This window comes from Sus scrofa, chromosome 1, assembly GCF_000003025.6.
Source record: "Sus scrofa isolate TJ Tabasco breed Duroc chromosome 1, Sscrofa11.1, whole genome shotgun sequence".
NCBI lineage: Eukaryota > Metazoa > Chordata > Mammalia > Artiodactyla > Suidae > Sus > Sus scrofa.
Genome location: NC_010443.5, coordinates 255,007,347 through 255,150,600, shown reverse-complemented (window position 1 = coordinate 255,150,600; position 143,254 = coordinate 255,007,347). Strand labels below are relative to the sequence as shown.

General features: G+C 48.6%; 1 protein-coding gene across 6 annotated transcripts; it reads left to right on the top strand.

Moving 5' to 3' along the window:
* Positions 55,320-140,836, top strand: WHRN (whirlin). Of its 6 annotated transcripts, none has more exons than XM_021067991.1 (13): positions 55,321-56,793; positions 80,377-80,595; positions 85,916-86,041; positions 118,028-118,230; positions 119,277-119,313; positions 120,693-120,905; positions 121,729-121,938; positions 124,778-124,810; positions 134,455-134,526; positions 135,750-136,290; positions 138,640-138,818; positions 139,579-139,701; positions 139,965-140,836. In XM_021067991.1, exons 1-13 carry the CDS (start codon positions 56,173-56,175, stop codon positions 140,145-140,147), a joined length of 2,760 nt encoding a protein of 919 aa, XP_020923650.1. In that variant the 5' UTR covers positions 55,321-56,172; the 3' UTR covers positions 140,148-140,836. The 6 variants fall into 6 exon arrangements, with proteins under 6 accessions (XP_020923682.1, XP_020923675.1, XP_020923650.1 ...); XM_021067984.1 differs by having other exon boundaries at positions 138,637-138,818; XM_021068023.1 differs by lacking the exon at positions 80,377-80,595 and having other exon boundaries at positions 55,320-56,793; positions 138,637-138,818.

Below are 143,254 nucleotides of genomic sequence, written 5' to 3'. Positions count from 1 at the left end.
CGGTTCCTGATGTAAGAACTGGTACTTGTCCAATCAATGATTTTCTGGGAAATTTTTCTATTTTTGGTGTTTTAAGAAAACAATTTATTCAGTCAGCAGAGACAAATACACACTTCTAAGGGTGGAGTGGAGATTGAAAGAGATGGAGTATATCAGAAGAAAAAACAATCCTAAAAAACTGCTGCAGAAAGATGCATGCACCCCAATGTTTACAGCAACGTTACTAACCATTGCCAAGATATGGAAGCAGCCTAAGTGTCCATCAACAGACGAATGGATAAAGAAGATGTGGTTGGTTGGACTTCTCTTGTGACATAGCGGGTTAAGGACCCAGTGTTGACACTGCAGCAGCTTGGGTTGCTTGTGGTGCAGCTTCAATCCCTGGCCCAGGAATTTCCACATGCTGTGGACGTGGCCAAAAAGAAGATGAGTATATATTTACAATGGAGTACTACTACACTATTTTTTTTTAAAGAATGTGATTTTTGACATTTGCAACAACATGGATGGACTTGGAGAATATTACGCTTAGTGAAATAAATCAGAGAAACAAATACTGTATGATAGCCCTTATACATGGAATCTAAAAAATACAACAAACTAGTGAATATAACAAAAAAGGAAAACTCACAGATATAAGGAGTAAACTAGTGGTTACTGGTGGGGAGAGGGAAGCTTTTCTAGTTTAAAGGTTCTGCTTTCTGGCTGTTGACAAGTGGGATCTTAATAGAAACTCAAACCAATACTACACAAGAGGTGCCCCACAAAATAGTGCAGCCCACACAAAGTCCAGAAAGGTTACTCCCCAAAACAGTCTAAAAAAGCGAGGACCTTTGTTACGTCACTAATAAAGCAATGAAGGTTGAGACCACAAAGGCCCCTCATGGACTGGAACCTCTTATGACAAACTCCCCTGGGAGGTGGCATGGCTGGACAGAGGGACTGGTAGGAAGCCCAGTCTGTTTGACTGGCTGCCAAACACACGTCTTTATGTAAGTACACCTTCCAGATGGCAGAGACCAGAGATATTCCAATGGGTTTATAAGCCAAGCTCTTAAGACCTAGAGCAAGACAAAAGGCAAGCTTAATCAGACCAATGGCATTCTTCCTTATGACAATGGATGCAAAAGACAGAATCAAAGAAAAACAGAGATCATCTCTGGGAGGAAAAGGATCAACACACCAAGAGCATGCAATTGAATTTCAGACCGAGAGTTGCTGAGTCCATGGAATTAGTCCTACAAATATTTCCTCCTGCTAATTCAGGTTTAGAAAAGAGAAAAAGCTCTTACCATTCCTGTTTGCAACAGATCCTGCAGGCAGAGATCCAGGAGACTGACTGACAGCGTAAGGATTCTCATTTTCTGCCTGGTTTTGTCAGCTGTCCCAGGATCTCTTAGCTGCGGGAGCTTCGGGGTGAATAGTCTCCAGTCGGTAAAGTTGCATCCCTTCCTTGTTAGTGAGGAAGAAAATCTCCTCTACTCTTCTAGCTTCCTCTCGCTGGTCTAAGAATTAAATTGACATGAAGCAGATTAACAGGAGCAAATCAAACAAAGCTTGATATTGTGTGTGCATGGAGAGAACCAGGAAAACTGAGTAACTCCCCAAGTGGCTGAGACCTTCACCTTGAATGCTATCCTCAGCTGAAACTAAAGAGGCTGTTGGGAATAGGGGTTTGGGACTTCCGAAGGGAGGAAGGGCAATTGGCAGGGAGATGGAAAAGCAAATGTTTGATGAATACATATGTGCTGGGTCCTGCAGAGACGTGGGACACAGAACGGACTCTGGTCTCCAAGAGTTTCCCCCACAACTGGCCCCTATTCTTTGCAGTCATCTCTGATGAGAGCACTATTCCTGTAACCGGTCCTCTATAAATTCTTCAAGTGGCTAAGGGGAAGGTCAGAGTTTCTTCCTGAGTCTTTTGGGCCTTGATTATTTTCAGTTCAAAATAATCGGCATGGAAGTCCCTGCTGTGGCTCAGCAGTCACAAACCCCTGACTAGTATCCATGAGGATGTGGGTTCCATTCCTGGCCTCGTTCAGTGGGTTAAGGATCTGGCATTTCAGTGAGCTGTGGAGTAGAGCAGCTGTAGCTCTCGTATGATCCCTAGCCTGGGAACCTCCATGTGCCGCAGGCATGGCCTTAAAAAGACAAATAATAATAATGATACTCAGCATGCCAAAGAGACATTTTAGGGTGGCAAGCTTTGCTCCCCTACAGTTGCTTGTGGGGCTGAGGGGAGGGGAATGAAGAATGATGGCTAACTGGTACAGGGTTTCTTTTGAGGTGAGGAAAATGTCTGGAATTAGATGCCGTGATGGCTGCATGCCCTTGGGAATATACTTAAAATGCTAAGTCATACATTTTAAAAAGGAGCATGGTACAGTATGAATTATGTCACAATAAAGCTTTATGAAAAGAGAGAGAGAGAGGTGGTGGATGTGAAGCTTTGCACAGTTTCTATCCCATAGTAAGTGCCAGGAAATGGAAGCTGTTGTTTTTAGCTGGCCAGGGGGCGATTGTTCGATTTACAAATCTGGTCCTCCACTTAACAAAAGCCTTCACATCAGGGTTTCTCTAACAACCAGCTTCCTCAAGGTATGTAAATATCCACAAATTCCAGATTTTTTTTTTCCTCACAGCATTTCCAAAGTTTATTGTGTACAGAGAGAAACACTAGACAGTCTGTCCTCTGAAATTTTCAGCTGGTTTGGATTTTCTGACTATCTGACTGGGTGTTTGTTGTCAGAACTTGGATACCCTCATGGAAATGCCCCTCAATAACTAGGAAATGAGGGCAAAGCAATTGCCCTTCAAGGAAAGCCTTGGAATCTTGAGCCAACAGGCCAGAGTGAAGGTTAACAGTCATCTGAAGGGTACAGAGTGGACCCCAGGCCTTCTTTCCCTGATGAGGGAATGTACCTGCAAGTCTAGGGCAAGAATGTGCCCATTCTGAGGTGGGACTGTTCAGACAAAAGCCTGAAACGAGGCGAAGGAGCAATAGCAGTAGTTCCAGGCCTCAGGTCTACAGTGACTAAGGGGAGTTCCCCATCATGGTGCAGCAGAAATGAATCCGACTAGGAACCGTGAAGTTGCAGGATTGAAGCCTGGCCTTGCTCAGTGGGTTAAGGATCCGGCGTTGCCGGATGCTGTGGTGTAGGTCATAGATGTGGCTCGGATCTGGCGTTGCTGTGGCTGCGGCATAGGCTGGCAGCTGTAGCTCCAATTCAACTCCTAGCCTGGGAACCTCCATATGCCTTGGCTGTGGCCCTAAAAAGTGAAAAAAAAAAAAAAAAAAAAAAAAAAAACAGTGACTAAGGGACGTGGGGTTTCATTGTCTGGGCTAAGGAAACTTGTTGGAGACCACTGAACTGGGGAACTCTGCAGAAAGCAAACTTGGTAGTGCAAAAGCACGATAAGCCAAGGATTGCTTGTGATGGCGAAAGCCAGATAAGCATGTCTGCCCATGCAGAGTTCTAAAGTGCAGGGTCTCCTGTCAAAATAAAATAAGGGGCTTATACGTTAACTATGTCGTTCTTTAGGCAGCTGCACTATCTCCTGGATGTATACACCTGTGACTTTTATTGCTAGTAGTCTCCCTAAATCTCAGTAAGAGATGGCTTCAACACTCCCTCTGCCTACTCTTGCTCACTAATCTAAACGCATCACTTTTCCTAATAAAAGCCTTGTGGGCTAAAGCCTAGGGGTCTTTGTTCTGTGGAACAGGGTGCCTCCTGGTCCCCTACTTTTAAAATGTAAAAGAGTCTTGTATGCTTTGTATGCCGCGCGTCCCTCTTTCAGGATATTCCATTGACCTGCAGGGCAGGATGCAGCAGAAACTGGACAAGGTTCAAGCCCCAGCCCTGTCATCTACTCACCGAGTGACCTTGAGCCTGAGGTTGTTCCTATGAAGTTAATAATAGTATAAAAGAGTTATAATGAATATTAATATATGTAACTAGGTTAAAATGTACTCACTACTCATAAGAACATAGCTGTCTGTTCTTATTATACATGTGGCATGGAAGATACATTTATCTATATTACTTTTTATGTATTCTAGAAGACATTCAGATGAAGTAGCTTAACTGGTTGTTAAACTTCTGGTGGTTGAGGAGTCTTCAGGAATTTTTAGCAAAGGAACCTGATCTGACTGTTGAGAAGGAGGTAACTGGCCAAACTTGAGGTGCCTCTACTGGGTCAGGGTTAAGGTCAGGAGGGGTGGAGAGGTTTTGAGGCAGAGAACACAACCTGAGCAAGAAGAGCTCTGGGGGTGGAGTTCCCATTATGGCACAGCAGAAACTAATCGATTAGTGATCATGAGGATACAGGTTCGATTCCTGGCTTTGCTCAGTGGGTTAAGGATCTGGCGTTGCCATAAGCTGTGGTGTAGGTTGTAGTCATGGCTTGGATCCTGCATTGCTGTGGCTATGGTGTAGGTTGGCAACTGTAGCTCCAATTTGACGCATAGCCTGGGAACTTCCATATCCTGCAGGTGCGGCTCTAAAAAGGAAAACTAAAAATGAATATATATATTCACACACACACATACATACATATGTATATAAAATTAAAAAAAAAGAGCTCTGGGGAATTCCTGCTGTGGTACAGTGGGTTAAGAATCCAACTGCAGCAGCCTGGGTCACTGTGGAGTTATGAGTTTGATCCCCAGCCTGGTGCAGTGGGTTAAAGGATCCAGTATTGCTGCAGCTTTGGCCTAGGTCACTGCAGCAGCTCAGTTTCAGTCCCTGGCCTGGGAACTTCCATGTGCCATGGGTGTGGCCATTTTAAAAGGAAGAAGAAGAAGAAGAGCTCTGGGACAAGAGAAAGCAGGAAATATTCCAGAAAGAACAATGAGGCTAGAGTGCACAGAGGGAGAGGGAGAGGGAGAGGGTTTGAGATGAGGCCAGATCATGGGGGCCTAAAAGCAATGGAAACCCAGTGAAGTAGAGACAGGGAAACACGTGTCTCCTGAAAAGACTGTTCTTGCTGCATCTGTATCTATGTGTATGAGTAGTTTTAGTTTTTCTCTTTAGTAGGTTTAATATGTAATCAGTGCTAATTTGTATCTTTTTTTCATGATGTCGATGAAAAATTAATGAATAGTCAATCTATGAAAGAAAGAAAATTTTATTTGAGCCAACCTGAGGATTATAACCAGGGGTCAGTCTGTCAGAAGGCGTTAAGGGCTTTCTGCCTGTTAGAGGTCAAAGCACAGTTATATACGTTTTTGAGGCAAAGGGTTATACATCACATGACATACTGACAGTATACAGAATCCAGACGTGCACCATATACAAATCAAAAAAATCAAGCCGTGGGTCATTGTGACCCTTTACAAGATTGAGAGGGAAAGTTATCTCCTAAGGAGTTATAGACTACTGGGCTACCATGACCCTTTATAAGATCAAGAAAAAAATATTATCTCCGAAGAATGTCTGGTTACCACAGATGCCCAGTACACACTAAAGTAGAGGGAGGAGACCAAATGGGCAGAGAAATTTTGGGGAAGGGAGGGGGTGCAGCGTGCAGTGACTTGATGTGGGATCTCAGATTCCAGACCAGGGATTGAACTGGGGCTGCAGTGGTGAAAGTGCTGAGTCCTAACCACTAGACCACCAGGGAACTCCCCAAAGAGAAATATTTTATGTTCAAAAATTTTTTTTCTTGCCATAAGATATGAATTTTATTTCAACAATGAGCCTGACAATGTTAAATTTTATTTGAGTCCTGTTGCTTCTGGGAAACAGCAATAATTCACACATTCCTTTAATTTTTGTTTTCCAAAATTTCCCTCACCTTTGTGTTTTTGGAAATGACTTACCTAACTCTTCCCCGAGTAATTTAGAAAAGACTCTCTGCCACCAGTTGTCAAGACGCCTACAAATTCATAGATGACTCCTTTGTTTACCTGTGGCAAGACCAAACACAGACGACCCTTCTTCGTCTCATGAATGATTAAGGTTAGAATTGTTGGAGTTCCCATTGTGGCTCAGCAGGTTAAGAACCCAACTAGTATCCATGAGGTTAAATCCCTGGCCTCGGTCAGTGGGTTGAGGATCCAGTGTTGCTGTGGCTGGGGTGTAGGCTGGCAGCTGCAGCTCCAATTCAACCCCTGGTCTGGGAACTTCCATATGCCACAAGTGAGGCCCTAAAAAGAAAAAAAAAAAAAAAAAAATTAGAATTGTTTATCCCTCTGAAACCAGCCAGCAATGAAGACAAACACTTCCTCATCAGCCAGCAGAGACTTCTCTGATTGCAGGACAATTCCAACTCTACGCCACCCCACCTGTAACTTGTCCACTTCTTCCTATAAAAGTCTAAGATAAAGCCTCTCTACCAAGACACTTTGATCTTCACAGTTGGATGGCTGTCCCCGTTTGCAATAGCATGAATAAAATCATCCTCTTCATTCCTCTTTGCATTTTGTCTTTGACAAGTGTTGCTGAATAGAAACATGGAGACAGAGTTTGGGACAAAAGAGAAAAAAATAGCTTTATTGCTTTGCCAGGCAAAGGAGACCACAGCAGGCTAATGCCCTGAAGACTGTGCCCTCGTTGGGAGAGAATAGAAAGTGGTTTTATAGTTTGGGAGTAAAAACTAGGGCCACAGAGAAGGACCAGGGTAGCTGCAAACTTTCATTCTTCTTCAGAATTGGTGTTTAGTGGCCCCAGGACTGGTTCTAGTGAGCTCCTCTAAGGTTTTCATTTGTTGGGCGGTTTAGTTCTGCAGAAGAACTCAAGGATCTTGTTATGCATATTCCTTGAAGAGGAATCAGGACCCTGCCACAAGGATGCGCCATTGTTTCTTGACTGTTCCTTCCTGGTCTCTGCATCCCCTCCCTTCCCTGATTAGCAACTGTTTGAACCTGCCCTTTGGAACTCAGGGAATGTCATGGAGGCTGAAGCCTATTTCATAAAAACAAGAAAGGTAGGACACAGAAAGATTTGTGTCTAGGAGCCCCACAGGGCCTTGATTGGTTTCACAATCTTTTTCAAACAAATACATTCCTAAACTTGAACATCTTGGTGTAGAGTCTATGGTCTTGGCACTGTGTGCCAAGGATGGATTCAATCCAGTTAAACACATCATTCATTGAGTATCTTCTATGTGCAAAGCACTTTGTGAGGCACCAGACTGGAGGATGAGTGTAACCACCAGCAACAATATACTATTACGTTCTAGGTAAAGGATCAGCATCACAGCTTTCACTGAGCCCTCACAACAACCTTTTGAAAAAGATCTCCCCATATAGATATTATTGTCTCTGTTATTTTAGTCCCAGTTTTCTTTTCTGTAAAATGAAATCCCTGCAGGGATTTGAGAGGTCTCTCATGAAATGTTAGCCCATTCGTTTGTTTTTTTGTTTGCTTTTTAGGGCCACACTTGCAACATAGAAAAGTTTCTGGGCTAGGGGTCAAAATCAGAGCTACAGCTGCCAGCCTATACCACAGCCACAGCAATGCCAGATCCGAGCCACGTCTGCAAGCTGAATCACAGTTCATGGTAACACCAGATCCTTAACCCACTGAGTGAGGCTAGGGATCAAACCTGCATCCTCTGGATACTAGTCGAGCTCGTTACCACTGAGCCACAATGGGACCTCCCTAGCCTGTTATTATTGCAGTCTATCTTGGAAAAACAGTTTGGTCTTCTGGAAGGAGTGAGAGGCCAGTCACTAGTCAGATTCATTTCCCCTGAGCCATGATGGGAACTCCTGATTAGACAAGCATTAAGCCTTGATCCGAGACAGCCAGCCAGGCTGGGCCAGAACTCCACTCATTGCACATTCAGATTAAGATTAGGACAAGCAAAGCAACCTGATTCTTTTTTTTTTTTTTTTTTTTTTTTTTTTTTTAAGGGAGCCGAGAAGGAGAAAACTAAGTAGAGAAAAGAAAACAGTAGTAGATGAGCTGGATCCTGGCACCTTCACTGATGAGCTTCCTGAGCATGTGTTTGTCTCTGGGCAGTTTTATAACAACTTCCACCATTTCTGGCCCTAAGAAGTCCAGCTCACAGAGGCTTAGGGATCAGCCAGACTTGAATTCAGATCAGTTCTTCATGGTCTTCAAATACAGCCTAGCACCTCGGAGCCTCAGTTTCCCCAGTTCCAAATGGGATAACGCTAACCACCTCACTGGTATTTGTGAGAATTAAATACAGCCATGTGGGGCTAGGCCACCTCGGCCACAGTTTGTGGTCAGTATATGTAGCTCTGTCCCCTACCTGAGATCTTCTACAGGTACTGACATCTACAAATAGCTCCTGTCTTTTGGTCACCATGGCGACCCTAGGCAAGCGCATACATTTCCTCTAATGAAGCTCAGATATTTTCATTTTCTCCTGCTGTGCTTGTCTGTGTCTTGCATAGATTAAGCGCTCCCAGAGGAATCACATTTTAGAGTATGTGGTCTAACCAGTTATAATCTACATTTTCTATTGTGATGCGCACGCTCTGGCCCAAATAATCAAAGAGGAACAGATCGAAAAGGCTCCATTCAGTCTTCCCTGAGCCCAAAGGTGCCTCCCTATTTTTGGCGGTTTAGGGAGCATCTGGAGGGTGGGACTGAAAACAGTTGTCGGTAGGTTTGGGAAGGAAGGGTCGTCTCTGGCCAGTTGGTTTAATTTGAGAGACCACCAAGCAAGCCCCTGTGCTCCACTGACCTTCATTCCACCGACCTTCACTCCGCCTTCCCTTCGGGTTTGTAATTCATTTCGATTCCTCCTGAGTGCCTGATCGGACCAGGCCCTGAGCTAAGCATGAGGGTCTCAGATATGAATCTGGCCCAGGATCTGTCCCCAAGGAGCTCACTGGCAGCAGTGTTAGTTTCCTTCTTTGTAAGATGAAGGCATCGGACTAAGCGATTTTTTAAATCCGTTCTTACTTTGAAATTCTATGATTTTTATGAACATGAGGTTAATTCTAGGAAGAAGCCCTGAGGAGAAAGGCTTTGCTTGGAGATAAGGATGGGAGATGATGGAAAGGTCGTGAGTTTTTGCAAAGGCTTCAAAATGTGACCTCAGCATCTCTCTCTTTCCATGCGTCTAAAAGGACGATCACATAAATCAAACCCTGGTATGTGGTAAAATTGTGTCAGTGAGATTCGGAATGTCTGGGCCAGTTATCTACAGTCAGTTCTGCTTTAATGCTTATTCTGAAGACGGGAATTTGTTCCAGTGCAATTGTAAATCAGAGGACAATTTGAGTGTAATGCAAATTTTTATTTCATCCATAAAAAGACACTGGGTGAAAGCAGAAAACGGAACCCTCCTGAACCAACTTTGTAGTGTCAAATAAAAAACAAATCTGGGGAGTACCTTTTGTGGCTCAGTGGTAACAAACCCAACTGGTATTCATGAGATCAGGTTTGATCGCTGGCCTTGTTCCTTGGATTAAAGATAGTGTGTTGCTCTGAGCTGTGGTGTAGGTCCAAGAAGCCGCTTGGATCCCCCATTGCTGTGGCTGGGGAATAGGCCGGCAGCTACAGCTCCGATTGACCCCCTAGCCTGGGAACTTCCATATGGTGCAGCCCTAAAAAAAGAAAAGAAAATCTGGACTGAAGCAAGGAGAGATTTTGCTTGAGAAGTTTATTGCAAGGAGGGGAAGGGGCCAAGGTGCAGTCATTAGAGGGAGAAAATTCCACTGTAAGACCTGCACCCTCTCGAGAGTTTTCTTTTATGGAGAGAAGTAATCAAAGTCAGAAAGAACCAGTTGTGGTGAGAAGGATGGAAGGCTGGTATGATCGATCAGGCAGAGTAGTTCAAAGAAGGTCAGCCCACTCTCAGGAGGACTGTGTGGAGGGGCTGTTAGCTGGCTCAGGTGCACGGTGGGCCAAAGCTCTGGGGGCCTGGGGGAAGGAGAGTCTTAAAGCAAGATTTGGTTGACAAGAATTTTGTCCCAGTTTATCAGTGGGACAAATTAATTCAGCTACTTATGCACAAGGCCAGGAATGGAATTAGGAGGATCTGTGCCTGGTCTTGTCATAGGTTAGTAATAAGGGGGTCATTCAGAGTCTTATCTAAGCCACATGGGAAGTGTGGTTTGTGCCTGTTTCTGCCACACAAAAAGATGAGAGGGGAGTTCCCTGGTGGCTCAGCGGGTTAAGGATCCAGCATTGTCTCTGCTGTGGCTTGTGTCAGTGCTACAGCATGGCTTCAATTCCTGGCCCAGAAACTTCTGCATGTCAAAGGTATGGGGAAAAATCATATTTAAAAAAAAGGCAAGAGGAGTTCCCGTCATGGCTCAGTGGTTAATGAATCCGACTAGGAACCATGAGGTTGTGGGTTCGATCCCTGGCCTCGCTCAGCAGGTTAAGGATGCGACATTGCCATGACCTGTGGTGCAGGTCACAGATGCGGTTGGAATCCCACGTTGCTGTGGCTCTGGTATAGGCCGGAGGCTACAGCTCCGATTGGACCCTTAGCCTAGGAATCTCCATATGCCATGAGAGCGGCCCTAGAAAAAGCAAAATGAAAAAAAAAAAAAAAAAAAGCAAGAAAAGCTTTAGTCATTACTGTCTTCCAGGATTATAAGACTCCAGTTAAATCCAATATTGTCAGTGGAAACACACAAAACGCACACACTCAGCTGCCTTAGTTCTTTAGCGTGTTATGAGCCACACCTACCCCCATCTGGTGTCACCTCTGTCTCACAGACTTTGATAACCTTCTCCCACCACTTCACCATAACTCACAAGCTCTAACTCCTTCCCCCACTTTCACGAACAAACTTTAAATCGTTCTCAAGGAAACATGTCCTATTTGTTGTGTTTCTTAACCATTCAATGTGCAAGAATGCAGCACTATTTTTTATTAGGTTCCTATTTTTTTTTTAATGTGTCACTGAAAAAGTTTTCAAGGGTAAGCCCTGTGGTTTGTAATTGCAAGGTTTTACACAGCATGGTGGTTTTCAGGCAGATGTACTATAGTCATGTGAAAGCAGAGCTGACGCTATTGGCAGGAGCTCCTGAGGACCCTCTTTGGAGATAAAGCATCCAGAGCCATGGACCTGCACAAGTCCAAGATCACTGCTCTCTGCGGTGCATATTCTGTGGGGGTTTACTTTACCACGCAATGAAGGTTTGCTCCAGCACCAAGGTACCCAGTGGAGGTGGAGGGCCAGGCTGGAATCCAGAGCTTGCTCTGCTCTCCAAGCTGATGGCTCTGTCTGCTCAGAGGGAGCCCCTGTTCTTAACTCACGCAGAAAGGAGGAGGAAAAGAGGTTTTTTTTTTGTCTTTTTTGCTATTTCTTGGGCCGCTCCCGTGGCATATGGAGGTTCCCAGGCTAGGGGTTGAATCGGAGCTGTAGCCACCGGCCTACACCAGAGCCACAGCAACGCGGGATCCGAGCCGCGTCTGCAACCTACACCACAGCTCACAGCAACGCCGGATCGTTAACCCACTGAGCAAGGGCAGGGACCGAACCTGCAACCTCATGGTTCCTAGTCGGATTCGTTAACCACTGCGCCACGATGGGAACTCCAGGAAAAGAGTTTTTAACTGCATTTGGAATTGGAGTGCGTTAATTAAATGAACAAAATTATGTCTTAAATACCAAAATGAGACAAAATCTACTAATAATCCTAAAAAGTGCTTCCCAACCTCCCAGAAAAAGATGCTGTATATTGAACACTCATGGTCCAAGGCAGTTGGCCAGGATCTCTGATAACCTCAGGCTCCACCCAGGCTGCTCTGAGGGTTCAGGGGATCCAATGTCCCAAATCTTCAGAATCCAGTGTGCTGTGCGGAGCTTTGATTCAAAGTGAAGGTAAAATTACAGAATCTCGGAGTTCCCTTCGTGGCGCAGTGGTTAACGAATCCGACTAGGAACCATGAGGTGGCAGGTTCGGTCCCTGCCCTTGCTCAGTGGGTTAACGATCCGGCGTTGCTGTGAGCTGTGGTGTAGGTTGCAGACGCGGCTCGGATCCCGCGTTGCTGTGGCTCTGGCGTAGGCCGGTGGCTACAGCTCCGATTCAACCCTAGCCTGGGAACCTCCATATGCTGCGGGAGAGGCCCAAGAATAGCAACAACAACAACAACAAAAGACAAAAAAAAAAGAAAAAAAATTACAGAATCTCCCCAAATGATATAATGGACCCCTACTCAATAGAAAAGTGGAGGAGGAGGGGAAGAAGAAGTGTGTGCCAGTTTAAGCATCCATTGGAAGAATTAAAGCTGTTTCTATATTAGGGCGACTGCGCATCACAATCTACCCAGGAAAGTCTTGGATAATGTGCCCCCTTTTTATTCTCAAAAGAGTCCTGCTCACCCTATTTATATTTCAAAAAGTTGGGACTCCTTGTTTAATATTTGGTGAAACAGCCTGTGATATAATAACAGATACATGTTTGGTCTTTGTCCCTGGTTCCTGCATGAGGACCCTAGATTCTAAAACCCTGGGAATTCTCTAGGTGATGAGAACATCTTTTGTTATTTGTAATGAGTCTTTTTCAACCACCTGAGTTTATGCTAATCATGTGATTCTTGGTGGGCCCTTAGATCGCTTAGGATGGAGACCGGTCCCCAGAGGAACCAACCCTGTGATTACAGGACTTGAATTTTTGGCCTCCTTCTCCTCTGGGGAGGGAAGAGGGGCTGCCAGTTGAGTCTGATCACAATGGACAATGACTAATAAATTAGGCCCACATAATGAAACTTCCATTAAAATCTTCAGCAGTGGGGTTTGGGGAGCTTCTCGGTTGGTAAACATATCTATGCACTGAAAGGGAGGCTCATCCCATCTCCATAGGGACAGAGGCTCTTGCCCTCTGAACCCTTCTAGACCTTGCTGATACACCTCTTCATCTGGCTGTTCATTTGTGTCCTTTATAATTAACAGCAAGCATAGCATTTTCCTGAGTTCTACAAGATATTCTAGCTATTTATCAAAACTGAAGTGTTGGGGGGGGTATGGGGGGTTGTGGATTTCCTGAATTTGTAGCCAAGTCAGACAGAGGGGGTACCCTGGGAACCTGGGATCGTGACTGGTGTCTGAAGAGGGCAGTCTTGTGGGTCTGAACCCCGTAACCTGTGGAGTCTAGCTCTGGGTACTTAGTGTTGGGCACCCAGTTGGTGTCAGAGAATCAAAGACAGTTCTTTCCAGTGTAAATTATAGTCCCCTTGAGAAGACCTAAAGACCCAGACAAGTGGTTTGGGACGGATCTGAGTAGCAGATGCCAGGTTGAGAATCTCCCGCCCCCTTAACAATAGAGGTAATGATACTGGGCCATGTGCCACCCCCCTCTTCCCAGAGATGCTCCAGGGCCGCCATGTTGCACACCTCCTTGGGTGCCATTCACAGTGTGTTATGTGAAGATGTAGACTCCCTCTTCTTTATCTTTAAGGTGTAGACTTCTTTCATCCTAGGAACTCAAGGTCACATTTCTGGCACCCTCTGTATCTGATACCCCCTCTTCTGCCATCTCAGTGACCTTTTTCCCCTGCTCAGGTAGAATGTGAGAAGTTTAGCAAACCAGCTGGCAATAGATGTCCAACTGAGAAACAAAATGCCAGTGCTCTTTTTTTTCTGCAGACACCTCAACTGGAACCCTGGGTTTGTCCCAGCCCTAGGGACAAGGACCTCTCAGTCTGCTTCTTCTATTTCTTGGGTAGGGTGGGTGGATCTACTGGATTGTTTCTCAGTAAGACTCGTGGGGACATGCATGCTCCAAGGACAGGAATGCGCTATCAGACAAGCGTCTTGATTAACACGTCTGCCACAGGGTCCTGCTGCTTAGCGGGACAAGGGCAGCTAATCATGAGACCACCAGAGCCCTCCTAGAGACACTAGGTGGGATCTCACTGGGGTCCTGCCTTAGCAATTGAACTACCCATTCATTCATAGATATACTTGTGTGTTCATTCAACAAATATTTATTGAGCATTTGCCTCATGTTAGGCACTGGTCATTTCAATTTAATCCAATGAAAGAAAATGAAGAAGCAATCTTTTTTGACCCGACCCAAGGTCTCCACTTATTTAATTCCTTCCTTCACCTTCAGCTAGAGTAGATTACATCCTTCTCTGAGCCCTGGTGGTTGACCAGGTTCATACCCCTATTGGAGACCGAGGACTGCTTACCTGCATCACTTAGGAATGTTTTTGTCTACAAGTAACAGAGTTCATCCAGCAGTGGCTTAAATAAAGCAGACACTTATCCCAATAAGAAGCCTAGGAGTCCGAGGATCCAGGGCCAGTCAGCGATCCAAGGAGAGACTTTAGGGGTTCAGTCTCACAGTTCCCGTCGTGGTGCAGCAGAAACGAATCTGCCTAGGAACCATGAGGTTGTGGGTTCAATCCCTGGCCTTGCTCAGTGGGTTAAAGATCCAGCGTTGCCGTGAGCTGTGGTGTAGGTCGCAGATGCGGCTTGGATCCTGCGTTGCTGTGGCTGTAGTGTAGGCTGGCAGCTACAGCCCCGATCGGACCCCTAGCCTGGGAACTTCCATATGCCGAAGGTGCGGCCCTAAAAAGCCAAAAAAAAAAAAAAAAGAAAGAGTTCCATCTTTTTTTACATTTTGGTTCCTCCTTTTTAAGCTGTTAGTTTTTTTCCATTTTCACTCTTGTCATCTCAAGGTCACAAGATGGTCCTAGCAGTTAGGCATAAATCCTCATACCAGCCTCTCAAAGAAGAAAGGGGCACAAGTAAAACCGTCTTCTGAGGCTGTCTTTTCTCTAGGTATTGAGGGTCCCAAGCCCATGTCCCTTTAGGTCTCTTCAGCCAGCACTGGGGCCAGAAACACTCACAAATAAAGACCGGAGAGCCAGGGTGCCTTCGACAAATGGTGACTCATCCTGGGGCTGGGGGAGGAATCTCTGCCTCGCAACATCACAAGGGAGGCGCTGGAGGGTGGAGAAGGCCCAGCCTTGACCATTGGTTTCCCCTTGGTGGGCAGTTTCTCAGGGCATCTGCTCTCATACTTGGGCCCTTCCTGCAGACATCCCAAGGGCAGCCCTCATCTTCCCTCTTTGGGAAATGCTGAAAGTCCCCCAAAGAGCTGGAGAGCCCTTGGTAAATGTTTTATGAATAAATGACAACAAAAAAGAAAAAAGTTTGGTTTTAGGAAGGGAAGCAGGAGGAGGGGAAATTTGGAAGAAATGTGTTTCATAGACTTAACAAACAATAGAGCCCATAGATGAGGAGTTCTTTGCCAGGAGCTGATGACTGAGAGTCAGAGGGTTCCATGAACCCCTGAAACCGTACAGAACATTTTGCATAAATGCATATATGAATTTTGGGTACAGCGTGTCCTTAGTTTATATCACATCCTCAAAAGTCCTGCACCCCTCCCTCCAAAAGACTTAAAAAAGCCCCACCTGGAATCTCCTGGAGCAATACGCTTCAGTTACCGGAGGGCAAAGCAGGAGCCAGCGTTCTACCGGGTAACTTAACGGGGCAGAGCACCCAGGGCACCTGAGGACTTCTCCCTGGCGCCTTCTCCATTCCTTCTATTTTTAGGAAGCCAGAACAAAGGTGTTATTATTCCGTCTCCCAGCACAGCCTGGAAGAAGTCTCTCATGCTGACTCACTGACATCCTCCCCTGAACAATGGTCTGTGGGCTCCATCACTCACTCTTGCTGACACACTGGCCTGGAAAGAGCCGATTCTGAGTGGCTGAATGTGTCTAAGTACTACTGCGGGTGGGTGGGGAGGAGGCAGAGCAGGTATCCACCCTCCAGAGTCACCCCAGCCTGGAAGAGGGAAGGCAAGTTTACTTATAGAGGCCGGTGGGCTACCTGTTAAATTCCAAGCAGCCTCTGCAGAGTCCAAAGGTTGTGTCTGGGCCTGGGAAATGGATAGAAACCCCTTTTCTCCTCTCCCTCAACGGCCAGCTTTTTCTCACTTATCAGGATGGAGAGAAGTCCGTTGAGTCTGCTTCAGGGGGTGGAATGAGCTAATTGGAGGATAGTACCCCACCCATAATTCAAAGTTTGTGAGACCAGGCCCAGGAGAGCTTTCTCTGTTCAGCCTCCCTGGTTTGTGTCCTGGTTAAATCCTTGGACTTGCTGTGTGATCTTGGGAAACTCAGTTAGCCTCTCTGGTTCTGCATTGGTTTATTTTAACAGAAAGTGACAGGGTTGCACTACATCAGTGGTTTCTACCATTGTTCCCAGCAGTATCTGATTGCATAAAAGTTATTCTGGGAGGGTTCCAGTGAGGGGCCCTAAACGCTGGGAGGAGTGTCATCTTGGGGGACAAATAAGAGGCCCTCAGGGAGGACAGAGATGGACCCTGGCCTCTGGAATCACATACCTATGATTCTCCAACATGGCTGCCTTTTAGAATAGGGGATCATGAGATCTATCAGGATTTTTTACCCCAGACCTGCTGACTCAGAACCTTGCAGGGAATGTGGATGGAACGGGGACTTTTAGGAAGCTCTCCAGGAAATTCTGAAGCAGCAGGTGTTGGAGAACCAAGATGTGAGCCAACTCATCATGCTGCTAACACCTCCTTCTCAGCTGCCCTGCTGCCCATGTGGGAGATGCCAACTCCCAGAGACAGGATCTGCATCCAAAGGAAACAAAAAGCCTTTGGGGGCTAGGAAACTGAAAACAGTGGGGTCCAGGCTTCAGCAGGTCCTCCGAGAGCAAGGGGCCTCTGGCAGCCTGCTGCTGGGAGCGTCAGGCCCCCACACATCTGTCGCGCTGTGCTGCCTGTCTCCTCTGAGAAGCATCATTTCCCGAGCCACGAGCCTATGAAGATCCTAAGTAGAAATATCACTGTCATTGAGCTGGTGACAGACACAATACCAAGAACAGTGTACTTATTATCACTGGAGAAAAACAGTGAATGGGTTTTTGAATAACCGCAGAATGGCTCACACAGCACGCAGGAATTCATTATCAAACTTGGCCCTGCTCCTCTCAGACGTGACTTGGGCACCATTGGTTTCTGAAATTTGCATTCCTAGATGAAAGATGAGGATGCAGATAGCAGGCTGCTGAGAAGGGGTGGGGAAGGGAAGGGTTCAGACTGGGCAGTGGTTAGTGGTTGCCGGGGGCCGGGGGGAGAGGGGGGATGATATACTGGCTGGAAATGTTTAGTTAGGACAGACTCTGTGTGGTTTAAGAAAAAAGGAACTTTATTATCAAAAACGAAGGAGCCCCAAGTTCTATCTGGTTCAATGTCATAAGGATACTTTCTACATTTCTGGTTCTGCTTCTCTATGGGGGCTTCGGTCTTGGCAAGGCCTTCCCAGGGTGGTGGTAGAGATAGTCACTAGTGGCTCCAGGCTGACAGGCTACCAGCTTAGCCACTGCAGGGAAAGAATTCCCCTTTGTCTAGAACATCCAGAGAAGGTCTGGAGGTGGAATGTCACTGCCGTGTGTATTTTCCAGACTTCCCACAACAAAGCAAAGAACAGCAGCAAGGCCTGGAGTCAAAAGGCAAGATCAGTCCCACTCAAACCAGGTGATCAGGACGGCGATGGCTTCTTAAGGGAAAATTAGGGCGCTGCCATCAAAGAAGGGGACTGGATACCAGGAAGGCATTCAGGAGTTCTTTCTGGTCACCGCAGCAGGAATGAGAAGTGCTCTGCCTACCTTCATGGGCTGTGCTTACTTCTACCATAGTGGGTTTTTTTGTCCTTTTGCATTTTCTAGGGCCACTTCCCACGGCATATGGTGGTTCCCAGGCTCGGTGTCCAATTGGAGCTGTAGATGCCGGCCTACGCCAGAGCCACAGCAACTCGAGATCCGAGCCATGTCTGCGACCTACAGACACGGCAACGCCAGATCCTTAACCCACTGAGCAAGGCCAGGGATTGAAACCCCAACCTCATGGTTCCTAGTCGGATTCGTTAACCACTGCACCATGACGGGAACTCCTACCATAGATTTTTTTTTTTTAGATGGTTATTTCTTTACCCACTTATCTTTCCTACTGCTTATATGCTTTGGGATTCAGCTGCACCCCCTATCATCTTGACACTAGTAGCTCGAAGCCTTCTATTTAGTAGGTGCTTAATAAATCTGAGTAGAATGGTGTAACTAGCACAGAAGTCGGATTAGAGAATCCTGAGTTTTTGTCTTGATTCTGTCCCTAACTTGTATGCCACCCTTGAGCAGTGCCTTCTTCCCGTTGGACGTCTTTCTAATATACTAGATGAAGGGTCAGCAGACTTTCTCTATAGAGGACCCGTTAGTAAATATTTTAGGCTCTGTGGGCCATAGGGTCTTTATCACAATTACTCAACTCTGTCCTTGCAGCACGAAAGCAGACAATGTGGGAACAAATGGGCATTGCTGTATTTGAATAACATTTTATTTGCAAAAATTGTTAATGGCTCAAATTTAGCTGTCTAGCCAGTTTGCCACTCCTCTAGTAGATGGTTGTTCCCTAGGAAATATAGCAGCTTGAAACATCAGCACTCAGGAGTTCCTATCATGGCTCAGTGGAAACAAACCCAACTAGTACCCATGAGGATGTGAGTTCTATCCCTGGCCCCACTCAGTGGGTTAAGATCTAGCATTGCCATGAGCTCGGATCTGGGGTTGCTGTGGCTGTGGTCTAGGCCGGCAGCTGTAGCTCCAATTCGACCCCTAGCCTGGGAACTTCCATATGCTGCAAGTGCAACCCTAAAAAGCAAATATATATATATTTGCCAAACAGCTCTGTATAAATTTAAGGTGTAAGGCATATCAATTGATTTATAAATATAGTTAACATCCATCATCTCATATAGATATTTTTTAAAAAGAAAAGAAAATGATACTTCTTTATGTAGGCTTTTGCACGGGGCTGCTTGTGCTTCCCCACAGTATGGTAGCTGTGTTCATAAGAGGAAGTATTCCAACAGATGAGAAGTGGAAGCTGTCAGTGTCTCAAGGCCTGAGTCCAGAGGCTGGCACACCATAACTTCCACAATATGCTACTCTTGGTCGAGCAGTCATAGAGCCCACTCAGATTCAAGCAGAGGAGGTAGTTCCCACCTCTCCACAGAAGGAGTGTCAAAGAATTTGCAGCCATATTCAGTCTAGGACTTCTAAGGACTCTGTTAAGAACTCTGCTAGTTCAGATGTCCCATGGTTTGAAGACTCAGCAATCTGACCTTGGATTCCAGGGGCAACTGTCTAGTTCCTTAAACGGACTCTGGAGGGGAGCATCACTGTATCCCATACCTGAATCCCTCTGGTCCCTCAACCTTTCTAATGTCCCTGCAATTTCTCCCTCCTCTGCATCCCCACTAGCACCACTTGGAGCAGCCTGAATGTTGCAATGGCCTCTGAACTAGTCCCTTGACTCCCAGTCTATCCATATGTGCTTCTGAAGTCACCCTCCTAAGCCACCTCTCTAGAGCTCCCTAGGCAAAATTGTCAGTGACTTTCCACAGCCAGATTGGCTCCCCTTCCTTTTCTAGGATTTTTTTCTGAATACGTCTTTCACCTTTCGCCTGAAATGTTTCATTCTCTCTCTCATCCTTCCTGCAAATGAAATGTAACCTAGCCATTTAGGGCCAGCCTCTTAAAGCCCCTTAATGCTTTTCCTGATTCTTAGTCTCTAATTGTATGGTTCTTATCATACGGCAGGAAGCTTAGGCCAACTTTGATCTCATCCTTAGTGCTTTTCTTATCCTCTTACTATAGGCAGGGACCATACCTTATTCCTCTCTGTGGCTTTGTATATGGAGGGTTCTTGGAAAGGGCCTGGTGAACAGAAATTCACAGAAATACAGACCTTGACTCCCTTGCCACCTCTCTTTCCTGCCTCCCCAGTATGGCAGTCCCAGGAACCAGGCTGCAACTTCTCTGAATCGCCAAAGCTGAATTGGGAGACAGATGATGAGCTTTCCTCTGGAGCCTCTTGAATCTGATTCCAGGCTATCAGCACACACAACTTAACTTTCCAGGAAAGGCTTATGCATGTAAAGAGGTCCAACATCCGCTTATTCCAGAGAAAACTAAAGAGTCACCTGCCCCATTAGAATCCAAGTTCTAAAGTTCCCGTTGTGGCGCAGCAGAAATGAGTCCAATTAGGAACCATGAGGTTGCAGGTTCAAGCCCTGGCCTCGCTCAGTGGGTTAAGGATCTGGCGTTGCTGTGAGCTGTGGTGTAGATTGCAGACACAGCCTGGATCTCGCATTGCTTTGGCTACGGCGTAGGCTGGAAGCTGTAGCTCCAATTCGACCCCTAGCCTGGGCACCTCCATGTGCCGCAGGTACGGTCCTAAAAAGCAAAAAAAAAAAAAAAAGAAGAAGAAGAAAAAAGAAAAGAAACCAAGTTCCCTTCTTGGCCTGGTTCACTTCCCCACTAACTGGATTTTTGCTTCTAGTCTATACCTTACCATTTTTATCTAACTCTGACCCAGCCCCTTCCTAGCCCAGAGCCTTTCAGCAGCAACCCAGGGTCCTCAGGATGACATTCATGCTCCTTATCCTGAGGTCCATGGGCCTTCATAAACTGGCCCTTCCATACTTGTCCAACTTCATTGCCATCAAATATCTTTCCTTGAGTGAGCCTGCCCTTATCCTGTTAGATCCATATTTGATTTGTCACTGAATTATTGGTAATCTCCAAAAAGAACAAGCCTTTTCAATGCCTTGGGACCTTTGCCTGTGCTCTTTCCTCTTCTTGGAATGCCTTCTTGCGGAGCCTAACTGAGACAAGCTCTAACGTCACCACCTCCATGAAGCCTTCCCTTATTTCCCTCCTACTCTCCCAACTGGGTTAGAATACCTTACTCTGCTTCTGTGGGCTCTCATGCTTCCCTTGGTCATAGCAATTATAACACTGGGTTGATGGCACTTTTTTAAAAAGTCAGTTCTCCTCTAGACTATGATTTCTTAGAGGGCAGAACTTTGAGCTTTTTTTCTCTTCTAATGCCAATGCCTGGCACAGAGTCTGGCATATAGTTGTCATTCAGCAAATGTTTATTGGATGGATTAACCATTTGTCATTACTTTGTAGACAATTTTGAAAAACGGAATAATGAACCTTAAAATTTGAATAACACATGGGGGAGAAAACAATTATTATATATATATATATATATATATATATCTATATATCTATATCTCTCTCTCTCTCTCTCTCTCTCTATATATATATATATATATATATATATAGAGAGAGAGAGAGAGAGAGAGAGAGGCGGAGAGACACAGAGACACAGAGAGAGTTAATATATCTATATATCAAAGATCTTTTATAAACCAAGAGGAAAAACCTAACCTCCAAAGAACATGAGGCTAAAAACATGAACCAAAAAGAATAAACACAAATGGCCAATATACAGATAGAAAAAATAGTCCAACAAAGCTTTACAAATTAAACATTATACCATTTCATGTTTTATATTAGTAAACATGAAAAATGGCAATACTTGGCTTTAATGTGGTTGTGAGGAATGGGGCACTTTCATCTACTGCTGGTGGAATATTCCAGAGCTTATTTTTAAAATATGTCCTAAAAAGTCAAATGCACAGGCTCTGCTGGCCAACTCTTCTACTCCGGATTTTATTCCAAGGAATTAAACAGTAATGCACACGCATCTTCACATACAGCTCCCATTAATTTCTCATTATCTTCTGATCGACTGCCTTTAAGAACAGACTGACATTGCAGATATAGGAGCTGATCGTATCATGCCACTAGTTTAAGGACAAGAGCAGAAAATCCTCTAGTGTGGTGGTAATTTCATCATTGGCTGCCAGCCTGTAGGAAGTCTTCCTTGAGTTGCTGTAGTAAAATTGCTCATGATTTATATAGGGTCAACAAATCTTTCATCTGCTGTTCTAGTTGAAAAACATCCAGCAATTATTTGAAAGATCAGCTGGGGAGGGGAATTCTGGCGTGGCAACTGGAAAAGGAAAGTATTTATTGAGAACCTTCTGTGTGCCAAGAAGTTGCTTACATGACCTCATTTTATCTCTTGTTGGGCAGCCAGGATTATCTCTATTTTACTGATGGAAAAAATAAGATACAGTGTAAGGAGGAAAACTCAGGTATGGATCAGGTATGCCTCACTCCAAAGCCCATGGATTTTCCATTGGAGCACAGTAGACTTGTTCTCCAGAACTTAGCACTTGAGCGTGTCACTGGTTGTTTAAGTAAAGAAGATTAAACATAGCTATTCTGTTCTTCATGAAACAGCGTTGAGTGAAATACTATACGTAATACCCGCATTCAATAGCCTCAAATCTTTTCTCAGGTACTTAATAATAACCTATCATTCAAATGGAAGGAAAATAATCTGATTCTGAGCAGGATGAAGTGGAACAGACTACTGAATGGATTCTCACTCAGGGCAATTTCCTTTAAGCAAGTATCATCAGGGAACCTGGATGTGTTATGTTAATTGATTGAGAACAGACTGCCTTGTCCTGGCAGCTTGGAAGTTCCTCTGAAATGATGTCTTTTTTGCATGTTCTGAAAAATAAACAGACAAGCCTCATTGCATTTGTGTCACAAAATAAGAAAAGAATGATTTTTTGGCTGATGCCTCGGTGCCTCCCTCAGAGCCCCATTTTTGGTGTCTCATGCCTTAGGACAGCCCTGTGATGGGTGGAGTGAATCTGGACTTGGATCTGGGACTGGGGTCTGTCGGCAGCAATGAAGAAAGACCAAGAATATGTAGGACTGGTTAGAAGTGACTTACTGGGTCTTTGTTTTATTGATGTTGTTTCAGGGAGATTGGTTCAATTCTCGGTTAAACTTTTTTTGAAGTTAATCTTTTTTAAATTTCATTAAAATATAGTTGATTTACAGTGTTGTGTCAATTTCTGCTGTACAGCATAGTGACCCAGTCATACGTATATATATATATGCTTTCTTTTTCTTATACTATCTTCCATCATGTGCTATCCCAAGAGATTGGGCATAGTTCCCTGTACTGTACATATGTAGTTCCATTCTAAATATAATAGTTTACATCTACCAACCCCAAACTCCCAGTATATCCTACTCCCTCCCCCATCTCCCTTGGCAACCACAAGTCTGTTGTCTTTGTCTGTGAGTCTGTTTCTGTTTTGTAATAGGTTCAATTGTGCCATATTTTAGATTCCGTGTATAAATGATATCCCATGGTATTTGTCTTTCTCTTTCTGATTTACTTCACTTAGTGTAAGAATCTCTAGTTGCATCCATGTTGCTGCAAATGGCATTATTTTATTCATTTTCATGGCTGAGTAGTATTTCATTGTATATGTGTACCACATCTTCTTCTTTTTTTTTTTTGTCTTTTGTCTTGTCTTTTTAGGGCTGCACCCACAGCATATGGATGTTCCCAGGCTAGGGGTCAAATTGGAGCTGTAGCTGCCAGCCTACACCACAGCCACAGCAACAAGGGATCTGAGCTGCATCTGTGAGCTACACCACAGCTCATGGCAACACTGGATCCTTAACCCACCAAGTGGGGCCAGGGATCAAACCCGCATCCTCATGGATACTAGTTTTGTTAACCACTGAGCCATGATGGGAACTCCACATCTTCTTAATCTGTTTATCTGTTGATGGATATTTAGGTTGTTTCCATGTCTTGGCTATTGAGAATAGTGCTGCAGTGAACATAGGGGTGCATGTATCTTTTTGAATGATAGTTTTGTCCAGATATATGGCCAGGAGTGGGATTGCTGGATCACATGATAGTTCTATATTTAGTTTTCTACCACTATGAAAAACAATATGGAGGTTCCTCAGAAAACTAAACATACACTTTTTTTTAAGAAAAAATTGATTTGGTTTATCAATTCAACAATACATACAGTACATTTGGGGCTTTTGGTTTCTTTATTTGTTGAGGTTTCCTTTAGCTTGCTTTAAGTTCAGATACCTGCTCTCAAGGTAGGGTGAAATATAAAATTTTACACAGACACACACACACAGCAACACAGCCAAGGAGTATAACATTAACTGTCCATAATGAAGATTAAATGAGGCCACTCGCAACAGCTGCCTCATTTTATTCTCTGGGTACTCCTGGCAATCACCATTCTACGGATGGGGAGTTCACTCCAAAAAGTCATTAACTGACTTGTGGCTTATCCAATATTTTATCTGGAGGTTCCACAGTCTTGTTGTGTGAGAAGATGCCTTTGGATACTGGAGTGTGGGGAAGGCCACTTGGTGGGATTAAAGACAATAAAATAAAGGGAGTCGTAATTGCCTTACAAAGGCTGCCAGAGTCAGAGAACATGTAGGGCATCATTATGGGAAGCAGTTGTCATACTGTTTTCTGGAAGGAACCACCCCTGCAACTATGCCCTTCCTCAAGTAAACTTCTTCTTCTTCTTTTTTTTTTTTTTTTGCTTTTTAGGGCCACACCTGTGGTATATGAAAGTTCCCAGGCTAAGGGTCCAATCGGAGCTACAGCTGCAGGCCTATGCCACAGCTACAGCAAGGCCAGATCCGAGCCATGTCTGTGACCTACACTACACCTCATGGCAACACTGGATCCCGAACCCACTGAGCAAGGCCAGGATTGAACACGCATCCTCAGGGATACTAGCCGGGGCTTCGTTACCGCTGAGCCATGACAGGAACTCCAAGTAAACCTCTTTAGTGCTCTGACCACATGCCTTCCATATTCTAGCCCAGTGCTGTCCAATACAGTGGCCTCTAGCCATATGTGGCTGCTGGGCATTCTGAAATGAGATGTGCTATGATTATAAAATACAAACAGGATTTTAAAATTTTGGTATGAAAGAAAGAATGTAGACTATGTCAAAAATCATTTTTTTTTCTATTGGTGACCTATTAATAACATGTTGGATGTACTGGGTTAAATAAACCGTAGTATTAAAATTAATTTCACCTGTCTCTTTGAAATTCTTTTAATATGACTACTAGAAAAGCTAAAATTATGTAGGTAGTTCACATTGTATTTCCATTGGACCAAGCTGATTTAGAGACCAGCTTCTCCCACGTTCCAGAAAATACACAACGCTTCATTGGAGCTGGCTTGATGCTACTTATTTAGCTCTTAACAGGACAATGCAAGGGACATGATTCTAACCAAGGGAAACGGCCAAATCTGCGCTTGCTAAAGAGGTACAGCGCAGCCATGAATCAAGAGCATAAATCCAGAATACAATTCATCCCAGGCTCTTTTTCTTTAAAAATCATTCTTTACAGGATGCACTTTTTCCCCCTCCAATTTAGGGCCACTTGCATTATTTCAAACTCTGCTCACAGAATGAAAGCTTAATTAATATGTTTTATATCACATCATTTATCGTTCACAAAATTCAGATGTACATGAAATATGTCCTTGGAGTGCAGGGAGAAGCGTGCCCAGCTCTGCCCTGCATTTTGTAACCACTCATTGTTCCATCCAACAGACAATACGCAATGGCACCTCTTCTTAGTTATTACAGAAAAAAATTTTTTTACATAATGATTAAAGCTTTGCATTACACATGTAGAGACAGTCCAGCAGTTGAGAAATGCTGAATTAGTCAGAGTAGAGCAGGTGAAAGGGCAGATGCTCCTTTTCACCCTAACCTCACAGGGAAAAAGCACTCGTGTTCTAAGGTGAGCTTAGTACCCCTCTTATTCAGAGACCACCAGATTAGGAAGAGACCTCAAAAATGTCAGGGCTGGCCTCTGCCCCATGCAGGGGTCTCCTTAACGTAATTCTTTTTTTTTTGTTTTTTGTTTTTTTTGCTTTTTAGGGTCGCACCCATGGTATATGGAGGTTCCCAGGCCAGGGGTGGAATCAGAACTGTAGCCATCGGCCTGTGCACCACAGTCACAGCAACATCAGATCCAAGCCGTGTCTGCAACCTACACCACAGCTCACGGCAACACAGAATTCTTAACCCACTGAGCAAGGCCAGGGATTGAACCCAAAACCTCATGGTTCCTAGTCGGATTCGTTAACCACTGGGCCACAAGGGATCTCCGTCCTTAACGTAATTCTTATTAGCAGCCATCTGTTGGAAACCCCTCCTTGGAATAGAAAGCCCCCTCCCACTCCAAGAACCAGGTGGTTGGAGGTGGTGGTGGTTTTAATGGTTCTGACTGTATAAACTTCATGCACACACTGAAAAAAGTGGTCAGATGTTCACTTTGCCATGACCTAAATAAGATCCGGAATTCAAAGCAGTCTCCGTCCCCCATCAAGGATGAATTTCAATGCAAGCTTAGCTACTTATGTTTTTCCATGCCTCATAACCAATTTCAGCATCCTTGGCCTCATCTTAAAAAAAAAATAGGAGGGGGAGGGGAGCGAGAATACAGAGCTTACTGAGTTGTTGTAAAGACAGGAGAGAGGACAAGGACTCTCTAGATACTAAGTGCTGCATGCATGCTGCTCTATTTTTCTCGAGGCAGAGCACCTATTTCTTTAAAACAGGCAGGGGCTGCTTTCTGAGTGCCCAGCGAGTTCTTGCCTTCACAAGGATGCATTGGCAATTACTCAGAGCCTGTTCTCTCTGAGGCATTTACAAATTGATTTGTTCCCGTATTTCCAGGTAGAGAAGGTAAGCAGCAGAGTAATGATCCATGGGTGAGGACTGGGAGTCCAGGGTGGGCCTCGTATCTGGAGGAACAGGTATGGAGTGAGGAGACAACCCAGAGTCCCAGGGGAGAGCAGAGATGGTGTGCACGGTGTCTACAGACTTCAAATAAACACCAAAAATGGGGAGACAGTGTAGAAAGAGTGTTTGATTTGGAGCAAAACAGACATGACTCTTAACTTCTAGCTCTTTTGCTTACCAGCTACATGACCTTGGAGAAGCACATCATCTCTTTGAGTCTCAGGCTTTCATTTGTAAAATGTGAATAATAATATCTACCTGGCTGTATAGAGTAGTGCTTAAGTGTGTAGCATCTGAAGCCAGATGGCAATTTATTAGCTCTGCGACCTCTAGAAACTTGTTTTGTAAAACATTTATAGAGGTATAATTGACATAAGAAACTGCACATGCTCAAGGCATACAATTTTATGTTTTGATATATATATATATATAAATACATGTGAAACCAGCACTGCCACTAAGAAATGAACACACCCATCACTTACAAATGTTTCCTCTTCCCAACCCTTCCAGTTACTCTCAGCCCCAGAAAACCACTGATCTGTCATAATAGATTGATTTGCATGTTCTTTGTTTAATCTTAGATAGTTTCTATTGCTAGGCCATCAAGTTCATCAATCTTCTCTGCTGTATAATATGCCATGCATTTCTTCTGATGTATTGTTATCTCCAATATTGTTGTTTTCATCTCTAGGGCTTCAATTTGGGTATTTTGTTTTCTTAACTATCTTCCTTGTATCTGTTTAACATGTCTAATCTTTCCTCTGCTTTCTAGACCACATGTAATAAAGTTATAATGATGATTTTAATGTCTTTATCTCCTAATTCTATCATCTATGTCATTTCTGGGTCAGGTTTAATGGATTTTTCTCCTTATTTTACTGCTTTTGCATACCTAGTCTTTTTTTTTTTTTCTTTTCTTTTTTTAGAGCTGCACCTGTGGCATATGGAAGTTCCCAGGCTAGGGGTCCAACCAGAGCTGCAGCTGCTGGCCACAGTCACAGCCACAGCAATGCAGGATCCGAGCCACATCTGTGACCTATGCTGCAGCTCACGGCAACACTGGATCCTTAACCCACTGAGCAAGGCCAGGGATGGAACCCAGATTCTCACGGCTACTAGTTGGGTTTGTTAGCGCTGAGCCACAAGAGGAACTCCATCTCTAGTCATTTTTTATTGGATGCCAGACATTGTAAATTTTACTAAGTTGTGTACTGCATATTGTTGTATTAAACAAATTTGATTATTTAGAATATATTTCATATATATATGTGTGTGTGTGTATATATATATATATGTAGTCTTTTTAGGGCCTCACCCATGGCATATGGAGGTTCCCAGGCTAGGGGTCAAATTGGAGCTGTAGCCACTGGCCTACACCACAGTCACAGCAACATCAGATCCGAGCTGCATCTGTGACCTACACCACAGCTCACGGCAACGCAAGATCCTTAACCCACTGAGCGAGGCTAGGAATCAAACCTGCCTCCTCATGTCTATTAGTCCAGCTCATTAACCACTGAGCCATGATGGGACCTCCCTAAGATATATTTTTGAGCCAGTTTTCTGGGATATGGTTCAGTTACTTAGGAGCAGTTTCATCCTTTCAGGGCTTTATTTTAAGTTTTATTAAGCATGACCAGAGCAATATTTAGTCTAGTGCTAATTTTCTTTACTAATGAGACAATATCCTTTGTAGTCCTCTTACTCATGCCCCAAGTATTATGAGAATGTTCCACACGGGCTGTTCCCAGTCCTGTGTAAAAGCTCAGCAATGTTCCTTCTAATTCTCTCAGGTGGTTCTTTCCTCATGGCTCAATAAGTAGAAGCCATCATTTTTTTTGGTAATTTCATTGTTGTTGTAGCTATTATTAATAATATTGATGATGGGAGTTCCCTTCGTGGCTCAGTGGTTAACGAATCCGACTAGGAACCATGAGGTTGTGGGTTCGGTCCCTGGCTTTGCTCAGTGGGTTAAGGATCTGGCATTGCCGTGAGCTGTGGTGTAGGTTGCAGATGTGGCTCGGATCCAGCATTGCTGTGGCTCTGGTGCAGGCTGGCAGCAACAGCTCCAATTAGACCCCTGGCCTGGGAACCTCCATATGCTGTGGGAGCGGCCCTAGAAAAGGCAAAAAGACAAAAATATATATATCTATTGATGGTGGTGGTGGTGATGCGGATGACCTATGGATGGGTTTCTTGGATCTGTTAAGCCCCCGAATCTTCAGTCCCAAGCTCAGTACTCGACACTTCAGTGGTATGAAATATTTGTACCTTTACTGCTCTAGGCCAGACCTCCCCAGCAGATAACTACTCAGCCTCCTATTTTGGAGCAGGCTAAGAATGACCTTTGAGATCTTAAACAGTCATAATTTCTGTGCCTCGGAGATCTAATTGATATTCTCATCGAGCAAATTAGCATTTGCAACCAACGTATTTCTCTCCAGATTTATTATGCCCCCTAAATTAATGTAACAAGGATATTCAGAAGAGCAAACCAGAGTTTCATTCACATGAGTCTGGAGGTCAGTGTCTGAGTTAGTGAGAGGAATTCAGGGCAGGAAAGAAGGAGCTGATTCTAATCCTTCCCAGGCTAAGCATATAAGCAAATGGAATAGAGAACTCAGCTCTTTCAAAAAGGAAAGAAACTGCTTTGGGATATGCAGTTAAAATGAAGGAAATAGTGGCCTTGCCCCTCCATCTGCTAAATTTCCAACTCTTGACCTTCAGACACCTTCCCTCGGTGTTGATGTGGATGCTCTCAGCTTATGACGTGAAGCTTATAACTATGGACCAGGCATCTGCCTGGGTCCTACTGGAGGCCTGAGGAAAGCCAGCAGTTTGAGGCAGGTGGCAATGTGTCACCTGAACAAGAAGAATGTATTCTACAGCAGCCTCAGACAGAGTCTATATTTCATCTTCCTTTAAGACTGCTCCCTTCCCACCTGCGTCAATCACTAAGGGAAGAGAATCTGAAAAAGAATGGATGAGTGTATGACTGAATCACTTTGTCGTACAGCAGAAACTTTCACGACTTGAAAAGAATTAGGGTCTGCCCCCCTCTGTCCCATCCTGGCCTAGTGGAGCAGATACTTATGTCCTGTGGGCGCATTAATGCTCCAAATGTGTTTTTAAGAAGCAGGAGTCACTTACATTGCTTTATCTTAAGAAAAAGTGGTTTTATGGAGTTTCCTTCATGGCTCAGTGGTTAACAAACCTGACTAGGAACCGTGAGGTTTCAGGTTCAATCCCTGGCCTCACTCAGTGGGTTAAGGATCCAGCCTTGCTGTGAGCTGTGGTGTAGCTCGCAGACACGGCTTGGATCTGATGTTGCTGTGGCTGTGGTGTAGGCCAGCTATAGCTCTGATTGGACCCCTAGCCTGAGAACCTCCATATGTTGCAAGTGCAGCCCTAAAAAGAAAAAAAAAAAAGAAAGAAAGAAAAAAAAAGGGAAAAAGAAGAAAAAGTGGTTTTATTGTCATTAAGAACCAAAATTCTTATGCTTGAATCAGCAGTGACTGCTGGTACCCTGATTTCACAAAATAGTACTTACTGTTCATTAACAAATGGTCGTTCACCCCCTTTTTCATCTCGGAAAACAAGATAATCACAAATAGAAATTTCACAAATATCTATGCACTAAAAAGGACTAAGTCTGGCCCTGAAGGCTGTTTTAGGGTCGATGGGATCCAAAAGAGTCTATGACGTTCAGCAAGCATGTTTGCACCTAAACCTAGGCCATCATTTGGGGTCTGCGTTAATTCCTTTATTCAGCAAGTACTAAGAAAGAAGGTCTAAGATAACGTTCCATTCTCAGATGACTGCATCCTCAACAGGGCATGTAAGACAAAGACATAAATTATTGGAACTTGTTGTAGAAAAATACTTAGGGCTAAGAAGTTGTGTTGCACAGTGATTAAGATTTAGAACTTTTGGAGTCAAACCTGGGTTCACCGAATGGTTTTTACCATGACTGACTGTGTGTCCTTGGGCAAGTCATTTGATTTCTTGAGCTATTTTATTCTGCATTGGTTTCCTGTTTTGCCAAGTGGAGAGAGAGCAGCTGTGTGAATTCAACAAGATGAGATGTGTAACACGCTTAGTAGATCTCTTTGAGTGAACACTCAGTGTTAGCTCTTATTATTCATTGCTTTTTCATTCCAGAGGTGGACAGGATCTTAGATGGCTGCCCAGAGGAAGTGGCAGCCATTTGGTGGCTCCTGGACCCCAGAGAGGGTGGAAGCTGGAGCATTCTGCTTCCCCTTCCTCTTGGCCCAAGGTTTCAAAAAAATTAAAAATGGTGCTACTTCGTTGTGGTAGTCTAAGCCGTCTTGGTGTGAGGTACCTAAGCTCTGTGTCCACTGCTTTTCCTACCTTACGTTCCTTGTCAATCACATAAACTCCAGGAGTTTGAACCCCCACCCAAGATGCTGAGATTTTATATTTCCCGACAAGGCAGTTTGTCTCAAACTAAATGCTCCCCTTTCTGTGGCGGAAAACTCATTTATAAATGGCCTCATCCTCTCAGGGATTGAAGCCAGAACCTTACTGACATCCTGGATGTTTCCTTTTTTTCCTTTTCTTTGTTCGGTATCATCTGCCATCCTGCCCATCTCCCTATTCTGAGCCCATAAATCAAGTTTTGTCAACTTCATCTGCTAAGTAATTCATCCACATAGCCTTGACCCCGCATAGATCATTGTCATCGTTCACCTGATGGGCTGCAGCAGCCTCCCCTGGACCCCTGCTTCTGCCTTGTCCATTGTCATCTCATTCTCTACCCTGCAGCCAGGATGGTTGACCTCTATCCGTGAGTCTGGTCCTCCATGGCTCCCTATACAATCTCCAACCTATTAACATAATGCCCAATTTGGCCTTCCTTCCCAACAGATCCCAATTTTGCTTGGGGTCGAATTGCTCAATTGTTCAGTTGAAAAAAAAAAAATCTTATTTTCCAGACTCTCTCAAAGCCTTATAGCCAGGTTCTGATCAACCTGGCTATAAGCACAGAAGTCTATGTGGTGGGGTTTCTAGGGAAGCCATGGGTAGAAAGGGATGGCTTTAAGCACCTTTTCTCTTCCCTCTTTCTATATGACACACGGAAGACTGCAGAAGGAGGAATCATCTTGACACAAGGGAGCTGAATGTCATATATTAAGATTCGTAGAGCAGGAAGCTAGACGAAGGCTGTTTTCTTGATGACTTCCTGGAGCAGCCTCAGTAACCCAGGACTGTCTAGCTCCAGACTTCTTTTCCTACACAAGGAAAATCAATCTCTGTTTGGTTAAGTAATTGCATCTCGGTTTCTTCTAATTGAAATCAGACTCGGTCTTAACTGATACACTCTCTCATCAACTATAGGAGCAGTTTGTAGACTTTCATGAGCATCCAAATCCCTGGGGCGTTTGACACAGATTCAGAGTAAGAACTTCACCTGAACAAACGGATCCTCTCTTAAGTGGGTCTGCAGTGGGGCCCTGGGGCCAGTATGGTTTAAAAGCACCTGCAGGATCTCCCATTTACAGATGTTCCATGTAGAACAATCACAGAAACACCAAGTTCTGAAAATCACAATGAGACAATTAAGGAAACACAAATACTGGATTTACAAGGGATTTTGTGGGCTGGCCTCTGCAACCTCTCCAACCTCATCTCTGACCATTCCCACTACCTGTACTCACCTTTTGGTGACCTGACTTGGGCTGTTTCTATGTCTATGAAGCCCCGCCCACCTTTCTGGACCTGGATTCTTCCCAGTCCACAGGCTGCAGCTCCGGCTTTCCCACAACTGGGAAGCCTACCATGAACCCTCAGGCTGTGCTTATTGTCAATTATTAAGGAGCCCTTCAAAAGTTCTGCATGGAGATAAAGTTTTGGAAGCTGGGGCCGGGGGGGGGAGACAGGGCAGTATGTATGTATGGTCAGATTTGTATGCCCACCTGATCCCACTCCTTTGGTTTGAATGGAGGTGGGAGGGTGGGGAAGAAGGCTTTGGGAGAATTTTTCATTTCATTGGTTTCAGTTTCAGTCCTCCTTTTATAATAAGTTCTACAGTCTGGAATTTGCAGTCAGAGCTGAATGCCTGCCCCAGAACTTCATTAATTTTCGTGGGCTATTCCCTCCTTTTCACATTTCCAGAGTTAGAGTCAACACCAGGCATAATAGACGCAATCAGATAAGCCCCAGTGGAAACCAGGAACATCTAATTAAATCCTTATATTTGCAGGTCTAACTCTCAAGGGAGGAAAAAACATTGTTTAGTTTGATATTTATGGAGCTCATTCATTCATTCAATCATGTATTCCCTCATTTATTCACTCCCTCACTCTGCACTGACAAGATTCTCTTGGTTATAAGTAAATGAAATAGAACTCAAGCTGCCTTAAGTCAAAGGAAGGGAAGTCATTGGCTCATGTACACCTATAAAGTCCAAGAGTTCAACTGTCTTCCCACACCGGGGGCTTAAATGTTGTCTTCGAGTGTCTGTCTTCCTCCTCCTCCTCTCTCTCTCCTTTCCTTTTTCCCTTCTCCCACCTCTCAGCTTCCCATCCTTCAGTCAGGCTCTCTTCTTGTGGCAACTAAAGGAACATTCGACAGCCCTAAGTAGACACTAAGCCTAGCAATCCAGGGGAGAGAAATTGTCTACTGCTCACCCCAGCTGAAAAATCCAGGAGAGCACCTGGATCTGGCTCATGTTACTTGTCCTTGCCTGAAACCAGTTTCAGTTGCTGGAAGTTTGAAAGAGCCTGATTAGCTAGGTCTGGGACACATGGCCATGCAGAAGAGTGTGGTGGGGTCAAGTTCAGCCCCATCTAGTCACAGGGAATGTGTACAGAATACAGATGAGGCATCACAAACAAACCTACCATTCTATCCATCCATGCATCCATCCATCCATGCATTCATTTATCCATCCACCTATGGGTTTGTCCATCCATTTATCCATCTAACAAGCATTTATTTAAAGCTTTAACTATGCCTGCTACTGTAGAGGCACTCATGTATAGATCACCTACCATATAGCTATAGGGCAGGATCAGAGCTTGGTCCAAAGTGGGTGCTCAGTAAGTGGTTGAATGAATTAATAGATGACCCTCAGTCTTCAGCCTGGGTCACTAGAACAGTGAGGATGCCCCTGACAGAAAGTGAGAGTGTGGACAGGAAAAGTGGTTCTGGGGTGAAGGGGGCTGCACTGGGCAGAGTGCTGGAGTATCTCATGTTGCCCCCAGAGCTGTTGGGACCACCACTGAGCCTCTGGCAGCAGGAGAGCTGGTCAAGGATGGGAATTAGCTGCTGCTCTGCACTCCCAGTCTCAGAGGCTGGGGACCGAGGCAATTATTCTGAGCCATCAAATGAATACATATTTTGGGATGAGAATCAGCAGGGAGATGTGATGAGATTTAAACTGTGATACAATACGCTGGGCTGCTTTGTGGAGCCCTAGTTAGAGGGCAGGGTGGAAAAATTGGGGGGCAAAAGCCCAGGGTTCAGGGCACTAATCAGCCAGGAACTGCGTTTCTTGTTCCCTTTTCCTATCTCGGGGGGTGCGCCCAGGGAAGGGAAGGACACTCTTCCGGTCTCTCTCTGGGGCAGTTATGTCCACCAGTGTTAGGCTCATGCCCTGGGCATTCTGGATACCCACCAGTGATGGGAAATTTCCTGCTCTTTACTATAAGAACATCCACCCCTGTGCTTGCTACCAGCTTTAAATAGACATTAGCTCCACGCAATCCAATGGCCAAGTTGGGTGGGGGCTCAGAGGTGGCTGAAAGACAGAGTTTTTATGACAATTCTCAACTTTCAGTGCATTCATTTATGTATTCAATTGTTTTTGTTTGTTTTTTGTCTTTTAGGGCTGAACCTATGGCATATGGAGGTTCCCAGCTAGGGGTCTAACCGGAGCTGTAGCCGCCTGCCTATGCCACAGCCACGGCAATACCAGATCTGAGCCACATCTGTGACCTACACCACAGTTCACAGCAACGCCAGATCCTTAACCAACTAAGTGAGGCCAGGGATCGAACCTGTGTCCTCATGGATACTAGTCAGATTCGTTTCTGCTGAGCCACGATGGAAACTCCCATGTATTCAATTGTTAATTCACACTTAAATGTTCTCCTTCCTTCATTCATTCACTCAACAAACATTAGTGAGGCATATCATCAATGGCCTGCCCAGACCCCTTCTTACTGTTTCTCTGCCCCACGCCCTCTCCTTGGGTGTGTCTTCTCTCCCAACAGCCAATATCTGTGGCTCTTTTTAGGACTGTCCTTGGGAATTTACCTCCTCAAAACTGCCAGGGTGACTTTACAAATGATTTTGGAGTACAGAAGTCCGAAAGCCCCAGACCCATGGCCGCTAATTAGGAAAACTGAGGTGTAACTTACACTCCAGGGTTCCTGGCACCCCCAGGATCAGGCTGAAGCTGCCCTCTGTGGGATTTTGTCTGAAATCACATTCTTGCCCACAGGGCTGGGACTAGGGCGAGGCAGATGAGGCAGTGGGGAGCAGCATTTAAGGGGACAGTCATTCTCGGGTTCATCCCCGAATCTCCACATGTTTTGCACCCTGGGCGCTTCACTCGGCTTCCCCAGCAGGGCACCCTGCTTGCTGGCCCTCCTCCTCTTCCCCATCTGCTCTTTCTACTCCCTGAGTCTCCCTGGGAGTACTTCCAACCTGACGCACGTGCCCGCAAACCTTCCTCTCAAAGCGTGTTTGTGGGGACTGGACCAAAGTCAGCTGAGCAAGTGCTGCGGCTGGAAAGAGTCCTGTGTACGTGGAAAGGAATAAGACATGTTTTCTGTCCTTTGAGAGCCCACAGTCTGGTGGGACCACATGGTTCTGGGCCTTCTGTCTGCAAATGACCGCGCTTCCTCTGGGTGTAGCTTGGGGGATGGAGCCGCTTACCCAGGCGCTCAATTGACCAGCTGCACCAGCCTTGCTACACAAAGCTGCCTAAGGCTGAGGCTTTGGGGAGAATCCACAGCATATGGAAAATAAAAACACTTTCTAAAATAATTGGCTTGGAGTTCCCACGTGGTGCAGTGGGTTAATGATCAGGCTTGTCTCTGTGGAGGCGCCGGTTTGATCCCTGGCCTGGCGAAGTGGGTTAAGGATCCAGCATTGCTGCAGCTGTGGCATAGATGGTCCCTGGCCTGGGAATTTCCATATGCTGTGGGGGCGGCTGAAAAAGAAAAAAAAAAAAAAGGCTTTGAACAGTCAGTTACTGCCAACATCCATGGATGTGTGTGGTGCTGTAAAAGCAAAGAGATTTGTTCTCAACGAACTTATCTCTGGATTTGAGGTTTAAGTACAATCCCAGCAGCAGGAGAGACACTTGCCTGTTGTCACCATGGGGGTCTTGCTGTAGAGTTGGGGTCTGAGGCCAAGGTGCTCCACAGCATCCCGAAAAGAAATCATGGAGCCACAAAGGGATTTCGAGCTTCGAGTGAGTCCCAGAGACACTCTGCCCCCACACACGGGTTGAATAGTATCCCCCTAAATCCACGACTGCCTGGAACCTCAGAAAGTGACATGACATGTAAATAGGTTATTTGCTGAGGTGTAATGAAAGTATCCTGGATTGAGGATGTATCCTGGATTGAGGATGGGCCCTCAGTCCAATTACTGGTGTCCTTCTAAGAAGAGAAGAGGACGCACTCGGAGACCAAGGGAAGAGACACATGAAGATGGAGGCTGAGATGGAGGGATGCAGTTCCAAGCCAAGGGATGCCAAGGATTGCAGGCAGCCACCAGACACTCCGAAGAGGCAAGGAAGGATTCCTCCTGAGAGCCTTCCGGGGACCCATTCTCCTTGATTTTGTTTGTTTGTTTGTTTATTTTCTTTGTAGGGCCACTCCCACAGCATATGGAAATTCCCAGGCTAGGGGTTGAATTAGAGCTGCAGCTGCCAGTCTACACCACAGCCACAGCAATTTGGGATTTGAGCCGTGTCTGCAACCTACACCACAGCTCATGGCAGCGCCGGATCCTTAACCCCCTGAGCAAGGCCAGGGATCAAACCCGCATGCTCAAGGATACTAGTCAGATTCTTTTCTGTTGTGCCACAATAGGAACTCCTTCTAGTTTATTAAAAAAATTTTTTTTCCTTTACGTTCTCCTTGGTTTTGGACGTCTAGCCTCCAGAACTGTAAGAGAATCCATTTCCGCTGTGTGAGGTCAACAAGCTGCAGTGATTTGTGACAGTAACCCTGGGAAATTCACACAACCTCAAGCTTCTTAGGAGAGTTACAGAAGGGATGTCCTAAGGAGGCTGCAAACCAGGGTCCCCACAAGTTAGAGTCACAGACTAGGAGTCAAGAAATGGCCAAAAAATGGCAGCCAACAAGCAACCCGTAATGGGGTCTCTCCAACTTCTCACTGAATCTCAGGACTTGGCTGGCAAAAAAGAGAAAAAGATAGTTCCCAACCAGGTGGAAATCTAAGATGCACTCTCAGATTAAGGCCAGAATTTGCCAGGAGCTGACACGGATTCAAGGCTGCTGATGTAGGGGGCTTGGGGAAAACCAACCAACAAACAAACCTTCTGGGGCTTAAAGCGAGCTGTACTTGCCTGGGGTCCTGGTGAAAGAGACTGCCAGGCAGGCTGGGCTGCAGAGAAGAGCCTCTCAGACTTGAGGCACAGCCTCCAGCATTGCGAGAAGTAAGTTTCTATGGTTTAAGCCACACTGTCCACGGTATTCTGTTATAGCTGCCCAAACTAAGACAGCATAAATGAGAGTTCCCGTCATGGTGCAGTGGTTATTGAATCCGACTAGGAACCATGAGGTTGCGGGTTCGATCCCTGGCCTTGCTCAGTGGGTTAAGCATCTGGCATTGCTGTGAGCTGTGGTGTAGGCATTGCTGCAGCTCTGGGGTAGGCTGGTGGCTACAGCTCCGATTCAACCCCTAGCCTGGGAACCTCCATATGCTGCGGGAGCAGCCCTAGAAAAGGCAAAAAAAAAAAAAAAAGACAGCATGAATGGGCATTCAGAGCACCATGCAAGGCTGGAAGACAGGAGAGGGGGTCTTGCTCACTCCAGTTCACCTGCTGATCCTGTCAGGGCTGCCATGGTGATAGCCCTCAGGTCCTGCACTAACAGTTGGCTCCAATCTCCAGGTGTTCAGCCCTCCCAGAGCCAGCTTCACTGCACCCCCTGTGAGGTGCCAGGGGGCATCCCCTCCCCAGAAGTCTGGGCACCAGCTCTGTGTGGCCCCACTTCTGAGTCCCTAGGTTTGACTATTCCCAATCCCTTCCCTCTGCTCCACCAAACCTTGGCGTGGTCTTTGCTCCTCGAAGTTGCCCTCTCCGCATTACCCTGCTGTTCCCTTTGACTTTCCAGTCCACTGGTCCTCAGTAAAACAAGCCCTGTATTAAATTCTCTCTGTTAAAACTACAGCACGGTTTCTGTTTCTGACCCTGATGTCCAAGATGGGAGCTCCTCCGGCAGCCTGGATCTTGGAATAGTGATGTGGCCAGCATCTTGGCCAACCTGCAGCGGACACATGGTCTGTGCAAGAGATACACTTCTGTGATACCTGAGGTCATGTTTTAGGGGGCATAATCAGTTATCTCGACTAACGTAGAAGCCACAAAGTCACATTGTCTTCCATCTGGGACAGTCTCATTATGCTGGTGGCAGAGAGCTGCACCCAAGGCAAGCTGCATACTCTGGCAATTTCACAAGTACCCCAAAGTCCAGACAGATCTTGCTGTGTTTGAAATTGTAAAACAGAAAAACCTGCAGTTTCAGTCTGAAATTTTTTATTGTATAAATGGTTTTATAAATAAGGAAAAGACCAACACTCCTGTGGGGAAATGGCCCAAGGTACATATGGAAAAACACTCAATTTTACCAGTAAACCAAAAACAAAACAACCCCCCCCCCCGGAGTTCCTGCCATGGTGCAGTCTGTTCAGAATCTAACTTGGGTCACTGAGGAGGTGCAGGTGGGTTAAAGGATCCTGTGTTGCCACAGCTGGCCCAGGACCATCCGTATGTCATGGGTGCGTCCATAAGAATGAACAGACAAAGAAAACCCCCAAAGTATGTAACACCATTGTTATGGGTTGAATAGTATCCATCCCCGCTCCATGCCCCCTAAAAAAGACATGTTGAAATCAACCCCCCCCCCTCGCACTTCAGAATTTAATCTCATTTGGAAGCAGGGTCATTGCCGATAAGGTCAGTTAAAATGTGGTTACAGTCACACTGGAGTGGGAGGGGTCCCTAATCCAGTATGAACAGTGTCCTTATACAATGGCTGTGCAAAGACGAGATACAGGAAGAAAGCCACTTGATGATGAAGGTGAAGGCTGGAGTGAGGAAGCTGCAAGCCAAGGAAGACCAAAGATGGCCAGCAAGTCCCCAGAAGCTGGTAAAAGGAGGGATTCTCCTACAGCTTTCAGAGGGGGTGTGGTCTCGCCAACACCTTGATTTTGGGCAGTCACCTCCAGAACGGTGATGCGATAAGTTTCTATTATTTTCAATCTCACAGTTAGTGGCGCTTTGTAAGAAGAGCCCCAGGAAACTAATAAAACCACTTTTACATTTCACATTGGAGAAAGAATAAAAAGAATAAACTCCCCAGGGCTTAGTAGAATGTCCCTGAGGGGTGGGTAATAGGTACTCATACACTGCTGGTGGGAGGTCATGCTTGTACCGTTTTCTTGAAGAATGAATTGGCAAAATGTACCAATAACAGCCTTTCAAAAAAAAGAATATACCTTTGGACCCAGCAGCTATATTTCTACAACTTTATCTGGAGAACTGAGAAGATAAAAAGATGATTATAGCTACATTGATAATAGGGGAAGTTAAAAATAATCTATGTGTACAAAACGGGATTGCTTAAATAAATCATAGCATATTCTATGCATTCATTGAAAATGATAATGTTGGTCATAGAAAGGGATTCACAACAAATTGTAGGAATGATAGAGAAATTCAAGTGATAAAAGTATGTGTGTAGGATGACCTTTTGTTTTGTAAAGAAAGATGTGTATATTTACAAGTATACCTATGCAAAGAAAAATGTCTCCAGGGTTTAGTAAAGTACTTGGAAATTAGTAGATACCCGATAAACATTTACTGAATACATTAATGAATAATTAAATGAATAAAAATTATAAACCAAAACATCAACATTAGTTTTCCACATGTGATAAAATTGTGGGTGATCTTTTTTAAAAAAATGTGTTTTTATGTTTTTGAATTAAATCTATTTTCTAATTTTTATACAATAAGCTGCATTGCATGTATACTAAAAAAAAAAAAAGAAAGGAAAAAACCCTTGGATTTTTGTTTCAAGTCTATCAACTTTTTTTTTTTTTTTTTTTTGTCTTTTTAGGGCCACATCTGCAGCATATGGAAGTTCCCAGGCTAGGGGTCTAATTGGAGCTGTAGCTGCTGGCCTACACCACAGCCATAGCAACTTGGGATCTGAGCTGCGTCTGTGACCTATACCCATAGCTCAGGGCAACGCTGGATCCTTAACCCACTGATCAAGGCCAGGGATTGAACCTGTGTCCTCAGGGATACTAGTTGGGTTCGCTACTGGTGAGCCACAATGAGAACTCCAACTTTTTAAATTTTATTCTATTTTTCTAGGGGTGCACCCATGGCATATGGAGGTTCCCAGGCTAGGGGTCTAATCAGAACTGTAGCTGCCTACACCACAGCCACAGCAATGCTGAATCGGAGCCGCGTTTTGCGACCTACACCACAGCTCACGGCAACGCCAGATCCTTAACCCCCTGAGTGAGGCCATGGATTGAACCCACAACCTCATGGTTCCTAGTTGGATTCATTAATCACTGAGCCACAACGGGAACACCCCAACTTTTTTTTAAATCACAAACTCCCTCCTCTGATCCTGCCTTAGTCACCAGCAAGAAGTGGAGGTTGTTTTGCTGACTTCTAGGCCCTTCCTTAGTGGCCTGGCAGAGGAGTGGGAGTCTGGAAGCCTCTATAAGAGAGTGAACAGAAATGAAGTAGAACTGGAAACATAAAGATTCTCTGGGAGTCCTATGAAAACCTGTAGGTGAGGGAGCCAGGGGCCTCAGAGGCCGGCAGGAGGCACAGTCAGAGCTGTCCAAACACTGTTAGCTTAACTGGGCCTGAAGCCATATCACATCTGAATCCTGGTTTGTAAAAAGCCAGCAAGAAACAAAACAAGCAAGAATAGCAAAGAAGGAATTAAAAGTTATGCAAACAGATATCAGCTTAGAAGAACACTTGAGGGCTATAAGACTCTCTAAGACTTTGTGGCATCTCTCTGGAAAACATCAAGTAGTTCTTCAAATGGTTAAATATAGAGTCTCTAGATGACCCAGAAGTTCTGGTCCTAAGAGAAATGAAAATGAAAACATATGTCTACACAAACACCCAACATGAATGTTTCAATCAACATCACTCATAATAGCTGAAAGGTAGAAACAATACAAATGTACCTCAACTGATGGATGGAGAAACAAAATGCAGGCTGTCCTCCAAATGATGGAATATTACTAAGTCATAAACAAGGAATAAAGTGCTAATGTAGCATGGAACCTTGAAAACATTATACAAAGTGAAAGAAGCCAGTCACAAAAGCCACATAGTATAGGACTCCATCTATATGAGATATCCAGAGCAAATCTCTAGAGACAGGAAGTAGATTGGTGGTTGCCTAAGGCTTAGGGGGATAGGGGATTTTGAGCGGGGTAGGGGGAAGTGTTGATGGCCAAAGGGTATGGGCTTTCTCTTTGGTGTGACTGAGTATGTTCTAAGATTGACCATGGTGATGATTTCATAATTCTGTGAATACATTTAAAACTATTGACTTGTTAAGTTCAAGTCGGTGAATTGTATAGCACATGAATTATACTTTAATATAGTTATTATTTTAAAAAAGAGGGTGGAGTTCCTATTGGGACTCGGTGGTAATGAACCTGACTAGTATCCATGAGGATGGAGGTTTTGAGCCCTGGCCCTACTTAGTGGGTTAAGGATCCAGTGTTGCCTTAAGCTGCAGTGTAGGTTGCAAAAGTGACTCTTGCATCCTATGTTGCTGTGGCTGTGGCATAGGCTGGCAGCTGCCTGGGAGCTTCCATATGCTGTGGGCACAGCCCTAAAAAAATGAAATAAAAAACAAAAAGAAAAAAATAAAACCTCTAAGGCTGTCTTTCCCCATCCTCAAACCATGTTATCAGTTCATCCTGCAGGCAAGCATGATGACAGCTCCCATTCATTAGGGATGCTTCTGTTCCAGGCAAGGGTGTTAAGAGACGTGTGGCCTGGTCACTCCTTTCACCCCAGTCAATGAACCAATAAACATGTGAGTGAAGCTATTCTAGTTCTTCCAGCTGCCAGCTGACCCTCCAACTGCCCACTCCTACATGACAGAGCCCACCTGAGATCAATCAAGCTGGGCCAGATCAGAAGAACTACCCAGTTGACCCACAGAAGTGTGAGCTAAGTAAATGATTGCTATCTAAGGCACTGCATTTGGGGGTGGTTTGTTATGCAGCAGAAACTAACCAACACACTTTTGGTACAAATATGCAAAAGTTCCTCCGGGGAATACATCAAGCTATAGAGCTGCTGGATTATAGATTGGGCATGTCTTCAAGTCTCCTAGAGAGTGCCAAGTAGTTTCCCACAGTGGTCGTGCCACTTTACACTCCCACTAGTCCTGTAGGCGTTACCTTTTGCATCACACTCTTGCCAATACTTGGTAATGTCAGTATCTTGATTTTTTGCCAATCTGAAAGGTGGGAAATGATGTCTTGCTGCTGTTTCAATCTGCAGTTCCCTGCTCACTACTGCGGTGGAACTTCTTTGCTGAAGTTGATTGGTTGCATGGGGTTTCTGCAAAAGAAATGACGACCTTGGTCTGGTTTGCTTTTTTCCTCCTTCCTGATGTGGCAGACCCCCCAACTCTTTCCTGAAGACTCATGAAGCAGCGAGGCTTTGATTACAGAGTGCCGTCTTGAGCAGCTCTCTTTGCCTGCCTGTCCCTATAAGGTTCTGCTCAGGCACCGTCTCCTCCAGCAAGCCTTTCCTGACTTCCAGCTCCCATGTGGAGTTAGGTGCCCCTCTGCTTCCCATTCATGTCCCTCCATCTGAGTGGCCACCTCATCGCAGGGCAAGGGTCTAACTCCCCTTCGTGAGCAGAGGTTAGGGGAACAGGGAACCGTTGCTTTGCTGAGCCTCCCTTTCTAGGACCTGCCCTCTCAGCTCCGTGCTGGGCCCTGGGCACCCTCCTTCCTGAATAGCTTCCTGAAGGGAGGAGTCAAAACAGCAAAAAGGGGGAGTTCCCATCGTGGCACAGTGGTTAACGAATCCGACTAGGAACCATGTAGTTGCGGGTTCCATCCCTGGCCTTGCTCAGTGGGTTAAGGATCCAGTGTTGCCATGAGCTGTGGTGTGGGTCATAGATGTGGCTCGGATTCCGCATTGCTGTGGCTCTGGTGTAGGTCGACAGCTACAGCTCCGATTAGACCCATAGCCTGGAAACCTCCATATGCTGCAGGAGCGGCCCAAGAAATGGCAAAAAGACAAAAAAAAAAAAAAAAAAAAAAAAAAAGCCCAAAAAGCAGCCAAGAGGAATCCATCCTACATCACCTGAGACCATTTAGCTTCCCATTTCTTTGCTGCCTTGAGGATTTATACAGAACTTCCAAGTTTATTATCTCATTTTGATTTTGCAAAGATAATATAATAACATATTAATTAAATGACATTATGTTTATAGGGCCGTTATTGAGGACAAACCATGTGAGGGGCACTGTGCTGAGCACGTTACATGCTTTACCTCACTGAGTCCTCAAAGAGACTCCACAAGGAAGAGAGGAACGATGTTTAGGTCCATTTTACAGACGCAGAAACTGAGGCTTTCAGAGGTAGCTGAGTAAGGGTTTCATCCAAGGTCCATCTGAGTCTCTGGCCCATGCTTTGCTCTTAGTCATGAAGCCATACTGCATCCATGAATCTGAGACGGAGACCCAGAGAAAGGGAAACTGTCCCTGAAAACCTTCCATGGGCTTGGCACTGCTCATCCCTCCTCCCCCCATGACCTCATTTAGGCTGAGGGCATGGATTATCATCCTCACTTTACATTCCCTTGCCTCCGGTAACAGAGCGAGGCCAGAGTGGAGCGAGAATCCAGAATGAGAACCTTGAATCTAGATCTCCCGGGCCAGGTGCACATCAGCCGCTGCACTTGCGCTGCTCAGGTGAGGGTCCCTGTACCACAGCACTGGGATCACCAGGGAGCCTATGAGAAGCACAGGACCCTGCTCTACCCCACCCCACCCCACCTGACCCCACCTGACCCCCACCCGACCACGGAGATCTGCATTGTAACAGAGGCCCAGGAGATTCCTGGGCATATTTCAGTGTGAGAAGTCCTGCCCACCCCAGGCTGCTCGAATTTGAGTCCCTCCACCACCTATCTTAGGGAGGGGCCCCCAGCGAATCGTCATACTCTTTTGACTTCAGTGTCCCATCTCTAAAACAGGGAGAGTCAAATATGGTAATACCTGCAATGCAGCAACTTTGTGTCTTTCCTCTGCCTGTTGTGACAGATGACTACACACGGAGTGGTTTAAAAGGAAAGAAATTTATTATTTCCTGGTTGGGAGGCCAGGAGTCCAAAATCAAGGCATTGGCGAGGTGGTTTCCTTCTGGATGCTCTGGGAGAGACTCCATTCCAGGCCTTTCTCTAGCTTCCAAGGTGGCTGCTGGCCACCCATGGCATTACTTTGCTGCTGGCAGCTTAAAACTCCAACCTCTGCCGCTGTCCTCCCCTGGCCTCTGGCCTTCTTCCGGGTGTCAAATCTCCTTCTTTTCTCTCTTATAAGAGCACCACACATTGGATTTAGGGTCCAACTTAAATTAAATTCGGGGTGATCTCATCTTAGGATCCTTCGCTTAATTACATCTGCAAAGACCAGGTTCCAGTTCTGAAGTTCAGGGTGCCCAAGAATTTGGAGGGGGGCGGGGATGCAGACAGTATTCAATCCACTACAGCTTCTATGTAGATCAATTGCAAAAATAGTCCCAGGTGTTCCCTTCCCTGTATCCATGGCCGCTGTAGTGTGCTTGCCAATTCCTCTCATCAGGGGGTAGAGTTTACTCCTCCTGCCCCATACCTTGAATCTGGTCAGGCTTTGGGACTTGGTTTGCCAAAGAAAACGGTGGAAACATGGTTCTGTTCTTTCTCTCTTTTGGATTGCTGCCTCCAGCAAAAGAGCCGCTTCGAGTTAGCCGACTGGAGGCTGAGCAACCACATGGAGCAGAGAAGAGTCTTCTGAGCCCAGGTCAGCAAAGCCAGCCAGACTCCAGCTGATTTGCCAGCTGACCACAGGCGCATGGGTGAGCCTAGCCAAAATCAGCCAAGCCCACTCAGATCAGCAGAACCACTCAGCCTACCCACCACATCAGTGTTTAGTATTGTATGCCTCTGAAATTTTGTGGTTGCTGTGTAGGCAGTATCATTGCGGCAGTTTATAACTGTTCCATGTTATCATATTAACATAAAGAAATACCATAATAGCATGTTTCAATCCAGTAGTTGTAATCTCTCTCTCTCTCTCTCTCTCTTTTTTTTTAGGGCCACACCCTCGGCATATGGAAGTTCCCAGGCTAGGGGTCGAATTGGATCTACAGCTGCCGACCTACACCACAGCCATGCAACGTGGGATCTGAGTCACATCTGCAACCTACACCACAGCTCACGGCAATGCTGGATCCTTACCCCGCTGAGCGAGGCCAGGGATCGAACCCGCACTTCATGGTTCCTAGTCAGATACGTTTCTGCTGCGCCGCGATGGGAACTCCATAGTAGTTGTAATCTGAATAGATGAGTCAAATCTCCTTAGCATGTACACTCCATGAGAACAGAGACTTTTTCTGTTTTGTTTTTTACTGCATCCCCACTTCTTAGACCAACGCATGGCACTTGGTGTGTATTAATAAATGTTTGTTGCATGGATGGACAAAATCCAGGCTGTGCCTCTTAAAGGCTTAGATGCCCAGTCTCAATTTTCTTGTCCATTAAACAGGGATGATGCGGAAAGACTTGACATGAGTGTTAGATGAGGATAGCAACAGATTCAGAATAGGCTCTCAATAAATAGAAGCAAGTGTGACTTGGGATAGGGTGGTCTTCGTCTTTTTCAGTCATGGACCACAGGATTTAGAGAAACAAAACATTGATACACACACACACACACACACACACACACACACACACACACACAGAAGAAATATGTGCACAACTGCAGGGACCTCACAGATACACTGAAGCACAAGCCCCACGTCAAGAACCTGCCATTTAGAGATTTTTATAAATGTCAGTTGTCTTTATTATTACATTCACCATCAGCAGCACCTAATGCAGGCTCAATAAGAAGGTGCTGCTGAATGAGTTAATGCTGAAAACGATCAGCTCTCCCTGAAATTCCTCAGCCAATGACCATCTGAGCCCCTGAGCAGGCCTTCCTAACCCATGATCACCTGTAAGGAAAAAGGAATGACCTTGACTTACCTTTTCCATGTGACCAACAGAGGCCGCCCTAATCTCCCTGCCCAACCTCCTCACAGTTCAGTAAAAAAAAACAATGCCTTTCCTTCAACTCCCCAATCCGAACGATGTGATTCTGAGATGTAACTGCAATCTCCTCCTTGCTACACTGCCTTTTAATTAGGCATCCCAAAGCCCTGGAGATCATACTGCTGCCTTGTAATGGTGTGCTCCAGAAAATTACTGCCGTTGGATTAAATTAAAGAAAGGTTATTCAACTGATTTGTCAGGCATATGTCCGCGGTGTTGGGATAGCATCACTGACTGTCTTGCTGTTATTGTTATTTACAGAGTGAGGCGTGAACAGACATCCTTCGGGGAGGTTATCGATGAGACAAACTAGTTCTCGTGGAATAGTTAGGAGAGGTGAGAAATCCCATCTGGAATTGCGACATGTGGGTTTTTACCACTCAGAGGTAGGGGAAGAAGTATCTAACATTAATTGAGAGCATGCTATCGTGGGCTGGATTATGTTCCCCAAAATTCATACATTGATGTCCTAACCTCAGCACCTCAAAACCTAACCATATTGGAAGATGAGGTCATTAAAGAGTTAAATACAGAAGTTCCAGTAGTGGCTCAGTGGTAACAAACCAGACTAGTATCCATGAGGTCACAGGTTTGATCCCTGGCCTCGTTTAGTGGGTTAAGGATCCGGTGTTGCCGTGAACCGTGGTGTAAGGTCATAGACTGGCTCGGATCCTGCATTGCTGTGGCTGTGGTATAGGCTGGCAGCTGTAGCTCCAATTCTACATCTAGCCTGGGAACTTCCATGTGCTGCAAGTGTGGCCCTAAAAATAAAAATAAAAAAAAAATTAAGGTAGGAAAAAGAGAGCTTCAGGGTAAATCCTAATCCATTGTGACTTGTGTCCTTGTAAGAAGAGGAAATGAGGACACAGACTTGCCCATGGACACAAAGGGAAGACCATGTGAAGGCACGGGGAGATAACAGCCATCCACAAGCCAAGGAGAGAGGCCACAAAAACCCCAACTCTGCTGACACCTTCATCTCAGGCTTCCAGCTTCTACAACTACGAGAAAACAAAATTCTGTTGTTTGAGCCCCTCAGTCTGTGGCTCTCTGTTATGGAAACCCTAACAGACTAATACCCAAACTGTATGCCAGATATATGCCTGGCATATATAATTACATTGGATCCTCATTGCATTCTTCATTACCTGAATTTGACAGATGAGGAAATGGACCAGAGAGGTTAGTTACTTGCTCAACGTCTTACCAAATGGCAAGAGGCAGAACCCGAGTTTGAACCCAGCTCAGTCTGACTCTGCTGCCTGCCACACATTGCCGGGAAGCATCCAACTGGGATGAGGAGAAAAGGCAATCATTGGCCTGCATGAATTTTGCAAGTCCCTTCCATGGTTTGGTATGCCGCGGAGGTGCAGGCATATTTTTAGCACACTCGGGTGTCTATCATACCCTTGAAAGAGTGCCACCCTCACTGAGGATTCTTTATGAAATACAAGTGCTTCCATAAATCTTCGAGAGCTGTTAGAGAAGGTGCTGGATGCTCCTCCAGGAAGGATCAGAATCCGCACCTGCAAATTGATGACTCTCTGTTGCTTTCAGGATCCTGTCAAAATCACCGAGTTCAGCATTCCATGTCTGTCATGACTTGCCTCTGTCCACTCCCTCTCCAGCCAAAGCTCGGACCACACGCTGCTGAATCCAGCTATGTAGAACTCCTTGCCATTCCCTGAGCAATTTGCACTTTTTCTTGCCTCTGTGTCTTTGTTTATGCTGTTCCTTTGCCTGGAGTGTCCTTCCCAGCTTGTCTACCTGGTGACCCCTTACGCATCCTCCCAGTGTCACCGTTCCAATGGCCCCTCTTTCAGGAATCTTTCTTAGAGCCGAATCTGAGGCATGTGGAAGTTCCCACGCTAGGGGTCTAATCGGAACTAGAGCCTCCAGCCTACACTGCAGCCAGAGCAACACGGGATCCGAGCCATGTCTGTGACCTACACCACAGCTCATGGCAAGTCCAGATCCTTAACCCACTGAGCAAGGCCAAGGATTGAACCTGTGTCCTCATGAACACTAGTTGGGTTTGTTAACCACTGAGCCATGATGAGAACTCCAAGGAAACCTTCTTGACCTCACTGGGAGAATCAGGGGCTTCTTCCTCTAGGCACTTGTGATGCTTTATCCATTTTTCTAAGTGATGGCCACACTCTAAGGTGACTCACAGTAAGTCACACCCTTTTATGATCCCCTTCCTGGTGGGCAGTGTGGGCAGAAGCAATGACTTGCTTCTAGTCAATAGGGTATGGCAAAAGTGATAGGGTGTCACTCCTTTGATTAGGTTACCTTTTATGACAAAGATGATAGGATGACACTCCTAAGTAGATTACCTTACATTATGGAAGACTCCATCACCAGACCAGAGAGAGATACTCCCTTGCTGGCTCCGAAGAAGTCAGCAGCCATGAGTGAGCCTCATAGAAAAATACTATGAGCGGTATCCAGGAACAGAGAGTGGACCCCAGGCAACGGCCAGCAAAAAGATGGAGCCTTCAGTCACAGTGTCACAAAAGATAAACTCTACCATCAACTAAATGAGTTTGGAAGTGGACCCTTTTTTAATCAAGCCTTCAGATGAGAATACAGCCCTGCCAACCCTTGGATCACAGTCTTTCAAGATACTCAGTCAGCTAAACATGCCTAGACTCCTGCCCCATGGATACCAGGAGATAATAAATGTATATCACTTAAGTTTACAAGTTGGCTATAATTCATTACACAGGAATAGATAACTAAGACAATTTATTACCATATATAGCTAGTATTATTCTTTATACATTATTCCCAACGAGATGGGAGCCATGAAAACAAGGACTAGAGTTCAGCTCTTTCAGCCCCACACAATGCCTGGCACATAGTAGGCACCTGACGCATGTTAGTTGAGTGAATGAATATGATCTTTAAGGTTTCATCTGACTTATAAAAAAGATCACTTTAATTCTAGGATCTTGAAACTCCATGTACTGTTACTTTCACAGAAGGTCAATGAGAATATCAAATTTCCAAGGAATAAAGAAGAAGGCAGAGAGCAAGCATTCTTCTGTAACAGTTATAGATTCTTTGACACAATTTGCCAAGCAGTTGGGCACACTGGGCCCTGTAAATGTAATAAAATGATGTCTGCTGAGTGTCTTTGTAGATGGTCAAAGTCAAAGGCAAAAAATCACAAAACCTGCTGAAAGGCCACTAGGACCATTAGCTGCTGTTTGAAACCAGGAGGCACAGAGATATTAAGAGCCTCAAATCAGTCAGAGGAAGAGTCATCAGTCAGCCATGAAGCCAGAGATAGCATTCTAAATCTAAATCTGTCCAGAACCCCCAGAAAACTCTTCATGCCTTCCCTTCCTTCTCCTCTCCTGCCCTAGAAACCAAAACACAATCCTTAGAGCTGGAAAGACCGGCAGATCCCTGCCTCCAAGCCTCTCTCGTTGTACAGATGGGGACACAGAGGCACGGAGAGAAAGGCAAGGTCTCGGCCAACAGCATGCAGAAGATCCTGAGAGCAGAATCCCCTGAAGACGAAAGCTAAAAATAAAAACACATGCTGTACAGCAGAAATTGGCACAACATTGTAACTCATCCATACTTTTAATTAAAAATTAAAATAAAAATAAAAGTGCAACAAAACAAAAAGCTTCCTTGAGGATCAGGGAGGAAATGAGGCAATTAAGCAGAAATTCATGTACCTCACTATTAAAAAACAAAGAAGTGTTATGAGATCCATACAGATAAGCCAAGCTAAGGAGTTATTTTCTCAAAGCAATTCTTGTAGCAACCAAGAGCTGCCTTGATCCCAGGCACTGTGCTACCTGCTTTATGTGTATTCTTTTCACTAGCATATATGATTCACTAGCATATCATTTCCTTTTTTATAGCCCTTTTTATAGCCGTTTTTTAATAAATGAAGAAACTGAGGCTCGGAGTGGTGACGCAATTCCTCTTGGGGTACATAACCAGGAATTATTTAATTGAGTCTGTCTGCAGGACTGATTCTCTGCTGTGAGGCCAAAAGAAGGCTCAGAGAAGGGGGTGCCAGCTGGGGAGTCTTGTCTGGGACCCTCACGCCAGAACTCATCACATTCTCCCCAAGCCACCCATTAGTACATTTGACACACACACCACAACAGCTCCTGACTCTCAGCTCCAGGAAGGCAGAAACCGTGGTGGTCTTGCTCCCCCCGGACCCCTGGAACGGTTGCCTGGCAGAACAGAGGAGGAGCCGAGGAAAGGCTGAATGATAAGTGAATGGACAAAATGAAGGCATGAATGGATGCCCCAGTTAACCATGTGAATGTTTGCACAGCAAGGATGTTCTCCCCCGGGGCTTCTCCAATTTGAGTCACGCTGATGTGCGGAGTGAGTGTCCCAGTGTAACCACTATATAATCCTCTGATTAAAGAAGCTCTTCCAGACTTCGCAGCAATCGGATTACAACACAGCAGTCCTAATAAGGTCACTTCCACGCCTCTGCCTCTCTCCAGCCCACAGATCGGCTCCCTACCACTTATTACTACCGTCATAGTTTCCCCAAAGCTGTGCAAGAGAAATCAGCCTCAATCCCATCAGTCTTAATACAAGGTACAACGAGAGCATGTAGTGGCGAGCGCGGTGGGTGGTTAACAGCACAGACTTCGGGGAAACCACTGCCTAGCCCAGACCCTCAGTTTCCTCATCTGTTAGATGGGGATAAAAATAATATTCATTTCACAGGATTCTTTTGAGGATGAAAAGAAATGACATCTGTAAAGGTCTTAGCTTTCTGGAAGCACTCAGTAAATTTTCCTTTTAGCTGCTAATGAGAAAGCCTGGGATAGGCACCTCTAGCTGCCAGTGGGACTGTGGACAAGGCAATGACCTTCTCTGGCCTTGATTGTCCAATCTGCAACACAAGGGTGGGAGAGGGAGAGAACAAAAGACGCCGTCAACAATAATTACTGAGCACCTACGGTGCGCTTGTTCTAGAGCTGAGCACCTGCGCAGAGGCAAAGGTCCTCTTCTTGAGTGCCTCTGGGTACTAAAGAGCTTTAACCAAGACAGATGTCAATCCTTGTTGGCAGTGCCTGGTATGTGCCAGGCAGGGCAATGAGCACTTTGTATACCTGAGTTCAATCAATATTCATAATAACGTTGATGGCAGTGCCACTGCCCCCATTTTATAGGTAAGGGCACTCGGGTGCACAAACCTTCCATGATTTGCCCAGGGTCACACAGGTAGCGAATATCAGAGATGGAATCTGAACGTGGGGATCAGCTCTGTGCTCTAACGCCTTTCCTGCACAAACATCACGTGATTCTGCATTACCAGGAGACAGACGCTTTGGGGATTTCACCCAGGCCAAGATAAATACCTGTATCTCTCCTCTTTTCCTGATGTGTCCGTGCTTTCTCTTTTTTCGCCTCTCTCTTATCTCCCTGCACTTCCACCAATACTGTCTGTATTATCTACCGGTTGTAGAAGCCAATGTGTCCCTTTTCTCTGCTGATACCATCCCACTGACATTGGAGGGAGGAGACAGGCTGTGGTCTTGGAGTAGGAGTGATAACTCCAAATCCTAACTTCTTTTCTTTAGGGATCCCAGAGCTGAGAAGGGCTCCCTAGCTCGCCCTACACCAGGTAGCTTTGAGCATCCTCCTCCTGTGTCCAGGCTGAGCTCCCTGGGGGTCCCCCAATCCTCTCCATCTCTCTCAGGATCTTTTTCTTAAACCCCTGCTTATGGTCCCCCTCACAGGATGTCAGCTTGCCAGCCAGGAATCATTAGTGTGTGGCTTGCTTTTAACCTCTGACATTTCCAGCCCAACTTCCAAGAAAATGTGGTCTTTATACCATTTCCTTTGGGGACATTTTAGCATCTCTGAACCAGACATTTGGAGACAGCACAGCTCAGTGATTAAGAACTCTGGAGCCAGACGGCCTGGGTTCAAATACCTGCTCTTCCATTAACTACCTCTGTACCCTTGGGGAGGATTGTTCCTATGTCTCAGTTTTCTGCTTTATCAGAATGATGATGATGGTGGTGGTGGCGGTGTCTCTTTTTATAGAATAATTAGGAGGAGTGAGTGACTTAGAAATACAAGTGTTTAAATAAAACAGTTCCTGGCATGCAATAAACATTAGCTGTATTTTTCTATGTGTCCCACGGGAAATGCATCTCCAATGAAATTAATTTCTGTTGCCTTCTAAGGATACGTTCCAGTAGATAAGAGGGAAGTGGAGAAGCTCCAAATGACTATGCACATTGTCATAGATGAAGAGACACTAACTAACAACGCTAGGATACTCTATGCATTTTGTCAGGCTTTCATTTATCGCACTGGACACGGAGCTTACAAGCTGCCCTCTGGAAAGACAAGGAAAGTTTAAAAATTCCATTTTGCAGATGAGCAAGGAAGTCATTTGCCATGGGTCGCTCAACTAGCAAAGGGACATCCTAAGTCTGGAATTATGGTTTTCTGTCCAATAGCCAGAGCGCAATTCGTTATGATCTCTCTTGCTTTAAAACAAACATAAGAGACATAAACAACCAAAATTCCAGTTCAACACGAAACACTTCCGAGGTGAATACAATTCACTCTTCTTCCATCTTTCCCACTGCTCCCATGTGTCCAAGTTTCCAGGAACAACCCTAGGAGCAGGGCATTGATTTGCCAGAACTGGGGAACTGAATTAAACGTGGCTTTGGTGATGACAGCCAAGGGGAGCCTGCAGTGCGGACGTTGGAGAGTTCTCTTTTCCTTCTGAAGAGGGCAGTATGAAACCAAGGCCAGATCTGCTCACATAGTCGTGGTTTCCTTCCTTCCAGGTCTTTTTTTTTTTCCCCCCTGGGTTTCAGCCAGACCTTTTATTTACCTCCCAGTCCCCAACTACAGCTTCCAGGTCTTGAAGACTGGAGGCAGTGCAGCCCTCAGGAGCCCAAGCATCTTGGATTTCCAAGAGCTTATTTCTGATGGACAAACACATCTTCAGACATGAAATTTGATTCTTTAGGTTTGAGCACAGTTATATACTGCCCCGCATTTGAGGGTGCACAGTGCAAACTGATATGAAGGAGGTTATGCAAGGTGGATGGAAGAAACCCCACTGAGTTCTTTTTCCATGCTCTTGCACTTCTCTGCCCCTCCATTGGTCTCTATGGCATTAAACAATAGCACAGCATCCCAGATGGTCTCTGATGTTTGCAGAAGAAAGTGCTTCTTTCTCCACTAAGACGTGTGTGCAGCAGTAGTTTCTGCTGCCTAAAGCAAAATACCTTCTCGCAAATATCCTTTGCACAGAAATAAAATGTTAGGAGTGGGTATCTTAGCTCCTGGGATGCATTTATCAAGCCAATCACAGCAATTATAATTAGAACACAAACTAAGCTTAGCACGAAATACATTTGTGGAAAACCTGAACTGCATACAATTAAACTCTGCTTGGTGACATTTTGAGGTTTGCCATTAAATATATTTTGAGGGTCAGGGGAGATTGATTTTTTTTTTCTTAAATATCTTTGGTTAGTTATATCAAAGGCTTCAATGGCAGTTGAGAAGGAAAAAGGATACACATTATTAACGGCTGTAACACTCAGAGCTGTCAGATGGATGCCCAAAGTAGCTTAACTGGCTGTTTAAGACACACATATGTCAAATATGTTCACTGGGCATTAATTTAACCAAGGTCTTTTTTAGGAGAGTGAAAAAGAGAACTGACAATTTCAGGGGGATAATATAGCTTCAAGTCCTAGCCTCAGTTTGGGGAAGGCCCTAAGCTAATAATAGGGTTAAAAAATCCTTCCGTGTTTCCCCACTGCCCAGAAAAGAAAATCCTTTCCCTTCATTCAGGTGGCTGATAAAGTCCTTACCATTTTCTCCTCCCCTAAACCTGGGCTCGCTTAGCCATTATAACACTTAGCATACTGGTTTTTAACTTGACTTATTTAGATGGTCTTTCTCCCCTGCTGGTCGGTAAACTCCTTGGGACAAGAAATTTCACCTTTTTTACCTGGGTGTCCAGCACTCAGCCCAAGATTCAGGACAGAATAGGTGCTTGGAAAATGGTACAGGAAGAGTAAGTAGTCAAAAAAGCAAATGAATGAATGGATGAATGAATGTTCCATCTTTCTGGATCCAGCTCAAACCTACCCCTTTTGGTGACACCACAACTCATCCTCTTCCAGCTAGAAGTCGGATGGTTCTAGAATGGCAATTCCAGAATATTTTTAGGGAAAATATAGCTTTCTGTAGGTGATAGCTTAGGAGAGGCAATTTGGGTTGAAGGGATTGTGTGTAAGTGCTGTGTGTGTGTGTGTGTGTGTGTGTGTGTGTGTGTGCGCGCGCGCATGTTGGGGGCACTACTGGCCTCCTTAGCCACCTTTGAATAAAAGCATAGCTTCCCTTAGATTGTATTTGGGGGAGTGTGGTGGGAGATTCGAGGCTCTAGGCCAAGCCTTCCAGTATCTTATTTGTTTTGGGATGGGAAGGCATAGACTACTTTTTCCCAACCGGCTTCATACACTTCTTTTTGAATGTTTATTTTGAGATAATTGTAGAGTCACATGAAGTTGTAAGGAATAATAGACATCCATGTACCCTTCATCCAGTTGTTGGCGCAATGCTGACAAGATCACAACCCTGATATTGACATTGATACAATCCACCCATCTAATTCGGATATCCTCAGTTTTATACTTTATATGCAGGTGTGTGTATGTGTTGTGTCAGCTTTATATTTGTGAAAACGTTTTCCCCACCTACTGGAGACCCAGCAGGGGTTCAGTCTTATCTATCCCTGCACTGGAGTTGGCTCCTGCAGCCACCAGTATATGCTTGAATAGATAGATCTCTTGCACACAGTAGGTGCCCAACAGTCGTCCACATGAACACATGAACTTGAATATTAGTGCGTGCAAGAGGGGAGCCAAGGTTTTAAGCTAGAAAACTGAGCCTGAAGCAATTAGTATTTTAGAGGCAAAAAGTTGGTTATTTTCCCCTACAACTGTGAATTTGCTAGCTGGTTAGATGCTTCAAAGCGATCCTGGTGGCGGAAGAGCACAGTTTTTGAGGTGCACCTCTCACCCCCGGCTGGAGAAGTGAGGGCACTCTCATTGCCTCTAGAGCTCCTCCCACCCCTACCGTACCCACTTTCACCCCTTTCCTCCCAGGGGCTGGACTGTTTCACCCCGTCTCTAGGCAACCGCCAGGCGCGAGGCGGGACGTCATTTCCTGAAGAGTCCGCGGGGGGAGGGGGCGGGAGAGGGGGAGGGGCAAGGGGGGCGGGGCCAAGGCTGTGCAGGCGACAGCGACGGCGTCGGAACTCGCTGGAAGATCGACCCCGGGCGGCTCAACAGTTCGCAAACTCGGGCTCGCGGCCGCGCGGCTCCGTCTGCGCGCGGGCGGTGCAGGGGCGCGGGGGTCCCCGGGCTGCTGCATCCCGGGGCTGCCCCGGACATGCCCCGCACCCCCTGCCGGACGCCCGCGCGTCTCCACCGCCTGCGATTCGGGGGGCTCTGGGACTAGGGCGCCCCCCACTTCAACTTATGACTTTGGGGTCCCCCAGCCCGAGAGGAACGGGCGACCCGGCTGGGGGAGCCCCGGGCATGGTGTGACGGGGCGGTCGGCTTTGCTGGACTCCCCCCTACTCCAGCCACCCGTCGTCTCTGTGCCCTCCAGAATGTAGCTGTTCTCTCCAGACTCTCCAGGCTCCAGCCGCAGTCTCCGCGACCTCCAGGCTCCAGCCGCCAACTCCTTGTCCCCCCGGACTCCAGCCGCCGTCTCCGCGTCCTCTGGACTCCAGCCGCCGTCTCTGCGCCTCGCGGTCTCCCGTTTCTCGAGCCCCTCAGTCTTCGTGCGCCCGGGACTCAAGCATTGGTCTCGAGATCCCCCAGGATTCAGGCGTGTTTCCGTGCCCCCAAGCCCAGACTCCAGCCGCCGTCTCCGTGTCTCCCCGGATCCAGCCCCTGTCTCGGCGCCCCCCCACCTCCCTCCCAGCCCCCAAATCCAGGCTCCAGCCGCTATCTCCGCCTTTCCTGGGATCCAGCTGTCGCGCCGGTGTCGGCGCGTGCAGCAGCTGCCCCACCGCGCGCCCCGAGTCCGCCCGGGCCTCGGCGGGGAGATGAACGCGCAGCTGGACGGCCTGTCGGTGAGCTCGTCCTCCACCGGCTCGCTGGGCTCGGCGGCGGGAGCCGGCGGCGGCGGCGGGGGCGCGGGGCTGCGACTGCTGTCTGCCAACGTGCGCCAGCTGCACCAGGCGCTGACGGCGCTGCTGAGCGAGGCGGAGCGGGAGCAGTTCACGCACTGCCTGAACGCCTACCACGCGCGCCGCAACGTCTTCGACCTGGTGCGCACCTTGCGCGTGCTGCTGGACAGCCCGGTCAAGCGGCGCCTGCTGCCCATGCTGCGGCTGGTCATCCCTCGCTCCGACCAGCTGCTCTTTGATCAGTACACGGCCGAGGGCCTCTACCTGCCCGCCACCACCCCCTACAGGCAGCCCGCCTGGGGCGGCCCCGACGGCACAGGGCCTGGAGAGGTGCGCCTGGTGAGCCTGCGGCGTGCCAAGGCCCACGAGGGTTTGGGCTTCAGCATCCGCGGGGGCTCGGAGCATGGCGTGGGCATCTATGTGTCGCTGGTGGAGCCAGGCTCTCTGGCAGAGAAGGAAGGGCTGCGAGTTGGGGACCAGATTCTGCGTGTCAACGACAAATCCCTGGCCCGGGTGACCCACGCTGAGGCCGTCAAGGTAGGGCACTGGTTTGGGGATGAGTACAGGGCAAAGTGGTGCAGCTCCTCCGGATGGCAGTGGCTTCATGCTGTGTGTCCTTAGGCAAGTCGCTTGACCTTTCTGGGCCCTGTTTTTCTTAAGCATTATTTAAAACAAACACATCTTTTTTTTTTTTAATTTTTATTTTTAGCAAATAGATGCCAGGAAGAGGTTGGGATATAGTGATAGGCAGAGAAGACATGGATCCTGCCTTCCTGGGGCAGAAGGCTAGTGTTTGGGAGACAGGCATTATCAAATACTCCTGCAAATGTCTGATTACAAAGTGTGAAAAGGGCTGTGGATTCTTATGAGCATTGAAAGAAATAAGGTTTCTGCTTGGCATATGGCTAGCAATCAGTGGGTGACCTGCCCTTCTGCTGCTGTTATTCTCATTATTTTCTAGGCTTTTGCCCCTGCAAGAAAATTTTCTTAGCTCCAACGTGGTCCAAGGAGGCTGTTCTGGTGACCCACAGAGCTCTGGCCTGACCCTGCTATTTATGGACCAGGCTCTGTATCCTGGGACCACTGGTTCTCCACTTGGACTGTAAGTGTCTCTAGCCTTGTTGGAAAGGAGGGCCCTGCCTGAATATCGAAAGTAAATCCCCCACCCCCTTGAGAGTAGTAGTAATTTTTGTGTCTGTTAATTGAGAAAAATAATCTCATGACAACTAACTCTGAGGGATTTAATCATACTGTTTAAAGGAGTGTACCTGTTTGCTAGTCTCATGCCTGTGGCTATTGAAAATCAATTGGAGTATGAGATGGATAGTGCTTGGTTTATGCGTGGATTCAGGGATCCCTTGCAGGCATGTGCACACACACACACCACTGTTGTGTGCAAGAAGTGAAGAGTTTTGGGGAAAAGGAGCAGTGACACCGGCTGCTTCTGCAGGGGACATTCCTCCCAGGGGTTAGGGTGGCCTCTGACCGGGCTTCTCACCACCCCACCGCTTGCCCCTGCCTTGGATCCCCTCCATGCAGGTGTTCTGAACTCCAGCCACAGGCCTGCAGGCTGCTGGGAAATGCTTAGGTAGCCGAGGTCCCTGGACTACTTCTTGTGTCTTTTAATGACCTGTAGCCGGGTGCATCTTAGCCCACTTCCTGACTGTTCACCTGGGGCATAACCATCCTCTGACCTTGACTTCCTTCATTTGCTTCCCAACCTTTCTGCCCCTCGGGGAGGCCCCCCTGAGAGCTTGGGAAACTTCACTGCTTCTAGAAAAAGGCTGGTGGTTTTATATTGTTTAAGAGTGCAGTGGGAGTTCCTGTTGTGGCTCAGTGGTTAACGAATCCGACTAGGAACCATGAGGTTGCAGGTTCGATCCCTGGCCTCTTTCAGTGGGTTAAGGATCTGGCATTGCTATGAGCTGTGGTGTAGTTTGCAGGCTCGGCTCGGATCTGGCATTGCTGTGGTGCAGGCTGGCGGCTACAGCTCCGATTCAGCCCCTAGCCTGGGAACCTCCATATGTCGCTGGTACGGCCCTAGAAAAAGACAAAAAATTTTAAAAAGTTAAAAAAAATAAGGGTGCAGTGGTCAAAGCTCCTGTGGGCTTCTAGGCACCCATCCTCCTCCCTGTCTCCTCCCCCCCCTCCTGTTATCTGACATTCCATGGATTTATAAAGAAACAGTCCATTAGCCTTTGACCCAAAGAGATCTGGAGTTCTCAGATGATAAATTTATACTTGAAAGAATCTTGACCCAAATGGTCATTTATAAATGTGGATTCAATTTTGGTGGCCATTGAAAAGGACTTGGGAAACTTAATCATCACAAGGTGGTAGGCTTGGGAAGGGCCTCTGGTAACCTGGACATGAAAAACCCTGAGCTTCCTTTCAGTTCCCAGCCCCGACTCAGCCATGCCTCTGAGGCTGGAGTTACCTGGCTCTCCCTGATTTGGCCCTGGCGCTCTGCGTCGTCAGCCTGAACCTCACTGAACTGCACGGAGGTGCCACTACCCTTGACCCAGAGCAGTACTGGGCCTTAGCTTGTTTGTTTACTCTTGCTGCTTCCAGAGTCAAACCTAAACTCTCTTGGCATAGCTTTTGAAGCTCTAGAACTGTCCTTGCCAGAGGGAGGGGTTGATAGCAGCAGAACTGCCCTTGGACAGGTAGGAGCCGGTGTGAACTGAGTGGCTCCTTGTCCCTGTCACTTTTCCTGCAGAGGCCGAGGGAGCACCTGCCTCTCCGGGGGCCCCTCTTCCTTCTGGCCAATGGGAGACACGTAACCTGCCTGGAACACGCCCCTTCAGACCCTTGGAAGCTACGGGCAAACAAGTGCTGCTTTGTGTCATTTTAACTCCAGGGGGAAAAGGGGGCGGACTTTCCGTGGGTGGAATTTAAAACGGAGGAGGCGGGACCTCGGTAGGGCCTGGTCTTGCTGGATGGGCAGGCCGTTTCAGGAACAGTTTAGAACGCCTGCCACTCTTGACACGTTTCCACAGAATTAAGGATCCTCTAACTAAAAGCTCAGAGAGGCCCCGGCTTCTCTACTAGGTACAAACTACCCTTAACCAAGATGTCCCCACTTCTGGCCCCTCTTTATAAGCCACAGGGCAGGGATTTTAACTTCAGATTTTATTCATATGGCGCCAGTTTTCCCACTTCTGTCCGTCTCTGTTCCAGGATGCCACGTTGTATTTAGTAGAAGATGTGTTTGCTTTTTTCTTCTTCAGTTTTATTTATTTTTTGCTTCCTCGCCCACCTTTACTGAAGTATAACTGCCAGACACAAGTTGTATGCATTTAAGGTATGCAATGTGATGATTTGATATACGTATACACTGCAAACGAATTACCCTAATTCAGTTAATTAACATATCCATCCCCCCCCATAGCTATTTTATTTTGGCATAAGAACACGTAAGATGATACCCTCTTAGCAAATTTCAAGCATATAATACACAATTATCAACTACAGTCACTTTGCTACCAGGATCCCCAGAACCTACTCCTTTTAGAACTGGAATTCTGTACCAGTATCTCCCCCCTTTCCCCCGACCCCCTTGGGCCCTGGCAGTCAGCATTCTACTCTCTGCTTTGGTAAATTTGACTCTTTTAGATTCCACTTATAAGTGAGACCATACTGTATGTCTCCTTCGGTGTCTGGCTGATTCTACTTAGTGTAATGTCCTCCAAGCTTCATCCGTGTTGTCCCCAATGACAAGATTTCCTCTTTGAAAATGGCAGAATAATATTCCATTGTATGTAAATATATATGCCACTTTTACTTTCTCCATTCCTCTGTCATTAGACACGTAAGTTTTTTCCAGTTTTAGCTCTTGAGGAGATGAGATTTTCATTCTCAAAATCTTTTGCTTCTACAGGTAGAAAGGGGGAAAAGATCCTCCGAGATTCTCAAAGGAGAGAGAACCTGTGTGTGTGTGTGTGTGCGTGTGCGCGTGTGTGTGTGTGTGTGTAAAAAAGAAAATTAAATTTTAGGAATCAAAAGGTTCGTGAATCAAAGAAGGTCACCTCTTTGCAGTGAACAGAAGAGATTGATACACAAAGGTCCTTCCACTTCTCTCTCTAACAAATCAAGTATCCATTGTCACGGCAAGTTCAGTGAGGATTTAATCCTCTGTCTGGTGGGGCTCCCATTCTTCTCTTGAAGCCTATTTGCTAAATCAGCAATGACAGGTCCAGATTAGGCAAGCCACCTACTATTTTTTGCAATCATCTTAAAACCTTTGATTTTTGAAAAGTCGATCTTGAATGAACAGGAGCCAAGCTAATAATAATAAAAAGAAAACCTTTCAAAGATCTTTTTTCCACCAAAAATTCTGACAAATTGGCCAAGGAGTCCACAGACCAGGGATGCTGCGTTGGGCTCTGCCACACATTTGCTGTGTGACCTTGGGCCAGTCACTGACCCTCTCGGAGTCCTAGCGTGGATGAGCCAGGGGCTGCTCAAGGTCCGTTCCAGCTCAGACAGTCTGTGGTTTGCTTGGTATGTACTCCACAGAAGGCATTTAAAATGTATAATTCGATGTTTTCCTGTTTTGGGGGAATTGCTTTGGTTTAAGGCAGAGTGAAGAAAGTTGGCTAAGGATTGGGAGACCAGCATTTTGGCACTCTTGTCTAGCCTTCTACTAAATCAAGAAATTGTTGGGTTACACACTGTCCCGCAACCCAAGAACACGAACCCTTGTGCCATTCCAGAGTAAATGAGAAAACGACAGCAGAACTGTGGCACACACAGCACCACCCTGGGAGCATTCGAGTCAAATTCACTCACCCTCTTGCTTTCTGAGGTCCCAGTTCTGTGGGTAGCAGACGTGGGGCATCCACGTGCTGCTGGGATGTGTGTATGGATGCATATGTTTCATCTTGATGAAAATTAAACAGCTTCATTGCATCTCCGAATCCCCCGGGTCCATCCAGAGGGCGCATTAGAATTTGAAATGTTCCAGAAGTTTAAACCTGTGGCTGGCCCTTTTATTTAATTAGAATCATCACGCCCTCCTTTCCTTTGCATAATAACCCAGGAAGAATCCGTCTGTATTAGTATAAGTTATTGTGTTTGGTCCAGCACTTTCTAAACGACACATTTGTCATTTTCCCATTGGACATGGTCAGCTGAAGCCATTACAAATGATCACCGCTTCCGACTTTGCCTCTGAAACGCAGCTCCTTTTCCCCATCTCATTCCTGCGTTCCACTTTGGAAACCACGGGGGATGTGTTCGTGGGGACACACAGATGTTCCTCTGGCCCTGCATTCACTCTTGGGTCCGGTGGGCCCTGCCTACAGTGACATGTCAAAAGCTCGCCATTGATAAAACCTTTATCGAGTAGACGTTCGGTTGCTGGATCTGAAGTGTGATGAAGTACCTTGAGCGGTCCATTGCTTTAATTGCATCTTGTATATTTATTTGGCTCAAGCAGATCTGGAGGTTTCAGAAAATGATGGTGCCTTTCAACTGGTTGTTTACTGTTCAAATCAAAGGAGCATTTTGTAGGGTGGAAGAGAATGCCTTTATCTTTTTCTTTCAGAATTGACATTTAAATAGTGCAAGATTCCTGCCTCCTCACTTTCAGCTGGACAGGAAAGAGAGCGAGAATCAGTCCAGCACCAGCTTCTTGTTTTTCTGTCCCTGCCCTCGACAAACCTGGCGTTGTTTATTACCTGCCATAGATTCATCATTTGGAGGGAGCTGCAAAGATAATTGTGGTCCTTTAACCCCCGACCAATTGTATTGTGTGTGTGTTGTTGCTTCCCACCTCCGCCTGCCTCCAGCCACAAGGCACACAGCCTGTATGCACCTGTCAAGAGCACACAGCCCCTCGCATGCCTGTCTGCTCATGCTCGCTGCACATGTGCATTTTCTCCAAGTCATAATCCCCCCTCCGTCCTTCAAAGGGCTTTGCACTGAAACAGGCGTCCATGGGGGATTAGGCTCCCACTGGCTTTCCTGAAGGGTTCTTTGATGATCTGGAAGGGCGTGTTTTGGTCACCTCTGCTTTGGGACCCCAGACTAGTGCCCAGCAAGGACCAAAGAATCTGATTAGAAGGAATGGTATGTAATGGCTGGAGGTGGATGCAGGCTGCAATACAGATCATTCAAAACCAATTCTTTTTCTTTCAAAACCCCCAAGCAAGAATCTGATGTTAACGGTGTGCTCACATAGACTTCTAATTGTACCCCAGGGTGGGGCTGCCTTTGAAAGATTCCTGTGCTGCAGACATTTCCATTTTACTTTTACAGCAGGGCAGGTGGAAAGGGTGCAAAGAGCAGGAATCAGACTCTCCAATGGCTTCCTATGTGCTCCTGGCATCAGCTGCAGGAGGCAACACCTTGGGACTGATGCATTTGTGCTTTAACCTTGCTCTACTGGGACATTGTTGGGAAGAGAGGAGGCTGCTATCTGCCAGGTGCTTGCTTCCTCCCAGGAGAGGCAGGGACATTATGAGGGTGGAGCTCAAGGAGGTGAAATGGACTAACCCAGGGTCACCATTGGAATTAGGAGTTAAGTGGCCCTTCTGCCTTACCTTCCTGCCTGGAATCAGCCCTCGGCTTATAAAGCCATCCTCCTGGAAGACAGTGTCAGCCCCCTGCTGGAAAGCAGGCAGATGGCACATTTTGTGCCTGACATTCGGGGGCCTTTTCAAATCCATCTAAAGACTTCATCTTACTAAGTGGGGCATCTGATGCTTACATGTCAAGAGAAAGTGACATGTTTTGGTTCAGCCCGTCGTCAGGCAGAGACGTTTGTCCATGTGCTCTGAGTAGCACTTACCACACCCAGGCTGGTAGCTGGTACTTGGAAATCAGAACTGAACGATGCACAACCCGTGCCCTCAGGGAGCCATGAGGAGGCTTGCATCGTGCATGGCCACAGGTCACCAAGCGTTTCAAGTTCAGAGACATCGGCTCACCTCCCCATCCCTGCCACCCTCTCCAAAATGGCACCGCCCACCCCTACCCCACTCCTCCAAGCCATTGCCCTGCTTTCATTTCCTTCAGCACACTTGTCATTACTGGAAGGACACGGTCCTGTTTATCACCTGCCTTCCCCACTGCACGTAAGCTCCATGAAAACCAAGGCTTGATCTGCTTTGCCCACTTGTGTACCCCAGCAGCTCCACAGTGCCTGGCACACAGCAGGTATTTGAATAAATAAATATCTACTGGATGAATGGCGTGATCTGACTTCCAGTGCAGCGGTGGTGAGGATGAGGGGTTCCCGAGTGTGACAGCTAAAGAAAGCCTGTAGGTTGCAGCGTAGTGGGTTCTGGATAGAAAAATCAAGGAGAGCCATAAGCTTGAGGGTATGTTCTATCAGGAAAGCTGGCTGTGTGGCTGTAGGCAGATGATGCGACAACTCTGAACCTCAGCTTTGGAACATAGCGGACTCCTTTGCATGATGATTGTAAGGATCAAATGACTAAATAGCTGTGACAACGTTGGTCAGTAGGAAACCCTCTAAAACTATTTTAGTGAAAGTGTCATCTGTGGCTTGGTGGGCAACAGCTTCTTCCATCCTGTGCAGCCCAGATCAGCCTCAGGAGACCCCTTCGATTATTTCACGTGTCACTTTGCTCTTAACTTTAAAACCACATTTCCAGAAGTGGGTTATTTCCGCAGCCTGTGTCTGCAATTCCAAAATAGAATCATTTATGTATTCTGAAGCAATCAATGAACCAATTTCGGGTGAGATCTATCTTCTATATCTTCTGGCTTCTTGTTAAAAAAAGAAAGAAAGAAAAAGAAAGAAAGAAAGAAAGAAAGATCATTTAGGTTTCAAGAAAGCTCAACATTTCAGGGGAAGGGCAAGTCCCTGGCAATCACATGTGTGTTTCAAAGCTATTTATCTGAGAAGACATACATTTTTTCCCCCTTCTTTTCCAGCCCCAGTCCCTTTGCCTCCTTCTCCCTTTTGAGAATTTGTGTTCCTTCTGCTAAATTGGCTGTGGTTTTGCTTCATCTGGCAGCCGGCTTCAGTTATTTTTCCTCTCTACCTGCGTTTTCATAATAGCAGCACCCGTTCAACATTGAAGGCAGAGCAATATATCAGCCTTCCATAAATAAGTCCCGAGATGTCCTCTTTATGGGACTCTACAGCTGCAGGCTATGGGCAAGAACAGGGTCAAGGGACATCAAAAGGGTGTTTCCACACCCGTAGGTATTGGGGCCTTCGAAGTGGTGATTCATGTGTGTAGCTTTTGCCTGAGAACTAACAAGCCCCCCCCCCACCCCCCGCAAATCCTAACCACCCTGAGGTTTGGGAAACAGGTCTCTCTTTTGGACTCCACCCCTCACCCCCCCCCCGACCATTTAGCCACATAAAGACTTGATCAGAGAGGCGGATCCACCCGGTCCCCATCCTTAGCTGTTTGGGAGCACAATTTGATGTCCAAGGTCAGCTGATACATTGCAAAGTCAAGGGAAGAGAGGGCTGTACCCAAGAGGTAATTCTGGGGAGGTGGACCTGGATTCATCTGACGGTGTAACTTGACTGTGCCCGTGAGCAGCTCCCTTTGCCCCTCTGTGACTCAGACTCCCCCACTGGTGAGCTTGGCTCACTGTCCTCCCAGACAGGTCACTGACACCGCTGCACATCACAAGTTTGTGAAATAAAGACGTAGAGGTCCCATAGCAAGCATCGAAATGAACAATGTTACTGACTGTATTTGCTTGGCTCTGAAAGTTTTCCGTTGTGCCTCTTTAGCTTTAAAAAAAAAGAGGAAAAATGTATTTGGAAGGAAAAACTGGGACTTGAGGCTCTTGTGATCCATGGTAGCTGTTTGAATTGCAGAGTCATTTACGAAATGTAGTCAATATTCCCACGTAGACAGAGTTTCTTTAAAAATGTAATTGCTTCTATCTGGATGTTGGCATCTGCGTTTTCATTTTACGGCAGTAATCAAGCCCAAGGGTTGGACGGAATTACATGTCCAGTCCTCCCTTAAAAATGTGGGGATGCAAGATAGGTACGTGGCCCAGAGGCTGGTGTGTGAGAGCCTTGTCCTCCTGGCAGCTGCATCCCCAACCTTGCTGATGGGCTCCCCAGGGGCCCTGATGAGGCGGCAGAGAAGGTAGCTGTTTCCAGAACCCATTTAAGCAATTAATGCAGGTGAAAGTGGTGATTTGACAACCCGAGTATCCAAACTTTTTAAAAAACCTTGTGATTTATGTGAACCACTTCTGAAATGGTGTGCTAGGCTTCATTAAGAGGTTGCTGATTAAGAAAGGAACAGAAACGTTGTCCAGCTATTGGAAATTAACCTCCCATGTAGGCGGGGAAGCGCCACTCAGAAGTCCCTGAGGAGGGGGTTTCCTTCTGTAGTTTCTTTCCATCCTCCTGGCCCCGGATGGAGAGTGTTGTGTCCTTTGCTGGGTCTGGACCCAGCATGACCTTTATTCTCTTCTTCCTCTCTCTTCTGCCTCCCCTTCTTTCTTCTTGGGTTCCCCAAACCTCTCCCAGATTTTCCCCAACTCTTCTGAACCCTTTCCCTCTTCCAAGAGTTCTTCCAAATCGTGAGATTTTTAAGTCTATGGGGCAGGTCAGGATGTTCAGATCTTCCCCAGATTCTTCCTCTCTTCCCCCATCTTCCAGCCATGTTGTCTCTGAGCAGGATCTGTGCCTCCGTTTAATGTATCTTTTTTTAAAAAAATTGGGAGTTCCCATCGTGGCGCAGTGGTTAACGAATCCGACTGGGAACCATGAGGTTGTGGGTTCGGTCCCTGCCCTTGCTCAGTGGGTTAAGGATCCGGCGTTGCCGTGAGCTGTGGTGTAGGTTGCAGACGCGGCTAGGATCCTGCGATGCTGTGGCTCTGGCATAGGCTGGTGGCTACAGCTCCCATTAGACCCCTAGCCTGGGAACCCATGTGCCGCGGGAGCGGCCCAAGAAATGGCAAAAAGACAAAAAAAAAATTGTTAAAGTATAGTTGATTTACAATGTTGTGCCAAGTTCTGCTGTACAGCAAAGTGACCCAGGCCTACATATGTATATACATTCTGCCTTTCATATTATCTTCCATCATGGTCCATCTCAAGAGACTGGACATAGCTCCCTGTGCTATACAGTAGGACCTCATTGCTTATCCATTCTCAGTGTAATAGTTTGCATCATCCACCAACCCCAAACTCCCAATCATCCCACTCCCTCCCCCCCCTTGGCAAACACAAGTCTGTTATTCATGTAGTTTATGTTTTCAGCTCTTCAGGGTTAAGAACAACCTTTACCTGCCCTGGAAGTCCTGGCTCATCTCTGACCCTCCGGCGGCACCTCTCCGTGCACCCGTAAATCGTGGACATTTCCCAAGTCAGTAACCACGTCCGCCTTGGGGGACTGCTTCAGTCCCAATGAGGTTAGACTCTCCAGGCCTGATGTCTCCCGGCCGGTCTCAGACCACTCCTGCCCCACACCACCACTGCTGAACTGCAGAGACCTCCCTGCTATCTGTCTGTCTCCCATCTCGCTCATCAGCCCACCAGTCCATCCTGAATCTTAGAGACGGGATGAACTTTCTAAACTTGGGTCTGATCAAGTGGTGCCCCATCTAGTGCCTGGCACTAGAGCTGGGAATCCACCGAGCAGAGGCTGAGCTCCTTAACCTGACATTCACACAGCCCATGATCTGATCCCCTTTTACCCACAGACAATCCTTCCCTCCGGCTGTTCCCAAGTGCAGTTCACACTTGGCCAGACCAGCCACTCGCCCTCCTCTGAAACGAAGCTTTGTTTCTCTCCACCCACTGACACCCACGGCCCCCGTGCCTCCTCCCAGCAGAGCTGCTGCCCACATCTGTGGGAAACCTCTTCTTCCTTCTGCCTCCTTGGGTCATGGCCTCCATCACTTTGTTGTGACACAGGTTTTATATTTCCCAGTGTTTTCTTGTGTTGCTCTGTGGACAGTAATAACCTTTGTATGTATAAATTCACTTAAACTTTGCAACAACCCTATCAGGTAGGTACCACTTTTATCACTTCCATCTTACAACACTGCAAAGGCTTTGGCACCTGCCTGTTGCCACAAAGATGGGAAGTGGCAAAGCCACGACTAAAACCCAGGTTTGGTGGACCTGAGGGAATGTGTCGGCCACCCCAACACCAGAGAGAGGCAAGGTACCGTTATGCTTGAACCTGGGCTCTGGAACCAGACGCTCTGGGTTGGAAGCCCCGCTCCATCACTTTGTACCCATAGGGCCTTGAACAGGCTTCTTTACCTCCCTGATTCTCAGATTCCTCTTCAATAAAATTGTGATGGGACTAATAGTCAAACAGCAGGCACGTCATTCAACTTCTCCATTCAATATCCTTGCCTCTCAAATAGGGATATTGATGGCCAGGCAGGCAATGTATTGAAGCACTGGGTACGTCTATTCATTTGAAGGCTGAATGATTACCTACCCTGCTCACATTGCCGTGTTGAGGTCTGTTTTCCTATCAGATGATGTCCTCCTTGGTATAAAGTACGTAACACCCGAGATGCTTACAAGATTTTCATACTGAGCAGACCACAGGGAGGGTCTTCTGTGTGCCTCCAGGAGCTCTGCGGGGGCTTCACACACCGACTCTTCGCCACAGCCCCCGAGAGAGGAAGCTGAGCATTGGAAAGAGGAAGGGACCTGCACACAAATGAGAGGTGGCAGGACCAGGATTTGAACCCAGGTCTTTCTGCCCCCAAAGCATTGCTCATGGCCGCTGCTCTCCACAGCTTCTCACCAAGAAGCAGGGTGAACCAGCCACAGTGCTGGCCAGAGCCAGGGTTTAGAGCATGTATGTTTCTTCCCCCATTTTTTCCATCTGGCAAGAAAAGCCACCAGAAACCAGACGAGCCAGGCCATGGCCGTCCTGCTGCTCCCGGGCAAGCTCCATGCATCTCACTGACTAGACGTTAGGTGCAGAGGTAACACCAGGCACGCTGTGCCTCTTTTCCTTGTCCCTCTCCCTTATCGCTCTCGCCATGCCCTGACCCTTGTCAGGATTTTATTTTGTTCATTGTCTGTGGAAATTCCCTAAATAGATGATTGTGACCTCAGCTCAGCCCCTGTGAGGATAAACCCGTAACTTAAGAAGTCATCTTGCTGAATGGTGGACGCTTGAATCTGCCTTGCTCTCTGCCACGTGGGCAGGATGTGGACAGAGTCCCCCGGGCTTCGTGCATGAGACTGGCGGCCGTGAGTCCCATCACAGACCAGGCAAAACAAAGGCTGTTTTGTTTGGTTCATAAGAAACATGAGGGGTAGAGGAGTCTGCTTGGGCTTTTAACGTAGAGTGTGTGTATGTGAGTTTTCATCACCTAAGAGATATGAGTTCCATTTAGAAAACTTAGAAGCACCCCAAAACATGAAAGGAACCCCCCCAAAAATCCTCATACTTCGCTCCACCCAGAAGCAATCACTGTAGACAGAGTGATTCCTGTCTGTCCAGTGCCCTGTGTGCCTGTGTGTGTAAATTGGTACCGGGAACCTTCTGCACAACTGCCTTCTGAACATTGTCATGGAGCCTGCCTCTTTCACCAGACAATGCATCAGGACTGTTTTCCCACCTTGATAAATGTTTCTCCAAGATGATTTTTAATGATTGCATAATACATCATACCAAAGGGGTACATGATTTATTTAACAATTTCCTCCTGTTGGATTTTTTTTTTTCAGAAAAAGAAACGTTTTCTATATTGCTGCTTTAAACATCCTTGCACATTAATCTCTAAGCACATCTCTAATAATTTTTTGGACTGTCTTTCTAGAGGTGGCATTGGCTCAGGGATAGGAAGATTTTTAAGGCTTGGGTAACTGTTGCCAAAGTGCTCTTGGGGAAGAGATTTTTTGTTTTTTGGTTTTTTTGTATAGTCCCTCCTCCCAACATTGGCAGTGGACAAGATGCCTCATTTTCCCCCCAGCTTTGCCAACACCAGATACTGTATTTCTTTTCCAGTTTTGCCACTCTGATAGTCAAAATGTATATTTCTATAATTTACATTATTTAGGTAATTAAGTTGAGCTTCTTTGCATTTTATTGTTTGTATATATCATATGTACAGTTGTACATACATATGATTTATAGAACATATATAATGTTATATACTATATGCCTATTATAAACATATATTTTATATATATATATCACATTTATTTTTGGTGTATGGCTTTTTGATGTCCTGTGCTCACTGAATCACAAGAATTTTACATTTCCATGTCAGCAAATCTATCGGTCTTTTTCTTTCTCATCTCTGCTGGGCAGCTTGTTAGGAGCTGGTTGATTCATCTACCTTGAATTCAGATTCTTGAGTCTGAGGGTGAATTAGGTTGGAAGCCCATCCCCGTGTTAACTGATGATGCACAGAAAGTGATAAGGGAGTGTCAGCCAGGAGAATACTCCCCATCCATGGATCCAGTTGTGCACTGAGAAAATGATAGCGGTATAAACTGATTTTCCTGATGGATGGATGCGCTATAGACATTGATTCTAGACAACAAAACACTCCATTGCAAACCCACTGAGGCGCATCTTGTGATTATATTTATGACTCCTAGAATCTTGTTAGTGCTTCCTTAAAGGAAAAAAAGAAAAGAATAAAGAGACAAAACTTAAAAGAACATTTGTGAAGCAATTTACTTAAATTATAAGAGACTAAAAGCCAAGCTTAGTGGATAATTGAAGAATTGCATTTAAAAGGAATCAATATCTTTCTGGAATCGGCTCTATCTTCATCTTCCGAGTTGTTTTGCAAAGGGATGGTCACTCTGTCACTATCTTGTAAATTTCTCATGGCTTTATCCCCAAGGACAACATTTTTTCCCCTCTCTTTGTTGCTTCATGTTTTTCCTTCTTGCACAGCCTGAGCTCACTAAGATGTTTAGGAACAAAGATACTGGAGAGCAGGGGCTTTGAAATGTCAGGCCCCCATTCCAGCCTCTGGGATCCAGGCATTCCCAGCCCTGGAGCAAAGGCTTCCTTCTGCATCTTCACACCGAGAAGGTCAAACTCATAAGGAAAAGCGAATGAGGGGACTGCACAGTGGATTTTTGAAAATCTACTTAGTAAGGCCCCAATTAAAGACACATTTAAATATCATTACAGCTGAACCGGGGAAAAGAAGATGCAGATATTCGCACCCTCCTTAACCAGTCATCACTTCTCTGCCGTCTCCCCTGGCCTTTATCTCTATTCGCATTTCCTTGGTGGCTTAAGTACCTTCCTCCTTTCATTTCTGCTTTGTACATCTGTTGTCGTGGTGTTTCCTGGTCCTTGTGTTGAGCTGTGTTTCTGGGAGGGGGTCTTGGATGGGCTCACACAGCTGATCTGTGGTCCAGCTGATTTTCCCTGGGAGGCAGCCTCTCAAGGAGTTGAGGCGGCCACGAAGAGCCAGAGCAGATGGGCCACGTCGTGGCATGGCTTTGCCCAGATCCCGGCCCCCTGTTGGGCAGACAGATGTTAGGTACACCACAGTGAAGCCACCCTTCTGGGAGATACAGTGAATTTTTAACGCACTACTGCCTGCTGCTCATTTTTGGATTTTTGTTTAAGGGGATGTTTGCAAATGACACGCATCCTGAGACCAGAGGCAGCAGCAGCAAAGTACTTTGGGTAGGTGGAGGGAGAGAGGTAGGATGCGAAAGCAGAGTTATTGCCCAGGTGTCTGTGAAAAATATCTCTGCTTATAGCTCCATATAGGAGATGGCTGATCCTTAAGATGTACTTTAGCATTCATTCAGCAACTTGGCAGTTGTTTTATTGAGTACCTCCTGTGTGATTGGTGTGATTTCACATCCTCTTTAGGCTTTAATATATTTGTATTAGTATTACATCTTACTTCAAAACTAACAGAGTGACTTAGAAAGCATATCATGCAAGAGGCAGAGAGATCAGAAACCATATCGCAAAGTGTAGAGTGTGTGTGTGCTCACACATACACGCAGGCTTGTGCGAGGTGTGCCTTTATAGGAATGGTATTTCACATTTAAATGGAATTGTGAGCTTCCTAGCAACCAAGGCAACAAGAGAAATTAATGCTCTTTTAGATTCTATAGATAACTCATTGGTACTTCAGGAGAGGTAAAATTCCTCATTGGCAGTCAGTTTCAAGAGGAAGGAGGTCAGTTTCAGGCGGAAAGCAATTTCATTTGCATTTTTCCATTGTTTCCTATTTTATGTGGAATCACCCACAATGTCCTATCTTTCATATTTGTGGATACATCTGTGACCACCTCCCAAAAATTTCCTGCCTTCTCTGTCTATTGAGAAAGATGCAGGATAAAGTAATCACTTATATTAAGTATGGATGTACTTTTAGGGAGAGGGAGCAGCACGTGCAAATAGCTTGGAACATTTGACACAATAAGAAAGGCAGGAGATGAGGCTGGCCGGGCAGCAGGGCCAGCTGTGCAGGCCTGAGATGCTCTGGAAAAGTTCAGGGCAGAGCAGGGCCAGGGTCCACTTGTATTTTAAAAGGATGTCCAGGCTGCCCTGCAGAGACCGATTTTGGAGGCTGGGAGAGGAGGCCGGAAAGCTGTCGCAGTTAGTGGTCCATGTAACAGGTAATAATTAACACAGATAAAATGTGGTGCGAGGAAGGAGCTCTGAAGACAGAGTGCTAATTAGGGCTTTACTTTCTCATGACATTAAGATGTGCCATAGAGCAGAGATCCACACACCAATGTCTGTCCTTTCTCAAAACAGGACTGAGTGGGTAGGGTTTTTGCAGTACATGTGGCTGCACCTGAGACCAGCTAAGGGTTCAAGAGTCCAGGGGCTCTCACTTATATTTTTTTTCCTTTTTTTCTTTTTTAGGGCCACACCCACAGCATAAGGAAGTGCCCAGGCTAGGGGTCGACGCCTATGCCACAGTCACGGCAACACAGGATCTGAGTCATGTCTTCGACCTACACCACGGCTTGCAGCAATGCTGGATCCTTAATCCACTGAGCGAGGCCAGGGATCGAACCCATATCCTCATGGATACTAGTCAGGTTCTTAATCCCCTGAGCCACAATGGGAACTCCATGATTCCAGGGGCTTTCGCTTATTTACAGCCTGTAAGCCCATGTGCCCTTTGCAGACCCTCTCCTTGTCCATCTTGTGAGGCCAGTACGTGGGTTTGGCCTTGTATAATCCAAACCTTCTTTAAGTCCTGGTGAGAGAGGCATGAGCCCGGAGAATCCAAGATTCGAATCCAAGCCCAAATTCAAATCCAAATCTTATCCTCTTTGGGACCTTGTATAAGATACTTCATCACCCAGAGGCTCTTTCTTCATATATGCAGTGGGAAGAATAGAACACATGGTCATCACTGTAATTTTGCTGTTATCAATAATATTTGCCACCATTTGCTGGGTATCTGCTATGTGCCATGTCCAGGGCGAGATGCTTTGTGTACGTTATCTCATCTGTCCTCCTTTTGTCCACACAACAACTCCGTAAGCACGAGTTAGCGCCATTTGACAGGTGAAAAAGCTGAGGCCCAGATGACTTAAGGAACTTGCCTGAAGTCTCAAAGCTAGGGAGATCTGGAAACTCGCCCAGGAATGGTTTTTCAGTGAGCATATCTTTTCCTGAAAAACACTTGGGGAGGTTCTTCCCTCTAAGCTACCTTTTATTTTGCTGCTTTGCAATACTTTGGTCCCAGATGGAATTGGAAGACAGAGCCAAGATTTGCCTAAACCGGAAGATTTCTGGAGCCTGTGGAAGAAAGTATGAAGGAGGATGGATCCCTGCACCAGCGTTAGCTCTGCTTCCGGAAAAGATCATTGGAAAACCCTTATCCAATTGCATCCACAGCATCCTTCGGACGGAGTGGAATTTAGGCTTTCTAGGGACCCATGTGGCACAGTGCTGCCCCTGCAGGTGGTCTTAGGAACTACACATAGGGGGACAAGGTTGAATGTGAAGACTGCCCTCTGCCTCTTGGATTCCACTTTTCTCTGGTGAAGAGAATAAGATGAACATGTGCTCCAAGAGTCCTGTAGAAGTAGATTATCACAGCATTGTTCGCGCAGGCAAAAACTGATAAGCAACACAAATGTCCAGTGATAGGGAAGTGAGAATTCAGTGGTGGCACATCTCTGTAGGGAATGTGATGTGGTGCAGAAAGGAATGAGCTTAATGTCATTGAACTGGTAAGGAAAGAGCCTCAAGATACATTTCTTAAAAAAAAAAAAAAGATGGCGATAAAATGTTAAGTGTGAGTCAACCTGTGTAAACCTCAGACAACAATAGTTTTGTATGTGAACATCCATGTGCTGGTAAAACGCACAGAGCAAGCCGGGCAGGACAGACACCAGAATGTCGCAGTGGTTACCCTGGGTGGTGGGTTGAGACTTCTGCTCTGAGTTCTTTATAATGATAATGCCTAGCCCTTTTGTACCTCTTACCTAACTTCCAGGCACTAAACACTTTATGTATATTAGCTAATTTAATCCTCACAACTGCCCGGTGAGATAATACTGCTATTATCCTATCTTATGCCCAGGAAACTGGGAGACAGACTGGCTAAGTAACTTGCCCAAGGTTGTGGTTGGTGGGTGACTGCCGGGATGGGAATCCTTGCAGGCCTGATTCAGAGCTGCAGCTCTTAACCACTCCCTCTTCTGATTCTCTCTCCAAATTCCGTGTGTGTCCGAGGTGTGTGAGCTCACGTAAGTGTGGAAAAGCGTGGAATGGTGACCTAGGGCTGCCTGAGCCCTAGGCTTGTGCACTGCTCTTTCTGTGGCCTCATTTGAAAAATTCCCGGGGGGCTGCCTGGTGTCTCAAAAGCCCAGAAAATATCTTGAATGAATGAGCAAATGAACGAAATGAATGAATGTAGGGGTGAGTGAAGAAGAAGAAGCAGGGAGAGGGTACAAAGAAAACAGAACATGTAATGTGCCTCCAGGAGCTTGTCTTGTGGTCTTAGAGACAGAAGGTGAGAAGGGATGCAGAGCCTGTAGTATAGATGGCAACGGAAACTAAGACGTGTGCCGGGCACACTTGGCAAAGAGGGGTCAGTCGCTATCTAGGAAGGCTTCCTGGAAGTGGTGGAAAAGGGTCTGAGAGTCAAAGACGGGGCTGATAGGAGGAAGTGTGGATTAAAGGAAAGGAGGACAATTCTGAAGAGGAGGAAAGTGGGAAGGGAGAGGCTAGAGTTGTTCATGTATTTGTGTCCATGTAGGTGAGAGGTTTAGAGAATTTCTAGGGCTTCTGTTTGGGAGGAGCTGGCCGATGCAGGAAGAGAATTCACATGCATTTAGTACCTACTGTGTGCCAGGTACTGTGAGGTAGTTTAAGTTTACATTGTCTTGAGAATCCTTACAGCAGTTGCATTTTATTTTATTTATTTATTTATTTATTTTTGGTCTTTATGCCTTTTCTAGGGCCGCTCCCACGGTATATGGAGATTCCCAGGCTGGAGGTCTAATCAGAGCTATAGCCACCGGCCTATACCAGAGCCACAGCAACACGGGATCCGAGCTGCGTCTGCGACCTACAGCACAGCTCATGGCAACGCCGGATCCTTAACCCACTGAGCAAGGCCAGGGATCCAACCCACAACCTCATCGTTCCTAGTTGGATTCGTTAACCACTGAGCCATGACGGGATCTCCAGCAGTTGCATTTTAAATGCAGAACCAGGCGCAGAGAGGTTAGGTAATGTGCTCTGTGTCACACAGCAAGTCAGTGGCAGAGCCAGAATTGATGCCCAGTGAGTGCTAGGCAGAGTGGTGGGTGCGTGGGGGTGGGGAGGGGTTCAAGTTGAGCAGGCCTGCATCATCTTTTCCTCTCTTTCCCATCACTGACCTGACTCTTAGACCAACTCCCCTTCCTGAGTTGGAGAGAGCTATTCTCGAGAAGTGAAAACCTTGCCCTGAAATAAGCTGGATGACTCACCATTAGGTGTCCTTCCTTGAGACTTTTCCGGAACATTTCTTTTGTACACGCCCCTCCAGACAATAGTCTGATGGTCTTGTGACCTTGTGCTTGCACTCTGCTGTGTGTTTTTGAACACGGGAGCATGTGTGCATCTGCTGTGTTAACACCCCTGCCCCAGTCCCCTCACACTGTGGCCGTCCCCAGTCTATTTCTCAGTCCTCTGCTGAGCAGAGCGTTATGTCATCTGGTTTGTGATCGGGGGGCGTCAGAGTCAGCTCTGAAGAGCCGAGTGAGGCAAACTTGCCCGCTGGGAGTATTAATTCAAGCAAGTTATTAAGTTTGAAGACATACACATATAATTTACATTTCCACAATCAGAGCACACAGCCTGAGCAGTCAGCTGGTGATGGGCAGTATCGTAGCCGAGCCATCTGCTGGGTCAGATCGGGATTTCTCTGTGATCTGACCTGGTGGAAAGCTGGCAAGCCCCTCGGTCGGGTTTCACCAGTAAACATGTAATAACAAGCAAGGGAGCATAGGACTCCAATGACAGCTCTTGCTTGCAGTGGATTTTCTCTAGATCTCATGGTTTTTTGTTTTGTTTTTTTTAAATCTTAGCTCATTAAATTCTTAAGTATCAGGCACTGTGCTAATAGGGTTTGTCTACCTAAAGAGAGGATAGAAAAGAGATCTCTGTTTTATAGCAGAGAAACAGAAAAACAGAGAGGTTTGGTAACTCGTGTAAGGGGGCACAGCCTGCAAGTAGTTGATTGAGGAGACTGGCTGCTTCTGCAGGGTGCTGCAGAAGTGTGGCAACAGTCACCAACAGGCACAGGCAGAGCGTGCAGGCTGCTTTAAGGAAGGTGTTAGATGTGTTTACCACCCACTACAAAGAGCAGTGACACACAGGCTGTTGCAGTCCCACTGGAGGGCGTACCCCAGCCCTCAGATCCCCTTGAAGGTCCCTCTGCTGCTGCTGATAGTGCCAAATTGGGATGTCCATCCTGCCACACTGAGATGCTCTATCTACCCTTCTAGTGTTTTCTTAAACCCTTTTGGTCCCTCCCAACCAATATGGGAGTCTAAAAGCCCCAGGTTCAAGGCCCTGGTAGCAACTCCTTCTAAATACGACAATGAAGCCGAAGACAGTTAAGTTTAACTTGGAGCAGAACCTTAGCCATGAGTGGTTCCAACCTGCTCATTGCCAGGTGGCAAAACAGAGGCCCAGCAAAAGGAGGACATAGCCCCTGGGAACCCTGCAGGACTGGGGCACTATGGGGACATGCCTGGGTCTCTTTCTAGTGTGCCCTGCTGCGTGAGGCTCTTGTTATGGAGGCCTGCCCGTGAGAGAAGCCACATGTTCTGTGAAATGAATGGCCTGAGCCTCGGCGATCAGGGTGGCAGTTGTGGGTGAGTGTAGAAGGCAGGTGGAAGGGTAATCAGGGCGAGACAGTATCAGCCAGCTCTCTTTAGGAACTGACCCTCTTTGCAAATAAGCAAACAATTGTTGGTAAAAAGAAAAGAAGAAGACGAAGAAGAGGAAAAAGAAGAAGACAGGAAGGCAATAAGAAAATAGGAACTGGGAAGTTCCCTTCATGGCTCAGTGGTTAATGAACCCGACTGGGATCCATGATGTTGCGGGTTCGAACCCTGGCCTTACTCAGTGGGTTAAGGATCCAGTGTTGCCATGAGCTGTGGTGTAGGTTGCAGACACAGCTTGGATCCCTCATTGCTGTGGCTATGGCTTTGGCCAGCAGCTGTAGCTCCGATTAGACCCCTAACCTGGGAACCTCCATATGCTGCGAATGCAAAAAAGCAAAAAAAAAAAAAGAAGAAGAAGAAAAAAAGTAGAAACTGAATTCCTAGACCATCCCCTCCTCCTCCTTCTTGCCTTCCCTACATTTTTGCACGTGCACGCATGTGCGCGCGCGCGCGCGCACACACACACACACACACACACACACACACACACACACACACACACACATACGCTTTAGTCAAAGAGCAACAAATGGAGCCCTCCCTCCCGCTGCGTTCCAGTGGCCACAGCCCCAAGACCGTATTCTGAGAGCCAGCTTAGATGTGGACAGTGCTGTCTCAGGAACCTCGTTTTTCTTCAGTTTTGCCAGGAAAATAAAGAAGGCGACAGTGGCTGATGCTGTTCTTGCTCTCCAGGACCGAATGAAAGCCCATATTTACTCCCCAGAAGAGCCAGCATCAGGTTCTGGAATGGTCTAAGCTTGATGGCCATCAGATTTTCTGGTCTCACAGGCTTGTGATGAGGAGGCTGAGGGGCGGAGGGGCAAGGCCTTGCCCAGGGCGAGCCTCCGGTGTTGGGGCTGTGCCCTCTCCATCCCTTCCCATCTCGGTTGCCGGTGTCCCCTGCTGCACCGCACTGGGGGCGGGCAGCGCGTGGGAGGCTGTGACCTCCCTGGCCTCTCTGGTGCCAGCTCTCCGTGGTGTTCTCATCAAAGGCATTAACCTCCTCTCCGTTCTCAAGGTTGCTGCCTGCCTATTTATAGAGCTGACCAAGAGAATGCCACTATTGCCAGCGATTCAGCATACAAATCATGCGCTTTGCGCTGGTTTTCATTCCCTCAGACACCTTTTTTTTTTTTTTTTTTAAACTCCTTGGACAGTGTTTCTCCACACCTGGCTTCTCTTCTCAGGGCAGGCACTCCTGGGAGGAGAGCGGAGTGAGCTGTGACATGTGCTGAGCCCCCACGGTGGGCAAGGGCTTGGCCCTCACGCATGCTCTGTCACTTAACCCATGCGACCTTGAGAAGTGGGCATTGTCCGAATCCCACACATGCCGTTTTGAGCAAGGAAGCCCTGGGACCCCCGTCTAACAAGTGACAGAAGCGACTTAAATCATTTTGCCCAAATCTGCAACGTCCATTCTTTCTGTCTGCCTTCGCCTGTCCCCAGTTCCAGCACAGCCTTCCGAATCAGATGAGGAGGTGGTGGCAGGGTGATGCCTGTGTGTGTTCCTTTTCCTTTGGAAGCCATATGTGTGCTTCCTCACCCAGTCAGAACAACCAGGTTGTTCTGAGGACCTACTGTGCACCGGGGACGCCTTGTCTCTCTCCAGGCTGCAGGTGCCATGAGGACATGCCCACTTTGCTCTCTCCAGGACCAGCACACAGTAGGCTGGGTCAGCCCTTGTCAGATGAAGGGTGGGGCTCAGACTCAACCTCTGTCCGGGAGAGGGAGCAGAGAAGAGGCAGGCTGGTTGGAGTAGCTGCAGAGCCGTGAGCAGTGCATTTAAGGAGGAGGGAGCACTGGGCAGGGAAGGGGGCTCCGGAAGATGCTCAGAGGCCACAGTGGCTTCTGCTTGAGCCCTGACTTCAGGCAGATGCCCACTTGGTTTCTGGCTTCCTCCATTCAGCACCTCAAACTTCACAGAGATTTTATTCTCCCAACTCTCCTGTCCGGGGAGTCTCGGGGAATGCTGCAAGAACACTGTAAATCTTTCTCTGCTCATTTTCTCAGAAACTGTTTCTAAAAGCAGGATTTTGGAGAGCCGCCATCGTCTTGTTATCCCTCCACCGAGGACTGGCATTTAGCTGTGGAATTGAGGGGCCCTCCCAGCTCCTCCTGCCTCCTCTGAGAGAGGTTCAGAGGTCAGAGGGTCTAGCCCTGTGACCAGCGGCCCTGCCCAGCCAGTTCCCCACTGTGTTTGAAAGCCCTACCTTGGCGCCTTTTGTCTGGCGAGAGAGCTAGGGGGTCAGGAGAACCCAGTGCTTCGCAGATTCAGGCAAGCTTGGGGGAACTGGAGAGCTAAGCGCTGCCCTCCCCTTTGAGGTGCATTTCTGATACTGAATGCAGTCCACCTTTGTTCTGGAACATTCACAAAATATTGAGAAACAGGAAGCACAAAATAATAATCACCCACAATCCTGCCACTCAGAGAGAAGCACTGCTGGCATCTGGGCACATTACTTCTCAGTTTCACTTCTTTTCTTTTCCTGTGTGATTTTTTTTTTTCTCTTAACATAACTGAGATCACACTGCAAGACATGATTAATATCCTTTTGACCCCACTTAGCATTAGAATATATCACACATCCATGGCATTACAAATGCTTTGGAGTGATTATGAAATGCTATTTTACGGAGCGTGAACGTTCCCATGTGTAGGTACTATCATTGACTCAGAAGTCCCTGGTTTGGGGGTGTGTTTGGCTGTTAGTCCCAGTGCTGAGCAACCAAATACAGGGCTTCACTTCAGCACAGGTGCATCTTGGGAAGCATCATGGCCGCGCCCAGGGCACAGAGTTTGTGTAGGTTCACCTCTCCCTGGGGTTGTTCCATCCCCACACTGGAAAGCATCAAGTGGAGGTGTTAGCCACCCTCAAAATTAGTTGCTCTATGAAAGGAACCCCTGACTAGCTGTGTGGGCAGGTTATTTCCCACCTTTTCTTGGACTGAGTCATGGAGCCCCTCCCCCACAAGAATGGCTTCCATGAGGATTTCAGGAGATGAAGCCTCAGGTACAGAGCGGAATGTCTCATACCTACAGGCCCTTTCTAATCATTAAGCTACCATTATAATCAGTATTTTTGTCTTGGCTCTGTGGTCTAGTGTTTTATGGGGGTTGCCAAAAGCACCCCTACTTTCCAGGCTCATGGGTTCAGCATAGGGTTGTACTTGTGGCTGAGATTTGTTACAGCGACCGGATACCCAGCGCAGTGCGCACCTGGCAGTGTCTCCAGGAAGCCAGGCACAGGCTTCCGGGTCTTGACACAGGGAGAGCTAGGTTCCTCCAGCACTGAGTTGTGACAACAAGTGTGTGAAATGCCCATGAGAGACTCACCAGGGGTCTTTAATTGGGGGCTGGTCACGTAGGCACCGCTGCCTGTACGTGTGGGTACCCGTTCCAGACCCCCACGTGCTTTGCACCAATAGTCCAGGCAGGGTGAGCCGCCTTGCTCAGTTAAGGAATGCTGGAAACACTCAGAATCCAGGTTCCCGGAGGCCAGCCAGCAGGCCTTCGTAAGGATGCAGTTGTAGGTCTGCTCTGTTAACTCTTTTTCTGCACAGATCGTCTAAGAGGGCCTACTTTTTATGTCTGGACCATTTCAGGATGGGAGGTGGGACAAATGTCCTCATTTCCAAGGACACACCTAGGAAAGGGAAGAGACTGAGGGGCTGGTCTCCTCCTCCATGTGTGGCCTCCTGAGAGGAAACAAGTTGTGGCTACGGGAGTGGGTCCCTCCCTGTCCTCTTTCCTGCTGACTGTGTATCTCTCTCTCTCTCTCTCTTTCTAGGCTCTCAAGGGCTCCAAGAAGCTGGTGCTGTCAGTGTACTCAGCGGGGCGCATCCCCGGGGGCTATGTCACCAACCACATCTACACCTGGGTGGACCCCCAGGGCCGCAGCATCTCCCCACCCTCGGGCCTGCCCCAGCCCCACGGCAGTGCCCTGCGGCAGCACGAGGGTGACCGGAGGAGCACCCTACACCTCCTGCAGGGCGGGGATGAGAAAAAGGTGAGCTGCCTGGCCGTAGCCGGTACCTTCTTGGGAGGGGGAGTGGGGCTGGGGGAGGTGGCTGTCGAGACCCCATCCTCCTTGCCAGACCCAGATCAGGGAAGCTTCTTAGAGCCTGGAAGAAGGGCCTTGGTTCTGTCGGGACTCTGGCCTTCATCTCTCTCTCTCTCAAGTCCCTGCTGAAGGGTTTTCTTTTCTTTTCTTTTTGTCCTATGCACTATATACCACGATTCGCACTAAGCTACTGTAATAAAAAAGGCCCAAATTCTGTGACTTGAATATGCTAGGTTATCTGCCCCTCACACAGCAGAGTAGAGGAGAGCATCTAGACAGGTGGAACAGCTCTGCTCTCCATCCACCATCCTCTGGGATTCTGCCTCCTTATGGTTGAAGCCTAGTCCCCATCTAGCCCCTCGAAAAGTGGAAGAGAGAAAGCTCAGACGATTTACCCTAGAGATGATTTGACCTCTCAGTGGTCCAGACCCCGGTGCGTGGCCACACGCAGCGGCCAGGATTCCAGGCTCCCCAGGGAACCTTTTGCAGAGTGGGTCTTAGGTGGTAAGGAACAGAAGCCAGAAACTGGTCCTGCTCACCTTCCACAGTCAGCATTTACCGGAAGGGTGTGGGCAGCCCCAGAATTGAAGCTGAGGAACTCGGCATGCAGCCCCCAGGGAGAAAGGGATCCCCACATTTCCCATTCTCGGCATCCTTCCTCTCAAGATTCATATTCCAGGGAGGGAGCGCCTGACTGGCTGATAGGGAGGTGCCCTTTGATTGACAGAAACGCCAAGACTGTGGCTAGTGGGGGAGGGGTTGTAGCCCAAAGCACCAAGGGGTATTGTAACCTGAGGAAGAAGAGGGGGGCCAGAGACATTAATAGCTTCCCCCATAGAGGCTTCCCCCTCCCCCAGGACTGTGACGGTTTCTTTAAAACACTTAGAAAGAACTGAGGGATGGTCCCCCGGATGTTTTAAGGTTCACTCTGGGTGCTGTTTGCATTGCGCCCTGTGGTTGCTCCTAGGACCAAGAACGTAATTCCTGCAAACAGCTCTCTGGTGTTTTAAGACCTGACACAGCTTAGGGCTCTGAGCCAAGCGCCATCCCTCTGGAGACTCTTTCTCAGCTCTCCTTTCCTGTCGATAAGACCATAACATTTATTTAATGTGTTTTGTGTTCTTTGCTCAAATGTCAATATGCAGGAAGCGGCAGAGATGGCAGTAGCGTCTGTGCCAGGCGAGAGGCGGCAGGATAGCTACTTAGTTTCCACCATCAGAGCCTGCCTGGGCATCCTCAGCACAGCCAGGGCTGAGAGGTCACCCCCTCCCCGCCAGACGATGGTGCTCTCCTGCCATCGTGAGCAAGCAGCCCAGGCTGTGCCATCGAGTAGTCATTTTCAAGGATTGGGCAGAGAACTTGCTTTATCTGTTTCTCAAGCCCTTCCCTCTGGAGGTAATTATGATCAGGGAAAGCTCACCATGTGCTGGCTCTGGGCTGACAGCATCCTACTGAATCCCCGGAACTGCCCTGCGGGGTAGGGGTCCTTATGTACATTGGCAGGCGTGAGATCCAAGACTCAGGGCGCTGTGGCAACCAGGACCCACTGAGTGAGTCGGCCCGTACGTTGTGAGCACCTGTGGTGTGCCTGACACTGTTATGGGAGGTGAGGATAGAGAAGCGGACAAGAGACATGAGGCCCTGCTCTGGGGAAGCTTCCAGTGAGTTTGGGAGTCGTAGGATGAATGAGACAATAATCCAGAAGCAAGCATAAGTGAACAAGATAATTAAGGTGGTGAAGATGGATGGAAGGAAATAGAAAGAAGGATGAAAGGGGAGTTCCTGCCCATCGTGGCGCAGTGGTTAATGAATCCAACTAGGAACCATGAGGTTGCGGGTTCGATCCCTGGCCTTGCTTAGTGGGTTGGGGATCCGGCATTGCCGTGAGCTGTGGTGTGGGTTGCAGACGTGGCTTGGATCCCATGTTGCTGTGGCTCTGGTGTAGGCCGGCGGCTACAGCTCCGACCCCTAGCCTGGGAACCTCTATATGCCGCGGGATCGGCTCTAGAAAGACAAAAAGAAAAAAAAGAAAGAAGGATAGAAGGTGATGGACAGGGAAGCACTGCTTCAGATGAGGTGGGAAGGGAGGGCCTCTCGGAGGAGGTGGCTTCTGAGCTGAAACCAAGAGAAGAAGCTGGTGCTTGCATGTACCACTCTGGGCGCTGAAAACGCCAGGCAGCAAGGACAGCACATGCAAAGGCCCTGAGAATCATGCTCAGGAGAGGACCTGGGTACCTCAGGTGGCAGAAGATACCCTGGGCCGTCCCAGGGAGGCCGTCACAGATTTTACAGCTCCGATTTCTATGCCGCCCCATCCCTCCGCCGCCTGGTTCAGTGCGGAGCCCCCATTTTCCCGGAAAATGTCTTCGGACCCTTCCTCTGTCTCTCTGGGCCGCTTGTCTTCTCTCCAGCAGTCTAGTCTCATCTCTGTTCACACAGTCTGGGCTTTCCATGCTAAACTTCAGAAATTCTAACTTCCATCCCGGTGGGGACACACCTTCTAGGGAAATGAGTTCTCGGGGCATTTGTGATGTAAAAATCACATGGAGCCACGTTACCCTTGAGAACCCCCTGAACGGTCCGCTGGAGCTGGTTCTGGTTCTGCAGCCCTTGCTCGTCATGTTCTTTTTCACACTGAAGTGTGAGAACCATCCTGTGAGGCGGGAGGAAGAAACAGACGGGAAGAATGTATGTAGTAGCTTCTCTGGGAATCAGGCCTGTCTGATTTCAGTGACGTCCGGTCACTGTCATGTCCTCAGAGATGCAGAGTTGTTCATTGTTCCAGCTTCCCATTCTGTGCTAACTGCCCCTCTCACCTCTGTCATCCAGGGGTAGTCTCTGTATGTGGGGGTTAGATGGGAGAGTGTCAATGTGGAAGGGAGAGTAAGAAGACGCTGGAGCCAGGATTCAAATCCTGGATCTACCACTTGCCCGCTGTGTGACCTTGGATAAGTTATATAACCTCTCTGAGCCTCGATCTCCTCTTCTATAAGATGGAGGCAATGGTAGGGCCTACTCTACCCACCGCAGTGTAAGGCTCTTGGTTCTATGCGCTGGTACACCCATAGTGCCTGGATCAGCGCCCGGCACAGCGTAAGTGCTCAGTAAGTATTTATTACATGATAACTGAATTTAAGTGCAGGATTCAACATTCCTTACTGCCCCCTCCCCACCCGGGTCACTGGCCCATGAGCAAGTGGGCAGCTCCTTTCGGTTTCTCGGTCCCACGGCCCCACTCCAGGCTGAGCAGTCAGACCCTCTGCAGCAGCGGCTGCTCCCCCAAGCTCATGACTTTAGCAGCCACAGAGACCAGGTGGGACCTGCCCTTTGGCTCAGGCTGGGACCCAGTTTGGTATGAAAGGTGAGGAGGATTTGGGACTGGATCTGAAGTCTGGTGCATAAGAAAAACTGACCATTCTCCTCCTGTGTTTCTGCTTTATAGCCACACTCACAATGCTTCTGACACCAGACATGTGGAGATTTTTCCTACTAAGCAGTTCTCTGTGACACCAGCTAGGTGTCCTACGATTTAACTCAATTCGGACATACCTAGAGATAGTGTCCAATCCCACAGATCAAAGAACAGCCTCCATGCTGCCTCTACTTCAGATGCCCCTTGTAAGTCCAGGTTGTCACCTGTGCTTGCGACCAGTCAGCTCCAACTCAGAGGTTCCCATGAGCCCATCTCAGCTTCAATTCATTTGCTGAAGCCACTCCCAGAACTCAGGAAAACAGTTTACTTACTGTTTACCAGTTTATTATATGGATATGATGAAGGATACAGGTGAACATCCAGATGGAAGAGATGCATAGGGCGGGGCGTGTGGGAGGGGGCGCGGAGCTTGTCTGCCCCCTCCCCATGTTTCCACCTGTTCACCCACCCCGCAGCTCTCAGAACCCCATGCTTCCTCACGTAGGCATGATTGGTTTCCAGCCCCTCTTGCTGCTCTGGAGACTGGGGGTGGGGCTGAAAATTCCAAGCATTTCATTATGGCTTGATCTTTCTGCTGACCAGCCACTTTCCAGGAGGCCACTCAAAGCCACCCCATTAGAGCAAAAGATGCTCCTAATGGACTTATCACCGAGGGATTTACAGAGGTTTCTGGAGTTCGGTGCTGGAAATGGGGGCAAAGACAAAATATATGTTTCTTTTTTTTTTTTTTTTCTTGTCTTTTTGCCATTTTCTTGGGCCGCTCTCGCGGCATATGGAGGTTCCCAGGCTGGGGGTTGAATATCGGAGCTGTAGCCGCCGGCCTGCACCAGAGCCACAGTAACACAGGATCTGAGCCGCGTCTGTGATCTACTCCACAGCTCAGGGCAACGCCGGATCCTTAAACCACTGAGCAAGGCCAGGGATCGAACCCACAACCTCATAGTTCCTAGTTGGATTTGTTAACCACTGCGCCACAATGGGAACTCCAAAAATGTATGTTTCTTAGTATAAATCACAGTCTCAGATCTGGAGTCAGAACTCCATGACTTGTGACCTTACGTGAGTCACTTCAGCTTCCCCAGCCATGACCTGGGCATGGTCGCGGCAGCCACATGGGGCCATTTCAAGAATCAGTAAATCATGTGCACAGAGAATAGTGCCTGGTTTGCTGGCCTCTCTGCCCCTCAGGACCCTGAGGCCCCCGGGGGTGGGCCTTTCTCGGGTCCTGACCTGGCACTGGGTGTGCACCTAGTGGGTGCACCCTATGTTTGCGGAATGAAGGGCTGCTGAAGCGACACTGCTGTGGCCCCTCAGGATGGATGGCAGGGCAGGAGACCCCCAGGGAAGACAGGAGACCCCTGGGGTGGCAGGTGGTGGGGCCCTGAGACTGGACTCAGCGTGGACCCTCAGGAGGGAGGATGGAAGACGAGGGAGCTGGGGGGAGACCACGCGGCCTGACAGGCCCCCTGATTGAAGCACGGAAAGTCAAGGGTGGCTGGTGGAGGCCGAGAAAGCCCATGGTCCCTGTGGTGTGAAGAACACGTGAAAACCTGGAGTGTCTAGGGTGTTAGCATCAAGAGGTCCCTAGAGGCCATCTCCTCAGCGCATTCCTTTTACTGCCCTTGTCCCTGTGACCCAGGGAGGGAGGCCTTGCCCAGGTCGGTCAGCTAGTCAGAGGCAGAGCTGGGACCAAAACAGGAATGTTCTAGGGGATCTTGCAAGCCCGAATTGGTGTGCCCTGCAGGGTGCGGGAGGGGGCCCTGCAGCCTGCTGCCCCGTGGAGTTCATGGTGTCCCCCAGGCCCTCGAGCGCTGTCTCCTCTCCCTCCCGCAGGTGAACCTGTTGCTGGGGGACGGCCGGTCCCTGGGCCTCACCATCCGAGGGGGAGCTGAGTATGGCCTGGGCATTTATGTCACTGGCGTGGACCCGGGCTCGGAAGCAGAAAGCAGCGGGCTCAAGGTGAGGGGCCCCTGGCTCTGGGAGGCGGGGATGGGGCGCCGGGCTGCATCCTGCGGGGGAGGGAGGGAGAGACCTGAGTGTGGAGCTCCGGGCAGCTGATTTCAACAGGACGTCCAGCAGAGCAGTGGGCACCCACCCTCAGGACCGGCCCCAGATTCTGCTTCAGAGCTCCGAGCGAGCAGCAGGAGCCGTCCTCCCCAACTCCTGCGCCCCAAGTCCTCCTAGCAGGAGGGCAGGCCAGCCTCCCACGTGCTGCTGGGCAGCAGGCCAGCCTGAGCCCTTCATGGCTGCTGTTTTGCAGACACTGCTGATGGCCGGCCACCGCCCTGACTTCAGGGTTTATAGTGGTCCCTGGAGAGGGAAGAGGAGAGAAAGCTGTGGGCTGGGGTGGGGTTGCATTGGACAGCCTCAGGGCTGACGTTTCATCCAGGGCAACTGGCAGTTAGCTCTCATTTTAAAGAGGGCTAACCGTGTGCCTGGCATTGGTGATTGACTTCACACACACCATCTCGTTGAACCTCATTGCTACTCTGTCCAGTAGGCTGTTGTTATGCCTCGCATTTTCCAGTTGGGGAAACTGAAGCATGGAGAGGTTAAACACACTTGCCCAAGGTCATGCAGCTTGGATTGCAGAGCAAGATTTGAGCCCAACAGTCTTAATTGCCCAGCCCATGGTCTTAACTGCTAGCTACACTGTGTCCTCTGCTGGGGAGGGCCAGGAACTGGCTCTCAGCTTTGAGGGAGGTGACAGTGAGTGAAGCAGACTGCCCACAAGGACACAAACCACCTAGATAAACGGTGTTTTGGATTAAAAACCCGATGGCAGAGATGCCACGGCAGCGGTGACCCTGGGTATAGGTGGCATTTGAGCCAGGTCCTGGGGGATAAGAGAGGTTGATGGGTAAAGGGCTGGGCTGCAGGGCTGTCTGGCTGAAGGAGCCATGTGGCTTGACTGTGTGTGACTAGGTGGGCAGCAAGCCACACGTGAGGCTGGGGGAAGAAGGTGTGAGATGAGATTGTCCTCCTAACAAAGTGCCTTGAGTGCCTCACTGACCGAGAGGGAGCTATTCTCCATGCGGACAAGGAGGGTCACAGCAGATCAGAGTGGCAGTCAGGAGATTCCATGCTCCGCCGCGCCTGCCCCCCCTCCACCTCTAGCCACATCATGAAGGTAACCCCCCCGTCCCAGCCACTTCACGAGGGTAAAGCTGGAATGGCAGAGAACCTGGGATGCGGCTGGTGGCGAGGGCGGGGCGGTGGGGGGGGGGGCGAATGATTGGATCCAGATCCCAGCTTTGCTGCTTTAGCTTTAGTGGCTGTGTGACCTTGGAGAGTTCCTCTGCCTCTCGAGCTTCCCTGCCTTTTCCCAGATCGTAGTAATATATGGCATCTCTTTCTCAGGAAGACTAAAAAGATAAAATGAGGGACAAGCTGACAGTGACATTAACAATAAAGGGTAAATGGATTGAGTGTCTATGTTATGGACTGAATGTGTTCCTTCCAAATTCACCCGTTGAAACCCTAACCCCCAACCTGATGGTTTAAGGACGTGGAGCCTTGGGGGATGAATAGGTCACGAAGGTTGAGTCTCATGAATAGGATTCATGTTCTTAGAAAAAGGACCCCAGGGAGTTCCTGTCGTGGCGCAGTGGTTAACGATCCGACTAGGAACCGTGAGGTTGTGGGTTAAAGGATCTGGTGTTGCTGTGAGCTGTGGTGTAGGTTGCAGACGCGGCTCGGATCCTGTGTTGTTATGGCTCTGGTGTAGGCCAGCAGCTACAGCTCCGATTAGACCCCTGGCCTGGGAACCTCCATGTACCACAGGTGCAGCCCTCGAAAAGGCAAAAAGACAAAATAAATAAATAAATAATAATATTAATAATAAAATTGGTTGAAATTTGTTGCCTACCAAACATGTATTTAAAAGACACAAAGATATGGGTAAAATAAAATGGTTAAAAAAAAAAAAAAAAAAAAAGAAGAGAAAAAGGACCCCGGAGAGCTCCCTAGTTCTCTTTCCCCTTTGGGAGGATGCAATGAGAAGCTGGCAGTCTGCACCCCAGAAGAGGGTGCTCACCAGAACCCTGCCACACTAGTACCCCTACCTGAGACCCCCAGCCTCCAGAACTACAAGGTATAAACGTCTGCTGTTTATGAGCTCCCGGTCTGTGGTGCTTCGTTATACAGCCCAGACTGACGGAAGCAATCTGCTCCTTTCCCAAGCACTTTATGGCATAAAAATGACCTAAACCCCACAACACTCTTGGGAAAGCTGTTCTTCTGTCACCAGTTTTACAGGCACAGTATCTGAGGCTCAGAGAGATGCATGGCTAGTTAGAGGCAAAGCCAGGATTCCCATCCAGGAATCGGGATTCTGGCTTTAGACCTATGCTTATAACCAGGCCAGCCGGGCAGGTAGATGCTCCACAAGTGTGGATTGGGTCTAGGTGATTCTGAGATGCCCTGGGTCTCCAGCTTGCTCTGCTCTCAGCAGGTGAAAATGATACCTCACCGGGACTCCTAAAGCAAACAGTCTCATGGAATTCTATATGCAGATAAATTTGTTGTTTTGTATTTTATTTTATTTATTTTGTTTTTTAGGGCCACACCTATGGCATATGGAAGTTTCCAGGCTAGGGGTCAAATTAGAGCTACAGCTACCAGCCACAGCCACAGCAATGCAGAATCTGAGCCACGTCTATGACCTACACTGCAGCTCATGGCAGTGCTGGATTCTTAACCCACTGAGCGTGGCCAGGAATTGAAGTCGCATCCTCATGGATATGAGTTGGGTTCATAATCCACTAAACCACAGCATTTTTTTTTTTTTTTGTCTTTTTGCCATTTCTTGGGCCACTCCCGCGGCACATGGAGGTTCCCAGGCTAGGGGTCAAATCGGAGCTGTAGCCACTGGCCTACGCCAGAGCCACAGCAACGTGGGATCCGAGCCATGTCTGTAACCTACACCACAGCTCACGGCAACGCCGGATCGTTAACCCGCTGAGCAAGGGCAGGGACCGAACCTGCAACCTCATGGTTCCTAGTCGGATTCGTTAACCACTGCGCCACGACGGGAACTCCATGTTTTGTATTTTAGATTTACTGAAAAGTTGCAAAGAGATTACCCATTTATCTTTCACTCAGCTTCCTTTAATGTTAACATTTTATATAATGTAGTGCATTTGTCAAGACTAAGAAAGTAACATTGGTAGGATACTGTTTTAAACAAACTACAGACTTTGTTCAGAGTTCATCAGTTTTCCCCCTCATGCTCCTTTTCTGTTCTAGGATACAGTCCAGTTCAGCCTAGCACATTGTGTTAAACTTGTATGCAGTTTTAATCCCATTTATTTTCCCCCAAATTTAAGAAAAGACTGAAGTCATTTTCTGAACACAGAGTAAGATTTAAAAAAAAAAAAACGAATAAGTAAGGAGCCAGGGAGGAAGAAAACTGGAGGCAGAGGAAAAAGCCAAAGCCAAAGTGAGAGTTTGTCCCAGGGTAGTCATTGTGTGGGGTCTGCAAACACAGCTACAGGCAGCACACAGATTTGGCTCTGAGCTTCCTGGCAGCCAACACAAAGAGGGAAGTGGGTCAGTGACATTTATAAGATAAAAACAGACCAGCTGTGCTGGAGAAGCCTTGTTATTCCTCTTTCTGAGACCTGAGAGCAGTTTTCCTCTGGCCCCTCTTAGAGAGGATGTTGTGTGACACGTCTTCAGTGACTGGAAATGTATGAACAGGTTCTATACTTTATTGGTTTTGAACACATTCTTATTGAATCCATGATAAGAGAAAGAGAGAGGGAGCATGTGAGAGAGATGACATGCTGCGTTCTGGCCAGAGAGGATTGAGCATCTCTCTCTCTTTGTCTCTCTCTTTATCCCCTCTGATTCCTGACAGGTGGTAGCTTTGTTCTCATGTTATCCATTTATTGAGTAGTTACTATGTCAGGTACTGTGCTAAGTGTTTCACACTATCTTACTAATTTTTGCAAGAGTGTGTGAAAAAGGGAAGTCTTTATCCTCCTTTGACAGGTGGCAGATTCAGGAGCAATGGTAAGCAGCTGGCCCAAGTTAGGAAGTGCTAGACTTGAACTCACACCTGTGTGCTCCAAGTCTATATTCTTTTGTGTGTGTGTGTGTGTGTGTGTGTGTGTGTGTCTTTTTGCCTTTTCTAGGGCTGCTCCCACGGCATATGGAGGTTCCCAGGCCAGGGGTCGAATTGGAGCTGTAGCCGCCAGCCAACACCAGAGCCACAGCAACTCAGGATCCGAGCCATGTCTGCAACCTACACCACAGCTCACGGCAATGCTGGATCCTTAACCCACTGCGCAAGGCCAGGGATTGAACTCACAACCTCATGGTTCCTAGTTGGACTCGTTAACCACTGAGCCACGATGGGAGCTCCTCCAAGTCCATATTCTTAACCACTCTATTCCACCGCTTCTCAGTAATAATGTAGATGGTACTGTCTCCGGCTTACACTTGAAGAAATGGAGGCTTATGCAGAAAAAGGCCAAATTATTTCTAATGTCAGAGCTGGGCTTTGAACCCAGGGCTGACAGAGCCAAGGGTTGCCCCGTGTAGAGGGGAACAGAAGTCCTAGGACCCGCCCTGACCGGCCGTGTGAAGGTGGGTGTGTCCCCTCCATCCCTGGGCCTCGCTCTCCCAGCTTGGACAGTGAGCCCTCGAACAGCTGGGCAGGTGCATCATACAGGGCATGTGATGCACCCAAGACCATGCAGCCACCAATAGATGATGCTTGAGACCTTCAGTTATGAATACGGAAGGATGTCTGTGGTGTGTTGTTAGGTGGGAAACAGGCTGCCAAACTGGCTATCTATCAGGATCGCATGCGTACTGTTTATGTATGTAAAACTATGCCCGGAGAAACATCTACCGTGACACCTGCTGGAATGTCAGCAGTGGCTATCCCGTGGTGGTAAAGCAATGGATGATTTTTGTTTTATTCTTTACATCCTTCCATGGTGTCTGAATGGAGCAAATCCTACTTTTATAATCATGGAAACAGCAGCAATAAAGCGATTTCCATTTTGAAACAAGGCAGAGGGAGAATATTCCATAGAAATTTTTCTGTTACTTTAGTCTGCTTCTCAGCGGCAGGCAATCAGAGGCTTTATTTGCTCGTAAAATGCCTGCCTTCAGAAGTGTCCTTTGCATCTTCGGATCCCACTGCAGTAAAGCATTTTATATTCCCTGCACTATTTTACTTTCCCCTCCAAGGTCCCTTGCATAGGCTAACACCTGCCTACATTCACTGAGGCGTCCAGGACTGATTAATTCTGTTTATCGCCAGTGCACTTTCCGTGGAATTAGGCATATTGAAATGGAATAAAGGGGCTTGGTTGTGTGGGTGGTGGAGCCAAGAACAGGCTTTGTTTGTAAATAGGGCTCCTTGGCACTGCACCGAGCTTCCCTGGGGTCACAGTGCTCCTCGTGCCTGGCTTCCAGCCGCCCCCTTAGATCCTGAGGGTCCCTGTGAGTCCAGCCAACACTGCTGGGAGGAGAAGCTCCTCAGAGGAGGTCAGGCGCTTCCCAGCATTTACCCTGCGGGCAGCTGCGTGGAACTTGGAACTGCCCCACCCTCCTGGCAGGGGCTGACTCCCCCCTTTGGCATTTATCTCTAGGCCTCTCTTATTTATTCCTCTGCACCTGCCTCCAGAAAACCCCACCAAAGCATGGGCCATAAAAACTTGTTTGTTCCTTTAAGGGCAGCCAGAATTGACTGGCATTTAAAAATAATAATAATGGTAGCAGTTGCTCTTTATTAACCAGTTATTATGAATCAGGCGCTGTGGTAAATGCTTTGGACACACTCATTTAATCCTCCCAATAGCCCTACAGTGGGCATTGCTAGTGCCATTTAATAGATAAGCAACTGAGGCTCAGAGATGTACAGTACCTTGCTCGGGCTCACACAGGGCTCCAGCCCTAGCCCTTCAGGCCCTCCGAAGGCCTCGTGCTTTGCTCCAGGTTAACCCTAACCTCCCTAGTCCCCTAACTTGGCCAAAGAGCAAAAGAATGCAGAGAGAGGAAACAAAGGGCATTTAGTCTTCTTAGAAATCACCAAGCTCCCGAAGCCAGAGTGGTTGCACCTGGTCCCTCCTGGCACCACGGCCGTCACCATCGAGGTCCTCCAGGGTGGGGGCCCATTTTGTTTCTACTTATGGGAGCCAGGTTGCCATCCTGGCTGGGGTTCCCTGGGGGCAGGATCTCTGTTTCCCTGAATGCTCCACTCTTGGGGTCACCACTCTCTGCTTGTGGCCTTGGGGCCATCCAGGGAATGTCTGCTGCAGGTTCAGTGTCTCGGTGGCATGGAGAGGAACTGCTGCTTTGCAGACCTGCCGTGTGAGTTGGGCTCTGTCCGGAGCCCATGCTGTGTGTCAGCGAAATTGGAGAAACCAGCTGGGCAGGGCTGCTCCTCTGTGAATTGGCTTTTGCCAGGGTCTGTTCTCCCAACCAGTCCTCTCTTGACTGAGCCTGGGACAGCATCCTTCACAGAGCTCCTGCCAAGCAGTGGGATTCCCATGTGTCATCTCTGACCCTCACCGCAGTTCCGTGAGGAACTTGTCATCCTACTGTAACTTGGGATTATTTGTTAATAATTGTCTCTTCTAAAGAAAAAAAAAAAGAAAAAAGAAAAAGGAAGAAAATCACCTGGATACCCATCAATGAGAGATATTAAATACATTTTGGGACATGAAACTATTGCAGCATTAAGGTTCAAAAAAAATCAGTGATGGGAGGACATTTCCACGGCATCTAATTAAATGAGAAAAGCAAGATGCAGAGGACTGCATAGTATATCCCATTCTGTAAAGCAAACAATGACAGAAACCCTCTGTGTGTGTGTGTGTGTGTGTGTGTGTGTGTGTGCGTGTGCACGTGCGCTTTGCAAATATGTACGTGTAAGCAATCTCCTAAGTGTGAAAAAATGTTGCCACAAATGCAGATATGTTTTACTGATTGTGCTGAGGAGGGGAGAGTGGGAGAAAGAAGGGAGACCATAAAGAAAATCAGAAAGTGTTGATTTGGGGGAATAAAATAGCACATGTAAAAAAAAAATAATAATAATTGTCTCTTCTCCCAGATCCCTGCAGCTTGGGGCAGAGACTGGGTGTTCTTTACAGACTGCATCTCCCAGCCCAAGACAGTGCTGCCTGGCACACAGTAGGTGCCTGGAATGAAGGAATGAGTGGCTGTGGCCAAGGCAGGTCCAAGCCAGGTCTTTTTGACTCCAAAGCTCCAGTCTTGACCACTGCTTCATTTGCATTCTGGCCTGAACACAGCACAGCTGGCCTTTTTGTTGAAGGAATGAATCCTGCTAAGGGTTAGTGGTTTTTACACCTACCTGGGATGGAACCGAGCAATCAGTCAGACCCTTTCCCCTAGAGATGCCTGCTTTCGTGTTAAAGAAGCTGAGTGGTGGTTATGGCCCGCTTTGAGGTTTGCTCATCAAAGGCGCCCATGGACATGGAGTTCCACCCTTAGCTCTTCCCTGATGGAGAGTAGGTGGCAGGAAACCATCCATAAGCACAGATCACAGCCTCCAGCCCTCCTAGTTTACACATGAGGAGACTGAGGACCAGAGGTAGGAGGACTGGCTGAGGATCTTAGAGAGGTGGGTCCAGGTGTCTGGACTCCCCACATGGAGCCCTAGACAGAACCCCTCCATCATCTAGCACTTCAACTTTTCCTGCTGATTCTGTCTTCATGCATCCCCAAAATAGTTCTGCTGGGAGAGAGTAAGCCTGGCATATTCCCCAAGGCTCACGGTCTGTGTATTCTTGGTGGGAAAAGGGTGTGGCTACTACATAATTATTTAGTAAGGAGCCTTTAAAAATATTTTATCTGTGATTATGGTTGATTTTACAGCAGTCCTAATGAAGGTGAAAAAATATATTTATATTTATATAATTCTTTTTTTTTTTTTTTTGGTCTTTTTGCCATTTCTTGGGCTGCTCCCACTGCAGATGGAGGTTCCCAGGCTAGGGGTCGAATCAGAGCTGTAGCCACCAGCCTACGCCAGAGCCACAGCAACGTGGGATCTGAGCCGCGTCTGCGACCTACACCACAGCTCACGGCAACGCCAGATCTTTAACCCACTGAGCAAGGGCAGGGACCGAACCCGCAACCTCATGGTTCCTAGTTGGATTTGTTAACCACTGCGCCACCATGGGAACTCCTATATAATTCTTAACAGTAAGAAAAAACTTAGATAATAAGGACATGTTACATGCAACTCCCTGCCTATAGATTCCACAACTTAGATGAAGAAACCAAGTTTTTGAAAGACACAAACCATTAACACTCAAGAAAGAAAATAGATAACCTGAAAGTTCTACATATGTTGTCAAAGAAATTGAATTTTTAGTTAAAAACTGTCCAGATGCTTCCACTAATGAACTCTTCCAGATAGTTAAGAAATATTACATAATCTCTTCCTGGAAATAAGATGAGAGATTATTTTCTAACTCATTTTATGAGACCAGCATTATAAAGTACAAAGAGCAAACAAACACATTTCAAGAAAAGAAAACTATAGGTCGCTATTCTTCATGAACATAGATGTGAAAATCCTCAACAAAATTTTAGCAGAGCAAATCCAGCAAGTCTATGAAAAGGATAGTATACTGCAACCAAGTGGGTTTTATCCAAGGAATGCAAGGCTGGTTTGACATTTGAAAAGCAATGCTACTGAGGAAAATCACGTGATCAAAAAAAAAGCATTTAACAGAGTTCCCCTTGTGGCGCAGTGGAAACGAATCCAACTAGGAACCATGAGGTTGCAGGTTCGATCCCTGGCCTTGCTCAGTGGGATAAGGATCTAGCGTTGCTGTGAGCTGTGGTGTAGGCGGCAGATGCGGCTCGGATCTGGTGTTGCTGTGGCTATGGCATGGGCCGGCAGCTGTAGCTCCAATTGGACCCCTAGCCTGGGAACCTCCATATGCGACGGGTGCAGCCCTAAAAAGCAAAAAACAAACAAACAAAATCAATATATATTTATGATAAAACTTTAATCAAAATAGTAATCAAAAGGAAATTCCTTAACTTGATGAAGGGCATCTTCACAAACTTATAGATAACATATTTAACGGTGAAAACCAAATGGTTTCCTCTAAGATTGGAATTAAGGCTGAAATGCCTTTTTCACCACTCCTATTCAGTATTATACTAGAAGTTGGTGCAATTAGTCAACAGAAAGAAAGAAAAGGCATACAAATCTGAAAAGAAGAAATAAAAACTCTATGTACAGAGACTGATCATCTGCAAAGAATATTCCAAAGAATCTACAAAAAAGCTCCTAGAACTAATAAATAAGCTTCACAAGGTGGAGGGATACAAAGTCGGCATACAAAAGTCAATACATTTCTCTATGCTAACAATGCGTAGCTGCAATTCAACATTAATAAAAACAATACGGTTTAGTGTAGCCATAAGTAACAAAATATGTGCAGTATTTGTATGCTACAAACTCCAAAAAAGACCTAAACGAATAGAGATATCTACTGTGTCCATGGATAAGAAAACTCAATCTTATTAAGACATCGAATTTCCCGAATTTGATCTAGACCCAACATAATCCCGATTCCAGTCCCACAGGAATTTTTGTAGATATTTACAACATGATTGTTCATTTTGTAGCGGGAAAGCAAAGAAACTAAAGGAGCTAAAACAATTCTGAAACGAAAGAGCACTGTTAGAGGACTTAGCACCTGATTTCAAGATTTACTATATTGGAGTTCCCTTTGTGGCTCAGTGGTCATGAACCCGACTAGGATCCATGAGGATGCAGTTTCAATCCCTGGCCTCGCTTAGCCAGTTAAGGATCCGGTGTTGCCATGAACCGTGGCGTAGGCTGCAGATGCAGCTCAGATCCCATGTTGCTGTGGCTGTAGTGTAGACTGGCAGCGGTAGCTCGGATTCATCCCCTAGCCTGGGAACCTCCATATGCCACAGGTGAGGCCCTAAAAAGCAAAAAAATAAACAACAAAACCCAAAAAATTTACTATAAAACTTCTCCAATAGAGAAGATGGTGTGGTATTAGTGAAAGCATAGACACATAGATCAGTGCAACAGAGAGTCCAAAAGTAAACCCCACTCAAACATACTCACCTGACTGTTGACAAAAGCACAGTGATAATTCAATGACGAAAGGATAGTCCTCTCAACAAATGGTGTTGGAGCAATTGGACAGCGACACGCACACAAACACAAGTGAACTTCAACCTTAACCTCACGCCTTCTATAAAAATTACCTCAAAATATAGGACATAGACCTAAAAGTAAATTATAAAACTGCACTACTTCTACAGTAAATTATAAAACTGCACTACTTCTAATACACAGAAGAAAATCTGTGCAACCTTGTGTCAGGCAAAGCCTTTTTAGATATGACACCAAAAAAGAAGAGCCCGTAGGAGGAAAAAAATTGACAAAATGGACTCAATGAAAATCAGTAGCTCTGCTCTGCTAAAGACAGTTTTAAGAGAATGAAAAGACATACCACAGACATGGAGAAGTCATATTTCCCAGTCACCTTTCTGACAAAGAACTTGTACGAAGAAGTATTTTTAAAAAACTCTCAAAGTAGGCAAAAGAACTGGGAAATGGTTTTGTATGGAAAACTGATTTCATGTAGTGACGGATGCATGAGTCTGGGCACTGGTCAAAACCTACATGGCGGAGTTCCTGTTGTGGCGCAGTGGAAACGAATCTGACTGGGAACCATGAGGTTGCAGGTTCGATCCCTGGCCTCGCTCAGTCGGCTAAGGATCTGGCATTGCTGTGGCGGTGGTGTAGGCCAGCAGCTACAGCTCTGATTAGACCCCTAGCTGGGAACCTCCACATGCCGCAGGTGTAGCCCTAAAAAGACAAAAAAACCGAAAACCAAAAAAACCCCAAACCCATTTGGCTATACTCGCAGAGTGAATTTTGCTGTATATAATTAAAAAAAAAAAAATCAACTCAGTTGTGGGGAGATAGATAGATAGAGTGCAGACTGAGCCAAAGGAAGACAAAGAATCTAACGGGATTACAGATGCTTCCTGTAACCACTCTGACGGGATGGAGGAGGAAGGGGCTGACTTAGTGATTTTTGGAAGATGTTGTTTCAACAGATACTATAAGACAAAGACAGGAGAACTGTGTGTAGATACTGTGCTTCAGTTGGAAAATTTCTTTTTCTCAGAGGAATATGGATTAGGAATTCTGAAACTGCTTCATTTGTTTAAAGTGTTTTAGACAGGAAGAGCCAGGTTCCTCACTCTCAGAGAAAGTTCCAAGGAAGGAAAGGGGAAAATAGAAAATAGAATAAACCCTGTGGTGCTGAACTCATCAGAGGTATCAGTATGGACTCATTTACAAACAAGAACAGAATACACTCACACATACACACACCAATAAATAGAGAAATCAAATTCAAATATAGGGCTCACCTCTGCTGCCAGCTGGATGGCTAAGCACAGAAGTCAGAATGACTCAGAGTGGTAACATGGTTTTGAAAATTTTACATTGAGAAAGGCTTTGTCCACCTTTCTGTGCCTCCACATCCAGCGCTCTTTCCACTCCCAAGGACAGCAAATAATCTTTGCGCCAGTGCCATTTCATAAGTGAGGCTGCAGAAGTGTTTGCACTTGTGCCTGTGCAACTGGGTTCTGCAGAAAGAACACTGAGCTAAGCTCCGCCTCCCATAGTGGTGTCTGCTGTGGGCAGGGAGGGGGCCTGGGGCCCAGATGATTGGATGTTTGCCATCTCCACATGAGAGCACGGGCCTCGATCAACTTTTAAGATTATTCAAATAAGAATTTATGACTAAACCTGTACTTCAGCAAGAAAGTTTTATTTTGGGGAAAACTGACAATAATAGCAGTGACAACCACCTCTCATACCTACTGTGTGCCCAGCACTGAGAGTCATGACCAAGCAGTGTCACATGGTGGCTGAATGCAGACACTTGGGAGTCAAAATTACCAACTGTATGGCTCTCTCCTTGGACTCTGGTTCCCCACGTGTAGCGCTGGGAAAATAATACGTTTAGAAACTGTGAGGATGTAGCCAGAGAATTTCTATAAAGCACGTAAGACAGATGAAAGTACTCAAAATACACTGACTTAAAAACAATTATTTCTGGTTTTCAGCATAACCCATAAGGTAAATAGCATTGCTTCTGTTTGTGGGTGAGAAAACTGAGGCTCAGAAAGTGGAAGTGACTGGCCCAAGGTCATGTGCCAGGAAGGGGCTGGTCAAGGTCGCAGGCCTCCGGCTCTCTGCTCCGTCACCCAGCCATGCGGTTTCCACGGAGGGGCCTGCCTCCCGGTGAAGGCTCAGTCTGGCGTTGCCCCTCCAGGACAGAGTAAACCAGCCTGTTCCCTTCAATTCCTCCCTGGCCCGCCAGCCCTGGCCCCGCACAGAGCCTGCTTGCGAGGAATCACGGCAGAGCAGCCCCTGATTGCCTGGGGCCTTGCAAATCCCCCAGCTCTTTCAGCAGGAGATAGGAAAACAGCTTTCACAGCATTGCCAAGCTCCAGCTTGGAGGACTGGCCTTGCCTCCCTCCCGGAGCCCCTTGCTGGAACAGGGCCTTCTCGGCTGAGCCTTTTCCTAGGGGCTGCCTCTCCCTCTCCCGAGGTGCAGTGTCCACCCCTCTCTCCTGGGCAGGAGTCCCCAAGCTATGAGCCTCTGAGTAGGCATCTTGCTTCCCTTCTAGGGACTGTGGGGGAGGAGTTGTGCTTCCTGTGGATTCCAGGCTCTTTAAAAATAATAAAAATAACCATACCAGCACCACCACTCTGTGTCCCAGGTACCATATTGTCAGGACACAATGAGCTAATGCAGGAACAGCCCCCGTGCCTGGCACAGGACAAGCTCCCCCCACACGGTAGCTCTGGGTGTGTGAGCGATCTTCAGTATCCACACGAGCCTGGTCTGGTCCTTGATGGCATCTGAGACTCTCAGGTAGCTGATGCATCTGCACTGATGATGAACATCTTTGTCGAGAAGCCTGATGGTAATTTCTTTTCCTGAGAATCCCAGCGCATGCTGGGCAACAGTTTTAGCCTCTTCCCCCCGACTGTGTCACGTCCTTAGTCCTTCCATAGCCCGCTCTCTCTGCCGGGTCTGTGAACTGGCCTCTGAATGCGGATATCATAAAGTGCAAACGTTCAAGTTGCTTCATCCTACCTCCTGGCTTTTACAGGGGCCCTTGCTAGGGTAGTAATTGCTCCCAGGCAGGCTACTGCTGAAAAGAGTAACACTTAGTTTCTGCAGGGAGGCCACTGGGAGCAGGAGCCCAGCTGTGTCTTGCCCTGGTCCTGGGAAAAAGTGAAAGTGTTCACTCAGGTGCCCACGGCCCCTGTGAACTGTGCTGTCCCCAGGAAGAAGGCGGTCAGTAGGGGCTGCCTTTCCTTCTCATCTCCCAAGTGGCCGAGGCAAGGGGCTCCATTGCTGCGAGGCCGTGGACCAGCACAGAAGGGTCATCATTTGCCCTCTGGCTCCATATGTGGCTGTGCCAAGTTCAATGCCCTTGGCATCGAGGATGTGCATGGTTTGCTGGATCTGAGGCCGGCCTGTTCTCCCGTTTGATAAAGGAAGCAGTGGCCAGCGAGCATTTCCTCAGCCCCTGCTGTGGGATAGGGCACACGTGATGGGCTTCGAGAGAGGTCAGTAACCATGCTGGGCTGTGCTTCAGGCACTTGGCCGTGCACAGGAATCATCTGGGATCGTGTCAAGTGCAGATTATGATTCAGCAGGTGCTGCAATTATCATGACTGCACAAACTCCCAACACCAAGAGGTGAGCAGTAGCCACAGATTCTGCTCAGCCTTGCGGGTCAGGAGGTGTCCAGGGCACAGCAGGGCGGCCTGTCTCTGCCCCTGACGCCTCGGGCCGCAGCTGGAAGTCTCCGTCTGGACACTGGAGCCATCGGGAGGCTCATTTTGTCTCCTGTCTGGAGGCTGGTGTTGGCTGCTGGCTGTGGGCCTGGCTCTTCCCTGCATACGGCCTCCCTGGGATGTCTCCTCACAGAGCTAGTTTGACCTTCTTCTAAGTGTAGTGGCTCAGAAGGAGGTCCCGAGGGCACCAGTTCTAGGAGAGAGGCAGGTAGAGCTGTATTCTTTTTCTGACTCAGTCTCAGAAGGTAGGTTCCAGGGGTGGGGGACTAACTATTGCTCCCTGCATAGGTTTCCTAGGGCTGTTGTAACAAATGTTCATCACAACTGTAGTACCTTTAAAACAATGTAAATTTGGAGTTCCCGTCTTGGTGCAGTGGTTAACGAATCCGACTAGGAACCATGAGGTTGGGGGTTCGGTCCCTGTCCTTGCTCAGTGGGTTAAAGATCCGGTGTTGCTGTGAGCTGTGGTGTAGGTCACAGATGCGGCTCGGATCCCGCGTTGCTGTGGCTCTGGCGTAGGCCGGTGGCTGCAGCTCCGATTGGATCCCTAGCCTGGGAACCTCCATATGCCGCGGGAGCAGCCCAAGAAAAGGCAAAAAGACAAAACAAAACAAAACAAAAACAATGTAAATTTATTCTCCACAAATCAAGGTGTCCACAAGGTCCCACTCCCTCCAAAGGTCCTAGAGGAAATCTGTCTTTGTTTTTTCTAGCTTCTGGTGTTCCTGGTGGTCCCTGGCTTGTGGCAGCAAAACTCCATGGTCTGCCTCCACGTTCACTTGGTCTTCTTCCCTGCATCTCTCTGGTCTCACATCTCCCTCTCCTTCCTCTTCTGTGGATACCAGTCATTGGATTGACCTGGACAGAACTTTTTCAAGGGGCACATCCCCCTACAACACCTCCTGAGGAGGGGTGGCAGGGTTAGAGGAGAGCCGATGAGACTTCGATTCTGCGTTTCTCCTAAGCTCCCAGATTGTTGATCCTGCTGGACCGCAGATAGTGTTCTCAAATCTCAGTCTGTGGAAGCAGAGGGAGCGGTAAAGAGCAGACTAGGGACCTTTTTTTTTTTTTTTTTTTTTGTCTTTTTGCGGCATATGGAGGTTCCTAGGCTAGGGGTCCAATCGGAGCTGTAGCCACCAGCCCACAGCAACTCGGGATCCAAGCCGAGTCTGCAACCTACACCACAGGTCACAGCAACGCTGGATCGTTAACCCACTGAGCAAAGGCAGGGACTGAACCCGCAACCTCATGGTTCCTAGTTGGATTCGTTAACCACTGCGCCACAACGGGAACTCCTTTTCTTTTTCTTACTTTTTTTTTTTTTTAATTTGTCTTAGGGACCATTTTAATACCAATACTACACATAGGACCTGCTATGTGCAGGCACTTGACATAGATTTGCTCCTTTAACCCTCCCCCTGTGGGCCATTGTGCCGAGCAGAGAAGTGCAGGAACAGATCTTCAGGGAGGGACCAGCAGGAGTAAAGGCACAGAGGCATGGACTGGGGGGTGTCTGAGAAAAGAGGTGCTAAGGGGAACCTGGGGGCTGACTGAGAAAAGAGGTGGGGCGAGAGGGCACAGGATGGGGAAAGAGACCCTGGCTTCTCCCAGATCTCATGGATGCTGGACAAGCCCTAGAGGGACACGTAGCGCTTGGATTGGTTGCATTATCTCCAGGACCACGGAGCTGTTTGCTGTAAGGCAGATTGAGGGAGGCCAGAGCTTTCAGAGGTTGGGGAGTCCAGTGACCTGGGTGGGGCTGTGCCCTGGAGCTGCTAACCCACACTCTTTGGGGAACTTTGTTTCTGCTCAGCTTATTTTTCTCCCAGTCATTAAATCAGTATATTTAATACATAATACACGCCCAAACACATGCAAAAGCAGCAGAACCCAGACATCCTACCTTCCAAAGACAACCTTTGTTAACTCCTTTTATTTCTTAAGATATATAGTCCACACACCATGAAATTCACCCCTCCAAAGTGTACAGATCAGAGTATTACATTCATAGTACTGCACACCCCTCCCCACCATCTAACTTCACATTTCCATCACCCCCTCCCCCCAAATTTCCTAGACCTTGTAAACAATCACTCCCCATTTCTGTCTCTGTAGATTTGCCTGTTTGGAACATTTTATATCAATGAATCAGAGAATATGTGGCCTTGGGGTCTGGCTTGTTTCTCTTAGCATTATGTCGTACCGGGTATCAGTAAATTCCTTTTTCTAGCAAAATAATACTCGATTGTGCGGCTGTACCACATTTTGTTTATCCATTTGTGAGTTGATGGACCTTTGGGTTGTTTCCATCTCTTAGCACCTTGATGCAGGTTCTTTTCTTTGAACGTTTTTGCACGACTGATATTATACAGTATATACTGTTTTGCATCCCGCATTTGCAGTTGTGTTTTCCCCTGTACTTCAAAACTGCGCATAAGTACAATTTTAAGAACTGCATCTTAATACTCCATCTTCTGGCTGAATTATAATTTACCCAACCATTCTCTTGAAATCAGGCATTTAGTTGTTTCCGATTGAAATAAGATTTTAAAAGGAGCAACAAATGAGAGAAGCCTCAGAGGATCTTTCCAGAAGAGCTTAAATCGCCTCCCAGCTATCTGTGCCAGCGAACTGCTGAGCCCAGTGGGGGACAAGAATGACTTATCGCAAATTACTAAGAGACAGAGATTGGGCTGGATGGTGTCAAAACGAATCTTCTCCAGGGTGGCACAGGAGCTCTGCCAAGGGTCCAGGCTCATTTTCCCCAGACCCCCACATGTCAAGGGAGCTGTTAGTAAGTATTAGCTCATGCCCTCCACCAATTTTTTTACCTTTTTTTTTTTTAGGATTCATACTTCTTTTCCCCTTAAGAATATAGTCTCCATGTGCAATCAGGAAAGCACAGAAAATGAGCAAAGTGCTTGAAATTAAAATGGCCAGAGTTCACCACTCAAGGCAAGTCCTGTGAACATTTTGGCATATTCCTTCCCAGGCTGTGTAACACACTTGAAGACCATATTAGATGGACCGATTTTAAGATAACATGAAACAACCCGAATTCGAAAGTAAAGCATGTCCACTGTGGAAGATGTAGAAAACCCTACACTAAGCGAATACTCATGCAGCAGATTTGGCATCTGTCCTTCCAGAGCGCGATGCTTACCTGGAATATGATATGGACAAAAATAGTTCAGCAAAGTTGGGATCAGAATATTTGCTTCCCCCATCCTCCATGACATCCTTCCACTGCATAAAGACCTTTGCGAAATATTAAGATACAGAGTGGTGTTATTTGACTCCATTTGTTTTTACTTATTTATTTATTTATTTTCTTTTTAGGGCCGTACTTTTGGCATATGGAGGTTCCCTGGCTAGGGGTCTAATCAGAGCTACAGCTGCCGGCCTACACCACAGCCACAGCAATGCAGGATCCAAGCCACGTCTGCGACCTATACCACAGCCACAGCAACGCCAGACCTGAGCCGTGTCTGCAACCTACACCATAGATCACGGCAACGCTGGATCCTTAACCCACAGAGCGAGGCCAGGGAGTGAAGCCTCACCCTCATGGTTTCCTAGTCAGATTTGTTTCTGCTGCGCCACGACGGGAACTCCTTATTTATTTATTTAGGCTTTTTAGGGCCGCATCTGTGGCATATGGAAGTTCCCAGGCTAGGGGTCGAACCAAAGCTATAGCTGCAGGCCTGTGCTACAGCCACAGCAACATGGGATCAGAGCTGCGTCTGAGAACTACACCAAAGCTCATGGCAACGCCAGATACTTAACCCACTGAGCGAGGCCAGGGATTGAACTCCCATCCTCGTGGATACTAGTTGGGGTTCATTACCGCTGAGCCACAATGGGAACTCCCTTTTTCCCCCACTTGTTTTAAAGAAGAGAAATATGGTTTTTTGTACATACTTATGTACGTAAAGAAGGTTCCTGGAAGGACGCCCAAGAAACTGTTAATGGTGGTTACTTTTTTTCAAAACATTATGTAATTTTTAGAGTTAACTCCATTTAGTTACTACAAAACACTGACTGTATTCCCCATGTGGTACAGTCTATCCTTGAGCCTATCTTATACCTAATAAGTCGTCCCTCCTATTCCCCAACCCCTATATTACCCTTCTCCCCACAGTTTGTTCTCTATAAGTCTTCTTTTTTGTTCTGTTCACTAGCTTGTTGTATTTTTTAGATTCCACGTGTAAGTGATATCGTACAGTACCTGTCTTTCTCTGTCTGACTTACTTCGCTTAGCATAATGCCTTCCAAGGCCATCCACATTGCTGCAAATGGCAAAATTTCCATCCTTTTTGATGGCTAAGTAGCATGCCATTGTATATGCGTATGCATCTGGATGTATAAATGTATATGTGTATGTGGTTACGCCTAGTGTTGGTCCTGGAGCCTCTGCCTTCAATAGCCTGGGGGCCCAAGATGTATTTTTAGGGGAAAGGAGCTTTGGGGGCGGCAAGATTTTTATAGTTTTTGTATATACCCATTTTTTACTGTTTGCCTATTTCTCCTATGTGCTTATATTGGTTTTATAATTTTTTAACGTTTAATTGGAAAAAGTCATTTTATGGCAAACATTCTATAACATTTTTTAATGACTTTACAGTATCACTGGATGGGTATGCCACATGGTGTTCGTAGACATTTAAGAGAGGGTCCAGGAGTTCCCCAGCAGCCTAGCAGTTAAGGGTCCTGCATTGTCACTGCTACGACTCAGGTCATGGCTGTGGTGTGGGTTTGATCCTTGGCCCTGAACTTCCACATGCCACAGGCATGGCCATAAAAAAGAGAGGGTCCAAGTTATTTTTGTGACTTTTTTTCATAACTGTAATGATTTCTTGGGGTTAATTCCTAAAAGTAGAGTTGCAAAGGTTTTTGCACCGTTTTGTCAAGTATTTCTTAGCAAGTCTGAACCCAGGTCCACTTCAGCTGGCAGAGTGCTAGATGCTCTGTTAATACCTCCTCCCCCAGGTGGGGTGGTGGCTGCCTTTTAGTGTTCAGTTCTCTTTAGCTAACCATGGGTGCCCCCATATTTTGAGAACCATCCATGTGGTAGGCAGGATAATGAGCCCCAAAGATGTCTACATCCTAACTCCCAGACCCTGTGAATATGTTAGGTTATAGGACAAAGGGGAGGTAAGATTACAGGTGGGATTAAGGTTGCTAATTAACTGACTTTGAGATGGGGAGATGATTCGGGGATATCCAGGTGGGCCAGTGTAATCCCAATGGGTCTTAAAAGTGGAGGAGAGACTCAGAAGAGAGAACCAGAGAGATGGCTGTATGAGAAGGATTTGGCTCCCCAAATACTGGCTTTGAATAGCTATGGGGCCACCAGCTAAGGAATGTAGGTGGCCTCTAGAAACTTGGAAAAGACAAAGCAGTGGAGTGTGTCCTAGAGCCTCCAGAAGGGAACTCAGCCCTGCTGACATTGTGGTCTTAGTCCAGTGAGACCTATGCAGAATCTTCCTTTTTCCTTCCTTCCTTCCTTCCTTCCTTCCTTCCTTCCTTCCTTCCTTCCTTCCCTCCCTCCTCTTTCTCTATCCTTCCCTTCCTTCCTTTCTTTTTTTCTTTTGCCACACCCACAGCACATGGAAGTTCCTGGGCCAGGGATCAAATCCTCACTACAGCAGCAACCCAGGCTGCTGCAGCGACAACACCAGATCCTTAACCTGCTGCACCACCCCATGCTGGATTTCTGACCTCCAGAAATTTATAAGATAATAAATGTATGTCCTTTTAAGTCACTAAGTTTGTGGTTGGTAATTTGGCATAGCAGCCATAGGGAACTAATACAGTACGGCATGTACTGTGTTCCTAGCACCTAGCATAATGCTGGCCTTTAGGTGGTACTTTGTTCTCGTCTAGATGATTCAGTATATTTACTCATTTGCCCAGTCTTGAAAGACACAAAAGGAGTTCCACAATTGCCACGTACATAACACTGGGAAACAAACCTACGGAGTTGCATTTCTGATTTGTTAGCAGTTTATTTTCTCCATAAACTGAGGGTTTAGAGCCAAAGGACTGTGTTCCTTGGGTCACGTCCTTTCTCTCCTTCACCTTAATTCTGTTATTCATTTGAAATGGGTTCCCTTGTATCTGCTGGCATTCGGTAGGGTTTCCCTGCACCTTTATTGATTTAATTTTACTTTTTGAGTAACAAACCATCAAAACTATACCAAAAAGACATACTCGGAGGGTTACTTCTCCCCCACATCCTGTCTACCCACTCCCTCTCCCCATTCCTTGCAGGACAACTAAATAAGCTCATTTCTGGCTTATGTCTGTTTCTTTTTGCAAAAATAAGCAGATATATGTATATGTTTTCTCTCTTTTCTTATACAAAACTGTAAGGTGTATGTGATATATATTGTTTTTCACTCAATTTTTAAGCAGTTAATATCCTGGAAATCACTACGTGTCAGTGCACAGAAATCTTTGTCATTCAGCTGCGTAATATTCCACCGTGTGGCTCTGCCATGCTTTCAGCCAGTCTCCTCTGCCTGCGTATGTAGACTGCCTTCATTATTTTGTAATTACAAACTGTGTTCCAGTGAGTAATTGTGTGCATATGTATTTTCTTATTTTTGGCAGTGTGTCTTCAGGGTAAATTTCTAGAAGTGGGATTTCTGCGTCAAAGGATAAATTCCCAGGTAGTTTGCTCAGGAGTGCAGTTTCACTGCATAAGTGTTGTTCCATCCTGACTCCCACCAGCTGTGTCCAAACTTACCTGACAGGTGCTGTCATGTTTTTAATTGTTTCCAATCTGATAGGTGAAAAATCTTGATACAGCTTTATTTCCACTTTCCTTATTATGAGTGAAGTTGAACATCTTTTAATATGTTTATGGACTATTTTTATGTCTTTTTATAACTTGATGTACTTTTTTTTTTTTTTTTTTTGGTCTTTTTGTGTTTTCTAGAATTGCTCCCTCGGCATGTGGAGGTTCCCAGGCTAGGGGTCGAATCAGAGCCATAGCCACCAGCCTACACCAGAGCCACAGCAACGCAGGATCCGAGCCGCATCTGCGACCTACACCACAGGTCACGGCAACGCTGGATCCTTAACCCACTGAGCAAGGCCAGGGATCCAGCCCGCAACCTCATTGTTCCTAGTCGGATTCGTCAACCACTGCACCACGACGGGAACTCCTGATTTACCTTTTATTACCCTTTTGTTGTCTGAATTTTGGACTTTTACCCCTAAAATTTAAGAATTCTTTTTATATTAGGGCTTACTAGCTCTTTTTATCTATGGTATATATTACAAATGTTTTTTTCCTGGGTTGTCATTTTCTTTCAACTTTGCTTAGAGTTTTTTTTTTTTCAAAGTGCAAGTTTTGTATCATCATTTAGTTTAATTACCAGTTCATTCTTCTGTTGAATCTGAGGTTTCTTTAATTTTTTTATTTTTATTTTTTCTCTTTTTAGGGCCACACCCACGGCATATAGAGGTTCCCAGGCCAGAGGTCGAATTGGAGCTGTAGCCACTGGCCTACAACACAGCCACAGCAACATGGGACCCGAGCCACGTCTGCACCCTACACCACAGCTCACACCAATGCTGGATCCTTAACCTACTGAGTGAGGCCGGGGATTGAACCTTCGTCCTCACAGATACTAGCAGGATTTGTTTCTGCTGAGCCACAATGAGAATTCAGAGATCTCTTTAGAAAACCTTTTTTAGATAAAGTATTTTACCCATTTTTTATTTAAATACTTGTAAATACATTTTTCTTTTAAAATCTCTCATCAGGAGTTCCCGTCGTGTTTCAGTGGTTAATAAATCCGACCGTCTAGGAACCATGAGGTTGCGGATTCTATCCCTGGCCTTGCTCTCTGGGTTAAGGATCCGGTGTTGCTGTGAGCTGTGGTGTAGGTCGAAGATGCGGCTCGGATCTCGAGTTGCTGTGGCTGTGGTATAGGCTAGCAGCTACAGCTCCAATTAGACCCATAGCTTGGGAACTTCCACATGCCACGGGTGCAGCCCTAGAAAAGGCAAAAAGACCAAAAAAAAAAAAAAAAAAAAAAAAAAGGCAAACCAAAATCTCTGATCAGCACACTGGCCCTGAACTCAATGCATGTCTGATTTATTCAATTTTTATCTCTTTCCAAATGGCTACATAGTTTTCCAAGAGCTGTATATTAAAGAGCCGATCTTTGACACAGTGATTTGCAATGCCTCCTTTATTGTACACTGCATTTCTGTGTGTCCTTGGACCTATTTCTACTCTGTTCCCTTGTCTGTCCATCTGCTCATGCGTCAGTTGCCATCCTTTCATTACAGAGGCTTTAGAGCAGGACTTAGTATTCGTTACCTCCTCCTGTGGCAGTTCTGTGTCAGGGGTGTCATGGCTATTCTTTGCATTTTGATTTTTAACTAAAAACAATGAATTCTTAATTATTACTATGTATTAATATTAACATTATTTATTATTGATTTTCAAATCTATTAAATTTCAAATCTATTAAAAATTAATAGATTCCTTTTTAGAGTAATTGTATGTTAATAAAAAAATTGACCGGGAAGTACAGAGTTCCCATATATCCCTTCTCCCCCTACACTCTCCGCACACAGTTTCCCTTATTATTAACATCTTTCATTAGGGTGGCACATTTATTGCAATGACAAGCTAATGTTGATACATTATTACTAAAAGTCATAGTTTACATTAGGGTTCACTCTTGGTGTTGTACATGCTTTGGGTTTTGACAGATATATAATGCCATGTTTACACCATTACAGTATCATGCAGAATAGTTTCTTTGTCTTTTTTTTTTTTTTTTTTTAGGGCCATACCCTGGGCATATGGAGGTTCCCAGGTTAGGAGTCTAGTCAGAGCTACAGCTGCCGGCCACAGCCACAGCCACAGCAACGCCAGATCCAAACCATGTCTGTGACCTACACCACAGCTCATGGCAACGCTGGATCCTTAACTCACTGAGCGAAGCCAGGGATTGAACCCGCAACCTCATGGTTCCCAGTCGGATTCGTTTCTGCTGCGCCATGAGTAGTTTAACCCCCCTAGAAATCCTCCGTGTTCTGCTTTTTCATCCCTCTCCCCCCCACCGCCCCTGCCCCCCAGCAGCCACTGATCTTTTTACTGTCGTCATACTTTTGCCTTTTCCAGAAAGTCATGTGGTTGGAATCTGCAGGATGTAACCTATTCAGATTGGCTTCTTCCACTTGGCAATACTCAGGATTCCTCCACGTGCAGTTTTATTTTTTAATGTGCCCTTTTATACCAGCTTATCTGACAAAAGCTTGTTGATGTTTTTATGGGGATAATGTTAAATTTTCAAATGAGAGAGAATTGACATCTTAATGATGCTGAATCCTTTCCAACCACAGGGCATCTCTCTCTCTCTCTCTTTCTCTCTCTGTCTCTTTGTTGAGCCCATTTTGAGTGTTTTCAGTTTTCATCACATATGTGTTGCACATTTCCTGTTAAGTTTATTCCTAGGTGTTCTCTTTCTTTTGTCGCCATTATAAATGGGCTTTCCTTTCTGATTGGCCACTCCGTGTATATGAAGCCTGTGGCCTTGAACTTGAGAATTCTGATTTTTACAAGTCTGTGGAGCAGGGCAAAGAAGGTGGGAGGGCTAGTTCCAGGCCAGCTTTACTTACTGGGACGCCTTGAACCCAAGGCATTTCTACTATACCCTCAGCCTAGTTTTCGCTCTTCCAAAATGAAGGGCTGGATAAATGTGTGCCATTTCCCAGAGTGTAATTCCAGCCAAGGCAAAATTGTGGGTTGTGTTTTTACCTCTTCGCCTTCCTTGAGATGGAAAAAATTGGATACTCTTTCCCTGCTGTGGTGTGTGGAGCTGGACTGCAAGTACCCAGCCTCCCTACATGCCCTGGCCTTGTCAAACCAGACCTTTACATAAATGGAAAATGTCTCCTGCCTGCCCACAGAAACCAGAAGGGGTAAGGGGACTGGCTTGCTTGTTTGTGTATTTGCTCATCCATTCATTTAACTGTTTCTTCACAGTTCACTGATTCTGATAGGTGCTGGTCAGGTGCCTCTGTTGTGCCATGCAAGGTGGACGCAGCCCTCTGCCCCTGAGCTCAGTGCTTATAGCCCAGCATGATCTCAAACCATGACAAGGGCTGTGGGGCTGTTCTTGGGGAACAGTCTTTTGGACAGTGCCGGTTTAGAGTGCCTTTGAGTCATCTGAGTTGACATATAGAGTAAGCAAATACAAGTCTGGGGCTCAGAATAGCTGTTGGGCTGGGTTCAAATCCTGCTCTGCTATTCGATTGCTGGGTGTCCATGGGTAAGTCACTTCACCTCTCTGAGCCTCACTACCCTCATCTATAAAACAGGTTATACCATTCCATGCCTCAGGTGGTGCTATTAAGCATAGAGCCCCATTGTACAAGGTAGCTGGCCTAAGCAAGGTGCTTAGAGTTTCAGGGCTGGGGGTTGGTGGGGAGTGGCCTGCTTGGTTCAGTAGCTGTTATTCCTTCTGGCTTTGATCTTTGTGATGCTCTGATGTGTTTGCTTGGAAGCGAGACTCCTCCATAAAAGAACTCAGGAGTGGCTTTGACCCAGAGTATGACCTTGGGCATGTCCTTTCTCCTCTCTGGGCCTCAGTTTTCCCATTGATGACCTGGGGCTTAGAACAGGCCTTCTTTACCTTACTGGGGACGCCCTTGAAACCCATGGCATTTCTACTATACCAGGTCTGCCCCCCATCATGCCTAGTCGGTGATTCTGCCCCATCTGTAGTGATTCTGACTGGTTCTTCCTTGTGGGAGCACTAAACCAGAGGGGTGGCATGATGGCTCCCCCAGACCCAGCCCTACCCCCAGCTTGCTTGCTCCAGGAACCTTTTTTTTTTTTTTTTGACCACACCCCCACAGCATGCAAAAGTTCCAGGGCCAAGGATTGAACTTATGCCACTTCTGTGACTCAGTGACAATGCTGAATGTTTAACCCACTGCATTCCCAGGGAACTCCTCTGGGAGCCTTCTTAGCATTTACTTTGGTATTTTGTTTTTTTTTTAAAATACAGACAAGTTTCACTGACTTCTGACCTATTGGGAAAAACTGTTTCAATACAAATGCATTGTTCACTTGTACCAAAAAAAAAAAAAAAGCAACAAAACAAAAATACCACAAGCCCATTAAAATTTCATACCTGACATGGAAGACTATTAAAAATTCATAATTGCAATAAAACTCTTTAATAGAGTTTGAATTTTCATGGGGTAAAGCTACAATCAGCAGAGTCCTCATTCGAAGTCACAAAATCCATTTCAGTCAAGTCTCAGGAAGGTGGTGAAGACGGGTCTGAAGTTGGCGTCTTTCGGGGGTCCTTGAACAAGGATGGATTCTTGCCTCCTGCCTTGGCACAGGGATCTAGGTGTTAGCAGGTTTCTCCCCCAACGCCCCCTAGTGAGGGAGCTCAGTGCTGCTGCCCTCTGGCCACGGGTTCTTTGGACTCATCTGTTCCCTTCGCTAGGCATGAATGGTGCACCTACTGTGTGCATAGCAGGGTGCTCGGGCTGAGCAGTCACATCAGAGGTAGAAGGATGTGCTGGGTTTTCCTCAAGGAGGACCTGATACTGGTTTGAGCAGGACCTTGGCAGGCTGGAAGAACAAAGGCCAAATCCCAGCTCTTGTCACTTCGCTTTCAGCCTCCTCATCTGCAAGACGGGATAAGAGTAGGTGCTTCGTGCACGTGGTCAACATGTGTGAGTCTGTTGAGGGCAGGGCCCAGGGAGGAGGCAGGTGGAAAGGCTGGGAGTATGGCTTTGACAGACTCAGAGGAGGCAGAATCGCAAGATTTAACTGGTGAGGGACCAAGGGGTCACTTTAAGGGTAAATGTGCTTTTCCAAAAATGCAGCTAACCTTTACTGATCACTTACTATATGCTGGATACTGGTTTACTTTCTTTTTATATGTCCATTCAATAACTATTCATTGAGCACCTACCATGCTGTTTTAGGTGCCAGCAAGACAGTGGAGAGTGTTTTAACTCATTTAATCTTAAGACCTAGGAGCTAGGCTCTGCTACTTTCCCCATTTTCCGGAGAAGGAAACTGAGGCACAGAGAGGGTAGGGAAATTACCGAAGGTCACACAGAGAGGAGGTGGCAGAGCCTGGAATTAGAGCCCAGAGGGAGGCCCCTGGGTCTGTGCTCATACCACACACCAGATATGGGCACTGGCCATTTAGTCCATGCAGCACTCTAGCGGATGGTGGGCTCATTCCTGTTCTGGGGGAAGAAAGGCTTAGAGCAGTAACATTATTCTCCCCAGGTCTCCTGGGGAATAAGAGGGAACCATTACCAAGGCTGGCTCATGCCCAAGCCTGCAGAGCTATTTCGCTGCTCCAAGGCCCTCAGACCCAGGGGAAGTAAATTCCTGCTTCCTGATGGTTGGTTGGCCAAGTTCAGGGGGAATCAGTGTCCTGTCCTTGTTGAAGTCCCTTCCTGCTCTCCTTGGAGCATCCCGAACCCAAGCCTGTCACCGATGGGCTCTGAATGATGGAGGAGTCTTTCCTCTGCCTTAAAATGAAGGGCATCCTGCCGTCCACCCTCCACTCCTCCGTCGCTGGTGATGAATAGGACGCCCGTGGTGACAAATAAAATAAAGCCTCCTTTATTTGTTTATCCTTCCACGTCCTCCCCATCGGCGCCTGTCTGCAAGCTGAGCAATATTAGACACTCGATCATATGCGGCGTCTGTCTCTCCCTTCTCTAGGGGGTCAGGTCCTGACAGCTCTGGGCGGGTGGGTGTTTTCTAGGTTAATCAGCCTCAAGGTTAGGCTTTGCTGTGGGCTTACTCTGCAGCCCCAGACATGTCCCCATGCTGCCTGGGCCTCCGTCTCCCCATCTGTAGGGGACCTTGGAGAGGTGATTCGGAGATGCTCCCTGCGTCTTTGCCTCTTTACTTTTGTCTTGCTTACCCCGATGTCGTCTAACTTGGAGCTAGCTTCCTTGGGAAGGAGAGAGTAACATTTCAACGAATAAACACGTAGAGCTCTTAGTTGGGAATTTGTTTTCCGGGGATGAGGGGGGTGGGGTGGCATCGAGGGACGAGCCAAAGACCTTTAAATGTGCCACCTCCAACTTGACATCCCACAAAGGAGAAGGGGAAGTGGGTGGAAGTGAACCCTGGAGAGGAGGGAGGGGTCTTGCCACCCTTCACCATTTAGTAAATGCCTCCTGTGTGCCAGGCGCCATACAGGATAAAGGTGGCGCAGGGTCGGGGGATAGCCTGGGAGAAACTGGGCTCAAATGCCAGCTCACTGTTCACGCGTGACCATGACCTTGAGCAAGTGGACATATAAACCTGTCCCTGCTATTTGGAAGTGAAGCGAATGAAAAACCCTCAAAAGCCTCTCAGTGAGAGGCTCTGTGCCGACTGGTCCCACTTGCTTCTCAGTGACCTGGGAACTGCAGGCGGTCCCATGCACGTTTTGCAGACAAGGATGTTGACTTGGAATGTACCTGAGCTGTGCAGGGCTGCTCAGCCACTCTGTCACAGTTGTCCAGCTTCAGAACAACGGACATCTTTTCGCTGCACCATAGGGACCTGACTCCACAGCCTGGGGCTGCTATGACGAGCAGGGGGACGCTGGGTTTATTTGCAAGTGGCTTGTGACCTCTAAATGATAGTGAGCTTGCAGATGCCGCTTCTGACAGGGCTCCTGGATCTCAGGAAACTTTCCAACAAGTAGAGGGAATGAGAGAGGCAGACCCAGAAATGGGAGTCCCTCAGCCACCTCCGATGCTGCAGAGGGCTGTGCGGAGACCCCAAAGCCAGCCTTGTCTACAGCTTTGGTGGGGAAAATGGACTCATGTACCCCCATTAAGCTGCAGTTTCCAGAGTTTGATTCGTACTTCACTCCTGCTTGCCAGGTGGATCACACATGAACCCCACGCTGACAGCCACCAACCTGGTAGGGAGTTATTCAGCAGACACGAGGGCGAAGTGCGATTAGCAAAGCAAACCTCTGATTTCGTGGATGCTTACGAGGAGGCTGCAGCAAGTGACGTGCTGGTGATTCACAGGACTTCAGAAATTACAGGTGCCCAGCGCAGGGCGAGGGAGAGGAACTGAAGTTTGGAAACCACAGCACTAAATCAGCACCCCCTTTTTCCAAGAACCAGTCCCCAGAGGCTACTGACACCCATGTCCCAGGGTTGCCAGATTAAGCTAATAAAAAATACAGGTCACCTGTTTAAATTTGAGTTCCAGTGGAACAGTGAATACTCTGCGGTGTACGTACGTCCCATGCAATGTTTGAGCATTCCCCTTTCCCCAGTCTCGCCGTGGGAGGCCAGGTAGGGCTCGTGGGGTTAAGTTGCTTCCCTCCAGCCTAGACCTATAGGGAACAGCTTGCTCACAAGAGGATGCCCTTGCCAAGCTGGTCTCTCGGACGCTACCTCCTTTAATTAAACTGCTGGGATGAAATAAAGGTGTGGGAAAGATTAAAATTGATTCTCTTAGCTTAACAAAAGCCAAAGCTACTGAAAGAGATACTTTCAAAAACAGAGCACTTAGCGGATGAAAAGTACAGCCTGGCTCCAGCTCAGAGCTGTTCGGGGGCCGCTGGGGAGGGCAGCGGAGAGGGAGAGGGCTCGTGTTGGGCAGAAGAGAGGTGGAGAGGAGAGGTGGAGCTGCTACTCAGGGAGCCTGGTTAGTGATGTGGGCGCCTGTGGGCCGGTCCTTGCTCTGCAAGCCCCACTCCGCTCTCAATAAGGTCCCAGTGGCAGGCTGTGGAAGCTCTCCTTCCACCCAGCTCTGCTTCTCAGCATCAGGGCACACCAGCTGGGAGAGCGGCACAGCGGGAAGTGGTGAAACCCACGCTGCCGTGCATAAGCACTTATTGAGCGCTTGCTGTGCAAGATGCCCCGAATCAGGTATTGGGTCTCACCTCAAGTTCTTTACAAGGAGACCAGCAGGGGCTGCCTGAGTTCTCAGGGACTCCAGTTTCTCAACCAGGGAACTCAAAGATGCAGAAAGAGAGAAAATTGTAGCTATTGCTGGTGGCATTGGGAGACAGATAGATGCTGATGATCCCAGAAATTTGGAGGACAACCCTGGGCTAGGATCTCTTTTGTATACCCGAGAAAACTAAAGGACAAAAGCTGACTAGGAGGTTCTCTTGAGCTCATGTGGCATGAAAGTAGCAGAGCCAGAATTTGGACCTGAGTCTGATGATGATCTTTGAGCCCCTTCACAATAGCATTAGGCTGCCTCCTGGATTGTAGGGGTTGTTGAGGTTTTTAAGCTGGGAAGGATATCATAAGAGCAAAAAGTCCAGGAAACGTTAATCTAGTGCTAGGTCTGAGGTCAGTTTAAAGGGTGCAAGCTCAGGAACCCAGGTGTGAGTAGGTGGGGACCCAGGTTAGTATGGGGGCTGACGGGGGTGAGACCTGGTGAAGGATCTCCTTGGGGGGATAAAGGCAGAGTTGAGATGGGAGTGGGTTTTCAGAGCTGGATGCTCCAGGCAGGGGTAGGGAGGAATGGCAGGATGGTGGCGGGTGCTGGATTTGAAGCGTGACTGCAGCCCAATAGTAGGAGGCACTGGACCTTGGGGCCTGACCTGACTTTACACCCTAGCTGTCTGCTTCACTCGCTCTGTGACCACAAACTTGCAACCTCTTGGAGCCTCTGTCTTCTCTCTGTAAGATTCAGAGCATTGCTACCCTACTTGGCAGGATGTTGAGGATATGAAATAAGGAAAACCCTGTAAAGGGATAAACAAGGTACTTGGCATACAGTCAGCATCTGATAAAAAAAAAAAAAAATTGGGGACTTCAAGCTGGTGTCATGCATTGGTTCCCACTGAGCTGCAGCAGAGGGTCCTGGAGCTACGAATGGGGGGAGGGGAATGACTTCTCATTCATTTGAATTTTTATTGCATTCCCACTGTGTGCTGGACCCTGGGGACATGGTGTGGAGAGGCTGATGGGAAAACCCAATTGTAGCACAAGACAGAGCCCGCTGAGCAGCATGAGAGCCAGAGGTGATCTGTCTTGCTTGGTGTGGTGTCCCAGCACAGAGCCTGACACATAGTGGGTGTGCATAAAAGTCCTTGAATGGGGTCGTGGAGGCGAAGATGCTGTGGGCCTTCTCTGAGCACATCAGCGCTGGTGCTGAGGGGAGATGGAGAATCTGAATTTATAAGCACTTTCGTTTCTGGAAACTCCCCGGCTGCTGGTGAGGGGTTAAAGACAAGACAGGAAACTGGGGACCAGGGTTTCAGTTCTCAGCCTTATCACCACATCTTCTGTTCTCCTCTTTTTCTTCCAAATTCCCCTTTGGCTCATCTTTTCCAAATTCTGCTTTGAAAAATGCTGCAAAACGCCCCTGGGGTGGGGGGTGACCCTGAGCCATCAGCAGGCTGAGATTCAGGGGAGGAGGAAGAGCAGCCCGGAATAGGTGGCATTATGGGGCTGCCCTTCAAAGCCACGGTGGGTGTGACCCTGCCCAGCCCCTTCCAGTCGCCCCCGTGTGAATGGAGGAAAAGCAGTGAACCCTCTGAGTTTATTTATTTTTTATTTTTATCTTTTAAAATTTATTTTTTATTGTTATTTCCCCCAACAGGCTTTTTTTTCCCCACTGTATGGCATGGGGACCCAGTTACATATACACGTGTACATAATTTTTTCTCCCATTATCGTGCTGCGTTGTAAGTATCTAGACATAGTTCTCAGTGCTATACAGCAGGATCTCATTGTTACTCCATTCCAAAAGCAATAGTTTGCATCCGTTACCCCAAGGTCCCAATCCCTCCTACTCCCTCTCCCTCCCCCCGGGAAACCACAGGTCTATTCTCCAAGTCCATGATTTTCTTTTCTGTGGAAAGGTTCATTTGTGCTGTATATTAGATACCAGATATGAGTGATATCATATGGTATTTGTCTTTCTCTTTCTGACTTACTTCACTCAGGATGAGAGTCTCTAGTTCCATCCATGTTGCTGCAAATGGTATTATGTCACTCTTTTTTATGGCTGAGTAGTATTCCATTGTGTGTATATACCACATCTTCCTAATCCAATCGTCTGTTAAAGGACATGTGGGTTGTGTCCATGTCTTGGCTATTGTGAATAGAGCTGCAATGTGCAAATCAAAACTACCAAGAGATACCACCTCACACCAGTCAAAATGGCCATCACTAATAGGTCCACAAATAATAAGTGCTGGAGGGAGTGTGGAGAAAAGGGAACCTTCCTGCACTGTTGGTGGAAATGGAAGCTGGTACAACCACTATGGAGAACAGTATGGAGGTACCTTAGAAATCTATACATAGAACTACCACATGACCCAGCCATTCCACTCTTGGGCATATATCTGGACAAAACTTTCCTTAAAAAAGACACATGCACCCACACGAACCCTCTGAGTTTAAACGAGCTGCATGTCCTTCCAGCGCACCCAGCTCGCACTGCAGCAGCTTCCCCGCCAGCCTCTTCTATTTTGTCACATATTTATGTTTAGTGGAAGATTAGGTTTTTTCTGCTCTATTTTTTTAATCCCTTCATTAAAAAATATGTTCTTACATTACAAGATAAAACTGCCTTCTTGTAAGAATCCAAGCAATATATTATTCCTTTAATGGGGGGCTAGTTTTCTCATTTACTACTTTTTTCTTGAGTAAATTAAAATGATGTTTACACTTTAAGGTAATATAAGAATGCATGCTTGAGGTAAAGATTTTAACAGTGTGGAAGTATAAAGGGAAAATAATGGAAATGTGCCTCTTGCTTCATCCTACCCCCGATTCCATGGACCTCCAGGCCACTGAGATGGCTTTTGTTTTGTAGATAAGGGGACCCTTTGGAATCATAGACCCACCTCTCAAAGCCATTGCTAAGTCCAGTGACAAGAGCTGAGAATCAGGATTGGATGTTGATTCTGCCATTGATTTGCTGTGTGACCCTCAGGCATTCACATAACCTCTCTGAACCTCGGTGACCTTGACAGGCCAGCCAGGAGGAGACCTGGGGTCAGGGATCGGAAGCCCCTGGCATAAGTTAGTGTCTTACACACAGCCCAGGAGACCGTGTTGTCTCGTGATGTTGGCAGGTTGGGGACCAGATTCTGGAGGTGAATGGACGGAGCTTTCTCAACATCCTGCATGACGAGGCGGTCAGACTGCTCAAGTCATCTCAGCATCTCATCCTGACAGTAAAGGACGTCGGCAAGCTGCCCCACGCGCGCACCACTGTGGACGAGACCAAGTGGATTGCCAGTTCCCGGATCGGGGACACCGCCTCGAACTCATCAGGGTCTGGCCACACTGCACGCTCTCTCTGAACCCTGGGACCCTGGGGGCCATTTCTGAAAGCCAGTAGTGGTCCATCCCCTCTCTCCACCATGCCCCACGCCCTGATCTGTGAAGATCACACCAGTTCTCAGAGCCTGTGGTGCCAGTCCCAGGGTCCCTTCCATTTGTGGGGCGTGACCTTGGGCACATCCCTTCTCTCCTGGCCTCCGGCTCCCTTGGAAAGCTGAACCAATCCAGCTCTCTTGTTTTTTATATGTCCTCTGACACATCGTATAGCTTCCTTTTTGCCCTTAGATGCTTTGTTGAAAAGTGGGAATCATAACTCTGATCCCCTCCAGGATCTGTGGACGAGTGTCCCATGAGTTAGTCACTTGAGTCACAGAAGGAGACGTGGTTGCCGGATGGCTGCGTGTTGCTAATAACGCGGTGTCACCTTTGCATTTCTGTGAGAAGTCTCAGACTGCCAGGCGGTCCCTTGTCTCTCGCCTTTTCTCCCTTTTGTCCTTCCTTCCTCTCTTCCTTTTGCCTGCACAGTATTATAATTTTTAAAAGTTAGTTGCCAACATTTAGAAGGACATTGGTTTCTCATAAGAAACTGGATTTCTGGCTGCTTTTTAAAAATGAGGGAATCTGGCAGCTTGAGCCCACATTTTTTACACGAAAACAGACTGAAGCCGAGCCGCACCTTCAGGTTGCATCCCAGCCTCTCCAGTTCCCCCCGACTCCCTCCCAAGCGTTGTCTGACCCTGAGGCCACATGTCACATGCCATTTGTCTCTCCTCTCCTTGTTACCCACCTGGCCCTGTCAGTTGGGAATAACTCAAGCGTCCTGCTTGCGAGGTTTTAGAAGAGCCCTCTACCGGGTTGGTCAGGAGGCCAGGAGCCACCCAGCTGTCCAGGGGTTGATGTTCCCTTGAATGGCCCGGCGAGGGCGGGCCATGCTTCCGCCAAAGCTTTGCTCATCCTGCTGCAAATCAGCCGATCCTTTGCCCGTGCCTGTTTGCATGGCTCAGTCATGAGGCTGAACACGCTCGTCTTTCTTCACAGGTTTCCCGGGGACCTCACAGCTGAAGGGACCAACAAGGTAGGCTGCTTCCCGTCTCCTCAGCTTCTTCCTGGCCCTCCGTGTGGGGGGCTCTGGGCCTGGCAGGATGGTCTGATCTCATTCCGTTTGGGAACCCCACTGACCTCCACCGATGTACACGTGTGTGGGTGCCGCCAGGTTCCAGGCACCACCTTGGATACCAGGGTTAATGGCATGCACAGAATAGACCAGGTCCCCACGCTGGTGGAGGTTACACCCTGTGAAGGAGACGCACATAAAACAAACCTACACACATACCTAATCACAAAAGATGTTCAGTGCCATCAAAGAAAGGTGCTGGGTCTTATGAGAGAGAAAATGACAGATGAGGCGCCTAGTGCAGGGATGGAGGGAGAGGACAAAGGCTCTGAGGAGGTGACACGGTGTTTGTGCTGCAAACCGAGCGTGAAGTAGAAGTTAGTGACGTCAGGAGTTCCTGTCGTGGCTCAGTGGTTAATGAACCTGACTCGTATCCATGAGGTCGGAAGGTTCCATCTCTGGCCTTGCTCAGTGGGTTAAGGATCCGGCGTTGCTGTGAGCTGTCATATGGGTCGCAGACATGGCTCGGATCCTGCCTTGCTGTGGCTGTGGCGTAGGCCGGCATCTACAGCTCCGATTGGACCCCAAGCCTGGGAACCTCCATATGCTCAGCTGAGAACCTAAAAAGACAAAAGACCAAAAAAAAAAAAAATTTACTGATGTCAAAGTCTGGCAGGAGCAGAGGGGGGATGGTGTAGTCAGAGGGCACAGTGTGTGCCAGAGCCCTGAGGCGGGCCCCAGGCATGGCCCGTGGGGGTAGCCAGAGCACACGAAGCTTTGTGGGCTGCTTAAGAGGTTTGGCTGCTAACCTCAAAAGATGGGATGCTGTTGAAGGGCTTTAAACAGGGGCAAAGATGGGGAGATGGGTGTTTGCACAACGTAGGTGACAGGGGGAGGCAGAGGGGGATAAGGAGGGAGAATCGGTGACATTTTCAACACAGCTGATGGTGGTAGAGGCAGTGGCCAGGAGGGGTGGAGTGTGTGTGTGGGCATATTCTAGGTTTCAGAAATAAAATCACTATTATCCCCAATTTACCAAGAGATATACTGCAACCTAGAGAGTAAACTGGGAACTGTTATGCTGTTTCTTGCCTCTGAGTGGTCACGAGGCTCTCTGATGAGATAACATCTGTACAAGTGCTACGTGAGCTGTAAAACCACTTTGCAGCTGCACAAGGCCACAGGCTCTGAGAACACAGCAGTAACATCTGCAGGTGTACTGTGTGGCCAGGACCTCAGGGGCCCACCCCATCCCTCTGCAGGGTGGTCGATGGCTCTGCGTGGCCGTTGGCCTCCAGAGCAGCTCCGAATGCTCAGGCCTCTGTCTTGCTGTCTTTCAGCTGGGCTTTTACAAGGGGCCAGTTGGCTCCCAGGTGACCCTGAGCAGCCTGGGGAACCAGACGCGGGTGCTGCTGGAGGAGCAGGCGCGGCACCTGCTGAACGAGCAGGAGCGGGCCACCATGGCCTACTACCTGGAGGAGTACCGCGGGGGCAGTGTGTCCGTGGAGGCCCTCGTCATGGCCCTGTTCGAGCTGCTCAACACGCACGCCAAGGTGACCTGCGCTGCCTGGGCCAGGCGGGGCTGGGGGGCTGGCTTCGGCTCCTAGGGGCTCTGCCTCCTTCCCTGTCTCCCTCTGTCCCCTCCTTTATTGAGAACCCACAGGAATCAGGCCCAAACTCAACTCTAGGCAGAGACCAGAGACCAAGACAGCCTCTCTCTGCCCCACCCCCCCACCCCTGCCCTGGGGAAGCTCATAGACTCCTGGGAAAAGTCCCCTGTGACTGGAGCCCTAACATAGCGGGCCCATGCAGAGGGTGCATGGAGTCGTCTGGATGGCTCTTTATAGAGCGATGCCCGGGACCCATCCCAGACCGGCTCACTGCACACATCTGTGGACAGGAGCCAGCCACCAGTAATTTTTATGAGGCCCACCCCCCCGCCAAGGGACTGTGTCATGCTGTCCCCTTTGGGAACTCCGCTCTGGTGGAAGTCTGTCTGCGGTTCAGAAGCTGCACCAAGGAAGAAATGGAGAAACCTACTGGGAGTGGTTCCATTTGGGAGGCCTTAGCGGGAATGCGGTTTGGAGAGGCACAGGCAAGAGGGACAGGGAAGGGCTTCCCGTCTGGGGACTGGCAGCCATGCATTCAGGCTGAGATGCAGGGCAGGAAGAGGTGAGAAGAAAGCAGGGGTCAGATGATGCTGGGCCTGGAGTCCAGGTGAAGGGATTTGGACTTCGTCCTAGGACAGTGGGGAGCCGCAGAGGGTTAAGGAGAGAGGCTAGTGGTCAACCTTGCATGAAGGCTATGTTGGGTAGCAAAGGGCCATGCACCTGCTGGGGAGCTCCCTGCTGAGCGCCCCGCTTTCCCCGCCTCCAGTTCTCACTCCTCTCTGAGGTGAGAGGCACCATCTCTCCGCAAGACCTGGACCGCTTCGACCACCTGGTGCTGAGGCGCGAGATCGAGTCGATGAAGGCGCGGCAGCCCCCAGGCCCTGTAGCTGGAGACACCTACTCCATGGTCTCCTACAGCGACACGGGCTCGTCCACAGGCAGCCACGGCACCTCCACCACCGTCAGCTCGGCCAGGGTGAGCTGCCCCATCCCTGGCTTGATGGCCAGCAGGGGAGTTTAGATGCTAGTTTGGGCATGAGACACCACCCGGGTTCGAATCCCAGTCATGGGATTCTGTGCTGGGACTCGACCCCTTGCCAGTCTGTGCCTTACCTTTCTGAGCCCCAGTTTCTTCACCTGTAAAGCCCTTGTGTTGGGTGCCTGCCATGTGCTCTAGGACCGAAACTGGTGAACAAGACAGATGGGGCCCTGCCTTGAGGGCTCACAATCAGAAAGGGATGTGGCTGGGGGAGAAAGGTGAAAAACACAGGTAATGAGACCCAGAAAAAAATAACGCCAGTCCTTGGGAGGATCCCAGAGAGACCACGAGAACCTTCGTGGTCAGGAGACACACCCTCCTGATTCTCTGTAGCCTCCAGAGCCTGGCCTAGCTTTCTCCCAGACTCTTCAGCCCCCAGAATAGCATCTGGTCCTTCTCACGGTGTGGCTGTACCCCCAGGATGCTCAGAGGCAGATTAACCCCTGGAAGCCTTTGCAAGGAGAGGGCAGAGGAAATGCCTGGTTACCCCTCAGGGGAAACAGCCAGTGACTAAGGTCTGTGCAGCGGGAAGAGCCGGGGCCGGAGGTCAGGAGAGTCAGCTGGGCTCCCTCCTCTCCTTTTCTGTCTGTCTGTCCTTCAGCACCTCTCTTCCCTGGAAAGGGAGGGGGGGAGTCACGTTTCTTAAGCACTGTTACTCCCAGACACCGAACCGGGAGCTCCACAGGTGGAATCTACATTAGGCAGTGTGTGCTGTCCTGTTGGAGGAGCAGGCCTGAGGGTGCAGTGGTGCCCACCTGCAGACCAGGTGGTTCGTGGGCACAGGTGAGCTTGCAGCCACCAGGAAACAGCCTTGGAGCATGTGCACCTTGCCTTTGGAGATGCCAACTCCCAGGGTGGCTTTTTTTTTTTTTTTTTTTTTTTTTTTTAGCTCTGGGATCTGAGTTTCTGGGGGAACTTTTGCTCCTCTACCTTTTTTTTTTCTTGCACATATTTTTGTAAATTAAAGTATAGTTGATTTACAATGTTGTGCCAATTTCTGCCATACAGCAAAGTGACCGAGTCGTGCATATACACATATATTCTTTTTCTCCCATTATCTTCCATCGTGTTACTCCTCTACCTTCTATTCCTAACATCCCGAGGCCTCTTCATCCCCAAGGGTCCTCGTCCTTCCTGGGGTGTCCCAGGAAGCTGCCGCACATTCCTCTAGGCTCTGGATGCGGCTGCAGCGGAGGTGAGGTCATGCTTCAGGGCGAGCAAATCACTTCTGGGGCAGGGAAGAGGCTGTCCCCTGCCCAGGGCTGCAAGTTTGCCTTTGATGTGGCACACAGGTGACAAGCTGGCGTTAGGCTGTAGGGCCCTGGCTCAAAGATTATTTTCTCTCTGTGTCTGGCTCCACAGAGACTGGCCTTGATAATGTCCACGTGGGACTTCAGGAGCCATGGGTCACTGCTCTAATACCTGGGGGGCTGCAGACTGTAATTCTGAGATAGTCCCTTTAGAATCGGGGATAAGAGATGCATCTAGTGGGAGGGGTGGAGTGTGTTCTAACCTGAGAGGCCAGAGGTTTAGGTTTAAGCCGAGCTTCTCTGGGCCTCAGTTTCCCTGTGGGTAAAATGGCCTGAGGTTGCAGGTAGCTCTGGCCACAGCAACCAGAAGCCGTGGTGGCAGGTCAGGCTGCAGGACTAGGAGGAATTAGGGTAATTCTCAGACCCAAGAAGGGCAGGAGTCCCAGCCCTGGCTCAGCGCTGGCCTCCAGTGACCGTGTCCCAGCCCCGGGGTCTCTCCTGTACCTGGGAAGCGCTTCCCCTGGCCATCTGGGCTCCAGCTGTGGCAGTTGGCCCCACCTCACTAGAGACACCCTCACTATAGACTGGGGTGCCTTGGGGAAGGCAGACTTCAGAAAGGCCATGAGATGATTCTGAGCAGGGAGTTGGGGGGCAGATGGAAGCAGTCTCCCAGCTTCTGGGTGTGAATAGCTGTGAGCGTCTGAGACCCAGCAGCTAGCAGGTGCATGTCAGATCAGGCCTAACCAAGAGCAGGGTGAGCTCTGGAGGTGGGGGCTAAGAGAACGCGGTGCAGACAGGAGAGGCAGCGTGGGAGGAAGGCCACCTCACTCCGCAGGGCCTCGGTTTGCCGGCCCCGGGGGGCCCCCTGCTGTATCCAGGGCCTTGCTGGCACTTGGTAGCTTCTGGAAAGCACTGGGCTGAGGATCTGCCACTCCCCCTCCAAACTTCCTCCCACCCTGGGCGCCCTCCATGTGCACAGCCCAGGGGCCCAGTTCGCAGACGCCGAGCTTTTCTGCCACCACGGGACCTGGGCCTCCCCGAAATCTGTGTCTCCCCTGATGGAGGCTTCTGAACAGGGGGCGCCTTTCAGTAGCAGGTGTGAGCTTGGACAAGTCACTTCCCTTAGCTGAGCCTCAGCTTTCCCATCTGCCACATGGGAAAGATGATCCCAGCCTCAGCTGCTGGAGAGTCCCGGGGTTGCCCCCGGGGTCCCGACTTTGTCCGAATGACCTTCTCAAGGACACGTATCATTTCTGCAGAGCAGTGAGTTCTCTGGTTTCCTTCAAGGAGGCAGTTAGAATGAAGCCGTGCTGATTGTAGCAGTGGGGCCTTCCTCGCCCCTCCTTCATTCCTGCCAGAATCCTTCCAAGTAAAAAGAAAAGGGATTGGGGTGGGGGCAGATTTGTTTAGTTTTCCTTTGTGTGCGCATGCGCATTTGGGAAGGGGGGGGTTGCTGTGCCCATCCCTCCCCTAATGTTTATTTGATGTATTTTTCTTTTTGCCTTTTGCCCACCCTTCCTCCCCAGGAGCGGCTGCTGTGGCTTATAGACCTGATGGAGGTACCGTCCTTCCTGCTGAGTGGGGCTGTGGGAGTCCCTTGGCTGGGGCAGAGGCAGGGGGCCCGTGGCCCTTTCAGCCACCCCCTTACGCCTGTGCCCAGCCTTGGTGGGGAGCCGGGATTCTTCTCGGTGCTCACTGTCTCTCTCTGTTTGCCAGTCTATCAGGTTTTTCAGGCCCTGGAGTGAGTATGCTGTCCGGTCACATCCTAGCTCTGCCACTTTCTTGCTGTGTGACTTCAGGAAGTGGCTTCACCTCTCTGAGCTCAGTTTTAGGATCTATAAAATGAGGATGATAATTTCCATGCTGTGGGGCTGTAGAGACCTCTTGGCCTTTGCATATGCCATACAATCTGTCTGTCTGGAATGTTCTCCCTCCCACTTCCCAAGGCCTGGCTAGCTCGTGTGTGCTTCAACCCTTAGCTCACATGCCAGCTCTTCCAGGCAGACCTCCCTGATCTTCTCAGCCTCTGGCACCTCAGCCCCCGGGGCTTTCTTCTGTTTTGGCCTTGAGTCACTATATTGTAATAATTTGCATACGCCTAGCCACTTACCCGCCTTGGCAGTGGGCTGCTTGAGGGCAACAGCTGAGTCTGGAGTCACCACTGAATCCCCAGTGCTTAGCACAGAGCCTGACCCGTATCAGTAATTTGGGCCTTTCTTAAGAATAATAGTAGCTGACGTTTGTCAAGGGTCTCCACGGCACTGTGATGTGCTTCCCAATTGTATCTTCTTTGACCCTCCCAGTAACTAGGGTGGCAAATACTGCGCAACCCCCCCTGCCCCTTTCACAGAGAAGAAAACTGAGGCTCAGAGAGGAGTGACTTGCTCAAGCTCATTCAGCTACTGAATGACAGAATGTGGATTCAAACCCAAGCCTGTTTACCTCTGAGCTGGTGGTGTTAACCCCTGCAGTCTGGTTGTGATTCTTCCCGGAAGGAGCTCACCAGATGCTTGTTAAGCATCATCTATCCGTCTGTCTATCTGTCTGTCTATCTATCTATCATCTCCTCTCTCCTTCCTTCTGTTCTCTTAGCAAATACCGACTGAGTGATTGCTACCTGCTACATACAGTTCTAGGTGCTGGGAATACCAGTGGTGAACAACAAAGAAATCCTTTCTGTTAAGGATTTTAGGGTAGAGCAGGGATGAACTAAACCAGATAAATGAATTAAATGTACTCCATATAAAATGGTGAAAAGTGCTAAGGAGAAAGATGAAGCAGGAAAGGGGACTTGGTGTGGTCAGGAAGGTCACTTAAGTAAGACCTGAGAGGGGAGGGTGATGGCCTTGCCCACAGTGGGGGAAGAGCATTTCCAGCAGAGGGCACAAACAGCACGTGCAAAGGCCCTGAGGTGGGTGCGTGATGGAGTGTCTGAGCAAAGTCCAGGAGACCATGAGGCTGGAGGAGTGAGAGGAAGGGCAGGGGCGGTTTATGTGCTGAGGACTTTGACTTGAAGTCTCAGTGAGTTGGGAGCCACTGGCAGGTTAGAGCAGGGGCCAATATGGTCTGACTTAGTTCTACCAGGATACCTCTGATGGTGAGGATAGATGAGGGTGGTTTGTACTGAGAACAAATTCATTTCCAGGAAGGGCCTGGGGAGGATGTGTAGCCTGAGCTGCTAGAAGACTTGATAACAAGCTCTTCTGCTACCTGGTCAGCCCCGGCCTTGGTGTCTCCCAGGAACCCCCTCCCTCCACACACACAGCAGGTCTCAGACTGGACAGCCCATGCTGCATGCAGCCCACAGGACAGAAACCTCCTCTTGGAAGCTCTGCTATGTGGGAATGCAGGGCATGGGGCCCATCTGGAAGTCAGGAGCCCACACCCTCCTCCGCTCTGTCCCCGCCATAGAGTGTGCTCTCAGGAAAGCCCCTCACCCTTCGTCAGCCTCAGCCACCCCATCTGTATGACTTAGGCTGACCCCCAAGTCTCCTCCGACTCTGAGAGTCCTCTCGAAAATATTTCAGGGGAGGCACGGCAAGGAATGGCAGCTCCGCATTTCCGCCCCTTGTCTGTGTATTTGAACAAGGGCTGCCTCATTCCTCCCGAGAGAGAGCTCAAGATAATACTTACTTCCTCACTGCTAAGGGCCAGGCACTCCTGTGCAGCAACACCATGTATTAGTGAGCTTTCGATGTGGGAGTGCCGAGTAACAAACAGCCCCACGATCTAGATGGGGGTTCTTTCTCCTGGCCAGCTTCCCTTCCTTTAGGAGCAGATGCTTTCACATCTCCGTTACAATGCCCGTCACATCACGTTAACCCCTTCCTGAGGGTCTTCCCCAGAGCACAGGGAGAGCCAGCAGGCTCAGGCAGGGACCTCATCTTTCTCCTGCCTCTGTCCCCAGTGCCATCTCAGGGCCTGGAGCAGAGTGAAGTTCCAGGGAAATGTGAAGCAGAAACCGAAATGAAACCTCATTCCCTGGCCACGCCGGATTATCATCTAACGTTCCAGCCTTCTGAACAGTTACCTCCCACATCGTAGGAAAATGTCCTTTGCCCTGGCGTTCTGATGGGCAAGGTGACAGGTGGCTGGCTGGCTCTCGTGACCCAGATGCCCCAGACGGATGCCCCAGTTGGAGCTGGTTTCCATTTAGCCCAGATTCCCTGGATCGTGCTGTGCGGTTATCAATCCCAGGTTAAACATGGCTCATTTTGCAGCCGTTTTCCCTCAAACCAGACACACTCGATCAAAGGAAATCAGATGCAGCCTCCCCTCTTCAACCAATTGTGTTTATTTCCCATTTGTCTAATAGCGAGTCAGCCCTGGGAATTTTGTGCTGCCTCCAAACAGTATCATTCCCCTCCCATAAAGACGTCGACCAAGAGAATTGCATGCAAGAAAGACCTGCCCAACGTTTCTTGAATTCCTCACCTAGTGTGAACAGACCCGCGGCAGAGGGGCTTAGGGCTCTGGAATCCCACACACTGGGGTTGGCTCTCCAGACTGGCAGCCGTGTCACCTTGGGCAGGTGACTTAAGCTTTCAGAAGCTCAGTTTCCGCATCTATACACTGGGCTGATAAGACCAGCCGTCTGGGGGTTATCAGGAAGATTTGGTTGAGGTCAGAGGTGGACTTGCAGGTGTGGAGAACATGGGAGCCAGTTCGATTGATACTCTAAAGGCTGGCAAAGGGCACTGCAGAGGATTGCAGAGGAAGAGAGGTTGAGAGACCAAGGCCAGCCTTGTACGCACAGAGCAGATGCCATTGAAGTCAGGATGGTAGCGCAACTTGCCCTAGCCTTATCCACAGCCCTTTTGCTCCTGGATTTGAGAGGTTTTGCACTCCAGGCTTCTCAAGAGCCAAGAAAGGGTCTGCCCAGGACTGCCAAGGAGGCTGGGGGTGGGGCCCTGCCTCTAAAGGCCCTGCTGCCCCTCTTCCCTGCAGTAGGGTGAGACGGGGTGCGGGGCATGGCCATGTCAGCCTCCTCCTCTGGCCTCCACGCCTTCCTCCTCATCCTGGGCCAGAAGAGGGTAGAGAAGCTCAGGCCCGCCTTAGATGCCTCTAGCGCAGAGACCCCCGATTGTCCAAGCAGTTCCTTCCAGAAACAGGGAGTGACTGATGGGAGCTGCTTCTCCTACCTGCTGCCGATGCCCTCTGGTCCATCCTGGGTGGGTTTAGGAGCCCTCTGCTGGGCAGGTCCTTCCTGAGAGGGGGAACAGGAAGGAGCCCATTTATTTATTGTCATTTATATGGAAAGCCTTTATTGAGCACCACCTGCATGCAGGTTCTGAGCTAGGCACTGGTAGCCGGGACCAAGAACAAAGGATCGGCACTGACAAAGCTTCGAAAGGCTGAATGGGGACGGCAGCCTCAAATCAAGTCATCTCCATAATTCACACTTTGAGAAGTGGGCCAAAGGGTGGTGTGAGAGCTTAGGATCGGGCCGCTGACCAGTCCGGGCATCTGGGGAGAGATGTTTGAGCCGAGATCATCCAGGTAGTAGACAGGTGGCTTAGGGGTGGGACCAGCACGTGTGAAGGCCCTGAGCAATGAAGTTTGTGGACAGTCAGCAGAACTGCAGAAGATCACTGGGGCCGGAGCGGAGGGGAGCGGGGCGAGGGCCAGCAGGAGGCACCAGGAACTTGGGTTTAATCCTAAAGCCGTAGACCACTGACGGTCTTCAAAAAGGGAGTGACCTGATCCTGTTTGCATCTTTTAAGATGCGTGTGCAGAGAGCTCAGAGGGGCAGGTGGATGGGGGCTCCTGCTGCTGTTCAGGTACTCAAGTGGGTCGTCAGGTGCTGCGCAGGTGTGGCGTGTTGTCAGGAGCTGTGCAGGTGTGCAGGTGTGTTGTCAGGAGCTGTGCAGGTGTGTGGTCTGCAGCCCCCGTCCCAGGAAGCTTCCCAGTGCCCAGCTGGGGGCATGGTGAGGCTGGAGTTCATCTTTTCCCTTGAATTGAACAGCCCATTCCCTCCTGAGAGGCCTCAGCAATGCCCCTCGTACCTCCAGATCCATAACTTCACCAGAGGCCTTGGTGACCCTCAGGGTGGCTGCATCTCTGCCTCAGCTGGCTCTGAGATAAGGACCTTTCCTTCCAGCCAGTGCTTTGTGGAGCGTCTGTCTCCCGCGGTGGGGACTAAGCGGGGCTGGAAGCTGTTTCCACCAAACAGAACCAAGTCCATGGGGGTCGGAGCCTGTTGGAACTGTGCCAGCCCCTGCTCCTCTCAGAGCCTGGGTCTTCCCAGCTGTCAAATGGGAGAGTTGAACTAAACACTGACTTAGGACTGAAGGTCTTCAACTTTTCTGGTCATGGACCCTCCTGGCAGGCTGGTGAGGCCCTGGGCCCCTTTCTCAGAGTAACAGTTTTAAAGATTTAAAAAGAAAACATATAGGATCACAAAGGGAACAAATCGGATAATGAAATGCCACGTTCACAATACAGAAACGAATGGTAAAGCGTGTGTTTCTTCACCAGCACGTCGGATAACAAGGTCGAAGTCTGATGGGCAGGTTGGTAGCGGCTGTACTTGTGGGGCTCTGAGCACAAATGGGACTTTGCAGCACCTGCAATGTGATATGAAAGATCTGTGACAGTGTCACAGGCACTGCTGATTCTGCTGGGCTGCGTTGCCTCCCTTCATGATGGAAGGAGATACTACATCTCGGTTAGAGGTTACTGAAAATAAAGATGCAGGTTTCCCCCCAGCCAGGTTCACGGCCCCCTGACTCCTCCCTGGAGCCCTGCTTGCCAGCGCCTTCCTAAGGGGTCTTCCAGCCCTGGCCTGGAGATTCTGGATCCCCCTCTCTGTGCGCTGAAAGACGGCCTTCTCCTGGGACCACTCGGACGGAGATGCAAGGGCAAGAGAGGAAGCAGGGGCTGTGCTGGGACAAGGCACGGACACCCCTGTCTCAGAATCGGAAGGGCTTTGTGCCCAGGCTTCCTGGGGACTTTCCTGCTTCTGAGATCTGGTGGCCAAACATGGTAGCAGGAGTGGATACGGTGCGGAAAAAGCCCAGGGCCAGTTCCCGTGGCCTCAGCCTCGCCAGTGAGGGCGGCTTCGTCCTGTGTTGGGATCGTTTCTCTCCCTGTCCTCCCTCTGCCCTTCCCTCCAGCGTCCTGACTTCCACCCCAACCCGTGCTCGGAGAGGCTGGTGGCGTCCCCACCAGCACAGCCATCACCCCGGGGGGCCGTGGCCCCTTGATCCTTCTGGACCCTGAGACCTGTCCCCTTCACTCTGGGTGGCCCATCCCCAGGAACACCAGGACTTTCTGGCTTTGCCCTCCCACGAGCCCATCATTCTTGGGGCTACAAGCTCCTCATCCCTGGCCCTAACTCTGGCCGGGCCACCACCTCTGCTCTTCTCTCATCTTCTCTTGCTCCGCCTCCCTTCTCTCTCCCCTTCTTTGTCTTTTCTCCCCCCAGGCCTCTCCCTTCTCTCTTTCCCTCTTATTCTCACCCCCCACCCCGGTTTTCCCCTCTCCCACCATCCTCCTGCTCTCAACAGCCCCCACTGTGACCTTCCAGAAACCTTGGCGACTCAGTGCCTGGATTTTCCTATGTACAGAAAGGGGAGGGCGCCCCAGCCTCAGGCGTCTGGTGCATGTGGGGGCAGAGGTTAGGTTCTGACATCAGAGGAAAGAAGCCAGCAGAACAAAGAGCTGAAAATAGCACCTTTATGTAAGAGCCCTCCTGTGTAATGAGGGGCAGAGGCAGGAGAGCCTGGGACTTGGGCTGGGAGGGGGGCGGGGGGAGGGGAAGAGAGAGCCTCCTTTTGCTGAGGTGGCATCTGGGCCACTCAAGACCTCGCGGGCCTCCACTTCCAGAATCGTGGGTCCATCTGGTGGAGGCTGGCCCGGGTGATGACCTGTCATGATTTCATTCAGACCAGGAACTGTGGGATATCTGGGCCCTAATTGGGCCCAACTCAGATGAAAAGGAGTTCTCTCTGAAAGGAAGGACATTTTCTAACTTGCCACAGGTTTGAGAAGGAAGGAGCTGGGGAGCAACGGCAGCAGGTCCTGAGGGCATCCTGGCTCTTTTGGGAAGTAGTCTGGATAACAGAGTCAGACCTTGAATGGAGTTCAGCTTTCTCCCCCATCCTTGCTGTGTGACCTTGGGCAGGTGGCCTTCCCTCTCTGAGTCTCAGTCACCTCCATTGTAGAACTAATGAAAGGGCCCACCTGGCAGGATGAATTGGGCCACTAGGTCTAAACCCTCAGCTACTGTCTGGCCTCCATGGGGGTGGAAGGAGCGGGGGCGGCCAGAGCATCGGGGGCTGAGAGGTGGGGAGGGGGCCAGGACATGCGGGCCAGCTCCCACGTGAGCTCTGACCTTGATCCTCCTCTCAAAGCCTGTTTGGAGCCGTTTCCGCTGACACATCCCCCGGGTTCTTAGCCTGCTGTCTGCAGCTATTTCAGATGCACGAGGAACATGGCTTGGGGACTCGGGGCTCCTGAGCGTCTGGATTCAGCAGATGGAGTCTGGCACGGCTGCAACCCGTCTGCCGTTTGCTCCACTTCAGGCCTTCCTCTCCAGGCTGGGTATTTGTCCCTGCTCCACCCTCAGCCTCCCACCCTTCCACCCTGCCTCCCTTCTTGGCTCCAGGAGGCCATCCATAGCAGGGAGTGACTGAGGCTGGGGGCCAGCGATGGTGGGGTTCTCTCTCGTGTCCGAGAGGGTCTTCCTGCAGCCCTTTGCTTCCTACAGTATCAGGGCCCTATCCGATTCTGGGGTCAGGGTAAGGTTGCATGGGCTTTGGGGTCACCCTGACAGGGGGAAGGAACCTGATCTGCTGTAGAACGGCCCTGTGGCCTTGGACAAGTCACTTCCCCCCGACCAAGTGTACAAGACATAAGTGGTGACAGAGGATCACCGTGCAGGGTCATTGGGAGAACCAAATGAGACCATGTATGCCCAGCGCCAGTCTGGCGTGCAGTTGGCCCTCCAAGTTTGGAGTTCTCTGTAAGCCCTCCACAGTTTGGATGCTCTGATGTCCTTTCTAAGAGAAAGTCACGCCCTCCCTGTAGTGATCAGGAGACAAATGCTTGTGTTGTCAGGCTCTGGATCCTTCCTTGGCCCCTGTCATGGGCCCTGTCACCACACCAGCCCCATCACTGATGCCCAGCGAGAGTTTGTGGGCAGCTCCCGTGTTCACGACCCTCTGCTGGGTGTGTGCAACACTGACTTGCTCATCTTTTAGCCCCATTACCTTTCCTTAGAAGTCAACGCTGCGTGATAATGCTTGTTGAGTGACTGAATGAATGTTCGAAGCTCCTCATGTGTCAGAACAGGCCAGAATCCCACGTCTCTGGTCCCACTGTGGACAGTCATCTTACCCCCCCAGGGGCCTGCAGGGTGAGTTTGGAGGGCAGGTGGCATTGAGTGTGATTGAGGCCCCTCTTGTTTTTGCTGTAGACACCTCTCAGGTCTCTGACCCCCTCGGGGCCTCCTTCCGAGGCCAGGGCAGTGACCTCGGAGCCTCGGAAGGCATTGCATGTAACCTGCCTCGTCATTCACCTTCACCCTGCCTGGTCTGTGTGGCCCATTACGGTTTGGGAGGCGGGGTGTCAGGACGACTGCTGTTTCTTTCCATCCAAGTGCTCCGTGGCCAGCGCACACTGTACGGCCACTCGGTTGCCGGGGCAGATTTGTGAGATCCCAGGCTTCTGATGTGACAAGCACCTCCCCTCATCTGTTGTGCTGGGCCCTGTTCTGAGCAACTTTGAGGTGTTAAGGCATCAACTCCATAGGGAGAGGCTGCTGTTGCCTCATTTCACAGACAATGAAACGGGGGCACAGAGCGGGTAGCTCAGCCATGAGTGGCAGAACTGGGGGCGATTAACTGGGGGATTAGCAGCACCTCCTCCCCAAGGATCCCTCCACCCTTGTGTTGCCATCATCAAGGCTGTTGGCAGTGTCTTCTGGTGAGGCGGTGTGCAGGAGACCGGGCTGGAGAGAGCAGAGGCCAGGAGGCTGAGGTTTGAACATAAGCCTCAGCTTTGTTGGTGAAACAAGGCAGCTGTCCTGGCCTGACGTTGCCCCAGAGGCATCAGGAAACCAGATCAGGAGCCCTGGGTGAGGGAGGCTCAGAGCCAGGAGGGCGGAGCCTCTGGTCGGTGGTAGGGCCCATGGCTCACCTTTGCCCTTTGCCCTTTGCCCTCCCAGAATGCTCAAGGCTTCGGGAAGCTCATCAGAGATGATGGTCCCTCTGGAGGAGCCACCTGGCAGCCACTTCCTTAGGGGCATGGACTCGGGAGGCTCCTTCCATCCTCCTGCTACCTTCACCTTCATTCAGGCCACCCTAGTTCTGTCCCTGTGACCTGCCGTAGCCGCCTTGCTCAACTCCCTGCCTTCTCAGGCTCCCTCCCCGTGACAGCCCGAGTTATGATTTCATTCACCCATCAGATCATTCACAGATTCATTAATGTGCTTAGTAAATATTTATCAAGTGGCCACTATCCTGACCGAGGAGGACAGAGTAGGGACCTGTAGTCACAAGTCCTGCCTTTGAGGAGTTTTTATCCTAGTGGGAACGTCGGACGTCAGCAAATCAATAGTATGACCTCAGATGGTGATGCGTCTTATACAGAAAAGGAAGCGGGTCAAGGGTTAGACAGAAGTGATGTGAGGGCATGGGGAGGGTGCTGTTTTAAGCAGGGCTGGTGTCAGTGAAGTCAGGAGTGAGCCAGGACTGTGGAGCGGGCTGAGCAGTAAGTGCAAAGGCCCTGAGGCAGGAACGCCTCATCCTGTTGGAAGAGTAGCAGCAAAGGGCCCATTCCCCAGGCACAATGAGGGTGGAGGTTGGAATTTCCTCTGAGTAATGCAGAAAGGCCCTGGAGGGTGATGAGCTGCAGAGACATTGTCTGTCAAGATGACATCGTGGCCCTTGGGTGAAGAGTCATCAGTGCAAAGGAGAAAAATAAAGTGGGGAGCTGCAGCCGCCCCACAGCACCTCCACGTAGTTCAGGAGAGGCCTGGAAAGCCTCCGGGAGATTGAGATCCTTGAAACTGATTCCAGAGTGAATGGCAGGAAAATGGACATTAATGTCTGGAAGTAAATTCCCATGGAGTGGGGCGTGGCAGCAGGAGCGGAAACCAGGCGAGGGGTTACAGGGCCCAGAGACTTCGGTGGCCCAGAGGGCAGACTGGTTCTTCCCTCTCGGTTTGTGTTTGCTCACATGGCTTTCTCCTCTCTTCTAGAACACTCTGGATCTGGAGGAAACTGGGGAGGCCGTCCAGGGCACCATGAACACCCTCTCAGACGTTTCCCTGGTAAGACGCTCCCTGTGTTTTGCCCTCCAGGGTTTGGCTGAGGCCCTGAGGGCTGGCTCCCTGGCGAGAGCCCCTGGGAGGGGACAGAGTCCCTCTGTGAGCCCTTCGCTAGTTCTCTGGATTTTAAACAGGGCTGTCAGGCTGTTGGACTGTTTGCCGAGTTGGTGTGACTTGATACATTATCTAAACCTTATCAGAGCAAGTTCTGAAGCCTGAAGTGTGTGGACAGAACTTGTCGAGGAGGCCTCGTGGCTACCCTGGAAGAGGGAGTTAAACGTGACCCTTGTCCCTGTGCATGTGACCTCCTGCCCATGTGCACGCATCTGCAGTCTGAGCAGCGTCACTTTGTGATTCTGACCCACCTACCCCTTAAGTGGCCTGGGCTCTAGAATCAGACTGCCTGATTCCAGAGCCATCACTGTGTGACTTTGGGCAAGTTTCTTAACCTCTCTGTGCCTCGATTTTCCCATCTGTAAAATGGGGGTAATAATGGTGTACTACCCCATAAGTTGGTGGCAAGGGGAGAGTCAGTTAATCTAAGTAAAGCATTTGGAACAGTGCCCGCACTGCCATCAGAGCTGTGCCAGTGATGGGTGTTGGCACAGGGAGAGGGGGCCTAGTTACCGACAGTATGCACTGTCCCCAGGCACCTGCTGGGTCGCAGACCCCTGCTAACACATCACACACGCTGTTTCTCACTTGCCCACAACTCTGCGGAGCAGGTGCAGTTCTCCTTTGCCCAGGGGTGCACTCAGAGAGGTGCTGAGCCCTGCCCAGAGCCACAGAGTCCCCCAGACCATGTCTGTCCACCTTCTATCCATCCTCTCCCTCTACTCCTATTCACCTCCTGTCTCTAGTAGCCATGATAATCCTCTAAAAAGAAAAGCCGAAGAAAGGCCTGTTTTGTTTTTCCATCTCTGTGTCCTGCCTCTAATTAAGTACTGTCCCCTGTGACAAGCTCTGGATGATGCCAGGAACTTCAATTCCCAAAGGCAATGATGCCATCCCCAGAGACACCCGCCAAGGTCCCGATGCTTATCAGCTGCCGAGATGCCTGGAGAAGTTTTCCACTCGGGTGTTGCATTATTCAGAGCAGCGTGGCCGAGAGCTGACAGAGGGGGACAGAATTCCAGCTGCAGCCTGGCCCACTGGCCGCTCGGGTCTCCCCTCTGACAGCCCCCATGGGCTCTGACTCCTTCTACTCCTGTTGGGTCTTTTGGCAGGACGATGTCAAGGCCACCTCCAAGGGGCTGCCCAGCTACAAGCCACCACCTCCCCCACCACCTCTGGCCCAAGGCCGCGACCACCCGCTCACCCAGGCCAGGAAGCCGGGCAGAGAGGACCTCCAGCCGCCTTCCTCTGCGTCCTCCCACTCTGGCATCGTCTTCTCGGCGCCTCGGAACCGCAGCCCTCCGGCGGGCACTGCCCCGACCCAGGAGGCCTCCTCGGCACAGGACTCGCCCCCCTCCCCCATCTACGCCTCCGTCTCCCCTGCCAACCCTGGCTCCAAGAGGCCGCTGGACGCCCATCTGGCCCTGGTCAACCAGCATCCCATCGGCCCCTTCCCGCGGGTCCAGTCACCCCCGCACCTGAAAAGCCCCCCTGCAGAGGCCCTGCTGCTGACGGGGGGCGCCCCCCCGCCCCCCTCCCCCTCGGGCCGCCCGGACCAGACCGGCACGAACCAGCACTTTGTCATGGTGGAGGTGCACCGCCCCGACAGCGAGCCCGACGTGAACGAAGTGAGGGCGCTGCCGCAGACGCGCAGTGAGTACCACACACCCTGGGCGTGGTGGGCTCTGCGGCCGCTGTGCCCTCTTAGGGGTCCTGTCTGGGGTCGATCTGCCAAGGTGGGACCAGGTGCTCACCCAGCCAGGGGCCTTCCAGCCCAGGCGTTTCCCCCAAGGGCCAAAGGGCCGAGGGGACAGGGTCCTGAGCCCACGGGAGGGGGCCATGCAGGGAGAGACAGGGATGTGCACCCCAGCTCTGCCTTTACTGGCTGCGTGACTGTGGACAGGCTGCCGAGCTTTCCCACCCGGGACTGGAGGTAACAGTGCCAGTCCTGCCAGGTCACTGGGAAGGTTGGCCTCCTCCAGGGCCCCCAGAGCTGGTCATCCTGCACTCACCTACCATTGTCCCCAAGAAGACAGAGCCTGTTCAGAGCAAGGGTGGCTTCTGTGATCTCTGTTCCCCAGGGCCAGGCAGGGAGCAGGTGCTGGGGTCGCCAGTGAAATTGCAGTCCCTGAACCCCTGGAGGTCTGACTCGGGCCTGCAGAATCCGAGTGTTGGCTGGACCTCCCAGACACCCAGGAGGCCAGCCCAAGGCTGCAGCCCCCGAATTTGCAGAGAACGTCAGGATGCAGGGATGGCGGGAAGGATAGAGAGCCTGAGCCCTCACAGGCCCTGCCTGGGTCCCCTCCCTCGTGTTAGCAAGTTGGGTACCGTTCGTTGGGTTCTGCTGCCCTCTTGTGGCCAAAGTGATACTTGGGCTGCTCTAGCCAGGGAAGGTGGGACAGGTCAGAGGAGTTTACTGAGCCCTGCTCTATGCCCAGCAGTGGGCAGACTAGGATGCAGAATGTGGGGTCCCTGCGTTCTGTAGCTCACAGAGGGAAGGCAGTTAAGGGGAGAGCAGGCGGGATGTGGTGAGAGAAACCCGAGCTCTCCTAGATGGTTCCCTCTGGACGTTGCTCCCAGAGAGACACACATGATAATAAAAACCAATAGGTGTACAGCACTCCCTGTGCTGGGAACACTGTTCGTGGAGCTTTTCCTATAAAAGTAACTCATCTGATCCTTCCAGCATCCGAATGAGGCTGGTATTGTTATTATCCCCATTTACAGATGAAAAGGCTGAGACACAGAAAGTAATTGTGAGCTAACAGCCTAGCTTAAGCCTTGTTCTCTTGACTGCTTCACCCCAGACGTCATATCTGTTAGTCTTTATATAACCCCACGAGATAGGCATCATCGCTCCTGTGCTAGAACAAGAACATGGAGGCTCAGAGAGGCTGTGAACTCTCCAAGGATTGCACAGCTGGTCAGAGGGGATTCAAACCCTACCTGCCAGATTCCAGACTGTCTCAAACTCAGGGGCCAAGATGTTACATATGCAGCAGAGCAGCTTGGATTTGACTGGAGAACCAGAGGGTATGGGCCCACCACTCAGCCGAAGCCAGGGGGAGCTCAGCAGGGACATAGACCAGGCACAGCAGACCTTCCTTTTTTGAGAAGGTAGAAATTTAATTTTTATGTGAAATCTCCTAATTTGAATGTGTTGGTCCATCATTTAAAGTTGATAGTGCTAAAAAAAGGACACAATGAACTTCTTTGCAGAACAGATACTGACTCACAGAGTTTGGAAAACTTATGGTTTCCAGATGAGACAGGTTGGGGGTTGGGGGAGAGGCACTGAGGGTTTGGGATGGAAATGCTATAAAATTTGGTGTGATGATTGTTGTACACCTATAAATGCAATAAAATTCATTAAGTAATTTAAAAATAAAATAGATAAAATAAAATAAAAAATAAAATTATAAAATTGATAGCACTATGAAAGTTTAAAACAAAACAAAACAAAAAAACAACCCATACCTGTGGGATGGGTTTGCCTCCTGACCTCTGGGGATTTGTTGTTGTTGTTGTTTTGTTTTTTCGTCTTTAAGGGGCCACACCTGCGGCATGTGGAAGTTCCCAGGCTAGGGGTAGAATCAGAGCTGTAGCCGCTGGCCTATGCCACAGCCACAGCAACATGGGTTCTGAGCACCACAGCTCATGGCAATGCCAGGTCCTTAACCCACTGAGTGAGGCCAGGGATGGAACCTGTGTCCTCATGGATGCTAGTCAGATTGGTTTCCTCTGAGCCCCAACAGGAACTTCCTGACCTCTGTTTTAATCATTACGCCAGGGGCAGTCAAGGCAGACGTCCTGGAAGTGGCGGCCTTGAGGCCAGGCCCAGTTGGAAGCAGAGGTCTCAGTAGATGGGAGGATGGCAGGGGGGTCTCTGCCCAGGGAGTCCCCTCCCCAGCCTTCCAGCTTGCAGCTCAACTCCTCCAGGAAGCCCTCCTGAAGCTCAGCTGTGTAAACCACTGCCCTCCTCCTGCTCCCCATTCCCAGCAGCCTCCACGCTCTCCCAGCTCTCGGACAGCGGGCAGACCCTGAGCGAGGACAGTGGTGTGGACGCCGGGGAGGCAGAGGCCAGCGCCCCGGGCCGAGGCAGACAGATGGCGTCCACCAAGAGCAGGAGTAGCAAGGAGACACCTCGGAGCGAGAGGACCACCGAGGGGGCCAGCAAACCGGTGAGCAAGGAGCGGGTGCAGAGGGTGGGGGGAAGGCCAGCCCCCGTGAAGGATAGGACATCCAGAGCAAGGTGACAAGCGACCACGGGGAGGTCGTGAGCCCCCGTCACTGGAGGGACGTGGGTGTCTGGAGAGAATGCTGTACTCAGAGGCTGAAGGCCCCGTTTAAGTCCTCCCTTCGCCACTGGCACTGACAAGCCCGGGGCTAAAGGATCTCTGTTTTTTCTTTCTTTCTTTTTTTTTTTTTTTTTTTGTCTTTTGTCCTTTTAGGGCCGTACCCATGGCATATGGAGGTTCCCAGGCTAGGGGTCTAATCGGAGCTGTTGCTGCCAGCCTACGCCAGAGGCATAGCAATGCAGGATCCGAGCCGCATCTGCAACCCACACTGCAGCTCACGGCAACACCGGATCCTTAACCCACTGAGCGAGGCCAGAGATCGAACCCACAACCTCATGGTTCCTAGTTGGATTCATTTCCGCTGCGCCATGCCGGGAACTCCTTTAAACTCGGTTCCAACGCGGTGGGGTGGCAAGGCATTCAGACGGGTTGTTCAAGTCCTGGTGCCACCACCAGGCGGCCCTGTGCAAGCCCCTTAACCTCCTGAGCCTCAGAATTAGAAGGGCTAACACACTGCAGGCTCCCAGCCCGGGCTGGGGTCTGCGCCCTGCTGACCCAGAGGCCGGTCAGAGCCAGTCCAGCCCCCAGCCCCGCCCCCGTCCCTGAAGAGGCCTGTCACTGGTTTCCTTCCTCATACCTGCAGCCCGGACTCCTGGAGCCCACATCCACCCTGGTCCGTGTGAAGAAAAGTGCAGCCACCCTGGGCATCGCCATCGAGGGCGGCGCCAACACCCGCCAGCCCCTGCCCAGGATCGTCACGATTCAGGTACATCCCCGGGGGCCTGCTTGACTGGCTCCTCCTTCCCTGAAGGTCCCCCTTTCAGCATCCCAGGGGTCTGCCACACCCAGAGGTGACCCAGCGACCACCCCGCCTCTGCTCTCGCTGAGCCTCAGCCGTCCTAATCAGGGCAGTGGACACCCAGAGCGTAGCTTCCTTGGTGACAGTGGCAGGCCAGCGGGTGGTCCAGGCCAGGTCAGCTGAGCCCTGAGGTGCCCCACGTGCTCATGCCCTGTGTCTCACCCCTGCAGCGAGGCGGCTCAGCCCACAACTGTGGGCAGCTCAAGGTGGGCCACGTAATCCTGGAGGTGAACGGGGTGACGCTTCGGGGCAAGGAGCACCGGGAGGCCGCGCGCATCATCGCAGAGGCCTTCAAGACCAAGGAGCGTGACTACATCGACTTTCTGGTCACCGAGTTCAATGTGACGCTCTAAGGGCAGAGGCCAGGGACCTGCCACCACTGCCCAGCCCCGGCCCTGGTCCCTCCTCCCTCTTGGCACCCTTGAGCTCCTCGAGGGCCGGGGCTGCATGGCCAGGGTAGCAGGAGTGTATCCCCGACTCCTTCCTGGCCCACTGGGCCAGAACCGGGAGAAGAGAGCAGGGCGAGGCAAACAGAAGGTCAGGTCGGGAGCTGGTGCGATGCCCGGTACACAGTAGGTGATCCATACAAGTGTGGGTTTCAGGAAGGAGAGAAAAGAAGGGGGAGGCTGAGCACCTGTGTCTTGACATGCGCACCCGAGGCCTCCCAGGGCCTGTAACTCTGGGTTGGGTGGGGGCATTGCGCTTCCCGGCCAGCTGGGACCTGGCCCGGCCCCAGATGCCCAAGGCTTTGTCTTGAGTGAAGTCACATAAGAATCCGTGGACATGGTCCCCAGCCAGGGGGGTGCATCTCGCAGGACCTTCAGTGCCACAAATAAGCATCAAGCACCCCCATTCCTCCTAGCTCCTCATCCCCTATTGTATTTATTATTTATTTCCCTCCCCACGCCCCTGGGGACCCCAAGACCCCGGCTTCCCACCGCACCCCCAGCCTATCCAGAGGCCTTGCAGGTGACCAGCGACGTCAGTGTATTTATATACAGAGCTTATGACTTTAATTTTTCAATAAAGAGATCTGAACAAAGTTAGGATCCAGCGTGCTGTGCGGCCTGCCTTTGCGACTGGGATTTTGATCACTCGACATGGAGAGAGGGGTGGGCAAGACAGATGGAGGACCCAGATCATCATCTCATTCTTGAAGGTCACAGTGGGTGTGCATGGGCGCTTGAGCGGCACCCACATCTTGGAGCACCTTCCTTGAAGGTTATTTGCAGATAATACTTTCAGATCAAAATGCACAGGCATATACAGTTGTTAAACTATTAATGCAGAACACCTGAAACTTACATATTAATTTTTTAAATGCATAGGTACAATGGGAGTTCCTATTGCGGCTCAGTGGGTTAAGAACCTGACTAGTATCCATGAGGATGCAGGTTCGATCCCTGACCTCGGTCAGTGGGTTAAGGATCCAGTGTTGCCATGAGCTGTGGTGTAGGTCACAGATGCAGCTTGGATCCCATGTGGCTGTGGCTGCGGCTGTGGCATAGACAGGAGCTGCAGCTCTGATAAAACCCCTAACCTGAGAGCTTCCATATGCTGCAGGTGCAGCCCTAAAAAAAAAAAAAAAAAAAAAAAAAGAAGGAAAAAAAAATGCACAGGTATGTTTTGAGGCAGAAGTTACAATGTACATGTGTGTCTTAAAACAGAGAGGTGGCCTACCTTAGGGCGGGTCCCAGAAACCCACTCTGAGATGAGCATGTATATGCAGGTGACTCACTAAGGATGTGGCAGTGGGGGTGGGGTGGGGGGGAAGAGGCCAGCAAAGCAGTGTGGGAATCAGGAGGGAACGTGGGAAGGCGAAGCAGGATGTGATTTTAGCCAGAGACCTAGGAGGATGGCTGCACCCTGATCCCACAAGAAACCCTCGAGTGTAAGTTCAGCCCAGAGTTGTCCCCACTCAGGGCAAGGGGACAAGGATTTCATGTTTTCAGTCTTTGGACAAGGTCTAATGGAGAGAGGAGAGGCAGTGGAGAAACGTCATCACTTCCAGTCTCTTCCCGCCCTCCGCCTGTGCACACCAAGCTGGTCCAGGAGCCCAGGGCAGTGGGTGTTAGAAGCAAAAACACACGGAGTGGGTGGGTGGGGGGCAAAAATGATCTGCTCCCCTGCCCCACTGTCAGCCCCAGGGCCCATTTCCTTCAAGCCCAGGCTTGAAGAGTTTGAGAGGTGCTGCTTTGCCCAGCCCCATGTCCAGGGGTCTGCCAGAAGTGGGTTGAGGGCAGCTGATTCCACAGACTTGCACCAATGGTGCTCTTAGCTGCTTCTCTCCCTTCCCCAGATTAAGGAGACCCCCTGAGGTCAGAGCCCTGGATTCCACTGGGCTCTGAGGCAGCCAGTATCCCTGAAAGCGCAGCCCCTGCCAGGGGGTGCTTGTGTGCTCCTTTCCAGTTCTAGCACCCTGCAGGGAATGACCTTCACCTTGCTGCCGAGGGCTTTGTCAGGCCCCAGGTCTGACATCAGACCCCAAAGCCTGTGTGGTCATGGGCAAGTGATTTCACCTTTTTGAGCCCAAGTTCTGCATCGAGAAAATGGGTGTGGGGGCTGAACAGTGGTCCCCAAAGATAACCAGATTCCTGATATTGTGGATATTACCTTATATGGCAAAGGGAGATGTGACTAAGGCCTTTAGATGGGGAGGTTATTCTAGATTTTATCACAAGGGTCCTTGCAAAAGGGAGACAGAGATGACACAGCAGAGGAAAAGGTGTTGTGATGATGGGAGCAGAGGTTGGAGCGATGCAGTTTGAAAATGGAGGATGGGGCCGTGAACCCAGAAATACAGGCAACCATTTAGAAGCTGAAAAAGCCAAGGAGGTGGGTTAGCCCCAAGAGCCTGCTAAAGAAACCTGCCTTGCTGATACCTTGACTTGAGCAAGATGAGACTGATTTTGGATTTTTGAGAACAAATTAGCGATTGATTGAATGGTTGATTGGTTGGTTGGTTGGTTTTGGCCACCCTCACAGCTTGGGGAAGTTCCAGGGCCAGGGAACGAACCTGTGCCACAGCAGTGACAACACCAGATCCTTAACGAGCTGAGTCACCAGGGAGCTCCTGAATCAGTGTTGTTTTAAACCAGTGGTAATTTGTTACAGCAGTCACAGGAAATAAATGCAATGGGAATACTGCTACTTGCTTCTGATGGAGGCTGGGATGCTGTGTGTGAGCTCAGAGTACCAGGCTCAGAGTCAGCGCCAGGGGGATAATTGCAGTCAGGATGATGGTGAATGAAGGAGCCCTCTGGCTTTACAAACATCACCTTTCCCAGGCCCAAGTCCTTGTGCCTCTGTTCTGAATTGAGAGGCTTTTGCCGCTTATGGATTCGTCCTGTGAATTTCAGGCCGGTTACTGACATGCCTCAGGGCAGGTCATGACTTCCCTGTCTTGAACCAGCCACCTCCCCATTCAATCCAAACCCAAGGGGGTGAGGGAGCTCCCAGC

Excerpts from the sequence above, each read along its gene's own strand:
- WHRN (XM_021067984.1), top strand. The coding sequence starts at position 56,173 with ATGAACGCGCAGCTGGACGGCCTGTCGGTGAGCTCGTCCTCCACCGGC. Across the intron at positions 56,794-80,376 it reads CCCACGCTGAGGCCGTCAAG|GCTCTCAAGGGCTCCAAGAA; the intron begins GTAGGGCACTGG and ends CTCTCTTTCTAG. Across the intron at positions 86,042-118,027 it reads CAGAAAGCAGCGGGCTCAAG|GTTGGGGACCAGATTCTGGA; the intron begins GTGAGGGGCCCC and ends TGATGTTGGCAG.